The sequence below is a fragment of the Haliotis cracherodii genome, unplaced genomic scaffold (genome assembly GCF_022045235.1).
Source record: "Haliotis cracherodii isolate W230 unplaced genomic scaffold, xgHalCrac1.p SCAF_7, whole genome shotgun sequence".
In the NCBI taxonomy this organism is placed as follows: Eukaryota; Metazoa; Mollusca; class Gastropoda; order Lepetellida; family Haliotidae; genus Haliotis; species Haliotis cracherodii.
Genome location: NW_027266330.1, coordinates 475,179 through 619,357, shown reverse-complemented (window position 1 = coordinate 619,357; position 144,179 = coordinate 475,179). Strand labels below are relative to the sequence as shown.

The 144,179-nt window shown below is 42.1% G+C and overlaps 9 protein-coding genes and 1 pseudogene across 11 annotated transcripts in view; 5 read left to right on the top strand and 5 right to left on the bottom strand.

The window, feature by feature from the left end:
- Window positions 1-7,126, top strand: part of LOC139447875 (multiple epidermal growth factor-like domains protein 11) — a 9,857-nt gene extending 2,731 nt beyond the window's left edge. Inside the window, exons 4-6 of the mRNA XM_071229353.1 lie at window positions 5,687-5,801; window positions 6,130-6,438; window positions 6,796-7,126. Coding sequence (XP_071085454.1) covers window positions 5,687-5,801; window positions 6,130-6,438; window positions 6,796-7,126 — 755 coding nt within the window. The remainder of the gene's footprint in view (window positions 1-5,686; window positions 5,802-6,129; window positions 6,439-6,795) is intronic.
- A 34,264-nt stretch (window positions 7,127-41,390) lies between these two features.
- LOC139447355 (putative ankyrin repeat protein RF_0381) lies at window positions 41,391-76,139 on the top strand. Of its 3 annotated transcripts, none has more exons than XM_071228660.1 (9): window positions 41,391-41,520; window positions 55,417-55,453; window positions 61,699-61,983; window positions 66,090-66,377; window positions 70,490-70,592; window positions 71,922-71,947; window positions 73,432-73,482; window positions 73,981-75,457; window positions 75,590-76,139. In XM_071228660.1, the coding sequence occupies exons 1-8, from the start codon at window positions 41,491-41,493 to the stop codon at window positions 74,874-74,876; spliced, it is 1,716 nt and encodes a 571-aa protein (XP_071084761.1). In that variant the 5' UTR covers window positions 41,391-41,490; the 3' UTR covers window positions 74,877-75,457; window positions 75,590-76,139. The 3 variants fall into 3 exon arrangements, with proteins under 3 accessions (XP_071084761.1, XP_071084763.1, XP_071084762.1); XM_071228662.1 differs by lacking the exon at window positions 41,391-41,520 and adding an exon at window positions 41,537-41,955; XM_071228661.1 differs by lacking the exon at window positions 41,391-41,520 and adding an exon at window positions 41,537-42,145.
- Window positions 76,140-82,153: 6,014 nt separating this feature from the next.
- LOC139447357 (paraneoplastic antigen-like protein 5) lies at window positions 82,154-83,398 on the bottom strand. Its single transcript, XM_071228663.1, has one exon. It carries the CDS (start codon window positions 83,396-83,398, stop codon window positions 82,154-82,156), a length of 1,245 nt encoding a protein of 414 aa, XP_071084764.1.
- Window positions 83,399-88,612: 5,214 nt separating this feature from the next.
- Window positions 88,613-89,830, top strand: LOC139447873 (ankyrin repeat domain-containing protein 50-like). The gene has a single exon (XM_071229349.1). It carries the CDS (start codon window positions 88,613-88,615, stop codon window positions 89,828-89,830), a length of 1,218 nt encoding a protein of 405 aa, XP_071085450.1.
- Window positions 89,831-90,548: 718 nt separating this feature from the next.
- Window positions 90,549-94,110, bottom strand: LOC139447872 (uro-adherence factor A-like). Its single transcript, XM_071229348.1, has 2 exons — window positions 93,100-94,110; window positions 90,549-90,731 (listed from the first exon to the last, which is right to left on the bottom strand). Exons 1-2 carry the CDS (start codon window positions 94,108-94,110, stop codon window positions 90,549-90,551), a joined length of 1,194 nt encoding a protein of 397 aa, XP_071085449.1.
- LOC139447870 (otolin-1-like) lies at window positions 94,107-94,595 on the bottom strand. Its single transcript, XM_071229347.1, has one exon. The coding sequence runs from the start codon at window positions 94,593-94,595 to the stop codon at window positions 94,107-94,109; it is 489 nt and encodes a 162-aa protein (XP_071085448.1).
- LOC139447868 (uro-adherence factor A-like) lies at window positions 94,592-95,961 on the bottom strand. Its single transcript, XM_071229345.1, has 2 exons — window positions 95,346-95,961; window positions 94,592-95,283 (listed from the first exon to the last, which is right to left on the bottom strand). Exons 1-2 carry the CDS (start codon window positions 95,959-95,961, stop codon window positions 94,592-94,594), a joined length of 1,308 nt encoding a protein of 435 aa, XP_071085446.1.
- LOC139447866 (cerebellar degeneration-related antigen 1-like) lies at window positions 95,958-97,239 on the bottom strand (annotated as a pseudogene).
- Window positions 97,240-113,358: 16,119 nt separating this feature from the next.
- LOC139447152 (scavenger receptor class F member 1-like) lies at window positions 113,359-116,274 on the top strand. The gene is made up of 5 exons (XM_071228339.1): window positions 113,359-113,374; window positions 113,790-113,846; window positions 114,116-115,054; window positions 115,396-115,519; window positions 115,866-116,274. Exons 1-5 carry the CDS (start codon window positions 113,359-113,361, stop codon window positions 116,272-116,274), a joined length of 1,545 nt encoding a protein of 514 aa, XP_071084440.1.
- Window positions 116,275-121,010: 4,736 nt separating this feature from the next.
- LOC139448171 (ankyrin repeat domain-containing protein 50-like) lies at window positions 121,011-125,542 on the top strand. Its single transcript, XM_071229691.1, has 7 exons — window positions 121,011-121,086; window positions 121,525-121,809; window positions 122,072-122,210; window positions 122,426-122,446; window positions 122,678-122,691; window positions 123,126-123,161; window positions 123,321-125,542. Exons 1-7 carry the CDS (start codon window positions 121,011-121,013, stop codon window positions 125,306-125,308), a joined length of 2,559 nt encoding a protein of 852 aa, XP_071085792.1. The 3' UTR covers window positions 125,309-125,542.
- The last annotated feature ends 18,637 nt before the right edge of the window (window positions 125,543-144,179 follow it).

The following is a 144,179-nucleotide window of genomic DNA, read 5'->3' as shown; positions in this document are numbered from 1 at the left end:
AAGGTAAGGGTTCTAAATCTAGCATTCACCATCTTAAGAATAGGCACAAACTAATGAAGCTGATAAATCGGATATTGTAAATAAACATTTGCAAAACATCCTTCGTCATCCACCTCAATTCCAATAAGATAAAAAAAAATGCAAGAAAAGAAAACTTTTAAGTTTAAATCAGATAATGGGTAAGATTACAATGAAATATTTTCAATACATACTGCTCTTGGACAAACTCACGATTCTGCCACACGGGCCTATAATATACACTATCAGCTCTTAAAACACTTACCAGAAACATGTTTAGAAATACTTCTATTAATATTTGAAGAAATCTAGACATCAGGACAATTTCACACAGATCCCTCAAATCATTGACTTATTTCATTACCCCATCAAGATCCGGGGTAGAATAGGTCTTCAACAACCCAAGTTTGCTGTAAAAGGCGTCTTATGTCGGAGAGGCAACTGACGGGATCGGGTGGTCAGGCTCGCAGACTTAGTTGATGCATGTTATTGTTTCCCAATTGCGTGGATCGATGCTCATGATATCAATCACTGGAGTGTCTGGTCCAGATTCGATTATTTACAGACCGTCGTCATATAGCTGGAATGTTGCTGTGTGCGACTTTAAACAACAAACAAACAAAGCCTATTTCATTGACTAGCTGCGATTGAAAAACAATGGAAGGCATTGTTAATAATAGATTGACATGGTACTTGGAATATTTTCAATCCATGAGCATCATACTGCTCTTTGGCAAGCTCATGATACTGAACTAAATAAAATTCATAAATGTTCTCTTGACCAAATATTTTTTGAGTTTTCAAAGACTAAAGCCAACTGCATTCATTTTTGAAGTAAATATAATCCACAAAAGAACCCTGATTTAGTTTTAGATGGAATTCCTATCAAAGTTATAACAGAGGCCAAATTCCTTGGATTTATTTTTGACCATCACCTGAGCTTTCTACCGCATACAGGGGCTTCTAATGCAAAAAATAGCAGCTACAAGATATATGGTCACACTCAGTGTCGGTACATTTTGAAAGGAAAGAGTAGTAATTGTCAACGGACTCTTGTGATGTGATCAGTCATCTGAAATCCGTATTTGCCCGACATGATTGTCCTCTCTATCTTCAAAGTAATGGGGAGGTGGTGCTTACTGTGCAGACTGTGAAGAATTTGTTCAAGTAGGCTGAAAGACCCCTACTTGGCTCTTTTAGAGTATAGAGCAACATCTGAGTCACTTGGGATGAGCCCAGGAGAACTTCTCATGGGAAGGAAGATGAGGTCTAAACACCCAATTCACCCTAATGAGCTGACACCAAAATCAGTAGACTTGAGTCATTTCAGAGAAAGAGAGAAGTAACGAAGAGGGAAAACGAAAGCCCAGTTTGACAAAAGGCAAAAGACTAAGATCCTTCCAGAACTGAAGACCAATGATCAATTGTGGTTTTGGCAAGGCTAAAGGAGTCGTGATTAGCAAAGTCGAAACGCCCAGATCATTCGTGGTTAAAACTCCTACTGGTAGCATAAGCCGTAACACGGCCTATTCCCATTTGTTGTTATGTAGGTATTCATATATGTAACGTTATATATTGAAAGGGGAGATGTTAGAGGAAACCCACGTGGCGAGCCCGGTGATTACAAAGTGTATCAAACGTTTGTTATTACTTGAATAAATCTGTAAAACAGAACATTGTACATCTGCATAAATTCTCTGAATAGCAAATATAATTTCTCCGCTTAGCTTTCTGCATATCTACTAAGCCCACGTATGCAGACAGTTTATTCATTTCACTGATTTATAACATCACACCATAAGGATATTATTTCGTTCCAACCACCCTTGGGATCTGTTACAGTTTCACCAGTTTCAGCACCCACTTTCCACAGGGATCGGGTAACCACAATCTTCAAGCTAATAGTTCATTTTGGTTCACTTTGGTACTTTGCTCTTACAAATACTTTTGTCATTTTATCTGATGTACAGAAATGCGACTTTCTCATATCAAATAAATGAAAGTGACAAAACCATGTCCATATTCAATAGAAATCTCTGCTAAAAGCAGAGTCGACTGCATGATTCTGACTATATCATGAGCATGTGTGAATGAAGCACTATCAAAAAGTGATACCAGGTACCCAACAAGGTGCAAAGGCAAAAGGCAAGTCATTTGTTCACCTAAAACTTCGGGAACATATGGTACAATTCAAAATAGTTTTTTTTTGTCAATGGTGCGACAAATGTGGAAAGGTCCTCCACATGTCTACCATGAAAGTTTTGAAAAGCCTTGAATCTTGTAACCTTGATCAAACAACTTCTGATCAGGAGTCGTATGACGCTCTTTCAAATCTTGGTAGAAAGTGCATGCTCGATTATATCTCAAACGTTGTGAAACGTAAACACCTAAAGCTGGAACTGTTGGAATTTTGCTCGACGTGAATAGAAATTTGGCAATGTAATTAGTTTCTTTCTTATTGTATTTTTCTTAAAATCTTTGTTTTTACTAGATAGTAGATACACATGAACACTTCACAAAATCGTCTTTGATAACTTAGTAATTGATTGTGAGTTTTCTCTGCTTCTCTTATCCCCTCTCGTGGGCTGTTAAGTGTAGCAGTCGCAGCATATAGAAATTGTGAGAGACAACCTTCACTGATGCAAAATACTCTTTCGGTGTGCCATGAGTGGTAATTTACCAGTACTCTTTTGTGGTGTAGTTCCCACAGGTAAACCTTCTGTGGGGTGTAAAATCACAGAGGCCGGGCGAAGTGATAAAAACTTAACATAAGTAAATGATAATTATAATTCATATCACTGGTATTAGCAAAATGACAAGCAAAACAATAGCTGGTAATATATATATGATTGTTCTCAACATGAATGTACAATACATATAAATGTAAATCCTTTACCGGGAGATTAGGGATGTAAAATGTTCTACCCAAGCTAATGTTTTAATACACTACAGAAACATTTGTTACAATTTTAATATGGCAGGCCAAGGTAACACCACGACATGCCCCCTCAAGGGGATTCAACACGTCTATCTCCCCATTGGAAATATGCATAGTCATTGAGTTCCCATAAGGCTGTTGTTTGTGCAGGAACAATCAGTGAAACCGTCTTAGGAAAGAACACGGGGAGACACGGGGAGCGTCTCAAAATCCAAAAAGTACACTTTTCGCGAATGGCAGCCTCATCAGCAAACTCTTTTATTTTTTATCTCAAGTTAATAAAAACGTACCAAATTTTGGATAACAACTTCTGGTTTATTGCAAGATCTAAAGTAATAGATCTGTCAGTTGGCGTCTAATCAGCTTGCTCAAGCAGTTAATTGGTATCCAATCATGCTGTTGAAATCTTTTCTTTATTATATATACTCAACAACAAAAGTTCCTGTGACACCAATATTTTAGTGTATTAAGTTTGGTTTTCAATATTGTAGTACATGTATGGAATCAAGTCACAACAACGCAACTGCTACAGCAAAGCATGCGTTCCATGCAAAAGTTGACTTTATGAAAGACCCATGCATTTCACTACCCAAAAATGGGTATAAAAAGGTGCGTTAATGGGATTGCATTTGCATTGTTTAGCATCGTGCTGACAACAACCACTCAGAAAAAAAACCAAAAAATTACGCAATTATTCAATATTATGAAATGCCACGCCTGTTTGAAAATGAGCGTCTGCGAGCCATTGGTGTTTCTGGCAATGTTGGCAACAGACGAATGCAGTCAGAGACCATCCTCAGAGTGGCAGGCAACACGTAACCAATAATCGACAAGACAACTGGATTCGAACAACACACCTACAAAATCTATTCCATCTAGCAACAGTGCTGCAAGAAGCATCCCTGGCCTTTGACGAATATCTTCACAAACCGTACGTCGCCGCCTCAGATGTGCAGGGATTGTCGCCAGAAGACCCGCCAGTCGTCCCTTTTGTCAAGCACGTCTACAGTGGTGCAGACAGCGTCTACGCTGGACGGCCTTGCAGTGGGGACAAGTTCTATTCAGTGATGAGTCTCGTTTTCACCTCAGTCACAGCGATGGACGGATTCGAGTGTACCAACATCGAGGTGAACGTTACGTCAATCATTGTGTTATGGAAGAAGATCGGTTCTGGGGCGACAGCGTTACGGTGTGGGCTGTAATTACAGCAAGACAGAGGACCCATTTGATAGTGGTAGAGGGAAATCTCAATGGACAGCGCTACAGCGACGACATCATCGGCCATGTTGTTCTACCATTTTTGCGTCGTCATGGCCCAGGCGTTACCTTTCAACATGACAACGCCTGGCCTCATATTGCTCGACTTGTTCAGGACTTTCTTCAACAAAACAACGTGAATGTCATCCCACTGGCTCGCTCCCCTGGTCTCTCACCAATCGAGCACATGTGGGATGAGATGGATCGGCGCCTTTGACGTCATCCACGTGTTCCACAGACACACCATGGAACTTGGAAACATGCTCCAGCAGATATGGACAGATATCCCACAGGACTTTGTGCGACGTCTGGTCCATTCAATGAGGTGGATACACGCTATTGATTTCTAAATTGATATTTTGGCATGTTCATGTTGTTTATGAAATCACGCATTTTCTGAAGTCAGTATGGCAGATTAAACCACTTGAACACTTACAGGAGTCTTTTATCTGTTCCAAACCGAAATTGTTTCAGATTTGGTAAAAAACATAACTTTGCATTAAATCTTATTCAATGTCACAGTATATCTGGCTTCATCTTCCGTGTACCATACATTATTCTTACTGTTCATCTAACTTCATCCAATTATCTGTGTGTGTTTTTGTTATCCACTACCTTCTGTCATTGTTAATCGGCTGCTTATCACAACATATGATGTATATACACCAACCATTACTTGGTTGTAGGCAGTCATGATTGATAACGGTTAAGATTCAATACCGAAACATCGCTAAATGCGATAAACCGGAAGTCGTTATCCATTAAGTTGTATGTTTATATTCTTTCCTCACCAGTTTCTTGAATACCAATCAAACAGCCATCCGAAGTTGATCTTTCAGGAGTTGTAATATGGCCTTTCTGTTTGGTTCTGTGGTTTCTCATCTTCTTTGGTGAGTCGATTGTTAACTGCCTCGATGTCTCCTTGGTATTCTTCTGTTCTTCAGAAATGTAATCAACATTTACAGACTCAGGGTGCATTGGATATGGTTTTCTTCCGACGACGAGGCCAGCTCTCAAGATAGTTACTGGTCCTCAGTCTGTCTGTCGCCACTATGGCTAGGTCACGGAGAAGGCGGAACATTCTGTCAATGGTTTGCTGTTGTCGGGAAGAAGGAAGAAGATCGGAAACATAGTGTCACAGACGAAAGCATGAGTGGAAGGGCAGAGACAAACAAATAATGTGCCATTCCAGAAGCATTGGAGGTTCCAAGCCAAGACTCTTATCGTCATTGCAGTTGTCTATAACGAGGACAGCAGTGTCTGTTGCCTTGACTTGTTCTGACAAGGCTATCTCATGCCTGAAGACCAGGAGTGTGGCTACGGCACTCTTGATTTCTTCATTCCACTTCTGGTCTCGTAGCTTTTTGATCTCCACTTTGGTCAAATATAAATTATATCAACAAAATAATATCAAGATTGGGCAAGTTTCGTTTGTTTGTTTTCATTACTAACTTATCATGTTTTAATCTCCAGACGACTGGGGGTTTGATGGTATCAGCGTAGGAATACCTACAGGATGTGTGCTCCTTGTCCTGGCTATCCTGGTGTCGAACTACGTCTGTTACCGCAAAGGCCGGTCTGCTAACAGGTCAGTCTACACTGGTATTAGTAATTCACTCTCGACTCTGATGTTCTTCTGAATAAGACACATGTACATAGAAGGTGTCGTTGTGCCTGTGTAGGATGCTTGTTTAACACCACTTTTAGCAATATTCCAGCAATATCACGGCGGGGGAAACCAGAAATGGGCTTCACACATTGTACCCATATTGGGAATCGAACCCGTATTCTTTAACCACTAGGCTACCCGACCGACCGCCGTGATATAACATCAATCCTCCATTGCATTGATTGTTATCATTGTAGATGTAGTAAGATCCTTGGTAATACATCATAATTTTTCTTTTGTATTACAGGGTGAATCTGACAGATAAGGATCCTATCACTGCTGTGGAGTACCAGTCGTGGCACATGTACGATGACATAGAAGAGTGGGACACTGAGGAGTCAACTGAGAACCAGGACAACCTAGAAGGGCTGGGTCTCACCATGCCTGTCATGGCAGATGTCTTCCAGCCAGAGCCGGCACGTCATCAGAGAGACACGTCATCAGAGAGTCCGGCATCTTCCACATCCCAATCCTACACACACCTGATCCCTGACGTAGTCGATGACGACCAGAGGAAAGCTGAAAGTTACATATCACCAGTGCAAGACCCTGACCAGTAATTGGAAAATTACTTTCAGTGTTGTTTAGGTTGGATGGAGAATTAAAATGCATACATTGATATATCTGGGGAAGATGAGCACTTTCGACGATTCACAACCCTCAGTCCTATAGCACTAACCAACAAATATACATATTGTTGTGTACCCTTCGTGGTTTTACGGGTGGCATAAAATAATCGTACATATTCCTCCACGATTGTAGTCTGTAATTTAACAAGAAATTGTTTATACACGACCTATGTTTGCCTGTAGTACAAAGAGAGCTTGATTAAATTCGTCTTAATCTGTAATCTGAGGAAAATGTAGGAAACATTTTCTTGTTGTCCCTTGTAAAACATCTCTTATTATCACAGGGGGATTCGGGAGGATGAGGAGGAGCCTAACCCTTCTGTAGAGTACCAGTCATGTCACAACTACTATGACATAGAGGAAGGGGACTTGGACGCCGAGGAGCCACCTGAGAACCAAGAGAACAAAGGAGAGGAGCTGGCTCTCGCCATGCCTGTCATAGCTGATGTCTTCCAGCCAGAGCCGGCCATTGTATACAGAGATGATGACACATCATCAGAGAGTCCAGCATCTTCCACATCCCAATCCTACACACACCTGATCCCTGGCGTAGTCACTGACGACCAGAGGAAAGCTGAAAGTTACATATCACCAGTGGAAGACCCAGTAGTATAGGTAATAGGGGTTCTGGACCACTTCCACGGGAGCCGGATTTATATACCTATACTGCTACTACAGGTGGCATTTTTTATGCCAAAATGATTATGCGATTCAATGATAGTCATGAGATTAAGCTAAATTGGGTCTAGCTCACCAATACCTGGGGCCAATCATTGCTTTAGATGAGCCTAAATGGTAATAAAAGTATTCTTCATTATTTTTATCGATAAAGCGATATTCAACATTTTTATTAAGTTCTTCGTTCATTTTACTAGGAGACCAGACTATATAACTACACTCTTCTTGTAAATTGATAAGAAACAATTGATAACCGTATTTGGTTGGTTTGACATCACTGATATAATAAAAACCTTGTGGTAATTCTCTCCATTTAATAGCTTTTTCGATTGTTGTGTTGTAATTCTCCATTATTATATATGTATGTAAGCATTTGTCTAAATGTAATCTAACGGTAGTAAGCAATCTATTTTTAATCTCCAACCAGTTCTTTGGTTTTGGCACGGAATAACTGATGCGCTTGTTGCCTCCCCTGTTCTATGAACTTTTTTTTCCCATCTTCGCTAATACCACTGGTCTTATGAGATTTTGATCAAATCTCCTGCTTCATTTCATTGTATTTGGTGAGTTCCGACAGCACTAAACGAAACTCATCCTTGGATATCTTACAATCGACCATTGCTGTCGAAATATGATCCTCAATGCTGTTCAACTTTGCTTCGGCTAGTATCTGAATACTATCGTTTTTTAATGCTTTCTTTTGTAACCTACGAGAAATGAATTTTATCGCTATTCCTGCCAGTCCCGAGACTCCGGCGGCTATTTCCATGCCGAGCACGATAGGCGCGGCGATTATAGTTGATAATAAACCAACACCTGCTACACCGAGTCCCATGCCAGCTGCTACAAGCGCGGTGTCAACTCCGTCCAGAGCATTCACGGCTTTGCGATACTTTTTATACAATCCAAGTCTCAACTCCCTATCCTTCTCTATTCGATGTTTTATGTCGCTTATTTGATGTAATCGAAATCCATCAACAGTTCCCATCTTTTCAATTGCTTCATCGAGTGCTGGATATAAACTCATAGTGTATATTACGATCATATAATAGTCTTTAATTGGTCTTGCTTAAATGTTTTGAGACTATACATAAACCTTATCAAATGTATATTATACGGCAAGAATATCTTAGTAAGAGAAATACTACCACTTTTAATAATTTGAACCCCCTCGAGGGTTGGAACTGGCGATGCTCTGATATGAATAATACTACAACGTTGACGCTCGTGTTTCTTGAGCCATTTAATCGATAGACCTGGTAACATTTCGAAGGCATCTTCCGGTACATCTCCGAACAAGACTTCAATAATAAGAGTAGAAATATTAGGTATTGCACTCAAGTTCTGTTTAATATCTTCGAATTCAGTAACCAAATTTAAAGTAACATTTTTTACTATATAACATATGAGCTGAGTTTTCTGGCAGGGGGGTAACTAACACACTTTTTCGTTTTGATGGGATATAAGCCGCGAGTATGATGCCACTATTTATTATCTTAGTTAAATTATGTCCCTTACCCATCATCACATACGGTGGGGTAATGATGATATTCAGTAGCCACTCGATGTTTGCATCGACCATAGTCCATTTATTTTCGTTGTTGCGAATAATATTGTACGAAGTGTTTTTAATGAGTCTACTAACGTCGACATCTCTTAAATCTTCAAGATTACCTGTGAATGTGACTTCTTTCTGCTTGTATACATTATCGTGTAAGTGTAAAGCGTATAACTTACCATTGGTACCGGGTTTACCGAATCCTTCTGTGTCTCCGGGATCGGAAAGCGCAATTGTATTTCATTGTCTGAGCGTTCCAGGGCCTGATGCATCAACCATTATTTTTAATATGGAGTGTTACACTTAAGTATCCTATATGTACTGGTTGGTGTTTTATATCTAATACAGAAATTTTGAGATCTGAAATAATACCCCGCTTTAATTTTTTATATTGTAATGGTGAGAAAGATTCCGTTTTGCCACTATTGTATTTTTGAGTAGAGTTGAAGGACTTTCTAGTTGAATATTATCCGTGGTGCTTATTTGATCAAGATGGATGCACAATTCTTTATAGGGAACTAAATCGGGTAATACATATACAGTCACTGGTTTATTGGCTGGTAATAATACTGGCTGTCCAAATCCAAGTGTAATTGATGAGTTCTCTTCAATAATTATACCTGTTTCTCCAGTGTATATTTTCACTGTCCCATTCGACTCATTTTGTGTGATACTAATTCCATTAGGCTTAACAATTCGCTGTAATACCCATCAGGTATAATAATGTATTTTCTCATATCCCTGCTGGTTTCACCTGGTACAATCATCTTATTATTTCTTTTTGCAGCATTTATATTGGTCCACCGTGGGCAATACATTACGTCACAGATAGCGACTTCGAGTTGTCCATCCGAGTTATCAATAGTATGAAGCAGTTCAATAGACTGACCATTTGTTATTCTAGGGAGTGTAAAATACATATCAAATATACAATGATATTATATCATAACTTAAATATGGAATCAACCATTATTTTTAATATGGAGTGTTACACTTAAGTATCCTATATGTACAGGTTGGTGTTTTACATCTAATACAGAAATTTTGAGATCTGAAATAATACCACGCTTCAATTTTTTATATTGTAATGGTGAGAAAGATTCCGTTCTACCGCTATTATATTTTTCATTTTTCACTGGAACACTTCTGAGCAGAGTTGAAGGACTTTCTAGTTGAATATTATTTGTCGTGCTTATTTGATCAAGATGGATGCACAACTCCTTATAGGGAACTAAATCGGGCAATGTATCTCCATGTATTGTTTCATTGGGTGATATCATTGTAATTCCGCGTGTAAATCCAAGTGTAGCTGATAAGTCCAATACAATCCGTACACCTTTTTCTCCAGTGTCGAATTTCACTGTCCCATTCGACTCATTTTGTGTGATACTAATTCCATAAGGCTTAAAACACTGTAATACCCATCAGGTATAATAATGGAGTCTCTAATATAATCGTTTTCAATTAACCTTACCCAATTATTTCTTTTTGCAGCACTTATATTGGTCCACCGTGGTAATACGTTACATCACAGATAGCTACTTCGAGCTGACCTTCCGAGTTATCGATAGTATGAAGCAGTTCAATAGACTGACCATTTGTTATTCCCGGGAGTGTAACATACATATTAAATATACAATTATACTATATCATAACTTAAATATGAAATCAACTTACATTACTAATCAATCGATTATAGTAACTGCCTCTGGTGCTGATTTTACCGTTAAATTCCCTGATATCTTTGAAAAGTACAGGGTCACGGCAACTAGCGATAAAATGGTGCACGATTGGTTTCATAATCCGATGCAATTTTGGCAGAATCAGTTAAACTTTGCCGTATGGTGTGCCACAACGGGATGTGGTGTATCTGTTAATGCCCAAGGATTTAAACTATATAAGTCTGTTATATTATTTCACGTGTACTATCAGATTAGACGTATACTTAAAGAAGTTAGTGCTCCATTACCGCAGGATCGAGCGTGGAATTCCACAAATTAAAATCATGATAAGAGGGCCTTCGATCGTATTTGTAATGAATTTAATGTTTCTACGAGTAAAGATTGGCGCATTAAAGGACCTAGCCATGGTCTAGGTATTCCATACAGTGGACAAAAAACTGTTAAAGAAGAAAGTGATATCTTAGCTAGAGAAATGGTAAAAAAACAGTAGATACACTTAGGTGGTCGCATAGAAGCAAACTTTATGTAAGATTACATAATATTTTCTTAAAAACTCATAATTGGGATAACAACTGGCAACTTTTTAATAATGATTGGAGGAAAGATATTATGAGTTTTAAGAGTGGCTTGCCTTATATTGTAACAAAGTTTGTGCATCCAAACGATACAACAGACGCTTGGAATGAATTTCTTAATGATAAAACGGAAAATAATTTTACTAACCCAGGATTTGAAAGAGTTAATGCATCGATAAGAACTTATGTGTGGGCAATTCTCGGTGCACAATCGCAAACACGAACGTGCATTATCGGTACTGGGACGGCGTTCGATGCGCAAAAACAGTTTGTCGCAAACGTGGAGGACGCCATTAACCATTAATTCACCAGTTGACATACCATCGTCTATAAAGCGTTTTCAAGATGCATTACAGTACGCTCAATGCAAAGTGGACTACGTTTATGCGCCGGGACTATACATGTCTCCGAGTAATATGGAACTTAAGATCGGTCAAGTGATTGGTTATAATAATAAAATTGTTATCGCTACCGATCAACAAAAACCAGGTATAAATTCAGATATTAACGTCGAATTAATAACGCAAATAATCACGGGCGAAAAGGGAATAGTCAAGCCACAAACACCAACTATCGCACAAACATCTACTAACGCACAAACACTAGTGCCACCACATATTGAGGCTAAAAATCAAAAACAGCGCTTGTATTAGGTGGAGTCGCGGCTGGTTTACTCATGATTTAGTTAAATAGTTCTTAGCGAACTGATTTGGATAAATAGTTCTTAGCGAATACGTACAACAGCCCTGCAATTGCTACGATCAACCCCTACAAGTTTTGACTAAGCCAAGTGGTGGTCTTAGCTAATAAATTCAATAGCCAGGAAACAACACTCCCTATTATACCGGGAAGTGCAGCCGCGGCTATCTCAGCGAGCTTTCCCAGTGCTGAACCTAATGCTTTTAAATGCTTTTTTATCCACTCTTTTATACCATCCGACGTAGGCAGTGATCCGCCACCACCTGTGCCACCTGTACCACCGATATAATAAATCCCAACGCGGTTAAAATACTGGCAATTGTTATTCCCTGTTCTCTGAACATTGTTTTAATTTCATCGGCCAGTGTAGTATCATCGTTGAGGACTTGATTGATAGTTTCTCGAATTCGACTGATTTGCGAACGAAGCAGCCTCGAGTCCGGCCAATCTTTCGTCTTCTAAGTTACGCAATCTTTCCGCTACGCGGCGTCTACTGAACTCATCGCCCACCTGTTCAAGTTTTGTTTTCTCGTAAGCTATATGCTTGTCAATTTCGGATATCTTGGCTGTATTATTCATGAGTTCTCCCCGCATTGTTCGCATTGCCTTGTCAAGACCTCGTAATTCCCTAATACTAAACTCCGAGGATGGTACCTGTAACGTTGAATTATCGTAATAGGTATCTAAGATTTCTTCGAGTCCGTCCGAGGCCACCTTCGAGGAAGCTTCCAAATTATCTGTGTTATCGAGTTCTTCACGCACAGTCCTAAGAACCTTAGTAGTCTTCGCGGAAAGTCGTGAGTAGTCTACAAAACCTAATTTATCACGAACAGTGCTGATACCGTCTTTAGTGGCTATCGTAGACAAGGCTAGGGGCTTACGAGTACGAGAATGCATAAGATCAATATCTGGAGCGCCACGCAGTCGCAATATTCCTTTTTCATCTATCGTAAACTTTGAATAGTCACGAACAATAGGACTATCATCTTTAAAGTTATTGTAATAATCATTGACGGTTGATTGTAAAAGTTCATCGTTAAGATTCATGCCACCAAAGTTGGTTTCATCAGTATCTTCGATTGGATTCTGGTTATCAAAGTCATCAAAGGTATCTAGATCAAAATCAGTCATTTTTATATTAAACATAGGGTACATGTTTTCAATATAACAATGTCTTCACAATACAGACGCAAGTTAAACTCACAACGTAGACTTCGAGATCCATTAGGGGTCAAAGGAATTCGTCAGTCTGTAACTTTAACTAATAACCCTAGTACCATCGATCAGAATCAAACGCTTCTGGTTCGCTTTCCTAATCTCGGCGCACACGATGTGTTAGTTCCGGGAACTTTCCGACTAGCATTTACGTTTGGTTTGCATTCTACAGACGTTAACACGGAGCCCGTTCAGAACATAGGTCGTGCTATCGTTAAGAAAATCGCGATTAAAATTAGCGGTAATGAGGTTTTGAGTATCGACGATAGCGATGTACACTATTGCTACATGGATCTCTGGAGAACGGATAAAGAGCTGGAAAACTTACAGTACCAAGGTATTTGTAATAAGAACACATTGAGACTGCGTGTGGGCACTGAAAATGGTGTTGATACCAACGAAAAAGATAAGGCCGTTGCCGACACATTAGGTAACCGATTCTATTTTCCCCTAGACTTTGAATTACTAGATTCCCACATGCCCTCTTATCAAGCATCCCTAGGCGATAGGTTAGAATACGAACTCACTTTTAATGACTACGGTAGAGTAATCAGAACCGGTGGTGAAGATGCCAGCTATTCCATTGACAATATCTCGCTCGAGTACGATATGATAACGAATCCCGAATTAGCCAGACAAATTCTTAACCATTATACAGGAAGTTTAGCCATTTTGTACGATCGCGTGCTGCGACATCGAAAGATCACGAGGGACAAAAAAGATACGATGTGGAATATCAATCTAAACGTTCCCTCGAGGTCGTTGAAGGGTATTTTAATGTTGTTCGAGGACCCCGATGCATTTAAAATAAATACCGAGAAGTTTTACAATCCCAAGATTACAAAAGTAGAATTGACTACCGAGGGCATTCCTAATCAACTATATAGCCAAGGAATGCTAGCGTATCACCAGTGGGATGAGATTAAAAAACTTCCTTCTATAAAACGTTGCCTGGAAGTTATCGCGGTCGTGAAAGATCTGTCTCTCGGGAGTGTATCGATGGGTGAATACCTCACCACGAAGTACGCGCTATGGCTCGACATGCGAACCACGGACGATGACCAACTACACGGCAGTGGGAGGAGAATAGAAAATGCTAGCGAGGGTGTCACCATACAGATAACGAAGCTCCAGGAAACGTCTGGTAAATTAAACATATATTTGTACGTGATTATGGATGCGCAACTTAATATACAGAATGGAAGATTCGTGCAAGCAATCTATTAATAATCTTTTATCTAAAGATCCGCACTGCGCTATCATATGCGGGCAAACGGGCTGCGGAAAAACAGCTTTTATTCTAGATATTTGACAAAGTCATTATCGGGACGTTTTCGATCATATTATTATTCTGTGCCCGACTATAAGCGTTAATAAAACATACCTATCGAGAGATTGGGTAATGAATGACGACGGGGTACACAGAGTCGATCCGGGCGATCGTTTACAAGACTGCCTCCGAGTATGTCACGAAAAATACAAAGGAAATAGACGATTGCAGCGCGAGTAAAGAACTAACCAAAAAGAAAGATATGCTTTCGTATTTAGCATTCTCTGGTTGGCATACTCAGCATAGCGTTTGGGTACTTACTCAAAAATACAACTCTGTCCTGAAAGATCTGAGAGAGCAGACCAAATGGGTAGCCCTGTTTCATTGCAAAGATCGAGATTCATTCGAGGAATGTTTACGCGAAAGTGATGTTATTTATATCAAGCCCGAACGAGACAAAGTCAGAAAACTGTTAGCGGCAACGAAGCACTGTAAACTCATATTAAAAACCGATCAACCAGCTGCTTATGCAATTACCTAGCAAAATGTAGCAAAAATGTAGCAAATTGTAGAAAAAATGTAGCAAAATGTGGCCAAATTATAGCAAATATAGCAATATTATAGCAAAATTATAGCAAATTAAACATTAGCGGTTAATATGACATAAAATGTGGTTCGAAATCATCATTCTTTCGCAACAGTTCATTATCACGGGTTGTATTGGATATGTCATATTATATTATGTTAGACTTGAATATCTCCTTAGGTATTACATTATGGAATGCGATTAACTCATCAAACAAATGCTCAAAGAATCTGATGCAGATCAACATACAGATCAAAATGTAGATAAATCTTTAGATAAACATAGAGAAAGACTCGCGGCTTTGGTAGCCGGTGGAAAATGTTCTCAATATTTGGGAGAAAATTATACCATCGAAAAAATTGATAACATGACCGACGAAGAGATTAAAAAAACTGTATGCGCGTTACGAGTCTAGACTGGGAGCTACCATGACTAAAACGATAGGGTCTTCTATATTACAACTATACACAGTCGTAGCTAGTACGTTTCTCCCTATCCCGGCAGAACATCGCATGTATTTATGCGTATCTCTCGAGAAAGACCCATTCATCGAACACGCTATAAGCTCAGTGAGCTGTGAATTTTATCATAGATACGGAATGTTTTTAGTTCCACTCACCACAGCTTTAATAACGGCTAGGTATTGTCAATTTAAACATACGTGCCCACTTAATAATAATGGAGACTCAACAGGTGACACCACAACAGATTGTGAACGAGGAAATAACTGCACAACCGCAACAGATTGCGGAACAACGAGTGAATGAGAAACCACCACCAGCGATTGCACCACATGTGAATGAGAAAATACTAAAACCCAGAGTTACTAAGAACCCCCAAAAATTAGCTGCAGGAAGAAAAGGAGGACTGGTGAGGAAAGCAAAATTAATAAATAATTCAAATATTAATCCGATTAAAACATGGGCACTAGTAGGAGTTGCTGGTATAGCGGCTGTATGGTTCTTTTATAAGACCGGAGAAGAGAAAACGTCACCCCCAATGCAACAACAAGTTCAATTAGAGGTTAGCCCGCATATAATGCTATAATAAGCATGACTACTCCAGTTACAGACGGTAAAATTTTGGTAAATGCGACGTATCATTCAGCGGTGGTCACCGGCTTGGCCATTGGCTATGCCTGTATAGCTAAAATGATTACTAAAGCCACACGTCCCAAGCTAGATTTTAATGGATTTGATATAGGTATGATGATTCTGGATATTGGATTAGCAATGGCAACGAAGGATATCAAACAAGGGCTTATCCTGGAAAACATAATGAAGTAATTAAACATTTGAATATATTATATTAATATAAACCATGGCAACAATTGCGATGATGGTCGGTGGAGCTATTGTTAATGCTCTAGCTTTTTCGGGGAGTAATTTTTTATTTTCTAGTATGAGGGAATCAAACGCTAAAGAAGTTGAAGAGGAACGTAAACGACATAACAATGCTTTAGAACAACTCCAAGCAGCCCAGTCACAATATATGCGGCAGAGAATGAAGAGATTAGACTTTATTCATGAAAAACTGCTTAAGGAAGGACATTCAATTCAAACGTTTAAGGATGTTGAATCTGCCACGCACGAATACTACCTCGTTTATGGGAAAAAACTCGACCCAATACCGAGACCAACAATGAGTCAGTTTTATACACCGTCAGAGGCTCAGAAAAACCGTGAGGTGACTTCTGTATTGATTTTCAGCTATACAAGTATGCATAAGTCAGAGTGACAGCTGTGGCTATGCATAAACCATGACCTAGTTAGCTAATCTATAAATAACCTAATCAATATCTCACCAGTGTAGATGTGATTTGCATTTAGACAAATGATATGATAGATGTATAACCATGAGTAATGGCATATTTACACTCATGGGTAAGACGACTCTATGTAACCGACGCTGTGTTGAAATTTACTGCGGCATACACAATTATTACATCAGGCGCGGAAACATAAACTATACGTGTTCTGTACGCGGGATAGGGGTCAAAGGTCGTTATTGTTTATGTAAGAGTCACGGTGCTGATAGGGTCAGGAACCAGATTATTTATGCTAGGAAGAGAGATTACATCAATGAGAGGAATAGGTTGGGGAGAATACGTATTTAGATATATGAAAACAACCAATTAGACATTTGTCTCATTTTGCATATACCATTCAACCACAATGTTTTTTGTCAGAGAGTTGAAGGCTATGGCAAAGCAAAGTGGCCTACGTGGATATTCTCGAATGAGAAAAGCTGAATTGATTACCTTACTCGGTTTGGAATACAACAAACCCCAGACTGTTAGGGAACTCAAAGCTCGAGCGAGAAACAGTGGGCTGAGAGGTTATTCTCGAATGAGAAGAGCTGAATTGATCGCTTTACCGATAATAATGATGATGAACATAATGATGATGTTGATATTCAACATAATGATGATGTTGAGAATAAACAACAAGAATTAATATTTGTACCCACATCCTCCGACGTTGGTAAATATCTAAGAGGTTGGAAGATGGATATTAATTCCAACATGGATGTTAATGATATTAAGCCCATCATATCGAGTAAAATTAACGAGGAGTTAGATGATTTACATAGTATAAAATACCAGCTGACGATTAAAATGTTATTGAGTAAAAGTAACACAGACGATAGCACCGAATATACCGAACCATATTTCCGAAGCAATCAAGAAGTTATAACCGAATCCGATAATATAAATGCATCATTAGATACATCAATTCAGAGGATACAGGAAACTTAAGAACGTTGGACTAATAGAGGTTCGGGTTGGGGTGTGGATAAAATCGATAGTTTATATTTAGATATAGCAAATTATATGCCCTTCAAAGGTGGTTCTTATATAGATTTACCCCCGTATTATAAAAAGAAAAAAGCCATAATTAACGTAAAAAATAAATCCGATGACGGTTTAAGAATGATGATGAGATCTGCATTGTTCCCCGTAGACAAGCATCCGGATAGACCTTCTAGCTATCCCCAAAACGATGGACTCAACTTCAATGGTATAGACGAACCTACACCAATATCACAAATTGATAAGGTGGAAAAGCAAAATAATTTAGCTGTAAATGTTTTCGGACATTCTAAAGGAATTGTTGTACACAGGATAAGCTCCGCTCCGCTCCGGAACATATTCCCAGAATCAATTCATTTCTGATCAAAAAAGATGGTAAATATCATTATACGTGGATAAAGAGTTTAAACAGTCTATTATATGATCAAACTAAATATAAGGGAAAGAAATATTTCTGCGAAAGATGCCTACATGGGTACAGCAGACAAGATCTATTAGAAGCGCATAAAGAAGACTGTAGAGGTGTTGGACAGACCGCTATCAGGATCGATATGCCTAAAGAGGGAAAAAATATATTAAAATTTGAACATTATTGTAATCAAATGCCAGTACCGTACGTAATTTACGCCGACTTCGAAGTGCTTATCAAACCAATAGAAAATACCAACCATAATAATCAAGATAGTAGTTTTACGTACAAAACTCAAGAACATATTCCTTGTGGGTTTGGATATATAGTTGTAAGGTTTGATGGGAAAACAAACCCGCCCGTGATTTACAGAGGTCCCGATGCAGCGGGAAAGTTCCTAGAATATCTACAAAATGAAGAGAGAATAATTAGGGAAAAATTATCGTGTAAGAAACCCATGTGTATGAGGAGGGATGATTGGAGGGCCCGTAAGAAGTCAACGAGTTGTCACGTTTGTAAGAAACCCTTGGATGGGGATTCCGTAAGAGATCATTGTCACGTCACGGGTAATTATCGTGGAGCCGCGCATAACGAGTGTAACTTGAAACTAAAAATGAATTCTCAAACAATACCCATCCCCGTTGTGTTTCATAACCTGAGGGGATACGATTCACATCTCATTATGCAAGCGATCTCAAAGACCGACGGTGGTTTAACGTGCATTCCTAACAATATGGAAAAATACATATTGTTCTCATTGACTAAACCTATACATTATAGGGTCAAGGATGGGAAATCTAGAATAAAGCAAAGTAATGGGCTTAGATTCATAGACTCCGTACAGTTTCTGTTATCATCCCTGGACAATTTAGCTAATGCGAACAAACCCGATGACTTTCCGATAACAAATCAATATACTGATAAGATAACTCGTCATTTGTTGCTGAGAAAAGGTGTATATCCTTACGAATATATGGATGATTGGTCTAGATTCGAAGAAACTGAATTACCACCCCTCGAATCATTCTATAGTAACTTAACAGAATCTAAAATAACAGATGCTGATTATGAACACGCTCTGACGATCTGGGATAAATTAGGTTGTAAGAATTTAGGTGATTATCATGATCTGTACTTAAAAACCGATGTACTGTTACCTGCCGATATATTCGAGATATTTAGAAAGACGTGTTTAAAACAATACGGCTTGGACCCTGCATGGTACTATTCCAGTCCCGGACTATCGTGGGATGCATTGTTGAAGAAGACTGGTGTAGAACTAAAACTACTCACAGATTACGATATGCACTTGTTTATTGAGAAAGGATTAAGAGGTGGTATATCGATGGCAGCTAAAAGGTATTCTAAGGCTAATAATAAATTAGTGGAAGGATACGATCCTAGTAAACTCGACACGCACATATTATATCTCGACGCCAACAATTTGTACGGATGGGCTATGAGTCAACCTTTACCCACGGGGGGTTTTGAGTGGGTCGATGCTATCGAAGTGAATGATATCCATAATATCCATAATAATGATGCGAATAAAGGGTACATACTAGAAGATGACTTGGAATATCCAAGTTTGTTACATAGAGATCATAACATTTATCCGCTAGCGCCCGAAAGATTAATGGTAAATAAAGATTGGATGTCGGAATATCAACGCTCCTTGATGGGTAATAGTAGGTTAGCTAATGTAGAAAAACTTGTACCAAATTTGATGGATAAGACAAAATATATAGTTAACTGCAGAAATCTCCAGTTGTATCTATCGTTAGGTATGAAACTTAAGAAAATACACAGAGTTCTGAAGTTCGATCAAAGCCCTTGGATGGAGCCCTATATAAGGTTGAACACAGATTTAAGAAAGATAGCTACCAGCGATTTCGAAAAGAACCTGTATAAGCTCCTGAATAACTCAGTATTTGGTAAAACTATGGAGAATCTAAGGAAGCGTGTTGATGTTAAATTAGTCAGATCTAATGAGGAAGAAAGACTCAGGAAACTTATAGCCAGTCCGGCTTTTAACAGAAGCAAGATATTCGATAACGACTTAGCCGCGTTGCATATGCAGAAGAGTAATATAAAATTCAACAGACCAGTGTACGTCGGTATGAGTATTCTCGACTTGTCAAAACACTTAATGTATGACTTTTATTACAACGAACTTAAGAAGCAATACGGCGATAGATGCGAGGTGTTATATACCGACACAGATTCTTTGTTGATGGAAATACAAACCGAGGATGTGTATAAAGATATGGCAGAAAAAATAGATATGTACGACACGAGCGATTACCCTAAAGATAATCCACTGCACAGCGTAGTAAATAAAAAGGTGTTAGGTAAGATGAAGGATGAATGTGCCCTATAGCGGAGTATGTAGGATTAAGACCTAAGATGTATTTATAAAGAAGTCGGATAATGGAGAGATAAGAAAAGCTAAGGGCGTTAAGAAGTATGTTGTAAAAAAGCATATCAAACATGAACAGTATAAAGAATCATTATTCAATGGTAGAATGTTCAAACACGAGATGAACTCTTTAAGAAGTTACAATCATAGGATATATGGATTAAGAATGAACAAGACATCATTATCCCCCTTAGATACAAAGAGATGGATTGATAATGATGGTGTAACTACCTATGCTTATGGTTATGGTGGTAATACCGTACCGTCGGGAACTATGAACAACTCTTCTCGTACAAACGCCCTACCCGGTCCATCTTGAAGATAATAAAGAATAGGCTCTCCTTCTTTCGTAACCAATCGGCTAATGTTATATGTCTTAAGGGACCATATGGGATCGGTTGCGCGACGTAGGCCTCCTTCGAGTTCACCTGGCTGGTATAAATATCTTACCCTTACTCTATCCGGAAGTTTTCGTTCTTTGCATCTCCTCGGTGCTGAAGATTCGGAAGTCACGGATTTCATTTTAATCGCATCGAATGGTTTCTTCCCGATTTATCTCGTTACTTCATTATTCAGCGCTGATACAACGGCTTATAATCGTGTCACCCATTCGGTTGATCTCAATCGCTCGGATTTCATTTCGATTCCCATACTGATAGCCAAACAAACGTTCCGCTAATGTCCTGTTAAATCTTTCGACGATAGCTTGACTGCGGTGGGCCTCTCTTTCACCACGCCTGATTTCGACATCGTGCTTTGTTTAGTTTAGTTTAGTTTAGATAACAGTTTAGTTATCGATCCCATAAACTCGCGACCGGGATCTACTTGAAATAGCTTAGGCCATTTTAGCGGTCCGCGTTTATATATGCGACTCAGTGCTTTAGCTACCTCTGTTGATTCTTTCGAGGTTAATGGCTCAGCCTCTTTGTATCGACTAGCCACATCTACTACTGTTAAAGCATATTTATACGTTTTGCGTTTTACCTTATCGTGGGGAAGAAACAAGAGGTCAGCCTGATGAACATCATTTGTTGTAAAAATATCAAATTTCCTCCTCGGTTTATAACGCGGTGCCGGTAAATATATCTGCCACATCGCTTGTTTCTTTAACCAATCCTTGGCCACATCTTTAGATACCTTAGCCGCGGTGGCTAATTTTTTTATTGCTCTTACACCTTTCCAATATCCTTGTGGGCTATATTAAATTTTATCCATTATCAATTAATATTGATGTTTCGTTTTATACAACTTATGACTATCATTGAATCGCATAATAATTTTGGCATTAAAAATGCTACCTGTAGTAACAGTATAGGTATATGAATCCGGCTCCAGTGGAAGTGGTCCAGAACCCCTATTACCTATACTACTGACCCTGACCAGTAATTGGAAATTACTTTCAGTTTTGTTTAGGTTGGATGGAGAATTAGAATGCATACATTGTAATATCTGGGAAAGATGAGAACGCTAGATGATTCACAACCCTTAGTCATATAGCACTCAACACAACAAATAAACATATTGTTGTTTATCCTTCATGGTATTATATGTGACACATAATGTCTATATTTCCGATGGTTTGTTCCATTCAGCAAATAGGTTCATATAATGCCATCTTAAAAGATCAATAACCACATGGCATTTATTCTTCCACGAAATGAAATGTTAAAAGAAATTGTGTAACACAAAAAAACAACACACAGTTTTCTATTTCATTATCATTTGCACCATTTAAAAACACAAACAAGCTATCACGTAACACTCCCGTCATGGATCACTGCAGTGTTTGTGTTCCTGTCACTGGGCGTTTATGGATAGTAACAGAAGTAGTATAGGTAATGGGGGTTCTGGCTCACTTCCACTGGAGCTGGATTCATATACCTATACTGCTACTACAGATGGAATTTTTTATGCCAAAATGATTATGCAATTTAACGATAGTCATGAGATTCAGCTCTAGCTCACCAATACCTGGGTCCAATCATTGCTTTAGATGAGTCTAAATAGTAATAAAAATATTACAAGATAGACACAATTTTTTTATGGATAACAACTTCTTTAATACTGTTGTTATCCATAAAAAAATTGTGTCTATCTTGTCATCCGTCAACTTCTAAGTAATGCCTATCAAACAATTTAATAAAAATATTCTTCATTATTTTTATCAATAAAGCGATATTCAACATTTTTATTAAGTTCTTCGTTCATTTCACTAGGAGACCAGACTATATAACTACACTCTTCTTGTAAATTGATAAGAAACAATTGATTACCGTATTTGGTTGGTTTGACATCACTGATATAATAAAAACCGTGTGGTAATTCTCTCCATTTAATAGTTTTTTCCATTATTATATATTTATGTAAGCATTTGACTAAATGTAATCACACGATAGTAAGCAATTTATTTTTAATCTCCAACCAGTTCTTTGGTTTTGGCACGGAATAATTGACGCGCTTGTTGCCTCCCCTGTTCTATGAACTTTTTTTTATCGTCTTCGCTAATACCACTGGTCTTACGAGATTTTGATCGAATCTCCTGCTTCATTACGTTGTATTTGGTGAGTTCTGACAACACTAAACGAAACTCCTCCTCGGATATCTTACAATCAGCCATTGCTGTCGAAATATGATCCTCAATGCTGTTCAACTTTGCTTCGGCGAGTATCCGAATACTATCGTGTTTTTATGCTCTCTTTTGCAACCTACGAGAAATGAATTTTATCGCTATTCCTGCCAGTCCCGAGACTCCGGCGGTTATTTCCATGCCGAGCACGATAGGCGCGGCGATTATAGTTGATAGTAAACCGACACCGCTACACCGAGTCCCATGCCAGCCACTACAAGAGCGGTGTCAACTCCGTCCAGAGCATTCACGGCTCTGCGATACTTTTTATACAATCCAAGTCTCAACTCCCTATCCTTTTCTATTCGATGTTTTATGTCGCTTATTTTACATCTAATACAGAAATTTTAAGGTCTGAAATAATACCCCGCTTTAATTTTTTATATTGTAATAACGAGAAAGATTCCGTTCTACCGCTATTGTATTTTTCATCTTTCACTGGAACACTTCTGAGTAGAGTTGAAGGACTTTCGAGTTGAATATTATCTGTCGTGCTTATTTGATCAAGATGGATGAACAACTCTTTATAGGGAACTAAATCGGGCAATGTATCTCCATGCAGATTTATTAAACGGGATAATATTATCATATCTATATTCCATCCAAGTCCAACCCTGCAATTGCTACGATCAATCCCCACAAGTTTTGACTAAGCCAAGTGGTGGTCTTAGCTAATAAATTCAATAGCCAGGAAACAACACTCCCTATTATACCGGGAAGTGCGGCGGCGGCTTTCTCAGCTAGCTTTCCCAGTGCTGAACCTAATGCTTTTAAGTGCTTTTTTATCCACTCTTTTATACCGTTTTAATCGTTAGGGGGTGATCCACCACCACCTGTGCCACCTGTTAACGAGAGAGTCAAAGTCGATATAATAAATCCCAACGTGGTTAAAATACTGGCAATTGTTATTCCCTGTTCTCTGAACAATGTTTTAATTTTATCGGCCAGTGTAGTATCATCGTTGAGGACTTGATCGATAGTTTCTCGAATACGACTGATTTGCGAACGAAGTGCCTTTCTATTACTGGAAGCTGCTTCGAGGCGGGCCAATCTTTCCTCTTCTAGGTTACGCAATCTTTCAGCAACACGGCGTCTAGTGAATTCATCGCCCGCCTGTTCGAGTTTTGTTTTCTCTTGAGCTATATGTTTGTCGATTTCGGATAGCTTGGCTATATTATTTATCAGTTCTCCCCGCATAGTTCGCATTGCCTTGTCAAGACCTCGTAATTCCCTAATACTGAACTCTGAATATGGTGGTACCTGTAACGTGGAATTATCGTAATAGGTATCTAAGATTTCTCCGAGTCCGTCCGAGGCCACCATCGAGGCTGCTTCCAAATCATCTGTATTAACGAGTTCTTTCCTCATAGTCTGAAGAGCCTTAGTAGTCTTCGCGGAAAGTCGTGAGTAGTCTACAAAACCTAATTCATCACGAACAAAGCCGACGCCTTTTTTAGCGGCTATCGTAGACAAGGCTAGGGGCTTACGAGTACGAGAATGCATAAGATCAATATCCGGAGCGCCACGCAGTCACAATATTCCTTTACTATCTATCGTAAACTTTGAATAGTCATGACCTATTGGAGTAACATAATTTTTATCATCTTTTAATGCATCGTAATAATCATTGACGGTTGATTGTAAAATTTCATCGTTAAGATTTGTGCCACCAAAGTTGGTTTCATCAGTATCTTCGATTGGGTTATCAAAGTCACCAAAGGTACTTAGATCAAAGTCATTATGTTCAAAATTAGTCATTTTTATATTAAACATAGGGTACATGTTTTCAATATAACAATGTCTTCGCAATACGGACGCAAGTTAAACCCACAACATAGACTTCGAGATCCATTAGGGGTCAAGGCAATTCGTCAGTCTGTTACTATAACTAATAACCCTAGTACCATCGATCAGAATCAAACGCTTCTGGTTCGCTTTCCTAATCTCGGCGCACACGATGTGTTAGTTCCGGGAACTGTCCGACTAGCATTTACATTTAGTTTGACTTCTACCGACGTTAACAGGGAGCCCGTTCAGAACTTAGGTCGTGCTATCGTTAAGAAAATCGCTATCAAAATTAGCGGTAATGAGGTTTTGAGTATCGACGATAGCGATGTATACTATTGTTACATGGATCTCTGGAGAATGGATAAAGAGCGGGAAAACTTACAGTACCAAGGAATTTGTAAAAAGAACACATTGAGACTGCGCGTAGATGCTTCTAGTGGTGATGGTACTGTCATAAAATATCAGGCCGTTGCCGACGCATTAGGTAACCGATTCTATATTCCCCTAGACTTTGAATTACTAGATTCCCACATGCCTTTTTATCAAGCATCCCTAGGCGATAGGTTAGAATACGAACTCACTTTTAACGACTACGGTAGAGTAATCAGAGCTGCTGAAGATGCTAGCTATTCCATTGACAATATCTCGCTCGAGTACGATATGATAACGGATCCCGAATTAGCCAGACAAAGTCGTAACCATTATTCGGGAAGTTTAGCCATTTTGTACGATCGTGTGCTGAGACATCGAAAGATCACGAGGGACAAAAAAGATACGATGTGGAATATCAATCTAAAAGTCCCCACGAGGTTGTTGAAGGGTATTTTAATGTTGTTCGAGGACCCCTCCGATGCGTTTAAAATAAATACCGAGAAGTTCTACAATCCCAAGATTACAAAAGTAGAATTGACTATCGAGGGCGTTCCTAATCAACTATATAGCCAAGGAATGCTAGCGTATCACCAGTGGGATGAGATTAAAAAACTTCCTTCTATAAAACGCTCTCCGGAGGTTAACGCGGTCGTGAAAGATCTGTCTCTCGGGAGTGTATCGATGGGTGAATACCTCACCACGAAGTACGCGCTATGGCTCGACATGCGAACAACGGACAATGACCAATTACACGGGAGTGGGAGGAGAATAGAAAATGCTAGCGAGGGTGTCACCATACAGATAACGAAGCTTCAGGAATCGGCTGGTAAATTAAACATATATTTGTACGTGATTATGGATGCGCAACTTAATATACAAAATGGGAGATTCGTGCAAGCAATCTATTAATAATCTTTTACCTAAAGATCCGCACTGCGCTATCATATGCGGGCAAACGGGCTGCGGAAAAACAGCTTTTAATCTAGATATTTTAGAAATTCATTATCGGGAAGTTTTCGATCATATTATTATTCTGTGCCCGACTATAAGCGTTAATAAAACATACTTATCGAGAGATTGGGTAATGAATGACGACGGGGTACACAGAGTCGATCCGGGCGATCGTTTACAAGACTGTCTCCGAGTATGTCACGAAAAATACAAAGGAGAATCAACCCTTTTCGTAATAGACGATTGCAGCGCGAGTAAAGAACTAACCAAAAAGAAAGATATGCTTTCGTATTTAGCATTCTCCGGAAGGCATACTCAACATAGCGTTTGGGTACTTACTCAAAAATACAACTCTGTCCTGAAAGATCTGAGAGAGCAGACCAAATGGGTAGCCCTGTTTCATTGCAAAGACAGAGATTCATTCGAGCAATGTTTACGCGAAAATGACGTCATTTATACCAAGGGTGAACGAGATAAAGTCAGAAAAGTGTTAGCGGCAACGACGCACTGTAAACTCATATTAAAAACCGATCAACCAGCTGCTTATGCAATTGCTTAGCAAAATGTACCAAAATTATAGCAAAATGTAGCAAAAATGTAGCAAAATTATAGCAAAATTGTAGCAAATTGAACATTAGCGTTTAATATGACATAATGTGGTTCGAAATCCTCATTCTTTCGCAACAGTTCATTATTACGGGATGTATTGGATATGTCATATTATATTATGTTAGACTTAAATATCTCCTTAGGTATTACATTATGGAATGCGACGAACTCATCGAACAAATGCTCAAAGAATCTGATGTAGATAAATCTTTAGATAAATATAGAGAAAGACTTGACGCTTTGGTAGCCGGTGGAAAATATACCCAATATTTGGGAGAAAATTATACCATCGAAAAAATTGATAACATGACCGTCGAAGAAATTAAAAAACTGTACGCGCGTTACGAGTCTAGACTGGGAGCTACCATGACTAAAACGATAGGGTCTTCTATATTACAACTATACACAGTCGTAGCTAGTACGTTTCTCCCCATCCCGGCAGAACATCGCATGTATTTATGCGAATCTCTAGTGAAAGATCCATTCATCGAACACGCTATAAGCTCAGTGAGCTGTGAGTTTTATCATAGATTCGGAATGTTCTTAGCTCCACTCACCATAGCTTTAATAACGGCTAGGTATTGTCAATTTAAACATACGTGCCCACTTAATAATATAAAGAACGAAGTTCAAATAAATAATGCAGACTCAACAGGTGACACCACAACAGATTGCGCAACCACAACAGATTGCGGAAACGGAACAACAAGTGAATGAGGATGCACCAAATGTGAATGAGAAAACAAAAAAACAACCCAGAGTTACTAAGAATCCTTTGAAAATAGCCGCAGGAAGAAAGGGAGGGCTGGCGCGCAAAGCAAAATTAATAAATAATTCAAATCCGATTAAAACATGTGCACTAGTAGGAGTTGCTGGTATAGCGGCTGTATGGTTCTTTTATAAGACCGGAGAAGAGAAAACGTCACCCCCTATGCAACAACAAGTTCAATTAGAGGTTAGTCCTCATATAATGCTATAAGAAGCATGACTACTCCAGTTACAGACTACTAAAGCCACACCTCCCAAGCTAGATTTTAATGGATTTGATATAGGTATGATGGTTCTGGATATTGGATTAGCTATGGCAACAAAGGATATGCTCATCAAACAAGGACTTATCCTGGAAGACATAATGAAGTAATTAAACATTTGAATATTGATATTCATATAAACATTTGAATATTTTATATTATATGGCATCAATTGCGATGATGGTCGGTGGAGCTGTTGTTAATGCTCTAGCTTTTTCGGGGAGTAATTATTTATTTTCCAGTATGAGGGAATCAAACGCTAAAGAAGTTGAAGAGGAGCGTAAACGACATAACGAAGCTTTAGAACAACTCCAAGCAGCCCAGTTACAATATACACAGCAGAGAATGAAGAGATTAGACTTTATTCATGAAAAACTGCTTAAGGAAGGACATTCAGTTCAAACGTTTAAGGATGTTGAATCCGCCATGCACGAATACTACCTCGTTTATGGGAAAAAACTCGACCCAATACCGAATCCAACAATGAGTCAGTTTTATACACCGTCAGAGGCTCAGAAAGACCGAGAGGTCGCATTTGTTATTATGGGGTTATCTGCTCCATTGATTTTCAGCTATACACTAGTGTAGATGTGATTTACCTTATAGACAAATGATATGATATGTGTATAACCATGAATCTATGCAAATATACACTCATGGGGAAATCGATTCAATGTCAGAAGCCATCGGTGGGTATTTACTGTGGTACTCACGCTTATAACATCAGAAAGGGTTTTAAAAATTACGTTTGTTCTGTATGTGGGATTGGAGTCAAATGTAGTTACTGTTTATGTAAGAGTCACGGTGCTGATAAGGTCAGGAAGCAGATTATTTATGCTAGGAAGAGAGATTACATCAATGAGAGGAATAGGTTGGGGAGAATACGTATTTATATATGAAAAACAACCATTTAGATAAATGAATCATTTTGTATATACCACAATGGTTTTTGTCAGAGAGTTGAAGGCTATGGCAAAGCAACGTGGTCTACGTGGATATTCTCGTATGTGAAAAGCTGAATTGATTACCTTACTCGGTTTGGAATACAACAGACCACCCCAGACTGTTAGAGAACTCAAAGTTCGAGCGAGAAACAGTGGGCTGAGAGGTTATTCTCGAATGAGAAGAGCTGAATTGATCGCTTTACTAGATAATAATAATGATGTTGATAATAATCAACAAGAACAAGACGAGAATGATATTCAACAACAACAAGAATTAATATTTGTACCCACATCTGCCGGCGTTGGTAAATATCTAAGAGGTTGGAAGATGGATATTAATTCCAACATGGGTGTTAACGATATTAAGCCCATCATATCGAGTAAAATTAACGAGGAATTAGATGATTTACAAAGTATAAAATACCAGCTGACGATTAAAATGACATTGAGTAAAAGTAACGCAGACAATAGCGCCGAATATACCGAACCATATTTCCGTAGCAATCAAGAAGTTATAACCGAATCCGATACTATAGACGCATCATTAGATACATCAATTCAGAGGATACAGGAAACTTTAGAACGCTGGTTCGGGTTGGGGTGTGGATAAAATCGATAGTTTATATTTAGATATAGCGAATTATATGCCCTTCAAAGGTGGATCTTATATAGATTTACCCCCGTATTATAAGAAGAAAAAAGCCATAATTAACGTAAAAAATAAATCCGATGACGGTTTAAGAATGATGATAAGATCTGCATTGTTCCCCGTAGACAAAAATCCGGATAGACCTTCTAGCTATCCCCAAAACGATGGACTCAACTTCGATGGTATAGACGAACCTACACCAATATCACAAATTGATAAGGTGGAAAAGCAAAATAATTTAGCTATAAATGTTTTCGGACATTCTAAAGGAATTGTTGTACACAGGATAAGCTCCGCTCCGGAACATATTCCCAGAATCAATTCATTTCTGATCGAAAAAGATGGTAAATATCATTATACGTGGATAAAGAGTTTAAACAGGGTGCTATACGATCAAACAAAACATAAGGAAAAGAAATATTTCTGCGAAAGATGCCTGCATGGGTACAGCAGACAAGATCTATTAGAAGCGCATAAAGAAGACTGTAGAGGTGTTGGGCAGAATGCTATCAGGATCGATATGCCTAAAGAGGGAAAAAATATATTAAAATTTGAACATTATTGTAATCAAATGCCAGTACCGTACGTAATTTACGCCGACTTCGAAGTGCTTATCAAGCCAATAGAAAATACCAACCAAAGCAATAATGATAGTAGTTTTACGTACAAAACTCAAGAACATATTCCTTGTGGGTTTGGATATATAGTTGTAAGGTATGATGGGAAAACAAACACTCCCGTGATTTACAGAGGTCGCGATGCAGCGGGAAAGTTCCTAGAATATTAACAAAACGAAGAGAGAATAATCAGGGAAAAATTATCGTGTAAGAAACCCATGCGTATGACGAGGGATGATTGGAGGGCCCACAAGAAGTCAACAAGTTGTCACGTTTGTAATAAACCCCTGGATGGGGATTCCGTAAGAGATCATTGTCACATCACGGGTAATTATCGTGGAGCCGCGCATAACGAGTGTAACTTGAAACTAAAAATGAATTCTCAAACAATACCCATCCCCGTTGTGTTTCATAACCTGAGGGGATACGATTCACATCTCATTATGCAAGCTATCTCAAAGACCGACGGCGGTTTAACATGCATTCCTAACAATATGGAAAAATACATATCGTTCTCGTTGACTAAACCTATACATTATAGGGACAAGGATGGGAAATCTAGAATAAAGCAAAGTAATGGGCTTAGATTCCGTACAGTTTCTGTTATCTTCCCTGGACAATTTAGCTAATGCGAACAATCCCGATGACTTCGCGATAACAAATCAATATACCGATAAGATAACTCGTCATTTGTTGCTGAGAAAAGGTGTATATCCTTACGAATATATGGATGATTGGTCTAGATTCGAAGAAACTGAATTACCACCCCTCGAATCATTCTATAGTAAATTAACAGAATCTAGAATAACAGATGCCGATTATGAACACGCTCTGACGTTCTGGGATAAATTAGGTTGTACGAATTTAGGCGATTATCACGATCTGTACTTAAAAACCGATGTACTGTTACTCGCCGATATATTCGAGATATTTAGAAAGACGTGTTTAAAACAATACGGCTTGGACCCGGCATGGTACTATTCTAGTCCCGGACTATCGTGGGATGCATTGTTGAAGAAGACCGGCGTAGAACTAAAATTACTCACAGATTACGATATGCACTTGTTTATTGAGAAAGGATTAAGAGGGGGTATATCGATGGCAGCGAAAAGGTAGTCTTAGGCTAATAATAAATTAGTGGAAGGATACGATCCGAGCAAACCCGACAGGCACATATTATATCTAGACGCTAACAATTTGTACGGATGGGCTATGAGTCAACCTTTACCCACGGGTGGTTTTGAGTGGGTGAATGATATCAATAATAATGATGAGAATAAAGGGTACATACTAGAAGTTGACCTAGAATATCCGAGTTCCTTACATAAAGACCATAACAGTTATCCGCTAGCTCCCGAAAGATTAATGGTTAATAAAGACTGGATGTCAGAATATCAACGGTCCTTGATGGGTAATAGTAGGTCAGCTAATGTAGAAAAACTCGTACCAAATTTGATGGATAAGACAAAATATATAGTTCACTACAGAAATCTCCAGTTGTATCTATCGTTAGGTATGAAACTAAAGAAAATACACAGAGTTCTAAAGGTTGATCAAAGCCCTTGGATGGAGCCCTATATAAGGCTGAACACAGATTTAAGAAAGATAGCCACCAGCGATTTCGAAAAGAATCTGTATAAGCTCCTGAATAACTCGGTATTCGGTAAAACTATGGAGAATCTAAGGAAGCGTGTTGATGTTAAATTAGTCAGATCTAATGAGGAAGAAAGACTCAGGAAACTTATAGCCAGTCCGGCTTTTAACAGAAGCAAGATATTCGATAACGACTTAGCTGCGTTGCATATGCAGAAGAGTAATATAAAATTCAACAGACGTCGGTATGAGTATTCTCGACTTGTCAAAACACTTAATGTATGACTTTTATTACAACGAACTTAAGAAGCAATACGGCGACAGATTCTTTGTTGATGGAAATACAAACCGAGGATGTGTATAAAGATATGGCAGAAAAAATAGATATGTACGACACGAGCGATTACCCAAAAGATAATCCACTGCACAGCGTAGTAAATAAAAAGGTGTTAGGTAAGATGAAGGATGAATGTGCTGGGACCCCTATAGCGGAGTATGTAGGATTAAGACCTAAGATGTATTCTATAAAGAATTCGGATAATGGAGAGATAAGAAAAGCCAAGGGTGTTAAGAAGTATGTTGTAAAAAAGCATATCAAACATGAACAGTATAAAGAATCATTATTCAACGGTAGAACGTTCAAACACGAGATGAACTCTTTAAGAAGTTACGATCATAGGATATATGGATTAAGAATGAACAAGACATCATTATCCCCCTTAGATACAAAGAGATGGATTGATAATGATGGTGTAACTACCTATGCTTATGGTTATGGTGGTAATACCGTACCGTCGGGAACTATGAACAACTCTTCTCGTACAAATGCCCTACCCGGTCCATCTTGAAGATAATAAAGAATAGGCTCTCCTTCTTTCGTAACCAATCGACTAATGTTATACGTCTTAAGGGACCATATGGGATCGGTTGCGCGACGTAGGCCTCCTTCGAGTTCACCGGGCTGGTATAAATATCTTACCCTTACTCTATCCGGAAGTTTTCGTTTTTTGCCTCTCCTCGGTGCTGAAGATTCGGAAGTCACTGATTTCATTTTAATCGCATCGAATGGTTTCTTCCCTATTAATCTCGTCACTTCATTATTCAGCGTTGATACAACGGCTGATAATCGTGTCACCCATTCGGTTGATCTCAATCGCTCGGATTTTATTTCGATCCCATACTGATAGCCAAACAAACGTTCCGCTAATGTCCTGTTAAATCTTTCGACAATAGCTTGACTGCGGTGGGCCTCTCTTTCACCACGGACGATTTTGACATCGTGCTTTGTTAAGAGTTTAGTTACCGATCCCATAAACTCTCGACCGGGATCTACTTGAAATAGCTTAGGCCATTTTAGCGGTCCGCGTTTATATATGCGACTCAGTGCTTTAGCTACCTCTGTTGATTCTTTCGATGTTAATGGCTCAGCCTCTTTGTATCGACTAGCCACATCTACTACTGTTAAAGCATATTTATACGTTTTGCGTTTTACCTTATCATGGGGAAGAAACAAGAGGTCAGCCTGATGAACTTCATTCGTTGTAAAAATATCAAACTTCTTCCTCGGTATATAACGCGGTGCCGGTAAATATATTTGCCACAACGCTTGTTTCTTTAACCAATCCTTGGCCACATCTTTAGATACCTTAGCCGCGGTGGCTAATTTTTTTATTGCTCCTATACCTTTCCAATATCCTCGTGGGCTATAGTAAATTTTATTCATTATCAATTAATATTGATGTTTCGTTTAATACATCTCATGACTATCGTTGAATCGCATAATCATTTTGGCATAAAAAATTCCCCCTGTAGCAGCAGTATAGGTATATGAATCCAGCTCCAGTGGAAGTGAGCCAGAACCCCCATTACCTATAAAAAATTATATCATAGACTCCAGGTGGTGGTGAGCTAGAGCTGAATCTCATGACTATCGTTGAATCGCATAGTCATTTACACATAAAAAATGCTACCTGTAGTAGCAGTATAGGTATATGAATCCGGCTCCAGTGGAAGTGAGCCAGAACCTCCATTACCTATACTACTACAGAAACACAGCCTATGTTTGTCTATGACATTACAATTAGGGAAGTATGCGTTATATAAACTGATGCAGTGACATATAATGTAACTTCCAATAGTTTAAGGTGTAATCATCTTCAGGAGGTGGATTATTTACCTGTCAGTATAATTTTACAACCGACATGACAAAAGCATGAATCGTTCGGTCTCCACCACTTTCGTGTTTGCAGAAACCTTACTGTGTACTAAAACACCTCTGTGAGCGGAGCTGTTGTGACCACGTGTCACGTATTTTGTACGCACTGCTTCCCACCATCAACACGAAGTGCATCGATCACCAAGTAGTGAGTTTGCGGCACATATTGATGAGTCAGATACATCATATTGTATTGTACAGTCATATTAGTCATTTATTACATGTTGTTAAATTGATATCTGTACATGAACAAATGCATTCATAATTGAAGGTATATAATTTCCTATTTGAACTAATGGATGTTTCTTTTGTATCAACAGGTTTGGTCATTTTGAAACATGCTATACTTAATTACAAAGAAGGCTTTAGAGTTTCGTCTTTTATTTGATCCATGGTTTGTGTCATTCTAATTTAATCAAGGTAGGAAAGGTAGGGCTGTCACATTATCATGTGGCCTGATTCAATCAACGCTCGTAGGATCATGCTGGCTAGTTGCAGTCTTTTGATTCGGATGACAGCTAGGAGTTTCCTGACCTCGTAGAGTTTGCATGATTTGGTGAGCACTTTGATGTTGTTCCAATGGATGTGGGGGTCTGGGTGGACTTGGATGTGGTCAGAGATGGCGGACTTAGAGTCTTCCTTCTTCAGTGTGGTTTTCAGAATCCTTGGTGTTTCTCCAACCTAAAATTCACCACAATCACATATTTTGTGGTGAACTGAACCGGTGGGATGATCTGGTGTTGTTGCAAACTTCATACCAACTACACGGTCGAGTAGCTCCTTGAGGCCATCCTCATCAAAGACTCAAACAGAGGTCAAGGCTATTACATCCCTACAATGAGCTCATCACCAAACAAGCTGAATCCCCTTCCATTGTCCATCATATATATAACTTGTCCATACCAATCACTATTGTCCTCACTGTCGTGCCTTGCTAATCTCTTGTATATGTACATCATCAAGCTTCAAACTCCAACCTTATCTGTTGTATAAACATCAATTATCCACATGTATATAACCTTTCTACTTCACATTTGCTTGATAATGGTTTTAATATCTACACGAAAACGTCGCAGTCATCGCAATGAAGTAGTTGTACATCCATAGAACTATCTCCCTTGTTTCACTTACTCTCATCCTATCACTCACATGAAACTCACATATTCATTCACTCCTTCCTAACTACTCTCCACTACACTCTATCATAACATTAATACATTAACATCATGATATCATGATTTAAACAATATTTATTTCCAAGAAAAAGGAATCGGATTGGTGAACAGGTTCAACCTATTTTAAAAAAACCTATCCCTACAAAGAACAATCAACAATTAATAACAGTCAACTGTACATAAAGTAGTAAATTAAGATTGAGTGTGCCTACTGTTGCAAATATTATGATGTTTTGCAAGTCACACACAAATACACGCATCCATATATTGGTACATAAACAAACAGCATACCAGCATATCACACATACAAACAACTATTTGATCGATGTAATCTTTATGAAGCCATATGTAGATTTTAAATCTTTTTGATTTTGCAATGAACAAATGGACAGATAGTACAATAGTAAGGTTAGTATCAGTAGATGTTGTAGCATTTCCATATAATACTGAATCCAAGTCATATCCCTTTACATAGTAGCACATATTGTTCCGAAGATTGTAGTAGTTGCGACATGAAAAGAAGTATGGTGTAGGATCCTCATAATGATATCCACAGGAGCAGGTAGTAGAATCATGAATATGTCTATGATATTTGTATGCATTTAAATCACTGCATCCCAATCTGAGGCGGCAATGGATAATTTGACATAAACCGGTACCATAGTCTAAGTTAAAGCTAAATATTTTAGGATTTTCGGTCGTGGTGATACATTTAGTGAAGTCATTTACAATATATTTTGACTGAACATTATCCGGTAATTCAGTCCATATTCGCACTGTGTCGGTTAAATTTTTTTTGTGGTAGTTAACTGTTCAAGCATTTACAGTCTGTAGCTGTGGAAAAGTTATTAAATTGTAACCTGAGCCTGCTGAGACAAGATTACATAGATATTCAGGGGCCAAGACCCGCCAGAAGACCCGCCAGACGTCCCATTTTGACAGGAAACCACTGTCAAGCACGTCTACAGTGGTGCAGACAGGTCTACGCTGGTCGGCCATGCAGTGGGGACAAGTTCTATTCACTGATGAGTCTCGTTTTCACCTCAGCCACAGCGCTGGACGGATTCGAGTGTACCAACGTCGAGGTGAACGTTACGTCAATCATTGTGTCATGGAAGAAGATCGGTTCCGGGGCAGCAGGGTTATGGTATGGGATGGGATTACAGCAAGACAGAGGACCCGTTTGATAGTGGTAGAGGGAAATCTCAATGGACAGCGCTACCGCGACAACATCATCGACCCTGTTGTTCTATCGTTTTTGCGTCGACATGGCCCAGGCGTTACCGTTCAACATGACAATGCCCGGCATCATATTGCTCGACTTGTTCAGGACTCTCTTCAACAAAACAACGTGAATGTCATCCCCTAGACGGCTCGCTCCCCTGATCTCTCACCAATCGAGCACATGTGGGATGAGATGGATCGGCGCCTTCGACGTCAACCACGTGTTCCACAGACACTCCAGGAACTTGGAAACATGCTCCAGCAGATATGGTCAGATATCCCACAGGACTTTGTGCGACGCCTGGTCCATTCCCTGAGACGATGATGTGTTGCTTGCATCACAACCAGAGGTGGACACACACGCTATTGATTTGTAAATTGACATTTGGGCATGTTCATGTTTTTTTTATGAAATCACGCATTTTCTGAAGTCAGTATGGCAAATTAAACCATTTGAACACTTATAGGAGTCTTTTATCTGTTGCAAACCGAAGATTTGTTTAAACAGCATACGTGTTTCCTGCATAGTGTGCTCAAGCTTTACGGGTTATTTATTGTAGCCTAAATGTCTTTCTGATGTAAGGGAGATAACTCCATGAGGGGAAACAAGGGGTATGATCCCATGTGCTTTTGCTTGCGTCATGCTTTTTCCCAACCCACCACGGGGTTCTTGTAAATAATAGTTTATTACCATTTCCCACCAGCTTTGTGGGTTTTCTCCCACACAGTTATGCAATAGTAGCTTCACTGTTAGTTTTCAAGTTTAATATAATTTCCACGGGGCACCCATCTAGATCAGATTATTTTGAGTTGCTTTAATATTTTCCTAACCGGTTTAAGGGACAGTTTAAGTTTTCAAGTATGGTGGCATTACCATAAGACTTCACTTGTCTTTTTTAAATTATGTTAATGTGAAGAGATTTTCTGAGGGACAGTGTAACTTTCATTCTATTCAAACGACTTTTCAATGACATTTTCTTGACTACAAGACTCTGTGAATATATATATATATATATACACACACACACACACACACACACACACACACATATATATATATATATATACAAAAATGAGGTAAATGTTCACTTGGTGTACATGTAATATATGATAAAACGACAAAGTCACAAAGTCAATAACGGGTATGACCACCCTGTGAGATCTGGAGAGATCTGGAGAATTTACAGGCCATGGCAGTAACATGACATTGTTATGGTGAAGGAAATCCATTGCGGCCCTAGCCGTGTGAGGACGAGCGTTGTCCTGTTGAAATGTCAATCCCGGGCCATGACGTTGCAGGAAAGGAATGACCACAGGCCTCAGAATCTGATCACTGTAGCCAACACCGGTGAGATTGCCCTGAACAACCACCAAAGGGGTTCGGTGCCGTGCTGTTATCCCTCCCCAAATCATCACAGAGCCACCTCCAAAACGATTCCTCTCCACAATACAGTTGCGTGCAAAACGTTCTCCCAAACGCCGGTAGACACGTTGGAGCCCGTTGGGAAATGTTGAACCTCGATTCATCTGTAAAGACAACATTTCTCCACCATATTCGAGGTTGGCGAACATGATTTCGACACCATCTTAGACGGTTGACTCGATGACGCTGTGTCAGGATGGGACGTATGGCAGGGCGTCGTGGTCGAATCCCGTACTGACGTAAACGATTCCTGACAGTGTTGGGATGGATACGGCGCAGTCCAGGAATTGTCTGGGACGTCGTTACTGCCATTTGGAACCTGTGTCGGAGATGTGTAACTCGAATCCATCTGTCCTGTCTTGGCGTCGTTACTCGGGGACGTCCTGAACGTGGGTGGTCGGCAACGTCATTTGTGTTCTGATAACGCCTCACCAATGCCGATATCGTGTTACGATGGCATTGGAAATGTGTTGCCACCTGTTGTTGCCTCATTTCCGCTCGGATCATTCCAATAGCTTCATGACGTTGTGCAGCTGTCAATCTTGGCATGATTTGCTTGTGATATGCTTGTGTCTGCGCCTGAGAAGTTTTGAATTTTTGAATGACCACAGATCATGCTTTCCAAAGTGACAGCGAATTTTGAGTTGCACATGCTGTGTACAGTTGCACAGGATGCACGTGCAGTAACACATTGCATGTCCATAGGTCCCCATCAATGACGTCATTTCGCATGGCACGTGCATGAGCGTTTAAATGTCTCCAATAATTGCTGTGTTGAAACCAATATTTCATATATGGACGGTGTGCCCTTATATCTATATTTTCTCCGCGCACAGTTTCTTTATGTGGCTAGTATACATGAAACTTGACATAATAAGCGCTGAAGCGCCATATAATATGATTACAGTTTCTGTTTATGCAAATATTAAATGATGGACATCCATATTATGCAAAATATGTACTACGTTTCTTTAAAGATAAAAAGAATAATTTAGCCAAATTATTAATGACTGTGATCTTCGGTTATGTGAATAATAGCATAAGCTTATTGTTCGATGGGAATTTATAATATAATTCTAGAATAAGACTTTCTCTGAGTCCTGATAAAATGGACATTCAAGACAAAAATGTAGTTCTGATTCAATATTAGGTATTACACAAAAGGGACAAAGGCGATTCTTACGGTCAAGTTTGAGACGTCGACCGTACTCAATCATTAGGTCGTGGTTGGAACAGCGGAACTTGCATAACGCTATGCAATAAGCTTTTTCATTGATTACATTAAAATAATCTTCTTCGCTTAACTGCACCTTAATTTGTTTGTACAAGTTTAAAATGTTTACCAAGGTCTGATAGCCAATTTTGAACGTCAGTGTCAATACATCTGTGTTTAAACTCGACTAGAAATTGTTGGACATTGACAACACCCTGCTCCATCCATACCTGTCCAAAACCATAAGTGAACAAAAGGTTTTTTACTTTTAGTGCCCAGCAATCCATATTTTGCTAAACTATATTGATATCTATATACATTTTATAATATTATATTTTCCCTTTGACTTTGCACCTCATCCAATATTAAACTATCTTAATGTGTTTATTGACATTCAAAGAGTACCTGCCAAGCTCACCACGAGCTACAATGTTCGGAGTCGAGACAGAAAGTCTTAGTATTTGTTTACAAAACTTGTCCTGAACATGAAGAATATTAGGCGAAGAGTGAAACCCCCAAACTTCGGCTCCATATAGCAAAATAGGTACAATTTTTACATCAAAAATATGCAATAAGACCTTAAGTGGTAAACTATAAAAATCCTTAATTGATGATCTAGCTAATGATAACACTTTCCATGCCTGTTCAGCTAATATTTTCTGTGTAATATACCAACTGCCAGAACTAAAAAAATGAACGCCCAAGTATTTATACGATTTAACGATTTCTAGGTTTTTCTCTACCCAAAAAAAATTTCTCATATTTCCTCAAACAAGGTTTCTTCTGTTTTTGCTGACTTTGCTAAATTAGTTGGTCACTTACACTTGAAGGAAATCAGTGGTTCTTTGAACAGGATTCAAATCAGTGGCTGATATATTTGTTGTGTTCAGGATCTCTATAAGTTTAGTTTGTGTTTGGTTCATATTTATGTATCTTGTAGATATGTCTGTGTATTTAGTTTTATGAATTAGATGCATCAAGATAATGCATTGATTGGTAATAATATATATTTTATATATATATTTAAACTGAAAATAGTTTAAAACATAAACTAGTACTTCATAATAAGTATACATGTTATCTCGATATCTTCAGATATTCCATACCTTCCCTCTTAATTTGTTCAACACTTCAGTTAAATCTAAACTAAATCTATAATCTAATTTAACTATTAATCACTACTTAAATACCATCTAACTACATCTGTGAATGCAGTATGTAATGTATGTATGTAGATTATGATTGAATGGATACATAGGAAAAGGTCATTTTACATGTTCTTAATTTTATTGGCCATTTCCTTTTTCTTATGCGGCCTTATTGTTTCAATGTTTCTAGAATATGGCAATCGATGTTACGATGCCTGTGATCTGCCAACGCTGACATAGTTGCAAGCTCATTGCCACACAGTGGTAAGTTATGTGTATATTTTGTGTATATTGTGTTTATATTATGTTTATATCATGGCAATCTGTAGAGGCGGTATTTATGTAACCGTCTTAAGTATTTTTATATGTAATTTGGCTTAAAACCACAAGGGTAAGTGTAACTACTGCTCAGCATGTTTGATACATTAATGTAAAATATCACGCATAAATAATGTTTATAGTATGCATAGCATATTAAACTGGATGAGCCGTTTATACATTGGCGTGTTGATACTATGTGATATGTTTTATTTCATTTATTAGATATTTTCATTGTATTTTTACACACATTTGCAGAGTTCAGAAACAACTAAAGCGTGTGTGCAAATAAAATCAGCTGTCAACTCACACCCCAGTAGCCTGTTCTGTGTTTACTGCCCTAACCGGAGCCTTGCCCGCTACTACACAACTAGTCCACTGCAGGAATTTGATAGTCGTTGCAACCTTAATGGTCCATCGTGGGTTGATACTTGCTCGACACCCTGGTCTGGTCACTTTTTCAAGTCAAGCAAGCTGAGAGGGGTGGCTGACAGGTTCCGAGCCAAACTATAAAGGATGTATACCGGGTTTCACCTCGACTTACCTCGAAGTGGGGATTCAGGGGCCCCCCTATAATTAATTTTAAGCGTCCTTGCCTGCAGTTTGGGGGTCCTGTAAATTGATGAAACCGTATAGTGTACTGCACGTTCAGGTAATTACTTTAGAGCCTGGGATTAATCAATGGTCGTGTGGACAGAGGTCATGATTGATGTATGAAATAACAGATATCCATGACTGCTTTTGGTGCGCTGTATGTACAGTGAATATTATTGTGCGTCCCTCGAGACGCAGTATAATGTTTTTTTCTGTGTCCATTATCTACATTACAGTTTGCATGTATCATGTAGTCTAGGTCACGTACGTTGAGTACCCCTCTGACAAGTGTAAATTGGCATTTATTGGTTATTAGCGGTACGTAACAGTCCCGGAGCTAGCTCCCTCTTTATCGCTCTCCGCCATTGTATTCGCTATGTGTTGGTGCAAGTGGAATTCCCTTATACAATCTATTTATAGTAGGGGAATTACCTTCCTGTGACGTAATGCGTTTTAACCGGATGTAGCATGGACCGGCCTGAAAGACTACATGAGTCAGACTTTGTTTTGATTTCTATTAATCAGTCAAGCTTATATAAAGTAGCTTGACGCTGATTGATCAAGTGAAACAAGGTGTCAGAAGTGGATGATTCCGTTGATTAACTCTAAAAGCACGGTAAACGCCTGACATTGCAGATATTTAGAACTTTCAAAGTCTTATCAAGCGTTCGTTGTTGAGAACACGTTGATTCCACAATGTCGTCGTATCACATCCCGCACCGCAAGAATGTGATGATGCCACCAAATGGAAGAATTTAAAGCAGAATGGGAGTTCTACGTTATTGCTACTGAATTATATGAGAAAAACAAAGAAATTCAGGCTGCTGTTTTGTGCAATCGAACACCGGGGAAGAAATTCAGTGCAGCAAACTTTGAAACGACACAAAGAAATATGTTGTTTGCTCGAATGACAGTAAATGTAGCAAAACGTTAGGCCCATTAAAATTTGGATGAACTTATTTCCGTGTGTCCGATCTCTGACTGGTTGGTAAATGCTATTGTGGCAGAAGTAATTGACAATGTGCACGGAAAGGAAAAACAACACACCAGTGTTAGTAAACGAACTATCACAGAATGGGAAACAATGTTTCAATGGCATATTTGTTAAAATAAGGGTGAAACAGTTTTCATGAGCTGCAGTTTGTGTCGCATTGATGAAAAGCCATGTAAATTAACGATGGAACCAGGAAACAGTATTACTAGACACAACGACATAACTTTTGTTTTATTTTAGATTATCAGTGAGTACAAGTATAATTCTTGGGTGGGGCCTTGTGCCTTTAGCCCCTAGGTTGGAAAAAAAGTCCCACTTCTTCAAATACAATGGGACGTTTTAACATTGTGCTGTATGGGCAATTCTGTGTGTACCTCTGGAATATTTGAATTTTTCACATGAAGGGCCCATTTTAGAAAGTTTCTAGAGTGAACACTGTGAGTAAATGAATCAGATGAATCACCTCCTGAATACAATAATGCAGTTGGGGTGGTCCAAGTTGCTAAGCACAACATTTTAATACATGGTGGATTTTTTTCAATTTCAAATACCACAACATTAAACACATACATTTTATCCTGCTGTATACAGGATACTGGCCCACTTGATTTGCTGAAATACAGTTGAAAGAGTCCATCTAAAAGTAAACAAAAACATTATTTCATTTTTTTGAAATCTTAAAATGTTGACTCATTTTGGTAAAAAGCCAACAGAGTGATGAATAGATGAGTGAAAAAATATTGGTTACCCAATGAAAAATGCTGTAACCCAATTTAAATATAAACCTGTGAGTAAAAACTCAATTGCTCAAAAAGTTATCTGGAGCTCTGAATCCAATGGGGTGGAAAAGGGGGTCAGCCAGGTGAGCCCTGAGCCATCTTTGACTCCCATCCAAATATTAAATGCCTGGTATTTGGAACTAATCAGCTGATGTGAGCAATAATGAGTGTGATGTTGGAGTTGGTTTGAAGTTGAAGTAAGAATTGTTACCTTTCACAATGTATTATGCTGAAAACTCTCAAGAAATGGTTTTGTTCATCAGTTTATTTTGATGACATGAAAGCGGCCATGACAATGTGTGGGACATCTTCTTTGTAATGAAACGCTGAGTCTGCATTGCTATAGAAAATGTAAACCACAGTTCCAATGTCGCCTAGTTCTACAGGTGACCTCAAAGTCTGAGATGGGGGAGTGCCAAATGTAAAACTCTGCGTTGCCCTGAAATTCTAAATACACTATGTCTCTCCCTCATGTGTTTATGATATTTGTAAGTTTCTGGGAACCACAATTTGTATCTGTACCTGCTGACCAGTTTCTATCATGTCAGAAGCTGTAGTGATGGGAAACCTCTGATTGACCAGTGAACGCTATTCCCCGAAGTATTTTATGTTTCATGTTGCTATGTGTACTGGAGTGACAAACTCACAAGGTGGATTATAAGCAGTCGCAGACGTAACGTGTACGCGCGACGGCTCTGCCGTCTCTTGTACGCGAGACGGGTGCGGTCCGCAGTACTCAGTGAAGCGCTTGATACTAATTAATTCAATCACCGTGGCTGTGCTGTCACCCGCGACCTCCGCGAAAGTAATTAAAGCGCTATGTAAAATCATCCACAACAATCCACCCAAGATCGTGACTGGTGGGTCGCGTGTGCATCGAGGCATCCACCTTCCTATTTTCACACACCCTCTTTTCGAACAGTTAAAACATGTCAACATGTCATTCTGGACTGGATACACGTGAAAGTGTACACGTCAAAGCTAGCGACCAGTTATCGCCATTTGTTCATGTTATTTATGACATATTCCGTGTTTACTCGGACCTCGTGGCACCGCGGTTGTAACGTTTTAGTATCATATAACCAGTCACTCGCTTTATCCATACGATGTCTCTATATAAATGAGTGCGCACGTGTAACAGCACCGGAAGTGTGTATTGAGCGCTAGCAGACCACATGGCTGCCGACTACACTTGACAGAGTGTATTGACATGTAATGAGAGAATACAACCTTTCCCTGGAAAGCCGAGTGTTTGTTGTAGCTGCCAAAGTCATCACATAAATTGGCGACGAGGTAAAACTGGATGTCTTAGCGTTTTTGTGGACATTTTGTGTGATTAACGTCCGTCGTGTTTCACTCACTCCATAAACATGGCGTCGTCTACCTCCGGGAAGATCGACGAATTTAATACAGAGACTGACAGCTGGGACATTTATTGTGAGAGGTTAGACTTGTACTTTACGGCTAGAGGTGTTGATGACGAGGATGATGAGATGAAACGGGCTATTCTGCTTAGTGAAATGGGTAAGACAGCCTACACACTTCTCCGGAATTTGTGCGCTCCTACGAAACCTAAGGAAATGAGGTTTGCTGTGATAGTGAAAGTCATGCGCGATCATCAACACCCAACACCGTCAGTGATAGTTGAAAGACTTAATTTTTTAACTTATCCTGCATTACTCCGTATTGCATTTACTGCTGTCTTTGACAGAGTGACGAACTGTGTGAGATCCAGCTGCTGAAGAAAGTTGTCCCAACCAGCTCAGGAGGCAGCGCCCTCTCACAGTCGGCACGTGACCCGGAAGTCATGACGTCACACAAAAACACATAACTGCTTTGTCACCTCCACGGACGGACGTACTGTGTATCCCTTGTGGAAATTAAAGCTTATTATTTGTTTTTTATATTTTGCGTGTTTCTACATTCATTATATGCTGCTACATTGTTACCTGTTATGGGCCGTGACCTTAGGGTCTTCCCATTCGTAAATTGTAACGTTTATCGCTCGTCTGTGGCTCACGTCACAGTAATTTACGGGCGCAATGTTGTTCCCGCCATTTTGTTTTCTTTCCCGCCATTTTGGCCATTCACCACGTGGCCACGTAATGTCGTGTTCTGCGTTTTGAATTCTCTCTTTGGCTTGGGTAATACATTACATTTATGTATGTTGTTTTGGTGTGCTTAAAGCCTTGCCTTTTCGCTACCTCTCAGCGTAATTGTTTCTTCTCATAAACTTCAATATAATACGAAGTTTTTGAGTTACATTATGTCTCCCGTACTCTGTGGTTTTGCCACATGGTTACGTGTTTGCACATGGTTATGTGTTTGCTTAAAGCTATGCTTTTTCGCTACCTTTTAGCGTCATTGTTTGATCTCATAAACTTCATTGAAATACAAAGTTTCTGAATCACATTATGCTTCCCATACTTTGTGATTGGCCACATGGTTATGTGTTTGCTTAAAGCTATGCTTTTTCGCTACCTTTTAGCGTCATTGTTTGATCTCTTAAACTTCATTGAAATACAAAGTTTCTGAATCACATTATGCTTCCCGCACTTTGTGGCTTTGCCACATAGTTATGTTTTGCTTAAATTCCAGATTTTCTGCCTCGCTGCACTTGTTGCCGCGGGAACAAATCTGGTCGGGGCCGCCCCTTTCTGCCGTGATTGTACGACGCCCTGTACTTTCACAAGGCAGTGCCGATGTTGCAGTCATTCGTCGCTGTGATCCTTCAGCTCATGCGAGTATCCAGGACACACCTCGCTCAACGTGCTCGTCGACCCCCACCTACGTTGACGGCAGCAGCGCTCAGCGGAGCTTCGCAGTGCTCCCAGCACCAACGGTGGCTCCCAACGTAGAGTCTGCCTCCCATGGCACGACATACGACCGTTCACGGTCTCCTACTCCACCGGCGGCTCCAGCGCTCCCAACGTAGAGTCTGCCTCCCCTGGCACGACATACGACCGTTCACGGTCTCCAACACCACCACATCAACGCTGATGTCTCCGGCGCCCCCGGCGCCTCCGGCGCCTCTGATGTCCCGGCGCTCCCGGCGCTCCCGGCGCTCCCGGCGCCTCCGATGTCTCGGCGCCTCGTGCGCTCCCGGCGCCTCCGATGTCTCGGCGCTCCCGGCGCTCCCGGCGCTCCCGGCGCCTCTGATGTCTCGGCGCCTCGTGCGCTCCCGGCGCTCCCGGCGCCTCCGATGTCTCGGCGCTCCCGGCGCCTCCGGCGCCTCTGATGTCCCGGCGCCTCCGGCGCCTCAGATGTCTCGGCGCCTCGTGCGCTCCCGGCGCTCCCGGCGCCTCTGATGTCTCGGCGCCTCGTGCGCTCCCGGCGCCTCCGGCGCCTCCGATGTCTCGGCGCCTCTGATGTCCCGGCGCCTCCGGCGCCTCAGATGTCTCGGCGCCTCGTGCGCTCCCGGCGCCTCTGATGTCTCGGCGCCTCGTGCGCTCCCGGCGCCTCTGATGTCTCGGCGCCTCGTGAATTCCCGGCGCCTCTGATGTCTCCGCGCTCCGGCGCCTCCGCATCCTGTGATGTCTTCGGCGCTCCCGGCGCCTCTAAGGTCTTTGATCTCATGATCTTCGACGCCTCTAATGTCTCTGGCGCCTCTGACTACTCCGGCGCCTCAAGAGTTACGGAAGAAGCGCCTATGATATATCCGGCGCCTAAGATGACCTCCGGCGCCCAGATCAACAAGCTTTATCAAGCTGAGATCAACGAGCCGACTATCCGATCTTCTACTGCGGCTTAAGGGGCACCATCGGCAATCGCCTCCCTGGCGCCACTGCCCTCTTCTCTTGCTGCCCTCTTCTCTTGCTGCCGTCTCATAACTCGTCACACGGAGAAGCATGGTGAAACAACTGTCGCCGCTCCTGTCGCTACTCTCCCGTCGGTCTTCGGGATCGTGACTATCGTTCTACTTCCTGGGTGGAATCTTTTCAACCAATAGACAGTTGGTCTGATTCAACTTGCCCACTGAGACGTTATCCATAATCCCGTCGTTTAAAGCGCTATGATTCCGGAGAGATGACCTGCGGGTTTCCATCGAAACAGAGCGTCATGTGAACAGCGTCTGTATCAGATTCGACGACGACATCCACTTACAAAGAGTTTACTTCGTCGACATCGCCGACACCAACGCTGTTCTACCCTACCCTAGCGCCAGCGCTCCTGAAAGAGACTCTTCCTCGGCGCTCACCGGGTTTTCCACGACGCCCATGGGGTTCCGTGTTTTATCGCAAAACTCGGGTACACCACTTGATCGCCTCTCACGCAGTTCATTGAGGATTGTCTGTGTGTGGAGTTTGCACCTCAGTTCCGACTCCAAGGCGGTTTTCTCGGCTACTGCGCAGTGTGATTTACATGTCACGTGTCAAGTACTCGGACTGTCAACAACTCCGACCGGAATTAGGTCAACTTACCATGGCAAGGGGTGCCATGTATTTCTACAGATTGGTTTCCATGTCTAACTGTACGCTTGGTGCTACCACTCAACCAGGCGCCTGTCGCAGTCCATCCATGTACGGATGTTGGAAACAATAGACCTCCTCTACCAACACGGCTGTCACGAGGAACCTTGTTTCATCAACCCTTCGCTGTAAGAACGATAGCGCCTATAGGCGTTCAAGGGATGGAAAAGATCGCCTTCCTTCGTCCGGTTTGATCTTTTCGACTACGACACCTTCCTATCTTCCGCCTTGACTACCGGACACAGTGTCGATTTGATACTTAAAGTCCCTCGGCCGTCCCACTGACCCCTGTTGCATACCTGCCTCGTATCGTGTTGTCGTCCTCCATCGTCACCTCGATATAAGAACAGGAGTACTTATACGCCGCTTCAGGGATGAAAACGATCTCATTACTTCGTGCAATGGCCATATTGCCTCGACTTCCTACTACCCGGTTACGTCGATGCCCCGGCGGTCGATTGTGAAGCTGGTTTACTTCGTCTACTTGAGGTTGGCTCGCAGGCTATCACACCTTTTTCCGAATCGTACCGACGGTACGCAATCGCAGACCCCTGTTGCTGACTACCTCCCCTGCCACCTTGTCAGTGGCTAGTGGCCCACACCAGCCCACATTGTGACCACCTGTGATCCAGAGATCAACACCATTGGCACAGCAACAGCCTCGAGATAAAGGCTTATCCAGGACGTCGCTTGCTGACAGTGCTTTCTCGGTCACGCCCTGTTGATCGTGTCCACTGACGACGTCACCGTAGTGTGGTGTTTGCGGACCCAGAGTACTCGCCCCTCTCCCGGCGCTACAAACTCGACCGGCGCCCCCGAGAATCACCATCTTCGGCGTTCCAGGCGCCTCAAGCTCTCCGGCGCCTCGGGCCAGAATATGTCAAACGGTCGACACCCCAACCCTAGATCTGTTTGCCTCATATCTGAATGTGGCCAGCTGTCGTCTTCCATTCCACCTGTGCCGGATACGACCGCTGTGGCAGTCGAAGCCTTCCATCGTTCCTGAGAAGGATTACGCGTGTACGCTTTTCCGACTCCGGTTCTCCCTCCCATGGTTCTTCAGAGATCCAGGCCACTCGACCCCTGCCATTGACTTTGGTCTCGCCTTATTGGTCAGCCAGAAGTTGGGTTATCGACCTCCGAAACATACCCAGAGACAACCCCTGGAACTTCCGGTGTGGTCCAACCTTCTGCTCCATCCACACGGTCTGTTGCCACACCCTCATACCCGCATGTTATCGTCTGCACGCCTGACACACCTGCAGAAAGCCAAGGGCTATTCGGCTATAGCGACCAAGGCTATTGCTTCAGCCCACCGTCCATCTACAGGGGGACTGTATGCTGATAAATGATGCTTGTTCCAGGCATTTTGTTCTGACAAACACCAGGATCCGATGACAGCGTCACCGCAGATCCTGGATCAGTTCCTTCTGTACTTGCGTAGCACCCGTCGGCTGAAGGGCTTACCACCCCCACACACCTGGTCGCCATCGACTCCGTTCTGGCCATCTCGGACGATCGGAGAAAGACGAAAATTCCCGACCTACGGGCCTGGCTGCGCTCGTTCAGTCTTGAAGACCTGAAGGCCAAGTTCGGACCGCCTGCGTTGGATCTGAATGTGGTCTTCAACGCCCTTCGAACCACTCCCCTCGTCTTCCTTCTATGACCTTAAGTAGAAGACGGGTATTTCTACTGGTTTTGACTACTGCCGCTCGAGTCCATGTACAGCACGCCCTCGACGTCTCCCGTGCCCGGTTCGAATGCGGTACCCAGGGCGCCGTTCATCATGGACCGTACTGGGACGTCAGCGTAAAGACTCAACTCCCAGGACAGCCTGATAGATCATTCCTTGTCCCCTCCCCCCTCGTCCAGTGTGGGTGCCGAGGATGAGGATGAGCGTCATTATGCCCAGTAAGGGCACTGAAGGTTATTCTACGATCTAAAGACTGCCGCAAGTCTAGGAAACACCTTTTTCTGCCGGTCTCCCCTTCGTCGCAGTCGTTGGTCAGCCGGAATACTTTTCCCTGTGGCTCCGGACGGTCATCCTTAAAGCTTATGAGCCGCCGGATTGGACCCTCCCCCCAAAGGCTATCACCTGAAATAAAATGAGATAAGGGCGATCGTATTTACACTGGTTCTTCACGGTATACTGTTCCATCCAGTCGTTCAGGGAAGCCTGTTCGTGGCGATCGGACACCGCCTTCACCAACCACTACTTCCGTGATGTAGCCTTGAAAGTTGTCGCCGGCGTTCACAGTTTTGGTCCCTGGTTGTAGCCCAACAGGTCATCTATCTCCGACGCCACTGATTCTCCGATACCCTGAGCGGGGCCCGTCGACCTCTCTGGTGTTTATCACCCCAGACGAGACGGATCTCTTGCGTTCCGCATTCGCTCTTAGGTCAGTTTTAGTTTTGGGTTACCCGACTCATTCTATTGCTGTCACCTATCCGGGTTTTACTTTTTGCATCAACTCTCGTTTCCTGACGACAGGAATGGTAGTAGATGTGGACACCGGCGCCGACGCCAACGCTTCTCTGATACCTGAGCGGTGCCCGTCGACCTCACCGGTGTTCCTTGCCTCCAGCCTAGAGGGCTCTCCTGCGTTTCGCATTCGCTCTTGGGATTGGTCGTAAATTTTGCCGCCGACGCCGCTGATTCTTCGATTCCCCGAGCGGGGCCCGTCGAACTCTCTGGTGTTTATCGCCTCAGATTAGAGGGCTCTACTGCGTTTCGCTTTCGCTCTTCAGTAAGTTATATATTTTGGCAACACGCCTCATTGTATTTCGGTTACCTATTCGGGCGTTTCGTTTTTGCATCGACTCTTGTTTCCTGAAGACAGGAATGGTCGTAGATGTTCCGGTCATCACTTGTATGCGGTGCGGATTCATCGGACCTAGACGAGGGTTTAATATGGTTCACATCTGCAGGTATGCCCACCGGCCATGCCGTCTGATAAAGATGCAATACGGAGTAATGCAGGATAAGTTAAAAAATTTAGTAAAATCTAAATATTTTTTACATTTGTATACTTATCCTGCATTACGAAGTCTAAGTGCCCTCCCTTTCGCTACGCTACCTCCCCACGAAGTTTCAGATGTTATGTTTAAAGCAGTTATGTGTTTTTGTGTGACGTCATGACTTCCGGGTCACGTGCCGACTGTGAGAGGGCGCTGCCTCCTGAGCTGGTTGGGACAACTTTCTTCAGCAGCTGGATCTCACACAGTTCGTCACTCTGTCAAAGACAGCAGTAAATGCAATACGGAGTAATGCAGGATAAGTATACAAATGTAAAAAATATTTAGATTTTACTAAAATTTCACAAGAGGGATAGAAAGTCTCAAGAGAGTGTTGCAGCGTATGCTTCCGAGTTGCGCAAATTGGCAAGTACATGTGACTTTGGTACTACTCTTGATGATTCACTTAGAGACAGACTAGTTTGTGGCATTAATAATGATGCAATACAGAGGAGGTTATTAGCAGAGAAAGCTCTGGATTACAATAAGGCTTATACACTAGCACAGTCAATGGAATTGGCAGCAAAGAATGTAGAAGATATTAAAGTTGGTGCTTCAAGTGTTTCAGCAGCTACAGGGGGTAACATGCACAAGATGTCATCATCTCAACATGCTCCTGTCTACCCGCCATGTGACAGATGTGGTTTACGAAATCACAAATCTCCGGACTGTCATTTTCGTACCTCAAAGTGTTACAATTGTGGTAAGATTGGCCACATTGGGAAGGTATGTCGTCAGTCACAGAATAGTAAAGGTTATCGTTGTGGACGTGGCTCGTATCGATCTAGAGGTCAAGGTCGAAGTCGGGGTCAGCACAAGCGTTCAGCGACAAATCAGGTCACTCCGGATAACTATGATGATGTTGAAAGTGAAATATATGACATTTACAAGATGGAGACTAGCTCTACACCTTTTGTTGGGAGGAGAGAGAAGGAACCACCAATGTTTATTGATTTAGCACTTAATGGTCAGCCATTAAGCATGGAGCTGGATACAGGTGCAACATTTTCAGTGATTAATGAGGACACTTACAGATCGTTAGGGAAAGATCCACCCAAACTAGGACCTCCTCATACCTTGTTACGTACTTACCTAGGTGAGAAGATACCTCTGCTTGGTTCATGCTCAGTGAAAGTGAACTACGGCAAACAGTCAGCAGAACTGCCAGTGATTGTAGTGAAAGGGAGAAGAGCTAATCTCTTTGGTCGCGACTGGCTGCGACATGTTCGTCTAGACTGGGGAACAATCCTCAGAGTTGATTGTGATGATGTGCAAAGTATCCTTAACTCACATTCTGATGTCTTCAAGGAGGAACTTGGTGAGTTGAAAGATACAAAAGTGAAGATTAACATATCTATTCCTTCACAACCACGCTTCTACAAGCACAGGAACATGGCCTATGCCTTGAGGGACAAGGTTGAGAATGAACTTGAACGATTAGAGCAGCAGGGTGTCATAAAACCAGTGCAGTACTCAGAGTGGGCATCACCCATCGTACCAGTGTTGAAGTCGGATCAGTCTTCAGTGCGCATATGTGGAGATTACAAACTAACAGTCAACCAGGTAGCTAAACCAGATTGTTACCCAATACCCAGGATTGAGGACTTATTTGCATCACTCTCAGGTGGTCGCAAGTTTACGAAATTGGACATGAGTAATGCCTACCAGCAGTTAGTGTTGGATGATGATTCCAAGAAACTCACCACAATTAACACCCATAAAGGTCTATACGAGTACCAACGATTACCTTTTGGGGTGTCGGCAGCTCCTGCTATCTTCCAGCGGACAATTGAATGTCTTCTCAGCGACTTGCCACATGTGTGCGTCTACCTCGATGATATTCTCGTCACAGGTGTTGATGATGCAGAACACAACAAGAATCTGAATGAAGTCCTTGACAGATTGCAGAAAGCAGGTTTGCGTCTAAACGCTTCAAAGTGTCACATCAAGAAAGACTCAGTCACTTACCTGGGACACCGGATTGACGAACAGGGACTGCATCCATTAGAGGAGAAGGTAAACGCTATTGTGTCCGCACCAGCTCCTCAGAATGTGACAGAGTTAAAGTCATTCCTTGGGATGGTACAGTACTACCAGAGATTCCTGCCAAATCTCTCCACGACGTTAGTGCCACTACATGGGTTACTACAAAAGGACGCTCCATGGTCATGGACCAAGAAGCATGATACAGTATTTCTAAAGGTGAAATCTCACTTGTCTTCATGTAAGGTCTTGACTCACTACAATCCAGACCTTCCTCTCAACTTAGCAGCTGATGCTTCTCCATATGGAGTAGGTGCCGTCCTGTCACACATCATGCCAGATGGTACTGAGAAGCCTGTGGCGTTTGCGTCACGTTCCTTGTCACCTGCAGAAAAGAACTATTCACAGCTTGATAAAGAAGCACTGGCAATAGTGTTTGGCATAAAGAAATTCCACCAGTATTTGTTCGGACGGAAATTTCAGCTGTTATCAGATCACAAACCCCTCATGGGTCTACTTGATGCAGAGAAAGGCATTCCAGTGATGGCGTCAGCCAGACTCCAGAGATGGGCCTTGATGCTGGCAGCGTATGATTACAGTATTGTGTATAAACCAGGCTCAAAGTTAGCAAACGCAGATTGTTTGAGCAGATTGCCTCTGCAAACCCCTGTGTCTGTGCCGCCTGTTCCAGGAGACACAATAATGCTCCTCGAGAACATGGCAGAATTCCCAGTGAATGTGCGACAAATTCAGTTTTGGACAAGGAAGGATCCCTTGTTAGCTAGAGTGAAGAAGTTAGTGGAATGTGGTTTTCCAGAAAACCTGAAGCCAGATACAGAGCTAAAGCCATATATTCAGAAGAAAACTGAGCTAAGTGTTCAGGATGGTGTGATTCTGTGGGGTAACAGAGTAGTGGTTCCACCTCAGGGTAGGAAACAGTGTGTAGATGTGTTGCATGAAGCTCACCCTGGAATAGCGAGGATGAAAGCTATTGCCAGAGGTCTTGTATGGTGGCCGTGCATTGATTCAGAGCTGGAGAACAAGGTCAGGACTTGTTCCATATGTCAGGAGAGTCGTTCTTCACCCTGCGAAGCAAAGTTACATCCGTGGGACTGGCCGTCCAAACCATGGTCACGTCTGCACATTGATTATGCAGGTCCCTTACAAGGTCAAATGTTCCTCATCATCGTAGACTCTCACTCTAAGTGGATGGATGTTTTCCCTGTCAACAGTGCAACTACGAGTGCCACTCTTGAGTGTCTTCGGAGAACATTTTCCATTCATGGTCTACCTGAGACTATAGTGTCTGATAATGGGACATGTTTCACAAGTGATGAATTTGCTATATTCATCAAGAGAAATGGTATTCAACACATCTGTACATCCCCTTACCATCCAGCGTCCAATGGACTGGCAGAGAGGAGTGTCCAGACGTTCAAACAGGGATTTAAGAAGCTCAGCGGCGGTTCCATCAACACCAGGGTGTCAAGATTCCTGTTCAGGTATCGTAACACACCACAGACTACGACAGGGTCATCTCCAGCGCAGTTACTATTGGGAAGACGTCCACGTTCCCATCTTGACCTGCTTCACCCTGACATCGGTGTTAAAGTTCAACATAAACAAGAGAAGCAGGCAAACTACCACAATAGACATACAAAGTCACGGGAGTTCGCTGTCGGTGATCTTGTTTACGTCAGGAACTTTCTTGGTAAGCCTAAATGGTTACCAGGGGAGATAATCCAGTGTACAGGTCCTATCTCCTTCAGAGTCAGCTTGGAAAATAACAAAATTGCGAGGCGACATGTAGATCACCTCATCAAGCGTTATGTGGACCCCGATGCTGTGAAACCAGAATCCCCTGAATTGTTGGAAGAAAGTGAAGTGTCAAAGTCTGTCATCACTTTCTCACCAGAGCTCCCAGAGCCTAGTTCTGTACTAGTATCACCCGCAGACACGCCATTTCCGCGTATCAGGTTACCTACATGTGACACTAGTCCAGAACTGTCCTCATCTGTTGAGTTGAGAAGATCGACTCGTGAGCGTCGAGCTCCAGATAGACTGAATCTGTAAACTACTGTATTTCATTGTTAAGTGTTCTTATTTAGATTGAACTTTAAGGTGCATGCTCAATTCATTTATTTCAGAAACCAAGTGAATGAACATTAAGTTTGTGAATTTCAGTGTTCAAGAATACTTCAGTGAACTTTACGGGAAAATTTCCATGGAACTCTTTGAGTTGATCACTATTTCTTTCTCAGTGACTGATGAGTTAGTAACATTGTTCACTAATTGCTTAAACAACAAGTTGTTAACTAAAGGGGGAGGAATGTAACGTTTTAGTATCATATAACCAGTCACTCGCTTTATCCATACGATGTCTCTATATAAATGAGTGCGCACGTGTAACAGCACCGGAAGTGTGTATTGAGCGCTAGCAGACCACATGGCTGCCGACTACACTTGACAGAGTGTATTGACATGTAATGAGAGAATACAACCTTTCCCTGGAAAGCCGAGTGTTTGTTGTAGCTGCCAAAGTCATCACAGCGGTATTCATCGTATCGCGGCATTTGTGATTTCCGGTCGCTCACGCGGGACACGCCTTTTAGCGGGTGTCTATTAATGACAATCTGTAACCAGGAAGTGCTCGCTCCGTAAACAATTTCAATTTCCTCGGAATGTTGCGTCGGCTGCAAGTTAGGGGTCATTATCGCATTGATACTTACTTCTGGTATCTTTTTATTTTATTGTTATTGCCTTACCCCCACCTGTCCATGGACAGCGATATGATTGGCAGTTTCCCAAATAAACATTCTCTCTCAACCTGAACTAGATCATCTACAAATTCATGGTGACTAATAAGGTAACGGAAGTTACGTAGCCCGCACATTTTCCCGCGCTGTGGCCAGGATATATTAGGAGATAATTAGGGCCAAAATGTCATACTTAGCAGTACTTTCTTCACTAGTGGCCAAATCATAAATACATACTTTTGGCATAACAGGAGTGCTTTATATATATGATAAGTTTTCAAAGGTTGGATTTGTGCGGGATGCATGCCCTGCAAATATGTTTAGCATTTTGTGGGGCTGTTCTTTTTTCATGTAGTTATCTTCATTTAAAGTTCTCGTCACGATATGGCTGAAATACTGCCGATGTGACGTTAAATATTAACTCACTCACTCACTCATTTATAGTTGTTATCTGATACATTTTAATTAAGTGCTAAACGCTTAACTTTAATAGAGTGTTTTCTGCTTTCATTACAGATGGCCTGGCTCCATGTTATGTGTCTGTTTGCTTCTTGTAAGTATGTTTCTCAACTTGGGAATTGATTCCAAAAGTGACTGTCATGATGTTTATTCAAGTCACATTATGCTAGGAATGAATGATCAATCAGAAAACACATTACTCAAGTTACTCATTATGGGTTGCTCATTATGGGTAACTCATTACTTTTGAATCTTAGTTAACTACTGCAATACCAATTATAATAGTCCAAGATTTAAGAGCTACTGGTCAGGCTCGCTGACTTGGTTGATGCATGTCATCGATCCCAAATGCGTTAATCTGACATTGTTGGTTGCATATGATTATGTTGGATTAACGAGTATGTCGGATACACGAAATATGGTAGAATCAACTTTCGTGATCGAAAATCGGGACATGATAGATAACGATTCAAACGTAATAAAAAAAGGAAAAAGGAAATATTCCTATTGTTATGTTACATTATCAGCAGAATATGTTTTCTAACCATGCATCCTCTACAGTTTAACACAAAACTACTGTTATAGACTGTATGATTCAAAATAGGTTCTAAAGCACAGTCTGGAATGGAAGTCGCCAAGTTGAAACTGGTGCGCAATGCTTAAGAAAGCTGCTTTCATAGGGCTAAAGTTGACTTCCTGTTAGCAATTTCATTGGCCGGTCAAAGGTCGCAAAAGGTCGTTCCGACGTGACCTGTAATGGGATGTTCTCATCGTTGGCAAGAACTTGTATCTGATTTTAATGAGATTGAGGTAATGTAGGCATGTCATTGTGATTAATCCTGCTTTGTTTATATTTAAGGCTGTAATTGTATTGTATGACTCGAAACACGGGGCTGTGTACTCGCAGACAGATGACCATGGAGTACGCTGATCACTGTGCCAGATTAACGAGACCGATTAATAGGTGATTTCGGCAATTCATTGCAAATTAGGTGTCTTGGTGTCGGAGTGTGAGATTATTGGATGAACGGGTCTTATTAGCACTGATTAATCAGTACCCATCATTAGTGTCAGATAAAGCAGATTGTTGGGTTAACGAGACATGACGGTACATGACAGTAACCTCGCTCAGAGTCTTTATGTAGCTATACCATGTGATTTTATTGCATAAATATTGGTTTCTATTCACGCTTTCTTGCTGAAATCTGCAACAAGGTTCGTGATTGGTTAAATTTGAGCACGTGACCTAAGGCAGCCAATCAAATTACAGCAATGGTACCGGCCTCGTGTATGATGAATTTAAGATTTTGATTAAAGATTTTGTTAAAATCCTGTTATTCTAAACGTTTCAAGCAGGAAATCATGATCTGTATGAAAAAAATGGAACTTCATGGATGCATTGTTCTAGGTTACAATCTGTGACAAAGATGTTTCGTGCATATATTTTGCCATTAAACATCATGTTGGAGCCGAGAAATCGAGGTGACAAAAGCCGAGATGTCCTTTGACTTACATTACACGCCATCACACGAAAAGAAGGAAAGTTAAGTTTGAAACCTTTTAGATACATTTTTATTGATTTTATTTACTACTTTGTATACTTTATTTAAAGATTTGCTTGAAACGTCTTTAATTTGCTGTTTGACATGTTCAGTGTGGACCATTGCGGAAGTGTGAGTCCGAGAATTTTATTTTCAATAACAATAGATTTAGTGAATAGTCTTTTAATCTTAAGATAAAAAATGATAAATTAAAATAGAATACGGATTTCAGACATTGTGAAATGTGATAGATTTAATAAATGTATGATATGACGGGTAGGTTAATTAAATTATATACTATTTTGACGTGACTAAAGCTTGGCCAGTCTACCGGCCGGCGGAGTCTGGGGCCTTAGTTTTGAAAGAGTTAAGTCGTGTTGATCATTGTTTTCCAAAAGAAAATTCAATTTGTTTTTGCACCTATTTATCAATATTATTTTTACATACGAGTCATAATTATCAACTGAAACACCTGTCAGTCACTTTCATCGATAAATGAGGTGTGCCATAGGAGCACACAGGGAAGGAATTCACTGTGCCATTACAGTTTTAGGTGTGCCCTCGGCACGATGCCACTAATAGTTTCTAACCCTGATATAACACAGGGAAGGAATTCACCATGCCATTACAGTTTTAAGTGTGCCCTCGGCACGATGCCACTAATAGTTTCTAACCCTGATATAACACAGGGAAGGAATTCACCGTGCCATTACAGTTTTAGGTGTGCCCTCGGCACGATGCCACTAATAGTTTCTAACCCTGATATAACACAGGGAAGGAATTCACCGTGCCATTACAGTTTTAGGTGTGCCCTCGGCACGATGCCACTTATAGTTTCTAACCCTGATATAACACAGGGAAGGAATTCACCATGCCATTACAGTTTTAGGTGTGCCCTCGGCACGATGCCACTAATAGTTTCTAACCCTGATATAACACAGGGAAGGAATTCACCGTGCCATTACAGTTTTAGGTGTGCCCTCGGCACGATGCCACTTATAGTTTCTAACCCTGATATAACAAAAACTGTTACTTTCCATCTCCAGTAATTGACGTTATTGACAATAACATGTCTGTTTTGGTAAATCTAAACCTTTTTAAATCATAGTTTAAATAGTTAATGTAAGATATTGATGACACAATTTTCATATCGATATTCGTCAATTTTTCATCCTATCAACGATAATTCTGATTATCAATCTTTGCTTTGCCAGCCTTAATAATAACCCCTGTATTTGTTAGATAGGATTGACCTCACACTTCTCGACAAATAGACTTCAAAAGCAGGGGAGTGGACACAGAGGATGAAGACCTGGGGATCAGGGCAACTGCTGAGTCAGACATTGTATTTACCCCTTTCCTATCCTGTTGAATTGATTTTGTCTATGGGTTAGGGTTATCCCCTACTGCGTAACATAACACTGAGACTGGGTCAAGTGGGAGGACATTTTTTTTACATATGCTGAAAATTGGAACCAGATCACGTCCATCTGCTGGATTTCAGGGGGGTACAAGCTACAACATCAGTGGGCCGAAGCTTCCATCTGGACAGTACTCCCAATACATGAGGATGATCATCAGCCTCAAAGTTCTCAACAAGTCGTTTCTAGTTCATCTTCCCAAGTTCCAGTTTGAGTCAGTATGGAAGTTGCGCTGTGCACTTATAATGGGGGATTGGTTGGTCAGCTTTGACCTGCAATATGCTTATCTCCATGTATCCATTCATCAGGGACCTTGAAAGTATCTACACTTTGCAGTCAACGGGAGATGCTGCGAGTTTCAGGTCCTTCTGTTTCAGGTCTATCACCTGCACTTTGGTTGTTCACCAAGATCACATCTCCCCATCATCTGCTTCGCACACGTACAGTTAGTCCACCTTCATGGTAACTGGGGCAATTCCCTATCTGCAGATCAAGATTTCAGCTCCATCAAAATATGATCGCATTGATTCAACTGATGGCACAAGAAATCAGAAATGGTATCAGTGCAGGACATTTTTTTAAAAAAGTTACCTGACTTCATCTACTAATTGGACATCTATTTAAGATGTTAAAAGATGATACTTCTTGTTACCCTGCCTGGTGCTCGGCATTAAGGGGCTAAAACAAGGACTGGTCAGCTCTGAGTCAGTATACTGTGTTTAAGTGGGGTATTCATGTTAAACTGCGGCATGGTATCTCAGTGGGCTAGCACTATAAAACCGGCATTAGTCCGGACTAGTAAAAGCAGCCTCACACACATATATGCATGTACGTCGCTTTGTAATCTTCGATGTGAAAGTGAAGCCCCATTTCACCTACGTTTTTGGCGTATCGTTTTTTCCCTCATTATTCAAACACCACCTGATAAAAATACGTATTTTACAATCGTAAATCATCGGGAACGAATGTTGCTGACAACTTGGGACTAGAGTTACTTGATTGTTTATCCAACATGGCGAATGCCTTTGACATCGTGCCGAAAAAAAGGGGAAAATCTTTTGACATTGAGTGTATTTTTTTTCACAATGTTTGATGAGAGACAATGATCACTGACATGGAATTTGTCGTGATGTATAATTCTTATCAAATTTATGATAATGTTAATGTTTCATTGTTTTTCAAACTGTTTCAGAGAGTTAACAGTATTCAAATGTGATTGAAAAAGGTTGGAGACTGTGACTGACATGTATATGCCATGATGTATAGTCTTACCTTATTAAATCAAAACAAAGAAAACAAATGCTTCATACTCTTTATTTGATTGTAGATAAAAATAATAATAAAATTTATTAACATTGGTTCATGATTTTGACCAAATTATTACCATTGCAGCTTTCATATTAATATTTGTCTAAGGGATATGAAAAGAAGCTTTTCTCTTGGTAGGAATTATTTCCCAATATATTGCAATAATATTGCAATATGTTTTTTAAATATTGCAATATATCGCGACACACTTTTTGGTCCAATTCCCAACTCTAATATTTAGTGTGTGTTCCCCTCATGATCCTCAGCTATGAGCCTCGCCTCATGGACCTCAGCTATTAGCCTCGCCTCATGGACCTCAGCTATTAGCCTGGCCTCATGGACCTCAGCTATTAGCCTGGCCTCATGGACCTCTGTGTCAGTGGAACAAGTTGTGGCCGGCTGTCAGTGGGGTTCCTCACAACACATTCACGGGCTTTTTCTTGTGTGACGTACAACCAATTTGCAAAGTTATCACATATTTGTCTGACCTCTTGAGGTGATTCTGTGCAATGTGTTACACTGTGACTATTAATCAGGCTTTGAAGCAGCTGCAGTACAACAGTCACATAGGTGTCCACAATCTACTGTTAACTATACAGGGAGTTTACTAAAGGTCACACCCACCAGTCCTTCTGGTATGTTCTGGCAATGATGTAATAGAGGTAGGGTAATTACAAGAATTATAAAAAAATAGTTTATCATTGTTAATATTTCTAAGAATACTACCTGTATTACATGAGAAGTACTCCCTCCCACCTCCCCAATCATCTGCATCTAGTTTGCAGGTATTGGAAGGAAGTGTTTTTTCCGTCACCTTGCACATGCGAGAGTTGAAGTTGAAGTCAGCTGTGTACTTATACGGGTACAACTACTCATGTATAATTGACAATGACAAGGAAAAGGACTTCTGTTATTGGAGTATAAAAGAGTTAGTATAATTGGAATTATTAACAATGATAACTGTTAGTTTGATTTTTGGCCATAACATCTTTTTCATGAGTCTTGGTCCATCGTCCCTCCATTTGTTGTTGACATCAGTCCGTCCGTCTGTTGACATCAGTCCGTCCGTCTGTTGACATCAGTCTGTCCATCTGTTGACATTAGTCTGTTGACATCAGTCCTTCTGTTGACATCAGTCCTTCTGTTGACATTAGTCTGTTGACATCAGTCCAGTTGTTGACATCAGTCTGTTGGCATCAGTCCGTCTGTTGACATTAGTCTGTTTGTTGACATCAGTCCGTCTGTTGACATCAGTCTGTCTATTGACATCAGTCCGTCTGTTGACATCAGTCCGTCTGTTGACATCAGTCCATCTGTTGACATCAGGCCAGTTGTTGACATCAGTCCGTTTGTTGACATCAGTCCATTTGATGCACAGGAACTTAAAATACACTGCAAGATATCTACTGAACATATGATCATGAACTTAACATTGTGTCATAGTGACTGATTTACGACTACCATTGTCTGAAGCTCATTTGACTCCAAAGGCAAATTACCCTGTAGCCATGTCTCCATTACCCTAATTGTCATTAAGCCTAGTGGTTAGAGCATTTGCTTGTCACGCCGAAGACCTGGCTTCGATTCCCGAAGTGTGCAATGCGTGAAGCCCAATTCAGGTGTTCTCCCCCACCTCCCCCCTTCCCCCAGCACCACCTCCACCTCCACCGTGATATTGCTGGAATATTGCTGACTGAAAGCGTTGTAAAACCATACTCACTCACTGACTCACTGACTATAATTGGTACAATTTCATATTAGCTTACAAAGAAAAACAACCTGCTGAAACAATGAACGAAAGACACCCCAGAGGATACCGGTGACTGGTCACTTTTGTGCAGCTAGTCTGCAGTCAGATGGCCCAGGAGTGGCCAGAAGCAGTCTTTAATCCCCAAAACAGTGCAGTCATTTCTGCACTTTTGTAAACTTAATATGTACTGACTGTTTGTTAATGGCTGAGCAGTAGGTATCACATTTCACATATGTTCACATATTTTGATTTTTGTATACTGTTGTATGTAATGTTGTTTTCGAATTTTACTACATATTCTATTTTTACAATGTTTCAGTCCTAATTGCTGAAGATGCGACACAGTGTGACCGTGGCCACTACGGGGAATCATGTGAACTACTCTGCTCCCCACACTGTGCCGTGGAGCCAAGGTCGGGGGGAACTGTCGGAGACTGTGACAGAGTTACAGGGAGATGCTATGAAGGATGCGTTCCTGGCTGGTACGGAGATAACTGTAGTCGGCCTTGCAGCCAAACCTGCAAGGACAACATCTGTAACCGAGATAACGGACACTGTACTCTACGCTGCAGTGAGCCACATGTGGGGGACTTTTGTACTGAAGGTGAGGTTTTGACAGTTTTACAGATCTATGGCAGTTGATCCAGCTACAACATTTGACTTTTCTATACCCCGTGTTCTCTGTCAGATTAAATCTTCCCCAGGGCACCTATTGCAAGAAAATCTACATGAAATAGTTGTAACCATTTTCCTTAATAAAAAATGTTGCCACACAAAAAACCTCACCTTCTATGGTGTCTCACGCCAGGGTGAGTAACTCTCACCCAAATCACTGTCCTTATGTCATCTGTATGAGACAGACGTGCTGTTTTTCAACACAAGACAAATAAGAAATCTAAACGTTCGACAAGAACCTTGGCTGACCAAACTGTATGTATGGTACTTTTCTTTCATTGCAAAGGCGTAATACCTCACATTGTAAAGTTATAGAGTTGTAATTATTCCACGTGCGTGGTTCATGGTGAATTCAAATGGCCGTAATGGCATCCATATTGTAGTTGCATGGTCTGATACATGTAACACCAAGGCCATTAGAAACGGATTGGGGTTTTGTTATATCATACAGTTTTTTCCTTTACATAAACCCAAGGTGGTGCGTTAATTTATAACTACACTTACCCTTTTTTTTACGGGTTTTACACCTTAGCGCGTAACAAGCCCCTTTGGTGTTAAAATTATACTACGACATTGGCTATTAGGATCGCGTTACAAATCGCATTCTACATTACGCCTTTGCTTCTGGTTTCACAATTTTGCATGTATCTTTCCGATCTTTATATCGCACTGATACACTTCAATCCCTTCCTGCCCAACTCAGAAATAACGGTCATTTTTACAGCTCCTCAAACTGTGTACGGGTTGCTCAGCAAACATCCCTCCCCAAGACCGGCACACACGCTGTCAAAAATGTCTGGCGGAGGACTGGCATAATCATGGGTCATGCCCGATATGCATAGCATTTTCCCCCAGGCCCAAAAGAAAAGACAAGTGGACTTGCTCCACTTTAAAGGTCTCATAAAGGCGGGGGTAGATATCAGATCTGTTAAGACCCCCATCTAAAAAGGGTAAAAAAGTTAGGAAAGCTACCAAGACTGTCTCTTTAGCCGGGGGAGAAGGCTTGAGGGTCCCCGTTGTAAGCACTGCACAGTCTTTGGCAGACATTTCTGCATTACTTAAGTCGCAGATGGAGGAGGTGAGGTCTCGGCTCCGGCAGGAGCTACGGGCTGAGCCTTCCCCGTTGTCGGTGCTGGGCGCGTCTGCGAGACCTTGTGTTATGCCCCTGGCTTGAGGTCACTCCCCAGCGGAGGGGTGGCTGGTGCCGGCCCGTGCCCTACAGACACACAATTTTCCCTAGCGGAGCCAGACGCCTCTTCCGAGGCCGAGTCTTCCTCTAGTGGATTCCTAGCCCAGAGCCAGGTGGGATCCCTTGAACCCCCGGCACCTCGAGACTGGGACTCGGCTTGGGGCCGGGTGCAGCCCGGGGAAGGCCCAGGCCTTTGGGCGTCCCATACAGACTTTGTCTGCTTCATCTCTCGGGGTCTCGATTAACTTCAGCTCGGAATCGAGAGAGGAGGAGTGGATGGAGGAGGGGGTCGGGGCTGAGGGCTGGGAGACCTCGGGGACGTTTTCCGTTTTCCTTCGTTTCCTTGGGGGGTGGGGGGGTGGGGTGGTGGTCAAGCACTAAGGTCAAGCAGGGCCGGCGGTTGCTTGCCCGTAATGCATGCCAACAGCTCCGTGTGTCCGTACACCCCGCTAGCAGGGAAGGGACCGGCCGACTCTTCGGAGTTGGCCGCGCAACTAACAGAAGTTCACGGTTATCTTGCGCAGGACGCTATTTGTAGCTGTGCCTGGCAGATGATGTGCGCCGTTATGGGCATGCGCAGGCTGTAGATGTCGGTATCTAAATACTCGACTTCCACATGCCAAGACCTACTTGCTTTGCCATATAAGATGGGTGCCACCCTCTTCCCTGGGGCTCAGCAGGTGGTCCGAGAGTTGTATGCTTAAATCAAGGACTCTAAGGCCTTGTTGGAGGTACCCAGTGCTAAACCCTGTAAGCGGACATCTCCACTTGACTCCTCCTACACTGACGCGCCGGGTCAGAAGTCCACACCTGCTTGGAAGCAGCCGCTTCCTCCAGGTAAGGGCGCCCCGGGAGGAGCAAGAGAGGCAGGGGCCTGGGCAAGGCATCTGGTCGAGGCCAGCAGCCTTTTCGTGGGGCCGGGATGATTGGTTCCCATTAGCGCCCGAAGAGACCCGGGTGGACACACAGTCGCAAGTTCTCGAACTGCCAACAGCCGGGGTCCACTGCCTTCTGAAGGAATAGGAGGCAGTTACATCACAATCCCCGGACCCTGTCCACTCTAAGGGAGGGCCATTTGCCTCGCTGGAAACCTCATCCGGCCTCCTTCTCTGGGATAAAGCACACTCTGGTGCCTGCTACCCAAGAGAAGGCGGAGGTCGACACACTTCTTATGAAATCTGCGATCGAACCAAAAAAGACGCAGGGTTCAGGCCAATTCTCAATCTGAGGTGGCTGAACCAACTTATAGAGATACCGTCCTTCAGGATGGAGACACTGTGCTCAGTGATCTCAGTAATACTCTGGTCTGGCTCGGCCTCCTGTTCTTTTACCTTTACGACTGGACCTCCTATCCCAGAATGGGGCCCTCCACCTGCGGTTGATAATACTCGTATTTGCACATCCTCGTATTTACGTCGATCCTCGGGGACCCTCTAGTCTTGCTTAGGGCGGGTTATAGTCTCTCGTGATCTACTTGTTAAAAAAAGTTGGGGGGGGGTGGGGGGGAGGGGAGGCTGTGTTTTGAGTTCTCAACTTATGACAAGCCACAAAAACAGGCTCTATCATAATATATGGTCGACCTGGCCCTGTCTCTAGCCCCCGCTTCTCGATGGTGGTGCCTAACGATAAGGATAAGTTTTTTGTGTGGTAACTTTTTTTATTAAGGAAAACGGTTGCAACTGTGTCATGTAAATTTTCTTGAGCAAGTGATTATTTACTTACTGCTAATTTAATTATATGTTTGGGAGCTTGTTGTATGTGTGCTAGAGAAAGCATCTGCAAGTATTTTCTGGGTATTTCTTGGTGAACCAACGGAAATCACAAATGCCGCTGTACCATGGGGTCTGAGTATAAAGTGTTCATTATGTTTCTCGACTTAAGTTTGTAATCCAGTATATTACTTTTTTCCAAGATTTCATTCAGTATTGTTTACATAAATTTCGGCAATAAAGAAGTCATACAGGATTTAAAGGACCAGATGCTAATTAAATCTTTCCAAACTATGAACTGTTTGTTCAAACAATCCATACAAAAGACCAACTTCAAGAGCTGTTTCTTGGGAATACAGAAGGCTAAGGAAAATAAATTTTCCGACTTCAGAGGACGAAAGCCTGCATCCTTTCATAAGCTCCTTGAAAAATCAAGAGATCATTCTGATCGTGGCAGTGGCTCTAGAGGAGAACAGATAGTCCCTACCAATGATTAGGCCGTCCCTACCGATGATTAGGCCGTCCCTACCGATGAAGAGGCGCTCTTGTTTGATTGGGTTCTCCCACCCCCATACGTTCAAGTTCAGCATTTAACTGTAGGTGCAAGACTACAATCATATTTGAGAAATTGGGACATCCTAGCTGACCCATTTGACACAAACATTCTCAAAAAAGGCTACTGTCTGTCGGTACCTACGGCACCCCTTCTTACCCTCAGTCCTCCACAGGTTCAATACTCGGAGGTGCTGCTCCACAAATTAACAATTGGCAATTGATTCACTTCTCATGAAGGGAGCAGTAGAGGTTATTCCGCTGGATATCCTCACATGTATAGTTATATGCTCAACTATTGCCTTTTCTTTTTTTTCTGTAGCTTTTGTTTGCTGCCCAAACTCTACAGTTAATGAATATTTCTGCATGAAATCATTATCTTTCTGGTCTGTTTTTTGCTATGATTGTCTTTCAGATTTGCAAACACATTTACAGTAAAAACTTGAACTAATGTGTCAAAAAAGGGGATGTTAGAGACATATGTTCTTGACTCTTGAGTAAAAACACATTCATTGAAAAATGACTGCCATAAAAAGAATTAGGTAAAGTAAATGCATGTTTCCTTATGTCCACTTTGTGTTGCAGTGCTGAATACAGATGGAAGTCGGGAATGTCTTAAAGGAAGATATGGCAGTGACTGTCTCCTGCCCTGCCCTGCCCAGTGCTGGAGCAATCCCCTTGATCCAGGAGGTACTGCAGGACGCTGTGACCGAGACACGGGGGTGTGTGGGGATGAATGCTGCAGAGGCTGGTACGGGGAACACTGCAACCACACATGCAGCAGGAACTGCAGGAACAACATCTGTAACCAGGGCAACGGGCACTGTACTCTAGGTTGTACAGGGAAGTACCCTGGAGATGTCTGCACTGAAGGTAATTGGATTCAAAATCTCAAAACTATATTCAGCTGGTGTCAGTCAGGAGGTAACATGTAGTGACTGTCTCACTGGGTTGTACAGCTGGTGTCAGTCAGGAGGTAACATGTAGTGACTGTCCCACTGGGTTGTCCATCTGGTGTCAGTCAGGAGGTAACATGTAGTGACTGTCCCACTGGGTTGTACAGCTAGTGTCAGTCAGGAGGTAACATGTAGTGACTGTCCCACTGGATTGTACAGCTGGTGTCAGTCAGGAGGTAACATGTAGTGACTGTCCCACTGGGTTGTCCATCTGGTGTCAGTCAGGAGGTAACATGTAGTGACTGTCCCACTGGGTTGTCCATCTGGTGTCAGTCAGGAGGTAACATGTAGTGACTGTCCCACTGGATTGTACAGCTGGTGTCAGTTAGGAGGTAACATGTAGTGACTGTCCCACTGGGTTGTCCATCTGGTGTCAGTCAGGAGGTAACATGTAGTGACTGTCCCACTGGGTTGTACAGCTGGTGTCAGTCAGGAGGTAACATGTAGTGACTGTCCCACTGGGTTGTCCATCTGGTGTCAGTCAGGAGGTAACATGTAGTGACTGTCCCACTGGGTTGTCCATCTGGTGTCAGTCAGGAGGTAACATGTAGTGACTGTCCCACTGGGTTGTACAGCATGTGTCAGTCAGGAGGTAACATGTAGTGACTGTCCCACTGGGTTGTACAGCTAGTGTCAGTCAGGAGGTAACATGTAGTGACTGTCCCCCTTTGGTTTTCCATCTGGTGTCAGTCAGGAGGTAACATGTAGTGACTGTCCCACTGGGTTGTACAGCTAGTTTCAGTCAGGAGGTAACATGTAGTGACTGTCCCACTGGGTTGTACAGCTAGTGTCAGTCAGGAGGTAACATGTAGTGACTGTCCCACTGGGTTGTACAGCTAGTTTCAGTCAGGAGGTAACATGTAGTGACTGTCCCACTGGGTTGTCCATCTGGTGTCAGTCAGGAGGTAACATGTAGTGACTGTCCCACTGGGTTGTCCATCTGGTGTCAGTCAGGAGGTAACATGTAGTGACTGTCCCACTGGATTGTACAGCTGGTGTCAGTTAGGAGGTAACATGTAGTGACTGTCCCACTGGGTTGTCCATCTGGTGTCAGTCAGGAGGTAACATGTAGTGACTGTCCCACTGGGTTGTCCATCTGGTGTCAGTCAGGAGGTAACATGTAGTGACTGTCCCACTGGGTTGTACAGCTGGTGTCAGTCAGGAGGTAACATGTAGTGACTGTCCCACTGGGTTGTCCATCTGGTGTCAGTCAGGAGGTAACATGTAGTGACTGTCCCACTGGGTTGTCCATCTGGTGTCAGTCAGGAGGTAACATGTAGTGACTGTCCCACTGGGTTGTACAGCATGTGTCAGTCAGGAGGTAACATGTAGTGACTGTCCCACTGGGTTGTACAGCTAGTGTCAGTCAGGAGGTAACATGTAGTGACTGTCCCACTGGGTTGTCCATCTGGTGTCAGTCAGGAGGTAACATGTAGTGACTGTCCCACTGGGTTGTACAGCTAGTGTCTGTCAGGAGGTAACATGTAGTGACTGTCTCACTGGGTTGTACAGCTAGTGTCAGTCAGGAGGTAACATGTAGTGACTGTCCCACTGGGTTGTCCAGCATGTGTCAGTCAGGAGGTAACATGTAGTGACTGTCCCACTGGGTTGTACAGCTAGTGTCAGTCAGGAGGTAACATGTAGTGACTGTCCCACTGGGTTGTCCATCTGGTGTCAGTCAGGAGGTAACATGTAGTGACTGTCCCACTGGGTTGTACAGCTAGTTTCAGTCAGGAGGTAACATGTAGTGACTGTCCCACTGGGTTGTACAGCTAGTGTCAGTCAGGAGGTAACATGTAGTGACTGTCCCACTGGGTTGTACAGCTAGTTTCAGTCAGGAGGTAACATGTAGTGACTGTCCCACTGGGTTGTCCATCTGGTGTCAGTCAGGAGGTAACATGTAGTGACTGTCCCACTGGGTTGTCCATCTGGTGTCAGTCAGGAGGTAACATGTAGTGACTGTCCCACTGGATTGTACAGCTGGTGTCAGTTAGGAGGTAACATGTAGTGACTGTCCCACTGGGTTGTCCATCTGGTGTCAGTCAGGAGGTAACATGTAGTGACTGTCCCACTGGGTTGTCCATCTGGTGTCAGTCAGGAGGTAACATGTAGTGACTGTCCCACTGGGTTGTACAGCTGGTGTCAGTCAGGAGGTAACATGTAGTGACTGTCCCACTGGGTTGTACAGCTAGTGTCTGTCAGGAGGTAACATGTAGTGACTGTCTCACTGGGTTGTACAGCTAGTGTCAGTCAGGAGGTAACATGTAATGACTGTCCCACTGGGTTGTCCATCTGGTGTCAGTCAGGAGGTAACATGTAGTGACTGTCCCACTGGGTTGTACAGCTAGTGTCTGTCAGGAGGTAACATGTAGTGACTGTCTCACTGGGTTGTACAGCTAGTGTCAGTCAGGAGGTAACATGTAGTGACTGTCCCACTGGGTTGTCCATCTGGTGTCAGTCAGGAGGTAACATGTAGTGACTGTCCCACTGGGTTGTACAGCTGGTGTCAGTCAGGAGGTAACATGTAGTGACTGTCTCACTGGGTTGTACAGCTAGTGTCAGTCAGGAGGTAACATGTAGTGACTGTCCCACTGGGTTGTCCATCTGGTGTCAGTCAGGAGGTAACATGTAGTGACTGTCCCACTGGGTTGTACAGCTGGTGTCAGTCAGGAGGTAACATGTAGTGACTGTCTCACTGGGTTGTACAGCTAGTGTCAGTCAGGAGGTAACATGTAGTGACTGTCCCACTGGGTTGTACAGCTAGTGTCAGTCAGGAGGTAACATGTAGTGACTGTCCCACTGGGTTGTACAGCTAGTGTCAGTCAGGAGGTAACATGTAGTGACTGTCCCAATGGGTTGTACAGCTGGTGTCAGTCAGGAGGTAACATGTAGTGACTGTCCCACTGGGTTGTCCATCTGGTGTCAGTCAGGAGGTAACATGTAGTGACTGTCCCACTGGGTTGTACAGCTGGTGTCAGTCAGGAGGTAACATGTAGTGACTGTCCCACTGGGTTGTACAGCTGGTGTCAGTCAGGAGGTAACATGTAGTGACTGTCCCACTGGGTTGTACAGCTGGTGTCAGTCAGGAGGTAACATGTAGTGACTGTCCCACTGGGTTGTACAGCTAGTGTCAGTCAGGAGGTAACATGTAGTGACTGTCCCACTGGGTTGTCCATCAGGTGTCAGTCAGGAGGTAACATGTAGTGACTGTCCCACTGGGTTGTACAGCTGGTGTCAGTCAGGAGGTAACATGTAGTGACTGTCCCACTGGGTTGTCCATCTGGTGTCAGTCAGGAGGTAACATGTAGTGACTGTCTCACTGGGTTGTACAGCTAGTGTCAGTCAGGAGGTAACATGTAGTGACTGTCCCACTGGGTTGTCCATCTGGTGTCAGTCAGGAGGTAACATGTAGTGACTGTCTCACTGGGTTGTCCATCTGGTGTCAGTCAGGAGGTAACATGTAGTGACTGTACCACTGGGTTGTACAGCTAGTGTCAGTCAGGAGGTAACATGTAGTGACTGTCCCACTGGGTTGTCCATCTGGTGTCAGTCAGGAGGTAACATGTAGTGACTGTCCCACTGGGTTGTCCATCTGGTGTCAGTCAGGAGGTAACATGTAGTGACTGTCCCACTGGGTTGTCCATCTGGTGTCAGTTAGGAGGTAACATGTAGTGACTGTCCCACTGGGTTGTACAGCTAGTGTCAGTCAGGAGGTAACATGTAGTGACTGTCCCACTGGGTTGTCCATCTGGTGTCAGTTAGGAGGTAACATGTAGTGACTGTCCCACTGGGTTGTCCATCTGGTGTCAGTTAGGAGGTAACATGTAGTGACTGTCCCACTGGGTTGTACAGCTGGCCTCTAGGGTTTCACAGTAGCTTTGAAACTTTTACTGGTAGGATGTTGGTGTTAATCTCTATTTTCTTGCTCTAACAATACACTTGTTTAAAGAAACATTCTGGTTTGGTTTGGTTTGGATTGGTTTGGTTCATTCCCCAATACTGGCTCCATGTATAACATTAACTTAACAGTTGCAGACCAAGGTAACAACAATTCTGGGACACCAATCATCAGTTCTGTGATTGTTGCTGTGCTGGTGCTGGTGCTGGTGCTGGTGCTGGTGCTGTGTCCAAGGTAGGCTTTGACCATCTATAGTCCTGTTGCTCATATCAGTGTATTCTTCTTCCTGGGGCAAGAGAGTTACCTAACATCTGAGTCTCATATCACTTGCATTTGCTTCAAACAGCTGGTGGCACCTAGTCAAGATAAAAGGATTTGGAAAATATCGAGTTGGCGATGCACATGCTTTGCAAATCCTGCAATCGATCGGATTTTGATTTCGTTGTGGGATTTGGATTGGACTATGCATAGACTCGTTAGTCCAGCCAAAATGGAAGGGTGGAAACTGGACTTTTATCGTCAGTTAACACCCTTGCCTCAGGAAGATGGGTGATTCTATGTACACAACATTTTGTTACAGTGTCTCAAGTAACAAACAGGAAGGACCCAACTCAGTTATGATATCGCTGAAATATTGCCGATGTGACTTAAAATTTTAACTCACTCACTAACTCACCCAACTCAGTTTCACTATTAAGAATATTTAATTATTACAAAAACATACAATTATTCAATAATTACACAACTGCGAATTTAATCTGTCAAACTAACATTTATATGGCAAAGCAAAGTAGGTAAATACTTGACTTGATGCAGAAACTCGACCTATCAGACACAATCTGGATCCTGGTCACAAATGTGTTGCAATCACAGTTCGATTATCCATCGACGCATTGTGCACAGACTGTGTTTAACTCAATCACAGTTCCACTTTCCTGTCTCTCACAAATGACAAACATGGCCGAATACATGACAAGACTACACTGGTAGGAATGTCACAGACCGACACTGTCAAGACAGGGACCTTGTGAGTGTGAGATGTCCGTCCTGGACCCGTCTCAGCTCTCAAACTCTCAAACTCTCTCTCAACTCTAACTCCTGAGGATAGGTATACACACCCTGGTCCCCCTAGTTCACTCACATGTCCAAGCCTCTACAGCGATACGCTATACATTGCTTACATGGTTACATGGTTACATGGTTATATAAGCTACTCAATTTGGCGAGCATACCAACCCGTCACAGTGGCAAGTTAATCAGTCACAGGTCAACGTTTGGTCCACCTTTACTGTAACCTCAATAGCCTCTTTGGTTGCACTACATGGTGACTCTTTGGATAATATTAATAATTCCCACATATAACATTATCCTTTTGAGCTCCAGTGCCATGGAGATTGCCTCCATGGTCTTGTTGGTATAGTCTGCCCACTGGTGTGTGGCTGGGTGGTTTGAAGCAGATACTCTTTCCCCCCTCATCCCACATGGTGCATTAGCTCAAAAAGTTTAACATATTATCAGTTCAATTTTATCTTGTACTGACTTGATTTTTCTTTTCTTTTTCAGATTATTACATTACATTAGACAGAAATGTAAGTCTACAACAGTTCCTGCTCGATTCAAATTTCTCCACAGAATTCCTGTTTTTGCAATTTGTCAGTCTTTTATTGTGAATTTACATGTCCGTGTGAGTCTATTTGGCTTAATACAGGGTTGATAACTTGAATCCTTATGCCCGCAAGACTCACACTGACAGATAGACTTCTCATAAATTAATCCCCAAATTCTGGTACTTGGTTTTGTCAACCATACGCTTATGACAGATGTTAGAGACTTCACCCCTGTCATACATCCTATTTTCCCCTGAAATGACATTGAAATGTCACTCAATAGGAGGTGTCAATAATTTTGTGGACATTTGCACTTAGTATAGATGATCTCTAAGGCAGGGTCTCGATCACATTCACGGACCTGTATAAGGTCAAGTTCACTAGAAGTAAAATTGTGAATCATGGTTCAAATTTCATGAAATTTCTGATTATTTCAATGTTTTATATACAGTTGGATGAGGTTGAATGTCATGGTCACTCGGTGGAAAATAAACAAAAAGCTTGTGTTAACACTGCATCTATACATTTATGATTGGAGTGTGACAAACCTTTTGGTTTCATGGCAGTTCATGACTGAGATTGTAGGTCAAGGTTATAAGACCAGAAGTCCTTTTCCCCCCGACATATGCAGGGAGCGCAATTCGAAAACCATTCAATTTTTTTCAACAAAAATTAGCAGATATATCCAACAGGTCTTGAAGTTGTGCCTTTTAGCCGTTTACTGGTTTTTGTCATTTTTAGTTTTCTTGATTTCCCTTGAAATAATTTGCAGTTAATCTCCAAAGGGTGAGGGTAGGTGTTGTTTCCGTAGAACAACTTGATTTTTCCCTGTTTCCATGGAAACAAGTTAGGCTTAGCTGAAACAGTGGTAAGTGTTGTATCCGGAGCAGAACTACAAACATTTTTCATCCAAAATTGGTATATGCATTATTCAAGGACTGAGGTTGTGTCTTTTGCTTTTTAAGAATTTAACAAATTTGATTGTTTCCATGACAACAAGTTTGTTTTTGACTCTCATTTTAGTTATGTGTGCCTAAAATAGAAATACAAAGTTCAGAATCCCAATTCCATGTTATTGTTTTGATAGCTCAATAACTACTCTTGAATACGGAGAGACAGATTAGATAGAAATTCTTTCATCAAGTTGGACTTAAAGTAACAGCCAGATGATTTGTTCTTTCAAATTTGTCAGGGACATAGGGGATTTGACATCTTCTGATGACGATTGTTGACTTTGTTATTAAGGTACCGGAGGCATTGGCTCTTTGTTTCCGGGTTGTACTGCATTGGGCAAGTGTGAGGGCAACTGTCACCTGATGTGGTTAAAGTTAAAAATGGTTACTGGTACTTTTTCCTGGTAGGAAAGGTTTGGGGCATTCAGCAAATGATGGGGCTGGGGCTGTCTATTATGGCAATGCTACCTCCACAACGTGCTCTCATATTTCTGCTCTGTTCTTCTTATCTAGTCTGCATGGCAGCCACGGAGGACACAAATCCACTCCTTTCACAGCATGAAGGTATGGACACAAATATTGTACAACGTGGTGATTTATGTTTGAGGTGATAAATTCAATAACACCTCCTGTTGCAGATATTGTGTAGTTAAGCACAGTTTCTGCATAAGAAACTTAGAAATTGTTACCAATTATTAACAGTATTTACTTTACAAGTTGACCAAACATACATTGAGTAATTGTTTGTGAGCGATGTCTTTAAGTGGTGCAAGGTTGCCAAAACGTACAATTTTCCTGAAAAATTTAAACAAAGAATCACAACAAATATAAACCAGAACAATGCATGTCATCGATCCCAATGATTAATATTACAGTTTGTGAGTAGCTTTTAATGTACATGTGATTTAATCATCATATTTAACAGGGACTATATGATCTTTTGCATCAAATAAGACAATATAGCAGACTTGATTTAACTGGAAAACATCTCACTCATATTAAACATTAATTTACTCACTAATATAATCTGGCTGTCATGGTTCAATTATCTGGATGTTGCAGTGGACACTGACCTCATTGCTGCCTGCAAGGAGGGGAAACTAGACGGAGTAAAGGACATCCTGGATCAGAGTCTGGAGGACATCAACATGAAAGGACATGGAGGCATGACACCATTGATGTGGGCAGCAAGGAGGGGACACAGAGAAGTGCTGGTCTTGCTTGTGAGAAAAGAAGCTGATCTGAAACTTGTGGATGATGCCAGTAACAACATTCTTCACTGGGCCTGCTATGGATGTAATTTTGCAATGGTGAAGTATGTCCTGTCACTGGGCAAGGTGGACATCCACAGTGCAGGCCTGGATGGGAGGACACCGGCAATGTTCGTAGCTCGGCAGGGATCAATGAAACTGTTTGAGTTACTTGTAAGTAAAGGGGGTTTCCCATCAGAGGTAGACAAAGATGGAAATAACATCCTCCTACTGGCCTGTTGGGGTGGGAATGAGGAGATTGTGAAGTACATCCTCTCACATGACGATGTAGACATCAATGGAAGAGGACAGTCTGGCAGGACTCCATTGATGGCAGCAGCATACAAGGGACATAGAAAGGTCTTTGACCTGCTGCTTCATAAAGAAGCTGATCTGACACTGGTTGATGATGCTGGTGACAACATCCTCCATGTGGCCTGTCTTGGGGGACATGTGGATATTGTTCAACGTGTCCTCCAGCTGGGCAAGGTGGACAAAAACAGTCGAGGTCAATACAGCAGGACACCACTGATGATCGCAGAAATGTGGGGGGATAAAGAAATGACGGATGTATTTGTGAGTGAAAGAGGACCCACTCCAAATGTGGACTGTGAGGTAGAACATGTTCCTGACATAAAACTAAATAGGAAAAGTTACAACCCTGATGAAAGGAGTGACAGCATATCCATTGTTGTAGGAGGTCTTTGACGTTCAGTAAATGGTGAAAAAGTACATCTGGTATCACTATTTAATAGTGATTCATAAAAATATATTTAGCAGAGATTGCTTATGGTTATGGGAAGGACTTTGTGGAAAACAATGCATCATGTCTTTTGACTTTGATGGCCTACTCCATTGTGTTAAGGTATGTGCTGGTTACGTCATGTGTGAGGACTAGTACTGTGTATGTCCCTACAAGACACCTACTGAACATACAGATGACACCTTGTGGAATGGCACCCGCCCTGGTTGATGCTGAGTTGGACAACATGAGGACGTAGGCTCTCGCTAATGCACACCTCAGTCTCACCTTCGGGTGTAACTACCAGGGCTGAGTACGGAGTACGTTACTACTACTGTTGCCTGTGATGTAATATCCTGAGACACTAGTTATTTTCGAGTTGATTGCAAAAATCCTCTTGGTGCCTGTTATTTGATCCTGGGAAGTCAATAGCTGTCATCACTGCATGTATGCAGTTTTACAACCTAAGCAATCCTGAGACTCCCTGTTTCCCACCACACCGAGATGATGACAGTCAGGAGACTTCTCATCCAGTCTAAATTTTCAGGTATGACAAATAATATACAGTCTATTCAGATTTGGAATTTTTTTTCAATATTTATAAAAGTAATTGAAACATTATATATGAAGACAGCAAGCTGTTATGGTTTGTATAAACTTGACATTTTTCCCTTTCCAGATTCAGTCTCTGTTGCTGTGGTCACAGAGGATGCTCTTGTCCTCATCCGCTCACAGGGGCTTCATGTGATCACCTTCATCGGACAGAATATTAATTACATTCCTCACAACTATTGGGGAAATTTAGTATTTGATACCTGAAAGCTATGTTTGATATTACATCGATAGTGATATTGCTATCTATTGTGATCACCTTTCAACAGCATTTGTTTACAAATATAAAGAACAAATTATTATATATTGTTTATCCAAAGTTCAGATTAAGTTCAGGTGAATAATATATTCTTGTACTTGATGACCTTCCTCTTCTACCAGCAGCTCTATGTTTGATGGGGGGCACGGGTGGCCCAGTCGTCTAAGGCGCCGCGATTCGCTGTGCAGAGTTGCGTCCCTTGGGCAGGCCAGAAACCTATGAATGAGGGTTCGAATCCCGGTTCGCCCCGATTATGTTTCTAGGTTTGTCAGCACCATACCCGTGCTCGTGGGTTTCACCGAAGTGGTAAACGTCTGAGACCTGCATCACTCCGCGCTTTCCTCCCACATTAAGCTGACACGCCAGCACTGAAGTGGTGCCTTTTGCTATTTAGAGATTTTTGACATTTTTATTTTTTCTCGTTTCCATGGAGATAAGTTGAACATAGGCTCTGAATGGGGGTAAGCTTTGTTTCCTGACCATAACTCAAAAACTGTTCAATATTATTTCATGAAGTTGTAACATATTAACCAAGTCCTGAAGTGGTGCCCATTAGTTGTTGGGGTTTAACGTGAAATAAACGAATGAATGGGGGTTAGGGGAGTGGGGGGAGACATATGTTTTTACGAGTAAAAACACTTTCTAGTTATATATATATTTGTCCTGGCTCAGTCCGGTTGTTAATCCAGTTTTATACAGGAAGTGGAAGAACTTCTGGTGTTGTATGCAAATGAGCAATGGCGGGAATAAAATGAAAAAGACAGAAACTTCAGTGGACAGTATTTATTGCTTTTACGGGCTTATGTTGCAGCCATGATATAGTGGTGTTAGGGGGTTATTACATAAACCACAGGCTACGGGTTGTGAGGTACAATCGGTTTATTCCAGCGTAGTGGAAGAAGGCACTCTGTAATAATAATAAAAATAAACAATATACGTGATTTAAAATCACACGTGGTCAACCTATCATCATTATGAACTAAGTACATAAATGCGCATATATATCATCATATACAGGTATTACACAGTAATACATTACACAAATGACTTTATATGATTACATGTTTACATGTGATGAACAAAGTATCTGTTGACATGAAGACTATAAAATATAACATGGCCTAATAATGAAACAGACCATAGAGTCTGTACAAAGAAACCTGCCCTGTGGGTGACACGGGAGTGAGTCCACGCACCAAGTAGCCCGACAGCAAACTCGTATAGTAAACCTATATAAGGGATAATACATTGATCAAGGGCTACCATTATACTAAGTGAAACATATATACATAATAGTGACCACCACAATGAAAGTCTACAATTTTATCAACAATACAGGATTCATGATATATCAATGTTACACCATACAGTAAACATTTACAAAACAATAATTTCTAGCCAGCATATTGACCAGATTAAACATAGAAAACAAACCATACGCACATTCATACAGGTTAAATGGTAGATTGTATATATACTTACACTAGGTTGATCATGAACATATTTATACCTATTTTATATATGATTTATATTAGACTTTAATTTACAATTTATATAACAACTAAAATGTATACTAACTAACCTTTGAGTTGTGCAAAAAATCAAGCAGGTGTACAATCCTCATTCAGTGATAGTGTGACTGGTTAGTAACATGGCGGATGACATGTATATTTGAAAACAGGACCAATCAAGTGAGAAGCTTGGCCTGGGCTATTGTTAAAACACCAAAGACAATGACATGAAAATAGACCAACCCAAATACCCTTATAACCAAAATGTGACCAGCCCTGTGACACAGAATTGTGCAGTAAACATAAAAGCAAGAGACAGACGGACTGACAACTAATTTCAACTTGTATATATATAAACCAATCGTCGTCTGCCGGATACCTAAAACGTGAAATAAGATTAAAATGATTAATTATACATTTATGTACACGACATAACTTAGCTAAATAAATCCCTGTTACACATTTCCCCCTGCAACAAAATGGTGTCCACATCATTTGCTGCATCCAGAGATGAGGTTGAGAAGTGTGTTACGAGCACTGACATCATCCAGCACACCAGTTCCAATCAGAGATGCCAGGTACTCTGCTCGTCTCCTCCAGTCTGTATCCATGGTAACTGACATGACATAATCTCCACTTTCCATCCACTGTGGTCTACTTCTTTCACGGGTGGATCTTCTTGGGGGTGGAGGGTTATCTGTCGGTGCGACGTCATCATCACCTGTATCCCGATCTGGTGTTTCTTCCGAAACTACAGGCGTGACTTCTTGAAGCACTGTGACGTCATCGGGAGAAGCTTCCTCAGAAGATGATTCCTCTTCCTGCTCTTGATCTGGAGTAAGTAGATCTGTCGATTCCTCTGCATCATCATCATCCATCGCAGTGACTCTTGTGTCCTCCTCTGCTATAACCTCAGTTGGCCCATCGACTGCTTCAGCACTCGAAACTGACGGTTGGAATGAAGTGATGGGGACTATCACAGATTCTTCGTCACTATCTTCAGGATCAGGTTCTTTTCCTTGTAATCTCCGTGATGATCTTGTCTTAGAGAGTGGTGCTGATGGTAAAACCCTACGTAGCTTTGGCACTGTCTTAGATACTGGTGCTGATGGTAAAGATCTACGTGGCTTTGGCACTGGAATATCCTGTTGATGTAGAGATCCTACAGGAAGCAAGAGATTCCTATGAAGGGTCTTTCTTCGTCCTTCACCATTCTCTTTCCCTACTTGGTATACGGGCACAGATGCATTTGGCTGGTTGATGACAACATAGACATCGTTTTCCCATTTATCAGCGATTTTATGGCGACCTTCAAAGGCTACAATCTTCACTAGTACTCTGTCGCCTATTTCCAAAACAGCAGCTCTGGCTCGTTGATCATAATTCTCCTTCTGCTTGTTCTGTGATATCTTTGCTTTTTCTGCAGCCAGTTCATATGCCTGTTGTAGTCTCTTTCTCAAGGACTCTGTATACTTGAGCATAGATCTTGGCTTTACTGGGTCTATGTCAAGGCCAAAGGCTAAATCTATGGGAAGTCTTGGGTGTCTTCCAAACATGAGAAAGTATGGAGAGTGCTTGGTGGTCTCATGCTTTGTACAGTTATAGGCATGCACTAAGGGCGCTACCTGTGTCTTCCAATCTTTCTTAGCTTCTGGATCCAGTGTTCCCAACATGTTCAACAGAGTTCTGTTAAATCTTTCACACATTCCATTACCCATTGGGTGATATGGGGTAGTGGAGGACTTGTCAATTCTTAATAGCTTACAGAGCTCTGTCATCAGATTTCCAACAAAGTTAGCACCTTTGTCGGAGTGGATCCTCTTTGGTAACCCGTAGTGACTGACAAAGTTGTTGAAGAATAGATCTGCCGTGGTTTTGGCCAAGGTGTTCTTGCAAGGATAAGCTTGGGCGTATCTAGTAAAGTGATCAGTGATTACTAGCACGTACTGATGTCCTCCCTTTGACGATTCTAAGGTAAGAAAATCCATGCAAACCAACTCTAGTGGTTGGGTGGTCTCGATGTTAACTAACGGGGCTCTGTCTGTAGTTGCTTTCCTCTTGACACACCGTTCACATGTCTGTAGATGCATGTCAACATCACGTGCCATGCCTGGCCAGAAAAAACGTTCTTTCAGCAGGGAAAATGTCCTGTCTCTCCCAGGGTGTCCGACATTGTCATGCAAGCTACGAAGGGCTGCTGATCTACATCTGGAAGGTAATACAAGCTGTTCCTGCTCCGAGTCCTTTGGACAGGTGATTCTGTGTAAAACTCCATTTTTGATCTTAAAATGATGGTAGCTCTTTAACAGTGAGGTCATTTCCTTGTCTCCAATATATAGAGTCCTGTCGGGTTTATGTCCAACTTCAAGACTGTCCATAATTGTGGCAATAGCTGGGTCTCTACGTTGAGCGTGACTCCATTCCTTGGCATTGTTGTGGCACTTGTCATCAAATACTTCTGAGTCATCATCACCTATAACATCAGCAGACAGACACAAGGTTTCCACCAAGCTAGAGACCTGAACCTTGTTACAGATTGCATTTACTAGATCCGTAGATAGTTCTTCTGTGTCAGTGTCATCCCTTTTCGGTAATCTGGACAAAGCATCAGCGTCTACATTACGTTTTCCTGGTCTGTAGGTGATGGTGAAGTTATAACTTGACAAGGCCGCCAACCATCTGTGTCCCGTTGCATCGAGGTGAGCTGTCGTCAAGACATAGGTGAGTGGGTTATTGTCCGTGAGTACAACAAAGTTGTTTCCATAGAGGTAATCATGGAATTTTTCAGAGATGGCCCATTTCAAACATAAGAATTCCAATTTGTGTGCAGAATAATTCCTTTCTGATTTACTCAACCCTCTGCTGGCATATGCGATCACACGTTGTTTACCTCCCTCTTCTTGATATAAAACAGCTCCAAGACCTTGTGTACTTGCGTCCGTATGCAGTTCAAATGGTTTGGAGAAATCAGCATATCCCAACACTGGTGGGGTAGAAAGGCAGGTCTTCAACTGGTTGAAAGCTTCTTCCTGTGCTGATCCCCAATACCATTCCTGTTGAGTCCTTGATTTGGCTATTCTGTGCTTCTTTGGAGATGTCTTGGGCAGAAGGTCCGATAGTGGTCTGGCAATCTTGGAGAAATCTTTGACAAATTTCCGATAATAACCGGCGAATCCAAGAAAGCGTCTTATTTCCTCTGCCGTGGTAGGTGTTGGCCAATGTCTGATCTTGTCAATCTTGTCTGGGTCAGCTTCTATTCCATCTGCTGATACGATATATCCAACATAACGTACCTTCGTCTTGAAGAATTTGCATTTTTTCGGGGCAAGCTTAAGTCCACATTCTTGAAGACGTCTGAAAACAAGCTCAAGCCGTTCTACATGTTCCTGATAGTTCTTAGAAAAGATTATGAGATCATCCAGATATATCAAGCAAATTTTCAAGTGGAGTCCTTCCAAACATTTTTCCATAAGTCTTTGGTACGTGGCTGGTGCATTCGATAATCCAAAAGGCATTCTGTTATATTCATAAAACCCTAGCGGGCCAACTGTAAACGCAGTCCTCTGTTTATGTTTTTCTGCCATTTCAACCTGATGGTATCCGCTTTTCATGTCAAGAACAGAGAAGTATTTCATTCCTCCCAGACAATCAAGAAGTTCTTCAATTCGCGGAAGTGCATAACTGTCCTTGATCGTGCGTCGGTTGAGCTCGCGAAAATCTATACATAGTCTCAATCGTCCATCCTTGCGCTTCGCCAAGACAACATTAGAGGCCCATGGGCTATGTGAAGGTCGGATAACTCCAGCAGACAAAAGATCTTGAAGATGGCTCTTCACTTCACTATACATGCCAGGTGGAATTCGACGATGTCTCTGTTTAAATGGAATGTCATCATGTAAGTCTATCCTGTGTTCAACCATAGTTGAGTGTCCTAAATCGTCATCCCTTTTGGAGAAAATATGTTTAAACTTCATGATAAGTTCAAGTCCCTGTGCTATCTCCTCTCTTGTTAATCCATCCTGTTCAACTTCAACTTGTTCCAGTAAATTGTCAGAGTCCACAGGTGTTCCAGGTGATAAACTCTCAATTGTAACGGGTTGTAGTTCACAAAGAACAGCTCTGGGGTGTATAACAGCTGTCTGTGTGGTGATATTGGACACAAGTACCTCTATTTCCTCAGGGCGGTGGTAATCATAAGTGACAAGAGTTGGTGCAATATCCAAATCAGATGATACTGTTGTAGCCTGTAGGAGGGCACATACTTGACGATATGGGATTCCACGACTCAACTGTCCTTTGATTGTAACTGTACTGTTAGACGGTATGGAAATACTGTGGTATTCTGCAGATTTGACAAGTCCTAACTTTCCTCCATTCTTAGTCAACTCCCTATCCTGTATGACCAAATTCCTGAATGTCAAATACCATGGTGTGTACAAGTCACCTTTTTGAAGAAATCTTGTTCCGTTAAAGGCCTTGCATTCTTCCAACAGATGTAAAAGGACATTGGTTCCCAATAGGACTGGTACCCTGCAGTTGTATCTGGTATCAGGGACAACTAAGAGTAAACATGAGGTATCTGTATCCTTGTCGATGCCACAACCAACAGACTTAATGTTCACTTCCACGAATCCTTTATATGGCAAAGACGACCCTCCAGCATGTTCAATGTCCAACATGCAGTCTAAGGCTTGTATGGGTATATGACTGAGATAACTGTCATAAAAGGATTCCGATACAAATGAAACAGTTGCTCCAGTATCCAATAAAGCTCTAACAGAAATACTTTCAACCTCTATTTCAACTTCATTGGAATGTCCTACTAATCTGTCCATTAACGGTGTTCCTCGGGGTTGTGATCCTAGGCCTGATAGTCCCCCCTGCCCATAGGCCTGTTCCAGTTTAAAGGTTTGCGGCGATGGTCCAACCTGACCCGACATCCATAAGCAAGGTGACCTGAGTAGCCACACCTCCAACAGACTGGTTCCTGAGACTGTGAAGAAGACTGACCCGGGGAAGGTGTAGAGGGTGAATGGGAAGTAGTCTGCTGTTGTACCACAGAAGGAGCAGATGATACTTTACCAGGAAGGGTATCTGACCAACCTTCGTTACCCTGTTTATATTGACCTCTATCTCCATGTCTGTTATATCCACCTCTGAATGATGTAACTGCAGGTCCTTGGTGGCTGTAATGGACAAATGGAGAAGGCTTCAGTTGCTGTATCTGAGCGGTCATGTGCTGCTGTCGTTCCTTCATATCAGCAAACTCAGAGTACATCTCCTTGAACATCGACTTAATCTCAGAAAGGTCCTGACCAGATGAGTCTGTGACTGCAGCTTTAGCTGTATGAGCTGTGGCTTGTTTGGCCTTGACCTTCGGTGTGTCAGCTGTGTTTCGTTGAAGATCAAACTCCATTTCCCTGAGGCAAAGGCGGAGATCATCAAAGTTTGTGATTGACTCATACTTATATCCAGCCAGACTTTTAAGAGATGGATTAAGTCCATCCCATAATCTTGTCCTCAACATTTCATCTTGCTCAGCTGGTGGTATGGACTTCTGCTCTGCTAACTGATATAGTAACCTTTCCAAGCGACAACTCCATGCTGAGACATCCTCGCTTTCTCCTTGACAAGAACTATAAAACTTGGACATAAGTACAGAGCTCCTTCTAAGTGTCCCAAAAGCACTTTTAAGCTTTGATAAGATGTCGGATATGGTGGCCTTAGGTCCCACTTTCATCACTGCTAAAGCTGCTTCTCCTTTTAGGGATCGTCGTATTGCTTGTAAGATTGTCCCCTTGGAATAGGTCTGTGTGTCCAATAAACAGTTCACCTCATAGCGCCATAAGTCATACTCCGCATCCTTACCAGGCTCTCCACTAAAGAAAGGCAGTTTAGGGAAGTTTTGATAGGTCACTGTGGATGATTTCATATCAGATTCTGGGTTCTCTCCTTCAGGCTCCTTCTTAATCACAGGGGCTATATCCTGCTGTGATAATCCTTGAACCCAATGCTTGAAATCCTCGGGTGTGTCAGATTTGGGGTTTAGTCCTGCCTTTCGGAATGCTTCCACCATGTTACCGAGTTCCTCCTTGCTGAGTTCCATAATGAATGAATGCGCAAATATTCACTAAATGTGAAATGCAAACTCTCTAACGAGCAACAACTGTTGTTGTTGAAGTAAAAGGTATATGGTATACCAAAGTATAGTAGCAATGCCACTTTAAATGCACACTGTATCGGAGAGAGAAGTGAATAGACTAGGTAAAAAAACTATTTGTACAGTAATAAAACCTACCTGTTGTCAAGAGCTTGTAGTACTTAATAAATATATCGAGTATCAGAAACAAAGTGTAGACTAGCAATGCAACAACGAAGCAAAGCAGTAAAGGTGATGTACAACGCGGTTAAGCGAGAAGCAGCAAACGTAGAGTACAACGCGGCAAAGCAGCAATTTCAGGCACAGCGCGGGCACGCAGCGCAACGCATAAGCAAAAAATTATTCAGTGTCACGAAGAACTCAAAGAAACAACACCAGAGACCATATATCAACCAATCCTTGAAGAATAGCCCAAAATACAAATGGCCGATGAACTATGACCTGTATACTACAAAGGAAGTATTGTTAGTATAATGCAGTGTTGGTGCAGTGATATGTGAAATCTATCAAATATGCTTTATCAAATAACACTAATTTGAGTTCTAAATATAGTAACTACCAACGTGATAAAGAATTTATTCCTATTTAATTCATACTTTGAGAATGTATTCAAAGTCCACTCAGTCACACATCAAGCAATCACCAATCTATGTCCCTTGATTACCTAAGCTTAAGAAAAACAAGTGCCATCCCTAGGTTAACTAAGGCAAATTCACAAAACTACATATACTATAGTAGTACCGGTACTAGTTCAAATTACTAATGGCACGGTAGTAACATACATGCATGTGTGCCTGTTATAAATAAAAACCACAAAAAAATAGAACTAAAAAAATGTTTCTTTTAAGTTCTAAGCAAAAAAACAACTTTGACAAGCCAGCAGATATATGTGTAAATACAATTAAGTATCACAATACAAGTAAGGTATACCACATATCAACACAAGGAATAAACAGCATGAAGCCTTTATGGCTATACTTCACTCAAACATTGCTATATACAAATGATGAGGCATATCAATCTCTTTATCATGAAGAAACAGAAACTTTTTCAATGCACAAAAAGTTCAAACTTGTTTGATCTAGATCAGTGTCAGATACATAGAAAGCCACAAATCACTGATATAATGTCATCATAGTCACACGACTATATAGTCCTTATCAAAGTTCTCACCCGGCATGAGGCACAAGTCTAACTCAAGACTGGAATCGGATATGGAACATTAGATCCATCTCTCGGAGGCAAACAGTTGACTGCTGTCCAAAATAGGCTACTGGCGTTGCACAGATTTCCTCACTGGGGGCTCCATTGTTGCAGCCATGATATAGTGGTGTTAGGGGGTTATTACATAAACCACAGGCTACGGGTTGTGAGGTACAATCGGTTTATTCCAGCGTAGTGGAAGAAGGCACTCTGTAATAATAATAAAAATAAACAATATACGTGATTTAAAATCACACGTGGTCAACCTATCATCATTATGAACTAAGTACATAAATGCGCATATATATCATCATATACAGGTATTACACAGTAATACATTACACAAATGACTTTATATGATTACATGTTTACATGTGATGAACAAAGTATCTGTTGACATGAAGACTATAAAATATAACATGGCCTAATAATGAAACAGACCATAGAGTCTGTACAAAGAAACCTACCCTGTGGGTGACACGGGAGTGAGTCCACGCACCAAGTAGCCCGACAGCAAACTCGTATAGTAAACCTATATAAGGGATAATACATTGATCAAGGGCTACCATTATACTAAGTGAAACATATATACATAATAGTGACCACCACAATGAAAGTCTACAATTTTATCAACAATACAGGATTCATGATATATCAATGTTACACCATACAGTAAACATTTACAAAACAATAATTTCTAGCCAGCATATTGACCAGATTAAACATAGAAAACAAACCATACGCACATTCATACAGGTTAAATGGTAGATTGTATATATACTTACACTAGGTTGATCATGAACATATTTATACCTATTTTATATATGATTTATATTAGACTTTAATTTACAATTTATATAACAACTAAAATGTATACTAACTAACCTTTGAGTTGTGCAAAAAATCAAGCAGGTGTACAATCCTCATTCAGTGATAGTGTGACTGGTTAGTAACATGGCGGATGACATGTATATTTGAAAACAGGACCAATCAAGTGAGAAGCTTGGCCTGGGCTATTGTTAAAACACCAAAGACAATGACATGAAAATAGACCAACCCAAATACCCTTATAACCAAAATGTGACCAGCCCTGTGACACAGAATTGTGCAGTAAACATAAAAGCAAGAGACAGACGGACTGACAACTAATTTCAACTTGTATATATATAAACCAATCGTCGTCTGCCGGATACCTAAAACGTGAAATAAGATTAAAATGATTAATTATACATTTATGTACACGACATAACTTAGCTAAATAAATCCCTGTTACACTTACAGCATGGAACTCACAATTGAGGGACTTTATGCCCATTCAATCCAGTATTGAAACACCAATTTTTGTTATGGGACGCAAAAAGGCAAAATACAATAGACAGAAAATGATAATTTTATTGGAATTCATCCATTAGAAATCGGGGGCACAGGTGGCCGAGTCGTCTAATACGCCGCAATTCACTGTGCAGAGTTTCGTCCCTTGGGCGCGCCAGAAACCTATGATTGTGGGTTCGAATTCCGGTTCGCTCAAATTATCTTTCTAGGTTTGTTAGCTCCATACCCGTGCTCGTGGGTTTCACCGAAGTGGTAAACGTCTGAGACCTGCATCACTTCGGGCTTTCCTCCCACATTAAGCTGACACGCCGTGATATAACTGGCATACTGTTAAAAGCGGCGTTAAACCCAGCTCACTCTCTCGCTCACTAGTATTGTACACACACAACATTTTCAACAGTAAAGACCACGACGTATGTTGAGAACGCTCCTCATATGTGACCTGCCACTGCCACACTCCCCCTGCAAACGTATGACCGTTGGAGAGCGCCATTCGTTCAATGGCGTCAAGACGTAGGTCTTCTCATCATTGTGTGTGCCATTAGGTCTGTCTCAAGCCGTGATATATTTCCACAACAGTGTCTTGTATAGTGTTTATACATGATACACAGAACTACGTAGAGTGTGGGCGGCGTTAGTGAAAGGAGTGTGACGTTGATTTGATCTATGACGGCATCATGATTTCAGCTAGCAACACGATCATTAACCCACTAGGACTGCTCCAGACAAATACGAGTAAGTACTACCCACATATTGTAATATCAAGAGCCAGAGTGTCACGCAATTAGCCAAGTGCCTCTACAAGTACAGACATTTACATGCACAAATGTCAAACAAAGATTCAGTAACATCTTTCACCTCTAGCGATGGAGCATAAACTTGTATGTAACTATTTTCCGCCTTTTAATCATTGCAACACCTCCATCAAGCCTCACACATTTATCATTGTGGTCGTCTTATGCTCGGTACTTCCACCCAGAACGTTTAATAGATAATTATCACGATTGCGATATGCTTAAACACATGGCACAATTTCTGGACATTTTGCTTTCGAGTATGGCTGATATTTAATTTATCGCCTTTCATACAGGATTATGTCATTAAACAGCGATATCCAAGCTATAAGACGGCACCTGTATATAATCGACTTTGGAACAGACAATCAGAAGACTTGTTTTTAAAATTTTAGAATGGTTTAAGTTGTACATGATATCTTATCACAAAGGACACATTGCTTGGCACCTATGATATGTATTAATTAACAGAACACCTTAGCGATATACCATACAGCACAAGTTATACCACTTATCCACATTAACCAGTGCCCATTAATCGTCAACCACGGTAAGTTAAAGTAATACGTTAATATGTGACACTAACGGAATATAGTGCAGCGTATTTCACTTACATCAACTGCTAATGTCTCCATTATGAAATAGAGCCACAAGTCTGTTTACCTCACCGTAATATTCCTGGAATATTTGATTAGATCAGGAAGGTTATACACTGGCACAGGTGAAGACCGACAAAAACAAGTATCCCTGACACAGACATTATCGCAACATTGTCACAATATAACGTGTGTTACTGTTAGTCATACCACACAATCGCTGCATAGCTATTTTCATGAGCATGCAGTAATTTCTGAGCATTGTGCGTAAAAATACATTTTTAATATGATAGCCCTGTTTAAAGTGTGATCAGAATTGTGTGCCCAACATTTAGACACCACTGGTGCGATCATATACAAAATAGTTCTTCTTCATAATGGGTTTGTGACGGGAAACATATTGGCTGCATATCTAATAACAAAATGGTACACGCAGATATAATTGAGGACAAAATTAACATTTTACCACGGCGCCTTGTTAAATATCGAATCCCAATTCTGAATTATGTTCGAATATTATTCTGCTTCGTGGATCTTTTCATGTTCATACGGTTCAGTCTATAGTTTTCCCTGTTCATCTATGTACCAGGAAATATATTATATTTACCAGATAATAACATGCAATGCATCCATTAAACTAGTTTTAGGACAAACGAAAGTGATCAATATTTGATTATCGTCATGTGTTTCATCAGCAGTTATGGCAAACGCTCATCTCATGGTCTTTGGCAACACAATAATGAATAACCTATTTTCTTGGAGTGCTCTGAGCCTAAGTGGCGTGCTCTGAGTCTAGGCTCAAACCGCTAGAGTGATTTCGGCCCACGAGGTGGAGTGCTCTGAGCCAAAGTGGCGTGCTCTGAGTCTAGGCTCAAACCGCTAGAGTGATTTGAGCTGGGGATTGAGTTGAGCCTTCTACACAGCTTCGAATCATTGCATCCACGGGAAAAGGGGGCGAGCCTTCTTGTAGATTACGGAAAGATGCGAATCGTCTAAACTCCCTTATATAATATCGACAGAAGGGGAGATGGTGGGAAGACACCGGTGATGATCGCAGCAGAGTGATGAAGTTACTTAAACGTAGAGGAGCTGACTTGTCGGTAGTTGATGAAAGCAATGACAACGTCCTCCATGTGGCCTGTAGTGGGGGACATCTAGAAACTATCAGGTATGTTCTCTCGCTGTCCATTGTAAACATAAACAGTCGTGGTAGGGGCGGCAGGACACCGGTGATGATGGCAGCAGAGAAGGGACACAGAGACGTGGTGGACGTCAACAGTAGAGGAAGGTGGAGCAGGACACCGGTGATGATGGCAGCAGAGAAGGGACACAGAGACGTGGTGGACGTCAACAGTAGAGGAAGGTGGAGCAGGACACCGGTGATGATGGCAGCAGAGAAGGGACACAGAGACGTGGTGGACGTCAACAGTAGAGGAAGGTGGAGCAGGACACCGGTGATGATGGCAGCAGAGAAGGGACACAGAGACGTGGTGGACGTCAACAGTAGAGGAAGGTGGAGCAGGACACCGGTGATGATGGCAGCAGAGAAGGGACACAGAGACGTGGTGGACGTCAACAGTAGAGGAAGGTGGAGCAGGACACCGGTGATGATGGCAGCAGAGAAGGGACACAGAGACGTGGTGGACGTCAACAGTAGAGGAAGGTGGAGCAGGACACCGGTGATGATGGCAGCAGAGAAGGGACACAGAGACGTGGTGGACGTCAACAGTAGAGGAAGGTGGAGCAGGACACCGGTGATGATGGCAGCAGAGAAGGGACACAGAGACGTGGTGGACGTCAACAGTAGAGGAAGGTGGAGCAGGACACCGGTGATGATGGCAGCAGAGAAGGGACACAGAGACGTGGTGGACGTCAACAGTAGAGGAAGGTGGAGCAGGACACCGGTGATGAGGGCAGCAGAGAAGGGACATAGAGACGTGGTGGACGTCAACAGTAGAGGAAGGTGGAGCAGGACACCGGTGATGATGGCAGCAGAGAAGGGACACAGAGACGTGGTGGATCTCCTTGTGAGTGAAGGGGCTGATGTGTCACTGGTGGACGGGGACGGTAACAACATCCTTCACTTCGCCTGTATAGGAGGAGATGTGGAAACGGTGAAGTGTGTGCTGTCTCTGAACCTGTTGGACGTCAACAGTAGAGGAAGGTGGAGCAGGACACCGGTGGTGAGGGCAGCAGAGAAGGGACACAGAGAAGTGGTGGAGCTCCTTGTGAATTCAGAAGCTGACATGACACAGGTTGATGATGGTGGTAACAACAGCCTCCATGTGGCTTGTCTTGGTGGACATGTGGATGTAGTCAGGTATCTCCTCTCATCTTCTGGTGTTGATATTAACATTAGAGGAGAACACAACAGAACACCCGTGATGGCGGCAGCATGGCATGGTCATACACAAGAGAGGGCATATAGAAGTGTTGAAGCTACTTGTCAGTGAACGAGCTGATCTGTCACTGGTGGATGGGCATGGTAACGCTGTCCTTCGTGCGTCCTGTCCTGGAGGGCATGTCGAGATAGTGAAGTACGTCCTGTCCTGGAGGGCAAATCGAGATGATGAAGTACGTCCTTTCACTTAAGCCTGGTGATATCAGAGTTCAGGGTCACAAAGGGAGAACACCACTGTTGATTGCAACACAAGGGCATAGACAGGCTGTGAAGTTTCTGGCTGACAAAGGAGCTTATAAGACAGCTGTGGATGGTAAGAGTGACAATGTCCTCCACCTTGCCTGTGCAGGAGCACATGAGGACACGGTCAAGTATGTCCTCAAAAGAAACTTCGTCGACATCAATGCCAGAAACAATGATGGTTCCACAGCAGCAATGGTAGCACACAGGAGGGGCTTCATGTCAATCTGTGGAGGTCTTGCTTGGCCAGACTGTCAGGGGAAACAGCAGCAATGGTAGCACACAGGAGGAGCTACAGGTCAATCTGTGGAGGTCTTGCTTGCCCAGACTGTCAGGGGAAACAGCAGCAATGGTAGCCCACAGGAGGGGCTACAGGTCAATCTGTGGAGGTCTTGCTTGCTCAGACTGTCAGGGGAAACAGCAGCAATGGTAGCACACAGGAGGGGATACATGTCAATCTGTGGAGGTCTTGCTTGGCCAGACTGTCAGGGGAAACAGCAGCAATGGTAGCACACAGGAGGGGCTACAGGTCAATCTGTGGAGGTCTTGCTTGGCCAGACTGTCAGGGGAAACAGCAGCAATGGTAGCACACAGGAGGGGCTACAGGTCAATCTGTGGAGGTCTTGCTTGCTCAGACTGTCAGGGGAAACAGCAGCAATGGTAGCACACAGGAGGGGATACATGTCAATCTGTGGAGGTCTTGCTTGCTCAGACTGTCAGGGGAAACAGCAGCAATGGTAGCACACAGGAGGGGATACATGTCAATCTGTGGAGGTCTTGCTTGGCCAGACTGTCAGGGGAAACAGCAGCAATGGTAGCACACAGGAGGGGCTACAGGTCAATCTGTGGAGGTCTTGCTTGCTCAGACTGTCAGGGGAAATAGCTTTTACTTTTGATGTGTCACTCTACCACCTGACGGCACCGGCTGCTTGAAACTGAGTATTACTGTGATATAAAATTTGCTTACTCTGACAGCTTTAATACTTAATAGACTGTATGGCTGCAATACTAATTATGTTATAAAACTACGTTTCCATTAAGTTTTGGTATGATGCATACTTTGTAATCATAACACTTTTAATGTAAGATTATCATGTATGAGATAGATATAAGTGTATTTCATTGATGGAATCCGACTGTATCATAAGAACGTGCTTATGAATCACTATCAAATGGAGATAAAGCAGACATATTGACATAATAAAGACATCACTAATGACTGCAACTATTTTACATTCGCACACATGGGAACAATAACCTTGTGAGATATGAAAACGTGAAGAGCGATGAATATAAGTGATCATTATCCATAAGGTTCAACTTGGACGATATCGTTGGCGAGGCAGAGATTTCGTTTTGAGTTTCTGCAAAACCAAAGATATTTGAGTCTAAATGTACTTTTTGTGCCGGTGTAAAGTCTGAAAGTATATAAATCTACCCCCGGGGGTATACTCTGGGAGTTCCCAGAATCTATCCCGGGGTATAACCTGGGAGCTCCCAGAATCTACCCCTGGTTATAACCGGCCAGGCCATTTAATGTGTTTCCGAAAGGGGCGAAAGTGGTGTGTGCAACCCAAGAGGGGGCTTTAGGGGTTGCTTATACAGAATTTGGGAATTTTGAGATTTGGAATAGATGCCGATGGGGTTGGGGAGGAGAACTAAGGGAGCTGGGTATGGTGGATGTTTGTTTGTTTATGTGATTTTGATTTGGTAGATTATTTTGTTTTTAGATGCGTTTTATTAGTTCCGTTTTGATTAGGAATACGCCTAAGGCCTTGGAGTTTTCTAGTTTATTTTGTGGGTTTAGTATTGCTTCTAGAGTGAGAGCCTTGTTTAGATTGAGGGTGGTTTGTAATGCGGTTCGATGTGTTAGGTAGTGTGTGCAGTGGATGAGTGCGTGTTCTGGGGTTTCTAGTTGTTTGCAGTGTGGGCAGTTACCTGTAGTGTGTTTTTTTAATTTTTTTTAGGTGGTTATTTAGGTTGGTGTGTCCTGTTTGGAGTTTAGTGATTACTCTGTCTATCTTTTTTATGCATGGAGAATTTTTGGTTTGGTTAGTGGTTTGCTGAGTACTTTTTTGATTTGGCTATTTGAGTTTAGATATAGGTTATGCCATTGTTTGGTGTTTTTTTGCTTGTTTACACTTTTAATATCTGATTTTGAGATGGGTAAGTTTAAGTTTATTTCTTGGATTTTGAGGGATAGTTTAAGTGCCTATATCGGCATTTTCATTACCGTATATTCCTACGTGGGCGGGTATCCACAAGAAGGTTATTTGTTTGCCTGCATTAGTTAGGTCGTTGGAGCTTTTAAGTATTTGATTTATTAATTTTGGTCTGTTTTTGGTATTTTTGTTTTGGAGGGCTTGCAGTCCCCTTAGGGAGTCGGTAAGTATTAGGATTTTTTTTGTGGTTTTTGGATTCTTGATACTGGAGGGCAGTCTTGATCTCTCCTGGTCAATTGCTGTAACAACATTAGCATCTTATTAAGTTTACATAAATGCATATTCAGTACACATCTAATTAGTTTTAAAACATGCACTTCCTGTTAATCTATATTGAGAAGACAAAGGTGGGAGCACAAGAATATATCCCCTGGGGTTAGATTCTGGGAAAGGGGGTTAGATTCTGCGATATGAATGTTTTAAAACTAATTAGATGTGTACTGAATAGGCATTTGATGACAATGTCGTTACAGCAATTGACCAGGAGAGATCAAGACTGAGTTAGTTGCATCCCCATAAAGAAAACTTCAAGTAAATTCATGAAATAAAAATGTTTAAATCAAATAGGGCTGCAGTAGATTCTTGAAACTCCTAGATTATAGTTATAACCCAGGGTAGATTCTGGGAGGAGCTCCCAGATTATACCCCGGGGTAGATTCTGGGAACTCCCAGATTATACCCCCTGGGGGTAGATTCTGGGAAAGGGGGGTAGATTCTGGAAAGTCCCCAAAATCTACCCCTGGGTAGATTCTGGGAGCTCCCAGAACCTACGCGGGTATACTCTGAAAGGGGGTAGATTTTGGCACCTTACACCGGGCTAAAGCATACATTTTTTTCCGATAAAATGCCTTGTTTTCACCTGGGAAGTCGTCCCCATGTTCTCCTTGTCACCCATGATCTCCTTGTCACCCATGATCTCCTTGTCCCCTATGATCTCCTTGTCCCCCATGATCTCCTTGTCCCCTATGATCTCCTTGTCCCCCATGATCTCCCTGTCCCCTATGATCTCCTTGTCACCTATGATCTCCCTGGCCCCCATGTTCTCCTTGTCACCCATGATCAATTTGTCTCCCATAATCTCCTTGTCACCCATGATCTCCTTGTCACCTATGATCTCCCTGGCCCCCATGTTCTCCCTGTCCCCCATGATCTCCTTGTCACCCATGGTCTCCTTGTCACCCATGATCTCTTTGTCTCCCATGATCTCCTTGTCACCCATGATCTCCATGGCCCCCATGTTCTCCTTGTCCTCTATGATCTTGTCACCCATGATCTCCTTGTCCCCCATGATCTCCTTGTCACCCATGATCTCCTTGTCACCAATGTTTTCCTTGTCCCCCATGATCACCATGTCCCCCATGATCTCCTTGTCACCTATGATCTCCTTGTCCCCCATGATCTCCCTGTCCCCTATGATCTCCTTGTCACCTATGATCTCCTTGTCACCTATGATCTCCCTGGCCCCCATGTTCTCCTTGTCACCCATGATCTCCTTGTCTCCCATGATCTCCTTGTCACCCATGATCTCCTTGTCACCTATGATCTCCTTGTCCCCCATGATCTTCTTGTCACCCATGATCTCCTTGTCACGTGCACCCATGATCTCCTTGTCACCCATCATCTCCTTGTCACCCATGTTCTCCTTGTCCCCCCTGATCTCCCTGGCCCCTATGTTCTCCTTGTCACTCATGATCTCCTTGCACCCCATGATGTCCCTGTCACCCATGATCTCCTTGTCACCCATGATCTCCTTGTCACCCATGTTCTCCTTGTCGCCTATGATCTCCCTGTCACCCATGATCTTCTTGTCATCCATGTTCTCCTTGTCCCCCATGATCTCCCTGGCCCCCATGTTCTCCTTGTCACTCATGATCTCCATGTCCCCCATGATCTTCTTTCACCCATGTTCTCCTTGTCCCCCATGATCTCCTTGTCACCCATGATTTCTTTGTCACCCATGATCTTCTTGTCACCCATGTTCTCCTTGTTCCCCATGATCTCCTTGTCACCCATGATCTCCTTGTCACCCATGTTCTCCTTGTCCCCCATGATTTCCCTGGCCCCCATGATCTCCTTGTCCCCCATTATCTCCTTGTCACCCATGTTCTCTTTGTCACCAATGTTCTCCTTGTCACCCATGTTCTCCTTGTTCCCCATGATCTCCATGTCCCCCATGATCTTCTTGTCACCCATATTCTCCTTGTTCCCCATGATCTCCTTGTCCCCCATGTTCTCCTTGTCACCCATGTTCTCCTTGTCGCCTATGATCTCCCTGTCATCCATGATCTTCTTGTCATCCATGTTCTCCTTGTCCCCCATGATCTCCCTGGCCCCCATGTTCTCCTTGTCACTCATGATCTCCATGTCCCCCATGATCTTCTTTCACCCATGTTCTCCTTGTCCCCCATGATCTCCTTGTCACCCATGATCTCTTTGTCACCCATGATCTTCTTGTCACCCATGTTCTCCTTGTTCCCCATGATCTCCTTGTCACCCATGATCTTCTTGTCCCCCATGATCTCCCTGGCCCCCATGATCTCCTTGTCACCCATGATCTCCTTGTCCCCCATGATCTCCCTGGCCCCCATGATCTCCTTGTCCCCCATGTTCTCCTTGTTCCCCATGATCTCCTTGTCACCCATGTTCTCCTTGTCCCCCATGATCTCCCTGGCCCCCATGATCTCCTTGTCCCCCATGATCTCCTTGTCACCCATGATCTCTTTGTCACCCATGTTCTCCTTGTCACCCATGTTCTCCTTGTTCCCCATGATCTCCATGTCCCCCATGATCTTCTTGTCACCCATGTTCTCCTTGTTCCCCATGATCTCCTTGTCCCCCATGATCTTCTTGTCACCCATGTTCTCCTTGTCACTCATGATTTCCTTGTCGCCCATGATCTCCTTGTCACCCATGTTCTCCTTGTCACCCATGTTCTCCTTGTCCCCCATGATCTTCTTGTCACCCATGTTCTCCTTGTCCCCCATGATCTTCTTGTCACCCATGTTCTCCTTGTCACCCATGTTCTCCTTGTCCCCCATGATCTCTTGTCACCCATGTTCTCCTTGTTCCCCATGATCTCCTTGTCCCCCATGATCTTCTTGTCACCCATGTTCTCCTTGTCACTCATGATTTCCTTGTCACCCATGATCTCCTTGTCACCCATGATCTTCTTGTCACCCATGTTCTCCTTGTTCCCCATGTTCTCCTTGTCACCCATGTTCTCCTTGTTCCCCATGTTCTCCTTGTCACTCATGATCTCCTTGTCACCCAAGTTCTCCTTGTCACCCATGTTCTCCTTGTCACTCATGATCTCCTTGTCACCCATGTTCTCCTTGTCACCCATGATCTCCTTGTCACCCATGTTCTCCTTGTCACCCATGATCTCCTTGTCACCCATGATCTTCTTGTCACCCAAGTTCTCCTTGTCACCCATGATCTCCTTGTCACCCATGTTCTCCTTGTCACCCATGATCTCCTTGTCACCCATGTTCTCCTTGTCACCCATGTTCTCCTTGTCACCCATGATCTTCTTGTCACCCAAGTTCTCCTTGTCACCCATGTTCTCCTTGTCACTCATGATCTCCTTGTCACCCATGTTCTCCTTGTCACCCATGATCTCCTTGTCACCCATGTTCTCCTTGTCACCCATGATCTCCTTGTCACCCATGATCTTCTTGTCACCCATGTTCTCCTTGTTCCCCATGTTCTCCTTGTCACTCATGATCTCCTTGTCACCCATGATCTTCTTGTCACCCATGTTCTCCTTGTCCCCCATGTTCTCCTTGTCACTCATGATCTCCTTGTCACCCATGTTCTCCTTGTCACCCATGATCTCCTTGTCACCCATGTTCTCCTTGTCACCCATGATCTCCTTGTCACCCATGATCTTCTTGTCACCCATGTTCTCCTTGTTCCCCATGTTCTCCTTGTCACTCATGATCTCCTTGTCACCCATGTTCTCCTTGTCCCCCATGATCTCCTTGTCACCCATGATCTTCTTGTCACCCATGTTCTCCTTGTCCCCCATGTTCTCCTTGTCACTCATGATCTCCTTGTCACCCATGTTCTCCTTGTCACCCATGATCTTCTTGTCACCCATGTTCTCCTTGTCACCCATGTTCTCCTTGTCACTCATGTTCTCCTTGTCCCCCATGATCTCCTTGTCACCCATGTTCTCCTTGTCACCCATGATCTCCTTGTCACCCATGTTCTCCTTGTTCCCCATGTTCTCCTTGTCACTCATGATCTCCTTGTCACCCATGTTCTCCTTGTCCCCCATGATCTCCTTGTCACCCATGATCTTCTTGTCACCCATGTTCTCCTTGTCCCCCATGTTCTCCTTGTCACTCATGATCTCCTTGTCACCCATGTTCTCCTTGTCACCCATGATCTTCTTGTCACCCATGTTCTCCTTGTCACCCATGTTCTCCTTGTCACTCATGTTCTCCTTGTCCCCCATGATCTCCTTGTCACCCATGTTCTCCTTGTCACCCATGATCTTCTTGTCACCCATGTTCTCCTTGTCACCCATGATCTCCTTGTCCCCCATGATCTTCTTGTCACCCATGTTCTCCTTGTTCCCCATGATCTCCTTGTCCCCCATGATCTTCTTGTCACCCATGTTCTCCTTGTCACTCATGATTTCCTTGTCGCCCATGATCTCTTTGTCACCCATGTTCTCCTTGTCACCCATGATCTTCTTGTCACCCATGTTCTCCTTGTCACTCATGATTTCCTTGTCGCCCATGATCTCCCTGGCCCCCATGTTCTCCTTGTCACTCATGATTTCCTTTTCGCCCATGATCACTTTGTCCCCCATGATCTCCTTGTCACCCATGATCACCATGTCACCCATGATCTCCTTGTGCCCCATGATCTCCTTGTACCCCATGATCTCCTTGTCACCCATGATCTCCTTGTCACCCATGATCTCCTTGTACCCCTTGATCTCCTTGTCACCCATGATCTCCTTGTCCCCCATGATCTCCTTGTTCCCCATGATTGTTTGGTTCCTTTGATCTATAGTTATATAACCAAGTCCTGACAAGTTGTTGATCACTTGTTTCATACTGGTACTGACATCTGTACCAAAACGCCGCATCCAAAGTATCTTCCATTTTGTCCGCCATCTGTTAGTGATAGTGATGAATTCATACAGTGATTCAAATTTATGCAACAGTGAACAATCTGGCTTCCAACACGAATCAAGTTAATGAAATTGTATTCCAATAAACTTCATCATCCAAAACTGGCTCCCCAAGGAGATATCGATATCGCTAGATTGAGCGATTTCTACACTGTAGATATCGCTGCAATGAAATTACATCACAATGCTTTGCAGACCATTGTGACATCACTGGTTACCATGACGTCACAATCAAATGACATCACTAATGGCGCTGCTACTGAAGCTGTTAGCAGTACTTTTTACACTGAAAACACTGCTTATTACTGTCTACAAATTGAAAAAGTTGGAAGAATGATGTTGGATGATAAATAAAATCTCACCCTCGTGAGATTCTCTATGTATCATTGAGGCAGTAAGTGTGTTTTTAGTCTCTGGTTGCATGTTGTTGCAGCATCAGGTAGATTAAAGTTTGTTGTCAACACAATGTGTCATTACATGAACAAACCAACTATTACCTGGCTTCAAATCCCAGCGTATTTAGTCAATTGTGACGTGGCAATTTGGACCATGACATCTATCAACAAAGTCAGCGAGCCTGACCACCCGATCCCGTTAGCAGATAACGAGGATCGGTAAGTCAGGCTCGCTGACTTGGTTGATGCACGTCATCGTATCATAATTGCGTGGATCTATGCTCATGATATCAATCACGCGCTTGTCTGGTCCAAACTCAATTATTTACAGACCGCCACAAACAACACACGAGCAACATAACCTACTCTATCCCCCACACACATAATCCAGCCACTACACAGACAGATAGGTGATTGGAATGAAGCTGATACCACAAAGAAACTATTGATACAGCGACATGCAGTGCTAGCAGAGTTACCTCCCCTCCACCATGTTTGAACGATGCTGGCTGCTGTGTCCTTGTCGCGCAGCAGCTCTTGAACTCATCTGACGTCATAACGTATGAATATGAACTGTTGAACATACACACGAATCATTTCATTATTTGTCCTGCGTGTCTGAAGTCAGTGTTAGTGTCAACTTGTCAACCAGTTCTTGCCAACACTGTGTTCACCGAGGAGGACGTCCTATATAAGTGCTTTGACATGTCGAAAGTCATCTGAATGTGGTCTTACAGCTAAATACGTCGTTTGACATGGAGCTAAACAAGTTACCACAGAAAGCGTTTGAAGCTTTGAGGTTCAGCTATGTCGATCAAATGTAGTTATGATAAAATCAGGAAAATATAGTCATGTCGACGTGCCCTGAACATGTTAGCTTCCTGGTTAACGCCGCAGTCAGCAGTATTCAAGCTATATGATCATGTTCTATAAATAACCGAGTCTGGACCAGACAATCGAATGATTGACATCATGAGCATCAATCCACGCAATTGGGATACACTGACATGCTTCAACCAAGTCAGCGAGCCTGACCACCCGATCCCGTTAGTCGCCTCTTACGACAAGCAGTTGCTGAAGATAAGTTCAGGCATGATCTTCGAGGAGACCTTGATGTGATCGAAGTGGGATTGAATACAACATGAGCTAAATGTAAACATTGAACCGCATCACTTCCAGCGAACATAACATCGCTGCAAAGAAATACAGAGACCACTGAACTATTTTAGATTTAATTCCCGTTTCTTGATATCTTATTACTCCCCCGTGCTCCCCCGTTAAAAAAAACAATACAACTTTATTAAACAGTATTTAATTACATCACATGCGGACAGGACTATTTTTTTCACTATTTGATCATTCAAATGGGTTTGTCGGTAGCACTGTGCAACAAGTCTCTGCAAAACTGCTCCCAGATGGATAATATACTCCAGACAGACACTGAATACAGCGGTACATGCGGAGCCACTGTGCATTCATCCCAAGACGCGGAGTAGCTAGGCCTGTTGACATGTTTTACTGGAATGAATTCAGATAACCAACACGACAAGTCGATCGTCTCTCGGGCTCCCATCACCTACAGTGAACCGGGTTTAAAGTAAGATGCAATTGTTTCTTACTTGGTGATGTTTGTGTATATCTTCCCTCCACAACAAATAGGGAGTCATTAAATATAAAATATGTTATGATCGGCCGTCAGAAGAAAGATCAACTTTGAATAATCATCCGCCAGAGATACATGCAATTCCTCGTTGCACGTGGATAGGGGATCACTCTTAATTTTGATACTTCAGTGAAAGGTGGTCAAATCGCTCTGAGCAGTTAGTATTGTTAATTGTCATTATTCACAATAACACGTAAGCTCTCCACTCTTTGGCCACCCTGCACGTACAAAATATGACGACTTCCAACAGCAAAACATCAGCAGAATGCAATGGCCACCCATGTGTTCTGACCTTACCCCATAGATCACAATGGCCATCCATGTGTCCTGACCTTACCCCATTAATCACAATGGCCATCCATGTGTCCTGACCTTACCCAATACATCACAATGGCCATCCATGTGTCCTGACCTTACCAAATACATCACAATGGCCATCCATGTGTCCTGACCTTACCCAATACATCACAATGGCCATCCATGTGTCCTGACCTTACCCAATACATAACAATGGACATCCATGAGTCCTGACCTTACCCCACAGAACACAATGGCCATCCATGTGTCCTGACCTTACCCCATAGATCACAATGACCATCCATGTGTCCTGACCTTACCCCATAGATCACAATGACCATCTATGTGTCCTGACCTTACCCAATAGATCACAATGGCCATCCATGTGTCTTGACCTTACCCCATAGATCACAATGACCATCCATGTGTCCTGACCTTACCCCACAGAACACAATGGCTATCCATGTGGCTTGACCTTACCCCACAGAACACAATGGCCATCCATGTGTCCTGACCTTACCCCACAGAACACAATAGCCATCCATGTGTCTTGACCTTACCCAATAGATCACAATGGCCATCCATGTGTCCTAACCTTACCCCATAGATCACAATGACCATCCATGTGTCTTGACCTTACCCCATAGATCACAATGGCCATCCATGTGTCCTGACCTTACCCCATAGATCACAATGACCATCCATGTGTCTTGACCTTACCCCATAGATCACAATGGCCATCCATGTGTCCTGACCTTACCCCACAGAACGAAATGGCCATCCATTTGTCCTGACCTTACCCAATAGATCACAATGGCCATCCATGTGTCTTGACCTTACCCAATAGATCACAACGACCATCCATGTGTCCTGACCTTACCCCACAGAACACAATGGCCATCCATGTGTCTTGACCTTACCCCACAGATCACAATGGCCATCCATGTGTCCTGACCTTACCCCATAGATCACAATGGCCATCCATGTGTCCTGACCTCACCCGATAGATCACAATGGCCATCCATTTGTCTTGACCTTACCCCATAGATCACAATGACCATCCATGTATCTTGACCTTACCCCATAGATCACAATGACCATCCATGTGTCCTGACCTTACCCAATACATCACAATGGCCATCCATGTGTCCTGACCTTACCCCATAGATCACAATGACCATCCATGTGTCTTGACCTTACCCAATAGATCACAATGGCCATCCATGTGTCCTAACCTTACCCCATAGATCACAATGACCATCCATGTGTCTTGACCTTACCCCATAGATCACAATGGCCATCCATGTGTCCTGACCTTACCCCATAGATCACAATGACCATCCATGTGTCTTGACCTTACCCCATAGATCACAATGACCACCCATGTGTCCTGACCTTACCCCACAGAACGAAATGGCCATCCATTTGTCCTGACCTTACCCCATAGATCACAATGGCCATCCATGTGTCTTGATCTTACCCAATAGATCACAATGACCATCCATGTGTCCTGACCTTACCCCACAGAACACAATGGCCATCCATGTGTCTTGACCTTACCCCACAGATCACAATGGCCATCCATGTGTCCTGACCTTACCCCATAGATCACAATGGCCATCCATGTGTCCTGACCTCACCCGATAGATCACAATGGCCATCCATGTGTCTTGACCTTACCCCATAGATCACAATGACCATCCATGTATCTTGACCTTACCCCATAGATCACAATGACCATCCATGTGTCCTGACCTTACCCAATACATCACAATGGCCATCCATGTGTCCTGACCTTACCCCATAGATCACAATGACCATCCATGTGTCTTGACCTTACCCAATAGATCACAATGGCCATCCATGTGTCCTGACCTTACCCCATAGATCACAATGGCCATCCATGTGTCCTGACCTCACCCGATAGATCACAATGACCATCCATTTGTCCTGACCTTACCCCATAGATCACAATGACCATCTATGTGTCCTGACCTTACCCAATAGATCACAATGGCCATCCATGTGTCCTGACCTTACCCCATAGATCACAATGGCCATCCATGTGTCCTGACCTTACCCAATAGATCACAATGGCCATCCATGTGTCTTGACCTTACCCCATAGATCACAATGGCCATCCATGTGTCCTGACCTTACCCAATAGGTCACAATGACCACCCATGTGTCTTGACCTTGCCCAATAGATCACAATGGCCATCCATGTGTGCTGACCTTAACCCAATACATCACAATGGCCATCCATGTGACTTGACCTTACCCAATAGATCACAATGGCCATCCATGTGTCTTGACCTTACCCAATAGATCACAATGGCCATCCATGAGTCCTGACCTCACCCCATAGATCACAATGACCATCCATGTGTCCTGACCTTACCCCATAGATCACAATGACCATCCATGTGTCCTGACCTCACCCCATAGAACACAATGGCCATTCATGTGTCCTGACCTTACCCAATACATCAAAATGGCCACCCATGTGTCCTGACCTCACCCCATAGATCACAATGGCCACCCATGTGTCTTGACCTTACCCAATAGATCACAATGGCCATCCATGTGTCCTGACCTTACCCCATAGATCACAATGGCCATCCATGTGTCCTGACCTCACCCGATAGATCACAATGACCATCCATTTGTCCTGACCTTACCCAATAGATCACAATGGCCATCCATGTGTCCTGACCTTACCCCATAGATCACAATGGCCATCCATGTGTCCTGACCCTACCCCATAGAACACAATGACCATCCATGTGTCTTGACCTTACCCCATAGATCATAATGACCATCCATGTGTCCTGACCTTACCCCATAGATCACAATGACCATCCATGTGTCCTGACCTTACCCAATAGATCACAATGGCCATCCATGTGTCCTGACCTTACCCCATAGATCACAATGACCATCCATGTGTCCTGACCTTACCCCATAGATCACAATGACCATCCATGTGTCCTGACCTTACCCCATAGATCACAATGGCCATCTATATGCCCTGACCTCACCCCATAGATCTCAATGGCCATCCATGTGTCCTGACCTTACCCCATAGATCACGTCTGGGACATGATCAGGAGACGTGAACGCCGACGTCAAAGGCCGCCCAATACGGCAACCGAACCGGACCAGGCGCTGCACATGTAGTGGACAAGACTCCCTCAAATTGCCATTGGGAGATTGATTCTGACCATGCCATCCCGTATGAAGGAATATTTGACAATCACATGGTCAAGTAATGGCAATCCGCACTTCAAGAGTAGAATCAAGTCTTCTCTCAGGTTGTACCTGGTGGTTATGTATGACTACGATACTAATGTGACCACGCTTGTTGTAAGAGGCGACTAACGTGATCGGCTGGTCAGACTGGCTGACTTGGTTGATGCATGTCATTGTATCCAAATTGCATGGATCGATGCTCATGATGCCCAGCACTGGGTTGTCTGGTCCTGACACGATTATTAACAGACAGCCGTCATATAGCTGGGATATTGCTGAGCGCGGCGAAAAACAAACTAATGCGACACTTTCTTCTCATTCAAATTGCCCAACAAGCTTAAACATTGCAGCAACTGGTAACTGAAGCGGATATGATGTTCTACTGTGTAGTTGTGTGGTACGCGCTATAAATACACTACGGTGTCCTGGTTCAGTGTCACGGAGTGAGCGACGGACGCTGTCCACACAGGGAAACAGAAACTACAGCTGTGGGGTCTTGTCCCCCGGGACCTGTCAGTGAGTAATGTTGAAGGATGTGTGTACAACGAGCGACCAACGGGTCACTGGATCTTATATTACGTCCTACGCACCCCTGCACGCATTTATAAAAGCATACTTTTGAACATACACACGCTCTAACACACTCCCTGACAATCTCTTCCACATATTCATACGCTTAATCTTCAACACCCTCATACCCAAATCTTGCACACATCCATACGCTTAATCTTTAACACCCTTATACCCAAATCTTGCACACAGACAAACACACAGACATTCTCATACACATACTCTCAAATGCATACACAGACACACACCCAGAGACAGACACACACACAGACATTCTCATACACATACTCTCAGATGCATTCACAGACACACACCCAGAGACAGACACACACACAGACATTCCCATACACAGACTGTCAGATGCATGCACAGACACACACCCAGAGGCAGACACACACACAGACATTCTCATACACAGACTCTCAGATGCATGCACAGACACACCCAGAGACAGACACACACAGGCACACACACATACACACACATATGCACACACAAACACGCACACAGGGAGACACAGACACACACAAAGACATTTGGTATCGACCCACTTCGTCTAAGTTTGACCTGAAAGATTGGTACACCTATAAGGCAATGTGTGTTTTCTATGGATGAGACCTCATCCTTGAAACAAGAGAGGAGGAGAGAGCTGTGTATATTCAAGCAAGCATCAAAAGATATCAATGATGATAATAATGATAAAACAGTTTCAATCTAAGTCTGTGAATAAAAGCAATATATGTTATACTGGAGTATTTACGTCAAGTGCACACAGAATCATTACACATCATCATATTTGTTTACTTGTTTTGGAGACTGTGTGATTAAGAATAATACAGATTTGGACAGCAGTCAGACAAGAGTGAGTGAGTGAGTTAAGTTTTAAGTCACATCGGCACTATTTCAGCCATATCGTGACTTGAGCAAGTCATGTATTTATATAATATATTAAATCCTGTCGTCGACGGACAGTATAACAACTAGCAAAATATCACAGATTCTAATTGTAAAACTAGTTTCAGAACAATAAAATAAGCAGATTATAACAAACGACACAATTTAAAAACGGGCTATAGATCGTCAGCAACTGAAGGCAGACCACCATACTGGGGACCATGGGGACTTACAGTACCTTTGCTACCTGCATGAACCCCAGCAGGATTTACATCATACCCTCAGCAACTGGCGATTGTTTGCAAAGTTAGCCACAAGTAAAAAGACAAATATTCTACGTTTAAAACACTAGTATCCAGAAATATTCTTTGAATGACATGGACTTACAATATCCTCTCAGGGGGACAATAGTTTTACACTACGTCAACCCCCTTTGAGGATACTGCCAGTAACAAACTCAGATATAATTTCGTTCTACTAATTCTTAAAAGGTCATTCATTTTAAACAATATATATCATCAAAATTTGTGAAACAATTCTATCTCTTTTAAAAACCCAATAACTAAATGAGAATTAATATTATAAAAAAGATCCTTGAGATATGATGATTTGAAATATTTATCCCTTGTGATGGCAAAATCAACACAGTCAAGCAACACATGCTTGACCGTGATTCTGTCATCACAAGGGATACAAAATGGAGGATCTTCACCTTTCAACAAATATTCGTGAGTGTATCTGCTATGGCCAATACGACATCGTCGTAAAATGACCTCCTCAAATCTGGTCTGACAACCCAAGTAGGTGTAACCGATAGTTGGTTTTATTGCATGTAATTTATTTGTACCTACTTGGGTGTCCCACTTCTTTTGCATAAGGTCTTTGATATAGCATCTAATTAAAGGTTTGTAGTCGCTGTATGGTAGAAGAAGTGGGGTCACAGATTTGTTTAGAGCTGCTTTTGCTGCAGCATCAGCCATAGAGTTACCCGTGATTCCAACATGACTGGGTAACCAGCAATAGACGATGTCGTATTGGCCAGTGGCAAGAGTATTGTGTAATTCTAAAATATCAAGAATGAGTGGATGACTTGAGTGGACATTTTTTAAAGCCTGTAGACATGACAAAGAATCAGAGAGGATGATGTAGTTTTTGCAGATATTTTGTGTCTGAATATATTCCAAAGCTGTTTGAATAGCCTTGGCCTCAGCAGTAAAGATAGAACAATTGTTTGGTAACCTGGAAGAAATAGTTTTTGACCCAACGATGGTAGCACTGGCAACTTTGCCACCATCCTTGGATCCATCAGTGAAAATGGAGCGGTGAGAATCGTACGTTGATCTCAACTGGATATATTCTTGCTGAAAGACCAACTGATTTGTGTCTGATTTTTAAAAATTAGTGAGTGTGATGTCTACAACGGGGTGGACTAGTTGCCAAGGAGGTGTAGAGAGTAAACGGTATGGTGCAACAAAATCAAGGTCAATTTTTGCTGCTATAATATGAGGTTTTATTCTAATCCCTAACGGAGGAACAAGCTTCGGTTTTGTATGGAATAAGTCCTCGTAGGGAGGATTAAATATGCAATCATAGGCTGGATTGGACGGATTTGATTTTAATTTTGAGATATATTGTAAAGCAAGTTTTAAACAGCGTTGTTTTAATGAAGGTTCATCAGCCTCCACATAGAGACTGTCAACAGGAGAGGTCCTGAAAGCTCCAAGACAGAGCCTCAAGCCCTGGTGATGAATTGAGTCCAGTTTTTGTAAGTTACTTTGACAGGCTCCACCATAAATGATGGAGCCATAGTCTAATTTTGAGCGGATCAAAGATCTGTAGAAATGGAGAAGGGTTGTCTGATCCCCGCCCCACTTAGAGTTAGGGACGACTTTCAATAAGTCTAATGCTTTCAGGCACTTTGCCTTGAGATATTTTATATGTGGCAAGAATGTCAGGTGGCGGTCAAAAATAAGCCCCAAGAACTTGGTCTCCTCAACTACCTTAATGGGTGTGTCAGATAGAAATAGTTCTGGGTCCTTGTGCTGTCTATATTTCCTGCAGAAGTGGATACAATTAGTTTTTGTTTTAGAAAATTTAAAGCCGTTAGCAAGCGACCATTTCTGGATTTTATTGAGACACAACTGCAATTGTCTCTCAATAGTGTTCATGTTTTTCCCGCGACAAGAAATGTTAAAATCGTCCACAAATAACGACCCATCAACTGAATCATTCAAAACTTTTGACAGACTGTTTATCTTGATACTAAATAATGTTACGGACAAAATACTGCCTTGTGGGACACCCTGATCCTGAGTATAATGGTCAGACAGGGTTGAACCCACTCGGACTTGAAATTGTCTGTCTGTTAAAAACTGTGATATAAAATGAGGCAAACGGCCTCTCAAACCAAAATCATGTAAATCCTTTAGAATGCCGTGCTTCCCAGTAGTATCATAGGCCTTTTCAAGATAAAAAAAGACTGACACTACATGCTGTTTGTTTACAATAGCATTTTTCACAAAGGATTCTAAGCGTACTAAATGGTCGATAGTACTTCGATTTTTTCGGAAACCACATTGTATATTTGTAATGAGATTATTGGTTTCCAGATACCAAATTAATCTATTATTCACCATTCGTTCCATGGTTTTACACACGCAACTTGTTAAGCATATAGGTCTATAGTTAGAGGGATCAGTATGATCCTGGCCAGGCTTTGGTATTGGAACTACAATGGCATTATGCCATGGAGGAAAATTCCCAGATGTCCATATTTGATCAAATATATCTAAAAGTGTCTCAAGACATGATTCAGGTAAATGTTTTAAAAGCTGATAATGTATATTGTCAGCTCCCGTTGCTGTGTCATGAGCTTGCCCAAGGGCGGTGTGTAGCTCATGTAATGAGAAGACTTCATTATAGTCTTCACCATTATCAGAAGTGAAATTTACTTTGATCTTTTCCTGTTGTTTCTTAATTTTTTGAAACTCCGGGACATAATTTGATGTTGAAGAATGTTTTGCCAACGTTTCTCCAAGCCTATTTGCAATGTCAGTTTTATCCGTTAATAACGTGTCATCATCCTTAAGATGATGAACATAAGATTTTGAGCCTTTGCCTTTTATTTTCTGATCCATGTTCCACACCTTGGACATGGGCGTACGGGAATTTATTTTGGAGACATAGTTCCTCCAAGATTGACACTTATTCTGTTTAAAAGCACGTCGTGCCTTGGCATTTGTAATTTTAACTCTATTCAAATTATGGACTGTAGGATGTCGGCAAAAATATTTTTCTGCTTTCTTCCTACACTTTCTGGCCTGTTGGCAGTCATTAGTAAACCATGGTTTACGAATATGGGAATTCGCAGAGGACTTAGGAATGGTTTGGTCAGCAATGTCATTCAGTAAATCCGAAAACAACTGTATCGGATCTGGAATATTCTGGAAAATATCATGTTTTATTTTGTCAGTACACAGTACCTCATATAAGGACCAATTAGCCTTGGCAAAGTTCCACCTACATGATGGTGGCTCATCAGTAGGATTAACAGTTTTAAGTATAATGGGAAAATGATCACTCCCGCAGAGGTCATCATGGACTGACCATGCAAATTCATTATACAAGTTTGAGTCTGTGAGTGACAGATCGAGGGCAGAATACGAGCCCGTGGCTGGATGTAAATATGTGGCAGAATCATCATTAAATATACACAGGTTGTTGTCAGAAATAAATTCCTCAATGACTTTTCCTTTAGAACTTGTATTTGCACTTCCCCAAAGCGGGTTGTGTCCGTTCAGATCACCCATGATGATACAGGGCTTTGGGAGCTGGTCATATAGATTTTGAAGATCAGACTTTCGAAGATCAGAAGAAGGAGGGATATACAAAGAGCACAGCGTAAAAGCAATGTGCAGAGTCAGACGAACAGCAACAGTTTGAAGATTGGTATGTAGAGGGACAGGACTATGTATTATTCCCTGTCGCACCAAAATAGTAGAACCTCCCGTTGCTTTATCTCCTGGAGGAGAAAATGAATGATAGTCATTGTACTTTCGTAAGGTGAACTGATCTGTAGTTTTCAGGAATGTTTCCTGAAGACACAATGCTGACGGTTGAAAATCCTGTATTAATAATTGTATCTCATTAAAATTATGCCTAAGTCCTCTGCAATTCCACTGGATTATGATGGACAATTGAGTCATGGTGGCTCAATTGGAGATCGCTCTCGTGAATGTGAGGAGGAACTACTCCTCCGCCTGTCTTGTGAGGACAGAGTAACCTCCATGTCCAGAGGCCCAAATGAATTCTGTAAAGGAACCTCTGAAAGTGAAGGGACGATCGGTGCTTGTTTTCTATTCAATTTCTTTTTCCCTTTTTTTGACTGAGTTACTGGTTCTGTCATAGACGTTTGAGAATGTTTCTCAGGCTGAATCTCAGTCTGAGATCCTGAACTAGATTGAGTGGCAGGAATAGGTCGATGGATTTGAACAGTAGCAACAGGTTCTTCTGACTTGACCCATGTCAAGTCAGTCTGACACGAAATGGATGATGTTGCTGCTGGGCGGGATACTGCAGCAGAGTAAGAAATAGTAGATTGAGTTGTTGTCTGCTCTTTGATGAGTTTTTTTGCATCCACGTAGGAGATGTTACTTTCACATTTTAGTTTCATGATTTTAGATTCCATTTGCCACACGGGGCAAGATTTAGATGAAGCAACATGTGAGCCAGAACAGTTAGCACATTTCAAATCATGATTACAGTCAGTGCTCTCATGATTGTCACCACAACGATGACATATCACAGAGTTATGACAAGATTTGGAACCATGACCGAAATGTTGGCACTTGTAGCATCGGAGCGGATTGGGGACATACACATCCACTCCGATGTGGAAATAACCAGCTTTAATTGACTGGAGAAGAGAAGTACGGGCAAACGTCATGAGATAAGTATTTTTTTTTGTGACGACACCATCTTTCTTTATCGTGAAAGCTTTAACCGCAGTAAGAGCCTGGTCTGCCAACTCCGTAGCGATTTCTTCTTCAGACATGTCGGACAGACAACGAGCCCTGTCACGAATTTCCTCAACAAGAATCTAATGTTCTGTGCACAGACACAGCAACCTCAATATTGGCAAATGTAGAGATAGATAAAAGATTGAGAGATTGCTGTCTCCGTGCACACTCCACAAGAAGCGAACCACTACGGAGACGGGTGACGTTCTTGTCTTCACCGCAAATCCCGGATACAGCCTTAGAAACAGCAAAAGGATTCAATTTGATGGGTAGGTTATCAGTAGCCTCAATCACCAGGAATTTAGCCCAGGAATCAATATTTTGAGAACGATTTCCAGCTGAAATTTCAATTTTCTCAAGACGTCTCCTTTTTTCATTACGAGATGAACCAGATTGTGGGAGAGCCATGTTGAAAAGGAAAAGATTCAGCACTCCTGTTCCCCACCCGCCATCGAGTGTCAACAAGGACAGTGTCATATTGCACCAGAGATCCACGATGCAAACACCAGGGATACAGGGATGGTATACTCCAGCAAATATGACGTGAATAGCTATATTTATCTACCAGATGTAGTGCCAGGAAGGTTCAGTCCATGACAAGAAACTGGAGACATACAGAATACAGAGGTCAACATCACCAGATTGGCCCATGAGCCACTGCCTTCTGGCGTAAGACTCTAGGCAATTTATTCAATCCAAAATGGAGAATTCACACAAGTTATTCACGGCCAAGACCAAAATATACATCAAAATACAACGTAGTTGTACATACACAATATTACGCACAGGGCTTGGCATGACCAGCCGATTGATAAGACCGGGCCCATCTTACCACCCGTCTAGGCGAAGTAAGGGTCAAAGTAGTGTGTTGGGCAAAGGAACACAGTTCCAGGAACCAGTGCCCTCAACTACCAGACTCCCGTCTTCCGCCGACACAGGGACGCAACCCACGGCAAACAGGTTGCCCATTTTAGTCGCCTCATATGACCAGCAATGGGGGGCTGTGGAAATATTCTGCCCCGGTTCAACACGGGGGACGAGCTATTAGTGCTACCCAGCACTCACCACGAGGAGGTTGCTCTTCACGAGTGCCCAGTCAGACAAGAACAAGAAGGTAAGAAGTGTCAGTGAACTAAGGTGAGAAGAACACTTTGAGGATACATACATTTGTTCGAGCTTTATGTAACGTTGCCAAAAGGAATACAGGTTGTTTCGTGTGTGGTATCTCATGATGGTAAGTTCTCTGTGGTAGAAGGCGTAGCTGCCATTACACAACCGGTACACGTGGCCTGGTTGTCACAGATTCCATAGAGTGGTAGGTAAATGTCGAGGGATCTGTCAAGCAGATATTGTACAAGAGTTTCGTCATCTGCTCTGTGGTGAGTGCAATGCAACTCCAGAGGGAGATGAAATGATAACTTTGTCCAGAACTGGACTTGCGTGCTCCTAGGAGAGTAACATTGTGTCAGAACAAGGCTTGACGAGATCATGATACACCTGGCCACAGAGGTCACATCTTGTCTCCGCATCTTGAGGCACACCCGCCCACAATTGTGCACAGAATGCATACGGCTTGATATGCTATCTTTTTTTAGCTAGCAATGTTTGTCATATTCGAGTATGTACGGTAAATGCGCACAGAGTCAGTGTACAAAGTATGCAACATTTATTAGAGTAATTACGGTAAGAATAACCTTAGTTTACAGAGAAACTGAATAATTATAACATCTTCATAGATCATGACCATTATACTTGTGGATATGCAGTGCTCTTGTTGGTAATTACGGGAAAGGGTTTATGACTATCATTGACATTATTTTGATTAATATAACTTCATACGTAGAGCGTCTAAGGTAAACTGAGTAACAGATGAGGAGCATGCCATTTACTGTGGTAAAGATGTTAAACATTCACAGCTGTAGTTTTAGTAATACTTTAAACAACATAATAATTTCAGCAAATGTGGCCAGCGTAGGGTGGTTGAATGTTCCTGATAACGGAACAACTTGCATGAAACGTTGTTCGGATAGGAAAATGAAACTATTGAGGATTCATGACATTTCAAAAATAGTGTGGAACACTTGGGAAACCAATTTTGTCTTAGAATGTTACTTGATTGTTTTGCATGAATTCCCTTGTTTCCAAGTTTCAAAGTTCAAATTCAATAACCTGCAGTATTTTTTCTGATTTAGTGGAGTATGTCTCTGGTCTTCACATCATGTAGAATTTATGTATCGAAAGTTTGACAAATAAAAGTAGTTTTTTTTGCTAATCAACGCACCTGAAACCAGGGCATTTCCATGTTTAACAAACCTGTAGTGTTTCACAAATTCAAGCAAATGTTTCACTGTATACTTCCATGTTGTTATAGCCTATAAGTGTGTTATTAGTTTCTTGTTTCAGACTATGCTGATATTGTCCGTGTGATCACCGAAAAACAAGGCAACTAAATACAAGATGTAACATTTATTCCTACTTTTTGACACATTCTGTTTAGTTGTGAGTCAGAAAACACTGATTGTCTATTTCAGAAAATGATGTTTTCCTTGTTGTGGGGAAAATGAAATAAAACATTTTGAACCATGACACATAAGAGGCCATACAGCTGAAACTGTAAAACCCCACAATTGGATTGTGCTTTGTAGAAACATGCTGATACATAGTCAGTTATACCACAGACAAGGACTTCAGCAGAAAGGATTTTGTTGCTTTTATTGAAGGGCAAAGAAAGTGAAAGAATATTGTAATATATTGTTGCCTTTTCCAATTCAACAAACCTGTAGTGTTTTACACATTCAAGCAGATTCACTACACGCATTCATGTTATTATAGCAAATTAATTTGTTGTTTCAGATGGAGCTGTATAATTTACATCTCATCGCAAAGAAAGTTAAAAACTACCATAATCACTATTTTGGTTCCACCTTTTCATGCATTCTGTTTTGTTGAGAGTCACCGCTTGTGTAATACAGAATATGATGTTTTCCTTGTTAAGGGGAAATGAAACAGCAAACTTTGAACTGTGAAAGACAACATAACAGGTCACAGGGCCACACGGCTCCACACCAGCTGATACTGTCAGAAACCTACACACCGCTGTATCACATGGAAGTGTGTGTCTGGATACAAGGGTAGGTCTTTACACATTAGGTTCTGTAAGTGTATGTCTGGATACAAGGGTAGGTCTTTACACATTAGGTTCTGTAAGTGTATGTCTGGATACAAGGGTAGGTCTTTACTCATTAGGTTCTGTAAGTGTATGTCTGGATACAAGGGTAGGTCTTTACACATTAGGTTCTGTAAGTGTATGTCTGGATACAAGGGTAGGTCTTTACTCATTAGGTTCTGTAAGTGTATGTCTGGATACAAGGGTAGGTCTTTACTCATTAGGTTCTGTAAGTGTATGTCTGGATACAAGGGTAGGTCTTTACACATTAGGTTCTGTAAGTGTATGTCTGGATACAAGGGTAGGTCTTTACACATTAGGTTCTGTAAGTGTATATCTGGATACAAGGGTAGGTCTTTACACATTAGGTTCTGTAAGTGTATGTCTGGATACAAGGGTAGGTCTTTACACATTAGGTTCTGTAAGTGTATGTCTGGATACAAGGGTAGGTCTTTACACATTAGGTTCTGTAAGTGTATGTCTGGATACAAGGGTAGGTCTTTACACATTAGGTTCTGTAAGTGTATGTCTGGATACAAGGGTAGGTCTTTACTCATTAGGTTCTGTAAGTGTAAGTCTGGATACAAGGGTAGGTCTTTACACATTAGGTTCTGTAAGTGTATGTCTGGATACAAGGGTAGGTCGTTACTCAATAGGTTATGTAAGTGTACGTCTGGATACAAGGGTAGGTCTTTATACATTAGGTTCTGTAAGTGTATGTCTGGATACAAGGGTAGGTCGCAATAGGTTGCAATCTGGGTATGGTTGGCTCCCATCTGCTCCATAGCTATGGCTCTCCCTCTATGTCCTGCAGTTAACCGTGGCTTATCTTTGTTGTTTTTCTATTACGTGTGATGTCTTAACAACGGTTCATCGCCTGTTTATACAAATTCAGCCCTTGCATTTTTACGAATACTTGGAAAAGCTGTTGGGTGACTTTTGGCCTCTGCACGTGCATCTTTATGGCCAACGCGTTGCATATTGGGAATTGAGTTTGCAGATCTTGGGCAACTGTTCTAAGCCTGATGCCATGTTGCTCACTTTGATAGTTTGGGGGAAGAAATCAATTGTAGAGTGGATACTATCTTTTGCCCATGCGTTTATTTCAGAAAGAAGATTGGTGACACATGCATATTTGTATATTTCAGGGTATATCATGCTTATTACAATAACTCTGTGTTTCCTGACGTTTGCCTCAACTAAAGGTAAAGCCCTTTTTTTGTTTTCACTTTTCATGACTTTGACCTTACATGAAAAGTAGCTGAATCATTACAGGACTAAATGACCTAATGATATCATTACGGCCTTCTACGGTCTTTGAGGTAACATAAAACTATCTTATATAACCTGGATCTCTTAAACTTGTGCTTTTGTTCTTTGAACTCCCACAATACAAGTAATTGATGGAATAAAACACATTCCTCACATTATATTGCAATGCCGGTATCTATACTTCTCAAGATGTATTTTACAGCGGCTCGTTGTGGCGAAAATCCCCACTGTTCAGTCTGTGACTTGGAGAAAACCGCCTGTACATCATGTGACAATGGATACTTCGGCAGCACATGTGACTCAGTCTGCAGTAACGGATGCAGGAACAGAACGTGTGTACTTACAAGTCTAGGTATTGAAAACTGCACTGAAGGCTGCGTGTCTGGCTTTAGAGGCCAAAACTGCAAAGTGCCTTGCACTCCACCTCCAGAGATCTGCTCGGCCTGTCCAGGTGGATGTGAGGGAGGGTACTGCCAGCTCGGCTCCTCCTGTGTGTCTGGATGTAAGGACGGCTTCTATGGTTCCACCTGTAAAGACTGCTCCAGTAGATGTAAAACTTGCAACAGGGTTAATGGGACGTGTGACGAATGCCATTCGTCATATTTTGGATTAAATTGTACATATTTGTGTGATCACTGTCAAGGTTCCTGTAAGTTTGGGTGTGAACGCGGCTGTGTACCTGGATATTATGGCTTTTTCTGTGACAAGGACTGCAGTAAACACTGTCAGGCAGTATCTGACATGAACAGCTCTACCACAAGGTCACCTGAGTGTATCAGAGAGACAGGCGACTGTGTCAAGGGTTGTGTTGATGGCTGGTATGGAGCAACCTGCTCCTCTCAGTGTAACCCCAGGTGTCTGTACAAGAGATGCTCCGCTTCAGGTGGCTGTGTAGATGGTTGTGTACCTGGATACTTTGGGACTGACTGTATGCCCTGCTCTGACAACTGTGTCAATAACTCCTGCAACACAGACACTGGGTCGTGTGAAGGATGTGACAATGGGTTTTATGGGATGTCCTGCAACCAAAGCTGCTGTCTTGACGGTGTTTGTGATACAACAACTGGCGTTTGTTCTGACGTATGCAGCAACACAGGAGCCAGATGCGACTTGACCTGTACTAACAACTGCACTGACACAGGTAAATAACAGCGACAAAACCTTTTCCATAGTCATACGATCTCACTGAGAGTTCATTGTACTGTTCTGCCTGTATCATAAGAAGGTGTTCATTAATCTATCAAATAGTGCTGATACAGCTGTTTGAAAAAAGATGAATGTATTTGACGAATCAATCCATTGTCTACAGCTGCAACTTACGATCAAACATTTTATTCCCATAATCCCAAACACAACAGAAACATATCACCTCGACAAAACCAAAATAATTTGTGAAATATTTCTCAAAACTCATGTGAAAAATAATCCAATAGCTCAGTTGTTCTACAGAATTATTCAGTGCTACATCTGGTTTACTTTCAGCTGATCAGACGCCCGCTAATACCAACAACATCCAAATAGGAGTACCAACAGCGGTAGTTGTCTTTGTCATTTGTGTGGTGGTCACAGTGTGCATCCTCCATCGAAAACGTCTGTTGAAACTAAGGTATCCATGTTAGTTTGTTATTTTAATAATTGGAAAAGTGTCTCAGATCAGATTACGTTCTTCTGTGCTTGTAACTCTCTGCCGATCGTGGTAGGTGCATTTCAAAATTCAAAGACATATAAACAGTTTCAATTCTATAACTGAAAGGTAATTAGCTCAGTTTCACAGGCCATACATTGCATGACTAATAGCTTGTGATTTTGGACAAGTTAATTGTTCTATGGTAGAAGCAAAGAAATCGTATTGTTTAACATTTATGTTTTATACTTCATTATTATTTACAAAAAGCATAAACTCAAGAGTCACTTACTATTTTGTCACAACTGATGTTTTTTGTTTAACGTAGGCAAAAAGCAAATTTAGATGTCGCCACAGTGGAGTACCAGCAAAACAGATACTGGCAGATACGAGATGAAGATGTGGGCATCGAGGGATCAGATGGAAGCCACGTGGTCGATATAGCCATACCTGTTATAGCTGATTGCTTTCCAGCAGCACGTGCAATAGAAGTCAGTGATCGTGATACATCAGACAGTTCTGCTGCAGACACATCAGACAGTTCTGCTGCAGACACATCAGACAGTTCTGCTACAGACACATCAGACAGTTCTGCAACAGTCTCCAAGTCCTACACTCACCTGATGAGAGATCCGGACGTCCTTGCTGCTGGCCCGGGAGCAGTGGTCAACTACATCTCACCAACTGAATCTTACTATAGCCAAAGAGATGACGTATATAACAGCAGTGAGGATTAATATAAAACGTTAACCCATGGAATACCCACTTCCGGTTATCCGCCGAAACAGATTCCACTGGGCGCTAAAGGCAACATAGTGGTGACATTGACATGAATAAATCACTGAATATCAGTGAAGAAACCAGGTGTTTTTGAAAAGGGAAAGTTTGTCTTGTAATTTGCTGAAAAGTGTAGGTGTTTATTGCCTGACACTGCACAGTAGTAGTCAGGCATACAAGGCAGCCTGTAGCCAGACCAGACAATCATGTGATGGACCCGGAAAACCAGTGACCAGAATGTGAAAGTAAGGTAGATTAAGAAATGACCTAAATGTCTAGCATCAAAGTTTGATTTGTACCATCATAATTGTTGTCTAATGGCTGCATCTGAGTTATTTATAATAGTTATGTCTTATTTTACACTTTATTCAATAAATATAGATTCTTGTTAACTGCATAGATGTCTTGCGGATGATCGATTGACCCTATCATTATTTAATGTTCGATATTCTAATGTTTGAATTCTAATTATTCAAAGAGCTTATAGATGATGATTATTATGATGATGATGATGATTTTGATGAAAAAAATGTTACTTTCAAAATAATTCACATGACGGGAGTGAATGTTGAAAAAGGGAAGTAAGTGACTGGAATAAGGGCCTGTAAAGTAGCTGACAGAATGTGATGTGACAGTGTGATATTAGGTTGCTGCCTTTAGATCCTGCCGTTTAAGTTGGTTTTGATTAGGTAAATGCCTTGGTGGTAATAGTTGGAGGAATAAGCTAGAGTGATGGGTTGCTGAATTGTGGAAATGTGTGTGCCTATTTCACTTCAGACATTCTTGTAGTGTTTACATTGGAATTTCACCTGCTGTTGTCCTCCACTGTAGAATAGTAAAGGGAGTTGCCTGTACGATGCTTTTTAATGTTGTTTTGATGGATGTTTATGTTTGTGTGACCAGTGTAAGGTCTAGTTATAGATCTGTGCGTTAGTTTGTTTTGGTGGTTTGTTGAGACTTTGTGTTGAGCTCTTTTTACCATTTGTTTGAGGCGTTTTGCTATCATCAAAGTTTGGTATTTAGATGCCCATTTCGGGCTGAGTTTGCTTTGAATAATTGATTTGACTTCGTCCTAACTGTGGCCGAGGTCTGAGTTGACTGTGTTTAAGTTGGCCCTGATTTGACAGAATTGTCGACTTCTTTGTTTCCGAACATTCCGATGTGAGCTGGGACACAAGCAAGGTGGACCACAATGTCCTTTCTTTGGATTTTTTAAATCATGCCGAGGGTTTGACCTATGAGTTTACCTCTGTTTTTAGTACATGTATTTTGGAGCGCTCGTGAGAGCTATGTGAAGAATTGAACAGTCCCCCGTGCATTACAAATCTGGAGCTAAGTTCTTTATGATTGTCCCGCTTAAGTTGTGGCCGGAGATGATAATGTATCTTCATTTGTAAATCCCCAGGCTTTATCTGAGAAGTATATTTCGTTATGTTAGCATTTCGATGGAAAATATAAACATCTATTGTATATTTACTATCATTTTTATTAAAGTTCTTTACATTCTAGTGTGTCTGTTTAATGTTTATAAAAGATGGGATGAAATCAGGAGAAACGCTCGACAGGCAATCATCCAAGTCGCTTCTACATAGTTTCCTGAGGACCACTTCTAACCGGGATTCCCCACAGAGGATGCAGTAATGATGCCTGGCACATCAAGCCCAGAGTTTCTACCACAGCCTTTCACAACTGAATGTTTCACTGATTAGCTCAACACCCACAGAGGCATGGGTATCAGTGAAACTTTTTCAATTCAAATCACTCATAATTTGGTTTCAGATTTATTGGCCTGTTTCATAAGTCGAGTTAAGTGAAAACTGCGTGGTTAAGTTCCACTCAAACCCGCTGTTTTCTTCCAGTTGTGCAAGTGGTTGCCAATATTCAATACTATAATTTCAAACAAACAGGTTTCCATTGATCACATAATTGTAACAAAATGGATCATATGGCCATAAAACTTACATGTACACATCTGTGAAAGGAATGCTCCTTGGTCCTGGAATTGTCTTTTATCATTTGCTTGACTGAACTTTGATGTCTAACGATTCACTAATCACAAACAACTATCCAATCGTACATATAATCACTGGTCTATACAAGTATCCCGGTATCTTTGATTTATGTTGGTAGAATCACTAACCGCTCAACCTGCCAAACAGACTTTGAGCTGAGCGGACTCCACCCAGAATGCATTGCCTTTTGTACCTGATCAGGTGACCCACTTCCCTGCACTTGCCTGTCGAAGCTAACTGCATATATTGAGCGAGAACAAGGCTAAGCTATAAATAAACACGTCCAGTCATGCAACTCCATACCGGCCGGGATATCAAATAGTTTCTACTTTTTGTATCAAGCAGAGGTAGTAAGTGTGTCATCAAGGTGAAAATGGCGTCCTTCTGTAAGCGTGATGTGGGGTGTACAGTCGACACACATACTCTCTGGGTTGACAAGTAGGAAGTATCACATCGTACTGACGTATGTATTATGTATCATTGTCTCTACATCGTCTTCATGACACACACTTATAGCTTAACATATAACCACATATTGTTACAGAGTCTGATATTGCAATGTGTAAAATTAAATAAACAATTCAATGTTGGTAGACTATCTGAGACATGTGGATTCTCAGACCCAATGAAATAATCCATAAGATAAATAGCAAATCATCTTGGAAATTTAGGTAATAAATTATGATAAGTAAAGAAAATTTCACCATGTGAAGTTAAACAAGCAGTTACAACTTAGGTTTTAATCTCAGTTGTATGAAATTTTCTATGCTCATAGTGACAGCCACATCACAATACACAATTTCAATGTTTCCAGTTTGCATATAATTCTGCTCAAATTCATGTAACAATGCTAAAATGCTGATCAACTTATGAACAATCGGATAAAAATAATATGTAAAAAAATACATTTTGTGAAATATCATTGTGACCCGGAAATGATCTGAGCATTCATATATATGTTTAACAATTCTTTAAGATGAAACTTGTATACTGCATCACCACAATACTGGCCACTTGATCTTAAACTGTTCCCGTGTAGGTTGAGGTAGCTCAGTACTTGAAGTATACTACTCAAAATGTGATAAGGATCACTAGGTAATATGTGTGTAAGTTACCACAAACATAACAAAAGACATGACTCTGACTCAGAAACGTGTTTAATCATGTTATGAATGAAAATTCATGAACGGCATGAACTTGTATCAATGTGGAATGTTTGAAATCTGCAAACACCAAAAGGCATTTCATTAAAAAATGTTAACAGCAAACAAGAGAAAGAATTACACAGTTATGAGGGATAGTCCATCATTACACTTAGTCGATGAAGTGTCAATATCGAGTATGACCTCCCCTTGCAGCAATGACGGCCTGACAACGTCGAGATATGCTGTCAATAAGCACCCGGATGTTCCCAATGGGAAGGTTGTTCCACTCTTCCACGAGGGCATGTCCGAGCTCTGCCAAAGTCGTGGGTTGTGCTCTACGGCGTGAAAGGGCAACCTGCAGCATGTTCCAGACATGCTCAATCGGGTTCAAGTCCGGCGAGCGCGCTGTCCAATCCATGCGGACATTTGTCTCCTGCTCCAGGTACTGCTCAACCACCCTGGCGCGATGAGGACGGGCGTTATCATCCATCAGGATGAACTCAGGGCCAACAGCACCAGCGTAGGGTCTGACGTACACATCGAGGATCTCATCCCGGTACCTCACCCCCGTCATTGTTCCTCTCTCCAGGACATGAAGATCTGTCCTGCCATCTCTGTTGATTGCACCCCAGACCATGATGGAACCACCACCATAACGGTCATGTTCACTGATGCTGGCTTCATGGAAACGTTCACGTTGTCGTCGCCACACCCGCTGCCTCCTGTCTGTAAAGTCCAAACAATACCTGGACTCATCGGTGAACAGAACTGGAACCCAATCGTTCCGTGTCCAAGTGACATGATCTTCAGCCCATTCCAATCGCTCCCGCTGGTGTCGAACAGTCTGGGGGATTCAGACACATGCCCTTCTCGACTAGAGACCTGCATTGTGAAGACGATTCCGTATCGTCTGAGTGGACACATTCACCCCCGAGGCGTTCAGGAGGTCGTTACGTAGGCTGGTTGCTGTCCAGAAGTGATGACGTCGTGCATGAAGAGCCACAAAATGATCTTGGTGTTGAGTTGTCGACCTCTGACGACCACCCCCATGTCGGTGTGCTGCTGTACCATAATTTTGCTGTCGGGACCAGGCCCTGCTTACAACGCTCTGGCTGACGTTTAGTGCATTGGCAACGTCACGTTGTGAATAGCCAGCATCAAGCATTCCAATACATCTGCCCAGTTGTTCTGTCGTCAGGCGACGCCTTACACGTTGAGGGGGCATTGCGTAGATAAACGTAGTGTAAACACTCAATTGAGTTTACAGTTTCAGAATGAATCAGACACCGTTGCCTGATTGGAAATCGTGCAAATGGTAGCAAAAGCATGAACTGTGATGTGAAACGCATTTCCCATGGCATGAAATGCAAGTGCACGTGTGTTGGAGACGTTTTTGATTTCACTTGAACACAATATTGCCAGTTATGCAGATATTTCGTTTTTTTATTTAGAAAAATATCTACGATCCTTATCAAATTTTTAGTAGTATATAAAGGTCATGTCATATATAATATCTGTTTCCAAGTCCAGATCACTTTGATGTATTTGCGGCCGATAAAGGGAAGGCGAACACCTTCAGCAATTTTGACACTTTTCATTCTTCTGCTTAGATTAGGTGAGTACAACTATCATTTTAATAATACTTTCAAGATAATATGCAGTCACAGAATGGGAAATATGTTCCTTACATAAAACATAAATGTATCCAAGATGCACTGATACAGCGATCATGGTGGCCATTCACCCTGTCGCATTAAATGTTTTTTGTGTGTAAAATCTAGCCAGGAGAAAGGTCAATCTGTTATCTATAAACGTTTAACGCTTTCACTTATGGGTACACTGAAATGGGGGTGGGGGGTGGTGGTGGTGGTGGATTGGCCTTGTCACGCCAAAGGCCCTAGTACAATGCGTGAAGCCCACTTTCGTGTCTCTCTCGTGCTGTTGCTGGAATATAGCTAAAAGGAGTGTAAACCAAACTCATTCACTCACTTACTGACTCACCTTCTTACTCAAAATTGTGGAAACCTGTTTTGAATGTTTGTGTACTGTCAAGCAGTACTTCTTGTCCATGGCGAAGAGTGTGACCTGGGATTTTATGGAGGAAGATGTGAACACAGCTGTCCCCAGCAATGTGCCAGTCTTGTAGGCACGGAGGACATACACTGTGACAAGCTGAGTGGGAGCTGCTCCTCGGGGTGCCTGGCAGGCTGGTACGGAGATCAGTGCAACTCCCAGTGCAGCACTCATTGTGTCAACAGGACCTGCAACCAACAAGACGGACACTGTACCCTGGGCTGCCCACACAACAGGGAGGGACATTTTTGTCAAATGCTGAAAGGTATAAAGGTTTGATGGAACAAGGACACAGATGACTAGGGGTATAAATGGTCTGTAGTTACAAAAGGACTCATGAAACATAAAAAAAACTGAGTTGATACAGAGAAGCCTAACATATTTACATGAAAGTAGTACATAACTGATTGCATTGGAGATGTTGTCTCCAGCTTTGGTTTCTTGTAAACAGTTAAATGTATGTGATAAATGTATATACATATCAGTGCACCTACACATGGATCAGTTACTAGTCTGTGTTTATACAGTGGAGGTGACAGCAGCTCCCTCAACAGGAACTTCGACGACGACGGAGTCCCTATCAACAGGGCCGGCCGCGATTGCTATCCCCGTGTGCATTGCCGTGGTTGTGATAATAGTCGTCATCATTACACTTTTTGTCATTCTGTAAGTAAAAATCAATGTGATTTTACGTTCGGAACGTGTCCTGTATGAATATCATTATAAAAGATAAAACGCAACTTATTATACGCCATTTCGCGTAAAGGACAACATAGCTGTAAACATTGCATGAAGGGACCACTGAAAATCAGTGATGACACCAGGTGTTGGCGGACATTCTGTTCATATTCGTTTAAACATATTTTCATTTTTACTTGCAGAAGGGAAAGACATAGAAATAGGTAATACCATATTTCCAATTTGACTTTGATTTCTGTTGCAAAGTAGCATGGTGTGTGTGCCTGGCACTCTCCTCACACATTGCACAACTAACTGTCGTTCAAAGCAGCTTTAATCTTACTCACTTACGTCACAATAGAATTGGCTTCTCACCAATTGAGAAATTAAATACACTCGATAAATGAATGGAACTTATTTATTTAACTAACTCTCATAATTGTATGTTCTTTCAGAAACCTCAAAGCCCGTAAGTATAAAAACACAAAATATGTAGATCCGAAAAATACTCATTACCTCTCTCCAGTTTTGGTGGCCTTTAAGTTGAATAAGTACATTTCCCAATGACGTAAAATTATTCAAAAATCACAATATGAGCAGACAGGATATAATGAAGTTTTACTTCCTACACAACATATTCTGGGATTAGGTGTGGTGTTTGGGTGATTGTAAAATGTTTGAAGTGTGTCATAGTGGGATGTGAATATAGTATGCCCCTCTCATTGTATGTGGGTTGATATTATTAAGCAAACCGTTGTTTCTAAATATCAAGAATACAGTTGTTCTTCCTGACCAGTGACAGAAAATATGGAATCTTAAAATTATATATATGAATTATCATATATGACGGATCCAGATTAATTCAAATAATATATGAAACGTACCTACAATTGTGGTTTTCAGGTCATTCTCTGGAGGAAGGGATGCATTTGATGAAAGGTAAGGACAGTCTCCATAAGGTCCTGTATTAAATCAGCATGTGATGTAATGTATTATGGCGTATATACAATACTGTCTGCAAATACAGCAGTTACTGACACATCTACTCCAAGAGAAAAGATGCAACATGCAACTAATGTACCATATCTTCTTTCACAGGGAACACTAATCTTCATGATGCGAGCCTTGTGGGGGATGTCGACATCATAAAACAGATATTGTCTGACAACCGTGAAGATATCAACTGTACAAGGGAAGACGGGAGGACCCCTGTGATGTGTGCAGCCTCCGAGGGACATGGACACGTCGTGAACCTGCTGGTGGACAAAGGAGCTGATCTGTCACCAGTGGACGACAAGGGGGAAAACATCCTTCATGTGGCCTGTCTGGGAGGATATATGGATGTTGTGAAATATCTCCTCTTACAGGACAACATGGACATCAATAGTAGAGGATGTTATGGCAGAACGCCAATAATGAAAACAGCAGAGAAAGGACATAGAGAAGCGTTTGACATCCTTGATAGCAAGGGAGGTAATTTGTCATCAGTGGATGATAAGGGTAACAACATCCTTCATGTCGCCTGTATTGGAGGACATGTGGAGATGGTGAAGCATGTCCTCTCATTAGGCATTGTTGGCATCAACAGTAGAGGACAGTATGGGAGGACACCGGCAATGATGGCTGCATGCTGTCGACATAAAGGTGTTGTTGAATTTCTTAAGACTAAAGGAGCAGATCTGTCGGTGGTGGACGATGACAGTAACAACATCCTCCACGTGGCATGCATTGGGGGACATCCGGAACTAGTCAAGTTTGTCGTCTCCTTGAACACTTTGGACGTCAACAGTAAAGGACAGCATCAACAGACACCCGTGAGAATGGTTGACTTCGGGAAACACAGAACTGCATTTGACTTACTTGTGAGTAAAGGAGCAGATCTATCACAGGTAGATGACAAAGGTGAGAACATCCTCCATGTGGCCTGTCTGGAAGGACATCTAGACTTAGTGAAGGACATCGTCACAAATCACAGGGTTGACATCAACAGCAGAGGACGGTACGGGAGAACCCCGGTGATGAAGGCAGCAGAGAAGGGGCACAAAGAAGTGCTGGACCTTCTTAAAAGTAGTGGAGGTGATGTGACCTTAAAAGATGATAACGGCAACAACATCCTCCATGTAGCATGTATTGGTGGACATGTTGAAATGGTGAAGTTTGTCCTCTCACAAGGCCTTGTTGATATCAACAGCAGAGGGCAATACGGGAGGACACCTGCGATGATGGCTGCAGGTAGCCGACATATAGAGGTGATTCAGGCCCTTAAGGATACAGGAGCAGATCTGTCACTGACGGATGATGACAATAACAACATCCTCCACGTGGCATGCATTGGGGGTCACCTGGAAGTTGTGAAATTTGTCCTTTCCTTGAATTCTGTGGACATCAACACTAAAGGACAGCTTCAACGAACACCAGTCAGAATGGTTGACTTCAGGAAAAAAAGGAATATATTTGATGTACTCGTGAGTAAAGGAGCAGATCTATCACAGGTAGATGACAAAGGTGAGAACATCCTCCATGTGGCCTGTCTGGAAGGACATCTGGACTTGGTGAAGGACATCGTCACAAAACACAGGGTCGACATCAACAGCAGAGGACGGTACGGGAGAACCCCGGTGATGAAGGCAGCAGAGAAGGGGCACAAAGAAGTGTTGGATCTGCTTATAAGTAATGGAGGTGATGTGACCTTAAAAGATGATAATGGCAACAACATCCTCCATGTTGCATGTATCGGCGGGCATGTGGAGATGGTGAAGAATGTTGTGTCACACAAGATTGTGGACATCAACAGCAGAGGGCAATACGGGAGGACTCCGGTACTGATGGCAGCAGGTGCTGGTCATAGAGAGGTGGTGGAGTCACTTGAGGGAGAAGGAGCTGATATGACCCTCACAGATGATGATAGTAACAATATACTTCATGCGGCCTGTTATGGAGGATATTTGAAGATTGTAAAGTATGTTCTCTCACTAGACATTGTTGATATCTCAGCGGAAAATAAGGAAGAATTAACAGCAATAATGATATCAAACGAATTACATGATAACTCTGTGTATGCATTTCTTGTGACACAGTCAACGTGATCAAATATAAGGATATGCAAGATTCTGACAAGTTGATGCCGGCTGCTATGCAGTCCATGTTCCGATTATTGTTTCAGTAGTGGACAAACGGAACTATGTAGCTCTACTTTCAATGCAACGTCAAGAGAACGTTATCATGTCATTGTGTCATGTGTATGAAGCGACAAAACCCTTTCCATAGCCAGCAGAAATAACTGCCGTCAAAACAAATGAAAGTCAACTCTTCACCTGAAGACAATACGAGAACATGTGGTGAGGTAAAAATAGGAATACCATCAGACATCATTTTTGTCAGTGATGCGTCAAACTTGGAAATGCCCACCACATTCTACTATTCAGTGTGTTATGCATGTTGTTATAGTGTATGTGTAATAGGTGTGAATTACCTCGTCAATGCTACAAATATAAGTGTTAATGCTTCGATAATGCATCTAACCAGTTGAGCGGATTGACCGAGGCAGGCTCTGAGGCGTGCATCTTACCAATCCTACAGATGAGAAGTGATGCACGCACTGCTACATACTCTGGACAAGGAGCATGTCATGAATACACAATGCCATTTAGAATATGGTCAAACGAAACAAATGGGGAGCATGTTACCTTGAATTACATTTACCAGGTGTGAAACTTTGAATAAAACATTGTTATTGCAACTATGAGAGTAATATCGTTTAGTTTAACAAAATTGTCATTGTGTAATGTATTTGTGATCCACACCATTTGTAGTTTATTGTCACCACTGAATTGTTTTTGTTCTTGTAATCAGTTTGCTGTTTTCAGAAATAAGGATTAATGCTTGATATTAGTAAATGTTCTGAATCTGAATTAAATCTGAATTAAATGTCCCCCACTGTATTTCTGCTGTGTCTGTAGTTAGAAGGTCTTCTCTCCATATGTGTCAGCGAACAATTCATTCTTTTGTTTATCCTCTCTGAAAACTTATATTTAAATAATGCTTCTGTTGGCTTGCAGAATGGTTGCATTGTTCTGGTGTGTAACTGCATGTAATGCTATATGAAGGTAGAAAACAGCCCACTTGGTTTGAATGTGAGAGTCCAGAATTTAGATAAAGAAAATTATGTTTTTTAAATTGTCTACTCAGATCTAAGTCAGAGTGTAAGCGGTATTTGGAATATGAAAAGTAATTTAACAAAGTTTGTTATTAAACAGCTGGAAGATTATGAGCATATTATCGAAGATGACAAGGGTTGTAAAATGTGTTGGCGTAGGATTAAATCTTTGTCACGTTGTAGTGGTAACCAGCTGTCTGTAGCCTTGATGTTTGGTAGGACTATTGTAAAACGGGGTGCTCAGTAGTCAACTATTGATGGCACTGTTTCTCACTTTATGACAAACCATGATCATGAAGAATGTGGCGATTGTAATAATCCAAGCTTAGTATCAGCCCACATTATTCAGTCTGTGAAGTTGTGAAAGCTGTCACTTCATTGAGAGACTGTAAATCCACGGGTTCAAATGGTATCCCTAGGATTTATTGAAAATGAACTGTGTTATTACCATATATTGAAATGTTACTTAATTTTGTCCCTGCATAAACAAGGACATAGATTGGACCATAATAATTATCGAGGAATGTCTCTGTTAAATACTTTTGGGGATAACTTTTGTTATTACCATATATTGAAATGTTACTTAATTTTGTCCCTGCATAAACAAGGACATAGATTGGACCATAATAGTTATCGAGGTATGTCTCTGTTAAATACTTTGGGGGAGGTATTTACTTCCATTTTGGAGGCTAACAAAAGAATTTGGATGGAAGTAAATATGCATATTCATGAATCGCAGGCTGGATTCAGGAATAATTGTTCTCCAGTAGACAACCTTTATAGCTTACAGTCTCTTTGCCAAAACGTATTTAAGAGAATTCAAACAACGTTTTTATGTAGCCTTTGCTTCGTAATGCTTTTGATTTAGTAAGATATTTAAAGTTTTTAATAATATGTATTCTAAGAATAATGGGATGGAAGAGCTGAGGTGTTTGACACAGCATGTCAAGGATGTGCCATTGAGTCCAGTTATATTTTATGTTCAAGCAAAGTGGATTCAGAGGCATATTTGTTCTTGAGGACCTGGAGGAAACTATGGTATTTCTTATTTGCATATGGTGTGGCTCTGGTGGATGATTCAGTGATTGGTTTACAAAGGGAATTAGATGTATGGATGTTTTATGTCAGCAAAGGGGTCTGGGGGTGAATATGAATACATCTCACATCATTGTTTTTAGGAACGGTGGTTTCGTGCGCAGTGTAGAAATATGATTTTGTTCATGAGTTGAAATGAAAACTATAACCTATAAGAAACATCAAGGTATCTTTTTTCTCATTCAGATTAGTGTGGTCAAGAGCTTTTGGAGCGCTATTTTTGCAAGATAGGAAGGTTAATTTTTCAATTCGTGGACTGTTCAGCTATCAAAGTTTATTTTTCATGCTGTTCAAACAATATTTGGTGCTTTAGATAATACCAATTTAGTGTATGGCGCACACATCTGGCGATTCGCTTTAAGGAGTCCTTAGGAAAGGTGCACGCACGTCTCGTGGTGTCGTTCAGGCTCGGAGTCACTCATGGAAGAACATAGATACCCAGAGCCGTGTTGTGAGACGTTTATATGTTTTCATGATAGGGAAAAATAGTCGGTGTCTCGCGTGTACGTCAATTACTGTTGGGGCAGGTTGTGCTGTGTGGTGTCAGGCAACAAATACTTCCGTCTCCATGCAACATATGTGAATGGCGGGTGCTACCTCTCAGGCAGGCCTAGCTCACTCTTTACGCGAACACATCGATTGCATCGATTTTAAATACTGTAAACAGTGATTTTTTTGCGACCGTTTTATTATTGCGAGTTTTGCGAACGAGACTCAATCGCAAAAATAAAAAACGCAAAAATAAGTATTAATAATACATACATAGTTTATTCATTGCAACAATAACCAGAGTAACCAGAACCACAAGTTACTCAATAAGTTAAATACACAAATGAATGCAGAATGGTCACACAATACATCACAAATGACTACAGCTACAGCAATACAACCATACATCTTTTTTATTTAAACATATGAGCCTGAATTTTGGTAAGGAAATCACCACCTATTTTTTGTGGCAGGCTCCATCTTCGGAGACGTTTTATTTTAATAATAAAATCGTTATTTGAAATTAACTTTTAACTTTTCAAGGGTAACCTGCATGTGAGTAACCAGTGAGTCATGGGACGGTAACATTCACATTGCGTTCATGTCCATGAATGTCAAATGTATTGTGCTTTTGAGGTACAGACGTGTGCATAAATATTGTAGGTCGGGGCCGTTATCACAAAAAAGCGCGACTGAAAACAGGTACATCGTCTACCACACAGTCATGTTGAGGCGTGTATAGGGACAATAGATTACTGGACACGTGACTACTTCGCCCCTGCTAAAATACACTCGATAACCTCCCAGTCGTCTGTTCGAGGAAAAAGGTCACAATGACCTGGAGCCGAAGATCAGGGAAGTAGAGAGATATCGTCAGCGCCTAGCAGTCTATTAGGGCCTAGCAGTCTATCAGTGTCTAACAGTCTATCAGTGTCTAACAGTATATCAGTGTCTAACAGTCTATCAGCGATTAGCAGTCTATCAGCGTCAAAACAGTCTATCAGTGACTAGCAGTGTCTAGCAGTATATCAGTGTCTAGCAGTCTATCAGTGTCTAACAGTCTATCAGCGTTTAACAGTCTATCAGCGCCTAACAGTCTATCAGTGTCTCACAGTCTATAAGTGTCTAACAGTCTATCAGTGTCTAACACTCTATCAGTGTCTAACACGATATCAGTGTCTAGCAGTCTATCAGGGTCTAACAGTCTATCAGCGTCTAGCAGTCTATAGGGGTCTGACAGTCTATCAGCGTTCAACAGTCTATCAGTGTCTAACAGTCTATTAATGTCTAACAGTCTATCAGCGACTTACAGTCTACCAGTGTCTAACAGTCTATCAGTGTGTAACAGTCTATCAGTGTCTAACAGTCTAACAGCGCCTAGCAGTCTATCAGCGTCTAACAGTCTATCAGTCTATCAGCGCCTGAGTCTATCAATGTCTAACAGTCTATCAACGTCTAACAGTATATCAGCGTCTAGCAGCCTATCAGGGTCTAACAGTCTATCAGCGGGTAACAGTCTATCAGCGACTTACAGTCTATCAGTGTCTAACAGTCTATCAGCGTGTAACAGTCTATCAGCGTCTAACAGTCTATCAGCATCTAACAGTCTATCAGCGCCTAACAATCTATTAGCGTCTAACAGTCGATCAGTGTCTAACAGTCTATCACCGTCTAACAGTCTGTCAGCACCTAACAGTCTATCAGCGCCTAACAGTCTATCAGTGTCTAACACTCTATCAGCGTCTAACAGTCTATCAGTGCCTAACAGTCTGTCAGCGCCTAGCAGTCTATCAGTGTCTAACAGTCTATCAGTGTCTAAGAGTCTATCAGTGTCTAAGAGTCTATCAGTGTCTAACAGTCTATCAGCGTCTAACAGCCTATTAGTGTCTATCAGTCTATCAGCGCTTAACAGTCTATCAGTGTCTAACAGTCTTTCAGCATCTAACAGTCTATCAGCGTCTAACAGTCTATCAGCGTCTAACAGTCTATCAGCGTCTAACAGTCTATCAGCGCTTAACAGTCTATCAGTGTCTAACAGTCTTTCAGCGTCTAACAGTTTATCGGCATCTAACAGTCTATCAGCGTCTAACAGTCTATCAGTGTCTAAAAGTATATCACCGTCTAACAGTCTGTCAGCACCTAAGAGTCTATAAGCGCATAACAGTTTATCAGTGTCTAACAGTCTATCAGGGTCTAACAGTCTATCAGCGTTTAACAGTCTATGAGTGCCTAACAGTCTGTCAGCGCCTAGCAGTCTATCAGTGTCTTACAGTCTATCATTGTCTGACAGTCTATCAGTGTCTAAGAGTCTATCAGTGTCTAAGAGTCTATCAGTGTCTAACATTCTGTCAGTGTCTATTAGTCTATCAGTGTCTAACAGTCCATCAGCGTCTAACAGTCTATCAGCGTCTAACAGTCTATCAGCGCCTAACAGTCTATCAGCGTCTAACAGTCTGTCAGCGCCTCACAGTCTATCAGTGTCTAACAGTCTATCAGTGTCTAACAGTCCATCAGCGCCAAGCAGTCTATCAGCGTCTGACAGTTTATCAGTGTGTATCAGTCTATCAGCGCCTAACAGTCTATCAGTGTCTAACAGTATATCAGTGTCTAACAGTCTATCAGGGTCTAACAGTCTATCAGCGCCTAACAGTCTATCAGTGTGTAGCAGTCTATCAGCGTTTAACAGTCTATCAGCGTCAAGCAGTCTATCAGCGTCTCACAGTCTAACAGTGTCTAGCAGTCTCTCAGTGTCTAACAGTCTATCAGTGTCTAACATTCTATCAGTGTCCAACAGTATATCAGTGTCTAGCAGTCTATCAGGGTCTAACAGTCTATCAGCGTCTAGCAGTCTGTCGGGATCTAACAGTCTATCAGCGTCCAAAAGTCTATCAGTGTCTAACAGTCTATGAGTGTCTAACAGTCTATCAGTGTGTAACAGTCTATCAGCGTCTAACAGTCTATCAGCAACTAACAGTCTATCAGCGTCTAACAGTTTATCAGCGCCTAACACTTTATCAGCGTCTAACAGTCTATCAGCGTCTAACAGCCTATCAGTGTCTAACAGTCTATCAGCGTCTAACAGTCTATCAGTGTCTAACAGTCTATCAGCGTCTAACAGTCTATCAGCGTCTAACAGTCTATCAACGCCTACCAGTGTCACCGCCTAGAATTCTATCAGTGTTTAACACTCTATCAGCGTCTAACAGTCTATCAGTGTTTAACAGTCTATCAGCACCTAACAGTCTATCAGTGTCTAGCAGTCTATCAGCGTTTAACAGTCTATCAGCGTCTAGCAGTCTATCAGCGACTTACAGTCTGTCAGTGTCTAACAGTCTATCAGTGTGTAACAGTCTATCAGCGTCTAACAATCTATCAGCGTCTAACAGCCTATTAGTGTCTATCAGTCTATCAGCGCTTAACAGTCTATCAGTGTCTAACAGTCTTTCAGCGTCTAACAGTCTATCAGCGTCTAACAGTCTATCAGCGTCTAACAGTCTATCAGCGTCTAACAGTCTATCAGCGTCTAACAGTCTATCAGTGTCTAACAGTCTTTCAGTGTCTAACAGTCGATCAGTGCCTAACAGTCTGTCAGCGCCTAGCAGTCTATCAGTGTCTAACATTCTATCAGTGTCCAACAGTATATCAGTGTCTAGCAGTCTATCAGGGTCTAACAGTCTATCAGCGTCTAGCAGTCTGTCGGGGTCTAACAGTCTATCAGCGTCCAAAAGTCTATCAGTGTCTAACAGTCTATGAGTGTCTAACAGTCTGTCAGCGTCTAACAGTCTATCAGCGCCTTAGAGTCTGTCAGCGTCTAACAGTCTATTAGCGCCTTAGAGTCTATCAGTGTCTAACAGTCTATCAGTGTGTAACAGTCTATCAGCGTCTAACAGTCTATCAGCGACTAACAGTCTATCAACGTCTAACAGTTTATCAGCGCCTAACACTTTATCAGCGTCTAACAGTCTATCAGCGTCTAACAGCCTATCAGTGTCTAACAGTCTATCAGCGTCTAACAGTCTATCAGTGTCTAACAGTCTATCAGCGTCTAACAGTCTATCAGCGTCTAACAGTCTATCAACGCCTACCAGTGTCACCGCCTAGAATTCTATCAGTGTTTAACACTCTATCAGCGTCTAACAGTCTATCAGTGTTTAACAGTCTATCAGCACCTAACAGTCTATCAGTGTCTAGCAGTCTATCAGCGTTTAACAGTCTATCAGCGTCTAGCAGTCTATCAGCGACTTACAGTCTGTCAGTGTCTAACAGTCTATCAGTGTGTAACAGTCTATCAGCGTCTAACAGTCTATCAGCGTCTAACAGCCTATTAGTGTCTATCAGTCTATCAGCGCTTAACAGTCTATCAGTGTCTAACAGTCTTTCAGCGTCTAACAGTCTATCAGCGTCTAACAGTCTATCAGCGTCTAACAGTCTATCAGCGTCTAACAGTCTATCAGCGCTTAACAGTCTATCAGTGTCTAACAGTCTTTCAGTGTCTAACAGTTTATCAGCGTCTAACAGTCTATCAGCGTTTAATCGTCTATCAGCGCCTACCAGTGTCACCGCCTAGCATTCTATCAGTGTGTAACAGTCTATCAGCGTCTAACAGTCTATCAGTGTCTAACAGTCTATCAGCGCCTAACAGTCTATCAGTGTCTAGCAGTCTATCAGCGTTTAACAGTCTATCAGCGTCTAACAGTCTATCAGCGCCTACCAGTGTCACCGCCTAGCATTCTATCAGTGTCTAACAGTCTATCAGCGTCTAACAGTCTATCAGTGTCTAACAATCTATCAGCGCCTAACAGTCTATCAGTGTCTAGCAGTCTATCAGCGTTTAACAGTCTATCAGCGTCTAACAGTCTATCAGTGTCTAACAGTCTGTCAGCACCTAACAGTCTATCAGTGTCTAGCAGTCTATCAGGGTCTAGCAGTCTATCAGCGTCTGACAGTATATCAGTGTCTAACAGTCTATCAGTGTCTAACACTCTATCAGCGTCAAACAGTATATCAGTGTCTAACAGTCTATCAGGGTCAAACAGTCTATCAGCGTCTAGCAGTCTATCAGCAACTTACAGTCTCTCAGTGTCTAACAGTCTATCAGTGTGTAACAGTCTATCAGCGTCTAACAGTCTATCAGCGTCTAACAGTCTATCAGCGCATAACAGTCTATCAGTGTCTAACAGTTTATCAGCGTCTAAGAGTCTATCAGCGTCTAACAGTCTATCAGCGTCTAACAGTCTGTCAGCGCCTCACAGTCTATCAGTGTCTAACAGTCTATCAGTGTCTAACATTCCATCAGCGCCAAGCAGTCTATCAGCGTCTGAAAGTCTATCAGTGTGTATCAGTCTATCAGCGCCTAACAGTCTATCAGTGTCTAACAGTCTATCAGTGTCTAGCTGTCTATGAGGGTCTAACAGTCTATCAGCGTCTATCAGTCTATCATTGACTTACAGTCTATCAGCGCCTAACAGTCTATCAGTGTGTAACAGTCTACCAGTGTCTAACAGTCTCTCAGCGCCTAAGAGTCTATCAGTGTCTAGCAGTCTATCAGCGTCTAACAGTCTATCAGCGTCTAGCAGTCTGTCGGGGTCTAAGAGTCTATCAGCGTCCAAAAGTCTATCAGTGTCTAACAGTCTATCAGTGTCTAACAGTCTGTCAGCGTCTAACAGTCTATCAGCGCCTTACAGTCTATCAGTGTCTAACAGTCTATCAGTGTGTAACAGTCTATCAGCGTCTAACAGTCTATCAGCGACTAACAGTCTATCAGCGTCTAACAGTTTATCAGCGCCTAACACTTTATCAGCGTCTAACAATCTATCAGCGTCTTACAGCCTATCAGTGTCTAACAGTTTATCAGCGTCTAACATTCTATCAGCGTCTAACAGTCTATCAGCGTCTAACAGTCTATCAGTGTCTAACAATCTATCAGCGCCTAACAGTCTATCAGTGTCTAGCAGTCTATCAGCGTTTAACAGTCTATCAGCGTCTTACAGTCTATCAGTGTCTAACAGTGTGTCAGCACCTAACAGTCTATCAGTGTCTAGCAGTCTATCAGGGTCTATCAGTCTATCAGCGTCTGACAGTATATCAGTGTCTAACAGTCTATCAGTGTCTAACAGTCTATCAGCATCTAACAGTATATCAGTGTCTAACAGTCTATCAGGGTCAAACAGTCTATCAGCGTCTAGCAGTCTATCAGCGACTTACAGTCTGTCAGTGTCTAACAGTCTATCAGTGTCTAGCTGTCTATGAGGGTCTAACAGTCTATCAGCGTCTATCAGTCTATAAGCAACTTACAGTCTATCAGCGCCTAACAGTCTATCAGTGTGTAACAGTCTACCAGTGTCTAACAGTCTCTCAGCGCCTAACAGTCTATCAGTGTCTAGCAGTCTATCAGCGTCTAACAGTCTATAAGTCTATCAGCGTCAAGCAGTCTATCAGCGTCTCACAGTCTAACAGTGTCTAACAGTCTCTCAGTGTCTAACAGTCTGTCAGTGTCTAACATTCTATCAGTGTCAAACAGTATATCAGTGTCTATCAGTCTATCAGCGTCTAACAGTCTATCAGCGTCTAGCAGTCTGTCGGGGTCTAACAGTCTATCAGCGTCCAAAAGTCTATCAGTGTTTAACAGTCTATCAGTGTCTAACAGTCTGTCAGCGTCTAACAGTCTATCAGCGCCTTAGAGTCTATCAGTGTCTAACAGTCTATGAGTGTGTAACAGTCTATCAGCGTCTAACAGTCTATCAGCGACTAACAGTCTATCAGCGTCTAACAGTTTATCAGCGCCTAACACTTTATCAGCGTCTAACAATCTATCATCGTCTAACAGCCTATCAGTGTCTAACAGTCTATCAGCGTCTAACAGTCTATCAGCGTCTAACAGTCTATCAGCGTCTACCAGTGTCACCGCCTAGCATTTTATCAGTGTTTAACAGTCTATCAGCGTGTAACAGTCTATCACTCCCATAACAGGCTATCAGTGTCTAGCAGTCTATCAGCGTTTAACAGTCTATCAGTGTCTAACAGTCTATCAGTGTCTAACAGTCTATCAGCGCCTAACAGTCTATCAGTGTCTAACAGTCTATCAGTGTCTAACAGTCTATCAGGGTCTCACATTTTATCAGTGTCTAAAAGTCTATCAGGGTCAAACAGTCTATCAGTGTCTAACAGTCTATCAGTGTGTAACAGTCTATCAGCGTCTAACAGTCTATCAGCGTCTAACAGCCTATTAGTGTCTATCAGTCTATCAGCGCTTAACAGTCTATCAGTGTCTAACAGCCTTTCAGCGTCTAACAGTCTATCAGCGTCTAACAGTCTATCAGCGTCTAACAGTCTATCAGGGTCTAACAGTCTATCAGCGCTTAACAGTCTATCAGTGTCTAACAGTCTTTCAGTGTCTATTAGTTTATCAGCGTCTAACAGTCTATCAGCGTCTAACAGTCGATCAGCGTCTAACAGTCTATCAGCGCCTACCAGTGTCACCGCCTAGCATTCTATCAGTGTCTAACAGTCTATCAGCGTCTAACAGTCTATCAGTGTCTAACAGTCTATCAGCGCCTAACAGTCTATCAGTGTCTAGCAGTCTATCAGCGTTTAACAGTCTATCAGCGTCTAACAGTCTATCAGCGCCTACCAGTGTCCCCGCCTAGCATTCTATCAGTGTCTAACAGTCTATCAGCGTCTAACAGTCTATCAGTGTCTAACAATCTATCAGCGCCTAACAGTCTATCAGTGTCTAGCAGTCTATCAGCGTTTAACAGTCTATCAGCACCTAACAGTCTATCAGTGTCTAGCAGTCTATCAGGGTATATCAGTCTATCAGCGTCTGACAATATATCAGTGTCTAACAGTCTATCAGTGTCTAACAGTCTATCAGCATCTAACAGTATATCAGTGTCTAACAGTCTATCAGGGTCAAACAGTCTATCAGCGTCTAGCAGTCTATCAGCGACTTACAGTCTGTCAGTGTCTAACAGTCTATCAGTGTGTAACAGTCTATCAGCGTCTAACAGTTTATCAGCGTCTAACAGCCTATTAGTGTCTATCAGTCTATCAGCGCTTAACAGTCTATCAGTGTCTAACAGTCTTTCAGTGTCTAACAGTCTATCAGCGTCTAACAGTCTATCAGCGTCTAACAGTCTATCAGCGTCTAACAGTCCCTCAGCGCTTAACAGTCTATCAGTGTCTAACAGTCTTTCAGTGTCTAACAGTTTATCAGCGTCTAACAGTCTATCAGTGTCTAAGAGTCTATCACCGTCTAACAGTCTGTCAGCACCTAACAGTCTATCAGTGTCTAGCAGTCTATCAGCGTCTAACAGTCTATCAGTCTATCAGCGTCAAGCAGTCTATCAGCGTCTCACAGTCTAACAGTGTCTAACAGTCTCTCAGTGTCTAACAGTCTATCAGTGTCTAACATTCTATCAGTGTCTAACAGTATATCAGTGTCTAGCAGTCTATCAGTGTCTAACAGTCTATCAGCGTCTAGCAGTCTGTCGGGGTCTAACAGTCTATCAGCGTCTAACAGTCTATCAGCGTCTACCAGTGTCACCGCCTAGCATTTTATCAGTGTTTAACAGTCTATCAGCGTCTAACAGTCTGTCAGTGTCTAACAGTCTATCACCCCCATAACAGGCTATCAGTGTCTAGCAGTCTATCAGCGTTTAACAGTCTATCAGTGTCTAACAGTCTATCAGTGTCTAACAGTCTATCAGCGCCTAACAGTCTATCAGTGTCTAGCAGTCTATAAGGGTCTAGCAGTCTATCAGCGTCTGACAGTATATCAGTGTCTAACAGTCTATCAGTGTCTAACAGTCTATCAGGGTCTCACAGTATATCAGTGTCTAACAGTCTATCAGGGTCAAACAGTCTATCAGTGTCTAACAGTCTATCAGTGTGTAACAGTCTATCAGCGTCTAACAGTCTATCAGCGTCTAACAGCCTATTAGTGTCTATCAGTCTATCAGCGCTTAACAGTCTATCAGTGTCTAACAGCCTTTCAGCGTCTAACAGTCTATCAGCGTCTAACAGTCTATCAGCGTCTAACAGTCTATCAGGGTCTAACAGTCTATCAGCGCTTAACAGTCTATCAGTGTCTAACAGTCTTTCAGTGTCTATTAGTTTATCAGCGTCTAACAGTCTATCAGCGTCTAACAGTCGATCAGCGTCTAACAGTCTATCAGCGCCTACCAGTGTCACCGCCTAGCATTCTATCAGTGTCTAACAGTCTATCAGCGTCTAACAGTCTATCAGTGTCTAACAGTCTATCAGCGCCTAACAGTCTATCAGTGTCTAGCAGTCTATCAGCGTTTAACAGTCTATCAGCGTCTAACAGTCTATCAGCGCCTACCAGTGTCACCGCCTAGCATTCTATCAGTGTCTAACAGTCTATCAGCGTCTAACAGTCTATCAGTGTCTAACAATCTATCAGCGCCTAACAGTCTATCAGTGTCTAGCAGTCTATCAGCGTTTAACAGTCAATCAGCACCTAACAGTCTATCAGTGTCTAGCAGTCTATCAGGGTCTATCAGTCTATCAGCGTCTGACAATATATCAGTGTCTAACAGTCTATCAGTGTCTAACAGTCTATCAGCATCTAACAGTATATCAGTGTCTAACAGTCTATCAGGGTCAAACAGTCTATCAGCGTCTAGCAGTCTATCAGCGACTTACAGTCTGTCAGTGTCTAACAGTCTATCAGTGTGTAACAGTCTATCAGCGTCTAACAGTTTATCAGCGTCTAACAGCCTATTAGTGTCTATCAGTCTATCAGCGTCTAGCAGTCTGTCGGGGTCTAACAGTCTATCAGCGTCCAAAAGTCTATCAGTGTTTAACAGTCTATCAGTGTCTAACAGTCTGTCAGCGTCTAACAGTCTATCAGCGCCTTAGAGTCTATCAGTGTCTAACAGTCTATCAGTGTGTAACAGTCTATCAGCGTCTAACAGTCTATCAGCGACTAACAGTCTATCAGCGTCTAACAGTTTATCAGCGCCTAACACTTTATCAGCGTCTAACAATCTATCATCGTCTAACAGCCTATCAGTGTCTAACAGTCTATCAGCGTCTAACAGTCTATCAGCGTCTAACAGTCTATCAGCGTCTACCAGTGTCACCGCCTAGCATTTTATCAGTGTTTAACAGTCTATCAGCGTCTAACAGTCTATCAGTGTCTAACAGTCTATCACCCCCATAACAGGCTATCAGTGTCTAGCAGTCTATCAGCGTTTAACAGTCTATCAGTGTCTAACAGTCTATCAGTGTCTAACAGTCTATCAGCGCCTAACAGTCTATCAGTGTCTAGCAGTCTATCAGGGTCTAGCAGTCTATCAGCGTCTGACAGTATATCAGTGTCTAACAGTCTATCAGTGTCTAACAGTCTATCAGGGTCTCACAGTATATCAGTGTCTAACAGTCTATCAGGGTCAAACAGTCTATCAGTGTCTAACAGTCTATCAGTGTGTAACAGTCTATCAGCGTCTAACAGTCTGTCAGCGTCTAACAGCCTATTAGTGTCTATCAGTCTATCAGCGCTTAACAGTCTATCAGTGTCTAACAGCCTTTCAGCGTCTAACAGTCTATCAGCGTCTAACAGTCTATCAGCGTCTAACAGTCTATCAGGGTCTAACAGTCTATCAGCGCTTAACAGTCTATCAGTGTCTAACAGTCTTTCAGTGTCTATTAGTTTATCAGCGTCTAACAGTCTATCAGCGTCTAACAGTCGATCAGCGTCTAACAGTCTATCAGCGCCTACCAGTGTCACCGCCTAGCTTTCTATCAGTGTCTAACAGTCTATCAGCGTCTAACAGTCTATCAGTGTCTAACAGTCTATCAGCGCCTAACAGTCTATCAGTGTCTAGCAGTCTATCAGCGTTTAACAGTCTATCAGCGTCTAACAGTCTATCAGCGCCTACCAGTGTCACCGCCTAGCATTCTATCAGTGTCTAACAGTCTATCAGCGTCTAACAGTCTATCAGTGTCTAACAATCTATCAGCGCCTAACAGTCTATCAGTGTCTAGCAGTCTATCAGCGTTTAACAGTCTATCAGCACCTAACAGTCTATCAGTGTCTAGCAGTCTATCAGGGTCTATCAGTCTATCAGCGTCTGACAATATATCAGTGTCTAACAGTCTATCAGTGTCTAACAGTCTATCAGGGTCAAACAGTCTATCAGCGTCTAGCAGTCTATCAGCGACTTACAGTCTGTCAGTGTCTAACAGTCTATCAGTGTCTAGCTGTCTATGAGGGTCTAACAGTCTATCAGCGTCTATCAGTCTATCAGCGACTTACAGTCTATCAGCGCCTAACAGTCTATCAGTGTGCAACAGTCTACCAGTGTCTAACAGTCTCTCAGCGCCTAACAGTCTATCAGTGTCTAGCAGTCTATCAGCGTTTAACAGTCTATCAGTCTATCAGCGTCAAGCAGTCTATCAGCGTCTCACAGTCTAACAGTGTCTAACAGTCTCTCAGTGTCTAACAGTCTGTCAGTGTCTAACATTCTATCAGTGTCAAACAGTATATCAGTGTCTAACAGTCTATCAGCGTCTAACAGTCTATCAGTGTCTAACAGTCTATCAGCGCCTAACAGTCTATCAGTGTCTACCAGTCTATCAGCGTTTAACAGTCTATCAGCGTCTAACAGTCTATCAGCGCCTACCAGTGTCACCGCCTAGCATTCTATCAGTGTCTAACAGTCTATCAGCGTCTAACAGTCTATCAGTGTCTAACAATCTATCAGGGCCTAACAGTCTATCAGTGTCTAGCAGTCTATCAGCGTTTAACAGTCTATCAGCACCTAACAGTCTATCAGTGTCTAGCAGTCTATCAGGGTCTATCAGTCTATCAGCGTCTGACAATATATCAGTGTCTAACAGTCTATCAGTGTCTAACAGTCTATCAGCATCTAACAGTATATCAGTGTCTAACAGTCTATCAGGGTCAAACAGTCTATCAGCGTCTAGCAGTCTATCAGCGACTTACAGTCTGTCAGTGTCTAACAGTCTATCAGTGTGTAACAGTCTATCAGCGTCTAACAGTCTATCAGTCTATCAGCGTCAAGCAGTCTATCAGCGTCTCACAGTCTAACAGTGTCTAACAGTCTCTCAGTGTCTAACAGTCTATCAGTGTCTAACATTCTATCAGTGTCTAACAGTATATCAGTGTCTAGCAGTCTATCAGTGTCTAACAGTCTATCAGCGTCTAGCAGTCTGTCGGGGTCTAACAGTCTATCAGCGTCTAACAGTCTATCAGCGTCTACCAGTGTCACCGCCTAGCATTTTATCAGTGTTTAACAGTCTATCAGCGTCTAACAGTCTGTCAGTGTCTAACAGTCTATCACCCCCATAACAGGCTATCAGTGTCTAGCAGTCTATCAGCGTTTAACAGTCTATCAGTGTCTAACAGTCTATCAGTGTCTAACAGTCTATCAGCGCCTAACAGTCTATCAGTGTCTAGCAGTCTATAAGGGTCTAGCAGTCTATCAGCGTCTGACAGTATATCAGTGTCTAACAGTCTATCAGTGTCTAACAGTCTATCAGGGTCTCACAGTATATCAGTGTCTAACAGTCTATCAGGGTCAAACAGTCTATCAGTGTCTAACAGTCTATCAGTGTGTAACAGTCTATCAGCGTCTAACAGTCTATCAGCGCCTACCAGTGTCACCGCCTAGCATTCTATCAGTGTCTAACAGTCTATCAGCGTCTAACAGTCTATCAGTGTCTAACAGTCTATCAGCGCCTAACAGTCTATCAGTGTCTAGCAGTCTATCAGCGTTTAACAGTCTATCAGCGTCTAACAGTCTATCAGCGCCTACCAGTGTCACCGCCTAGCATTCTATCAGTGTCTAACAGTCTATCAGCGTCTAACAGTCTATCAGTGTCTAACAATCTATCAGCGCCTAACAGTCTATCAGTGTCTAGCAGTCTATCAGCGTTTAACAGTCAATCAGCACCTAACAGTCTATCAGTGTCTAGCAGTCTATCAGGGTCTATCAGTCTATCAGCGTCTGACAATATATCAGTGTCTAACAGTCTATCAGTGTCTAACAGTCTATCAGCATCTAACAGTATATCAGTGTCTAACAGTCTATCAGGGTCAAACAGTCTATCAGCGTCTAGCAGTCTATCAGCGACTTACAGTCTGTCAGTGTCTAACAGTCTATCAGTGTGTAACAGTCTATCAGCGTCTAACAGTTTATCAGCGTCTAACAGCCTATTAGTGTCTATCAGTCTATCAGCGTCTAGCAGTCTGTCGGGGTCTAACAGTCTATCAGCGTCCAAAAGTCTATCAGTGTTTAACAGTCTATCAGTGTCTAACAGTCTGTCAGCGTCTAACAGTCTATCAGCGCCTTAGAGTCTATCAGTGTCTAACAGTCTATCAGTGTGTAACAGTCTATCAGCGTCTAACAGTCTATCAGCGACTAACAGTCTATCAGCGTCTAACAGTTTATCAGCGCCTAACACTTTATCAGCGTCTAACAATCTATCATCGTCTAACAGCCTATCAGTGTCTAACAGTCTATCAGCGTCTAACAGTCTATCAGCGTCTAACAGTCTATCAGCGTCTACCAGTGTCACCGCCTAGCATTTTATCAGTGTTTAACAGTCTATCAGCGTCTAACAGTCTATCAGTGTCTAACAGTCTATCACCCCCATAACAGGCTATCAGTGTCTAGCAGTCTATCAGCGTTTAACAGTCTATCAGTGTCTAACAGTCTATCAGTGTCTAACAGTCTATCAGCGCCTAACAGTCTATCAGTGTCTAGCAGTCTATCAGGGTCTAGCAGTCTATCAGCGTCTGACAGTATATCAGTGTCTAACAGTCTATCAGTGTCTAACAGTCTATCAGGGTCTCACAGTATATCAGTGTCTAACAGTCTATCAGGGTCAAACAGTCTATCAGTGTCTAACAGTCTATCAGTGTGTAACAGTCTATCAGCGTCTAACAGTCTGTCAGCGTCTAACAGCCTATTAGTGTCTATCAGTCTATCAGCGCTTAACAGTCTATCAGTGTCTAACAGCCTTTCAGCGTCTAACAGTCTATCAGCGTCTAACAGTCTATCAGCGTCTAACAGTCTATCAGGGTCTAACAGTCTATCAGCGCTTAACAGTCTATCAGTGTCTAACAGTCTTTCAGTGTCTATTAGTTTATCAGCGTCTAACAGTCTATCAGCGTCTAACAGTCGATCAGCGTCTAACAGTCTATCAGCGCCTACCAGTGTCACCGCCTAGCTTTCTATCAGTGTCTAACAGTCTATCAGCGTCTAACAGTCTATCAGTGTCTAACAGTCTATCAGCGCCTAACAGTCTATCAGTGTCTAGCAGTCTATCAGCGTTTAACAGTCTATCAGCGTCTAACAGTCTATCAGCGCCTACCAGTGTCACCGCCTAGCATTCTATCAGTGTCTAACAGTCTATCAGCGTCTAACAGTCTATCAGTGTCTAACAATCTATCAGCGCCTAACAGTCTATCAGTGTCTAGCAGTCTATCAGCGTTTAACAGTCTATCAGCACCTAACAGTCTATCAGTGTCTAGCAGTCTATCAGGGTCTATCAGTCTATCAGCGTCTGACAATATATCAGTGTCTAACAGTCTATCAGTGTCTAACAGTCTATCAGGGTCAAACAGTCTATCAGCGTCTAGCAGTCTATCAGCGACTTACAGTCTGTCAGTGTCTAACAGTCTATCAGTGTCTAGCTGTCTATGAGGGTCTAACAGTCTATCAGCGTCTATCAGTCTATCAGCGACTTACAGTCTATCAGCGCCTAACAGTCTATCAGTGTGCAACAGTCTACCAGTGTCTAACAGTCTCTCAGCGCCTAACAGTCTATCAGTGTCTAGCAGTCTATCAGCGTCTAACAGTCTATCAGTCTATCAGCGTCAAGCAGTCTATCAGCGTCTCACAGTCTAACAGTGTCTAACAGTCTCTCAGTGTCTAACAGTCTGTCAGTGTCTAACATTCTATCAGTGTCAAACAGTATATCAGTGTCTAACAGTCTATCAGCGTCTAACAGTCTATCAGTGTCTAACAGTCTATCAGCGCCTAACAGTCTATCAGTGTCTAGCAGTCTATCAGCGTTTAACAGTCTATCAGCGTCTAACAGTCTATCAGCGCCTACCAGTGTCACCGCCTAGCATTCTATCAGTGTCTAACAGTCTATCAGCGTCTAACAGTCTATCAGTGTCTAACAATCTATCAGGGCCTAACAGTCTATCAGTGTCTAGCAGTCTATCAGCGTTTAACAGTCTATCAGCACCTAACAGTCTATCAGTGTCTAGCAGTCTATCAGGGTCTATCAGTCTATCAGCGTCTGACAATATATCAGTGTCTAACAGTCTATCAGTGTCTAACAGTCTATCAGCATCTAACAGTATATCAGTGTCTAACAGTCTATCAGGGTCAAACAGTCTATCAGCGTCTAGCAGTCTATCAGCGACTTACAGTCTGTCAGTGTCTAACAGTCTATCAGTGTGTAACAGTCTATCAGCGTCTAACAGTTTATCAGCGTCTAACAGCCTATTAGTGTCTATCAGTCTATCAGCGTCTAGTAGTCTGTCGGGGTCTAACAGTCTATCAGCGTCCAAAAGTCTATCAGTGTTTAACAGTCTATCAGTGTCTAACAGTCTGTCAGCGTCTAACAGTCTATCAGCGCCTTAGAGTCTATCAGTGTCTAACAGTCTATCAGTGTGTAACAGTCTATCAGCGTCTAACAGTCTATCAGCGACTAACAGTCTATCAGCGTCTAACAGTTTATCAGCGCCTAACACTTTATCAGCGTCTAACAATCTATCATCGTCTAACAGCCTATCAGTGTCTAACAGTCTATCAGCGTCTAACAGTCTATCAGCGTCTAACAGTCTATCAGCGTCTACCAGTGTCACCGCCTAGCATTTTATCAGTGTTTAACAGTCTATCAGCGTCTAACAGTCTATCAGTGTCTAACAGTCTATCACCCCCATAACAGGCTATCAGTGTCTAGCAGTCTATCAGCGTTTAACAGTCTATCAGTGTCTAACAGTCTATCAGTGTCTAACAGTCTATCAGCGCCTAACAGTCTATCAGTGTCTAGCAGTCTATCAGGGTCTAGCAGTCTATCAGCGTCTGACAGTATATCAGTGTCTAACAGTCTATCAGTGTCTAACAGTCTATCAGGGTCTCACAGTATATCAGTGTCTAACAGTCTATCAGGGTCAAACAGTCTATCAGTGTCTAACAGTCTATCAGTGT

Bases quoted from the DNA above. Each gene is read 5' to 3' on its own strand.
- LOC139447355 (XM_071228660.1), top strand. From the start codon at position 41,491: ATGATTCCGTTGATTAACTCTAAAAGCACG. The intron at 41,521-55,416 runs GTAAACGCCTGA...CTTTCATTACAG, and splicing joins TGATTAACTCTAAAAGCACG to ATGGCCTGGCTCCATGTTAT. The intron at 61,984-66,089 runs GTGAGGTTTTGA...TTTGTGTTGCAG, and splicing joins GGGGGACTTTTGTACTGAAG to TGCTGAATACAGATGGAAGT.
- LOC139447357 (XM_071228663.1), bottom strand. From the start codon at position 83,398: ATGGAACTCAGCAAGGAGGAACTCGGTAACATGGTGGAAGCATTCCGA.
- LOC139447873 (XM_071229349.1), top strand. From the start codon at position 88,613: ATGGCAGCAGAGAAGGGACACAGAGACGTGGTGGACGTCAACAGTAGA.
- LOC139447872 (XM_071229348.1), bottom strand. From the start codon at position 94,110: ATGAGTGACAAGGAGAACATGGGGGCCAGGGAGATCATGGGGGACAAG. The intron at 90,732-93,099 runs GTGAAAACAAGG...TTCCCCTGACAG, and splicing joins ACATGGGGACGACTTCCCAG to TCTGAGCAAGCAAGACCTCC.
- LOC139447870 (XM_071229347.1), bottom strand. From the start codon at position 94,595: ATGAGTGACAAGGAGAACATGGGGGCCAGGGAGATCATGGGGGACAAG.
- LOC139447868 (XM_071229345.1), bottom strand. From the start codon at position 95,961: ATGAGTGACAAGGAGAACATGGGGAACAAGGAGAACATGGGTGACAAG. The intron at 95,284-95,345 runs GTGACAAGAAGA...ATGGGTGACAAG, and splicing joins GAGTGACAAGGAGAACATGG to AGATCATGGGGGACAAGGAG.
- LOC139447152 (XM_071228339.1), top strand. The intron at 115,055-115,395 runs GTAAATAACAGC...GTTTACTTTCAG, and splicing joins TAACAACTGCACTGACACAG to CTGATCAGACGCCCGCTAAT. The intron at 115,520-115,865 runs GTATCCATGTTA...TGTTTAACGTAG, and splicing joins AAACGTCTGTTGAAACTAAG to GCAAAAAGCAAATTTAGATG.
- LOC139448171 (XM_071229691.1), top strand. From the start codon at position 121,011: ATGTATTTGCGGCCGATAAAGGGAAGGCGAACACCTTCAGCAATTTTG. The intron at 121,087-121,524 runs GTGAGTACAACT...TGTACTGTCAAG, and splicing joins CATTCTTCTGCTTAGATTAG to CAGTACTTCTTGTCCATGGC. The intron at 123,162-123,320 runs GTAAGGACAGTC...CTTCTTTCACAG, and splicing joins AGGGATGCATTTGATGAAAG to GGAACACTAATCTTCATGAT.